Raw genomic sequence first — 144,179 nt, forward strand, 5'->3', positions numbered from 1 at the left:
CACTTTATCTATCGCATCACCAAAGCATCCCTCAGCTCCACAACAACATCACTATGCGCTACCACAGCATCACTGAATGCCACAGCATCACTCGTCGCCACCACAACACTCAGCGCCACCACAGCATCAATCTGTGCAACCATTCAACAACTGGTTCAAATATGTTCTCTTAATGTTTCAAGCTTTATTACAAATGTCACAAAAAGATGTTAATATTTCACTTCTGTTCTTGGATTTTCGTCACAATAAAATACACTGAACATAATCTTCACAAAAGTCATTTACAAAAGTTTAAGCTATTGCCATTCTAAATTACAACAACTTTAATTTAAGTATTAAGTATTAAAAAAAATTAAAAGCCATTGTTATTTGTAATATCAATACATCTAAGTCACGTAAATACAACACATATTGCAGTACAAATGCTATAGGTGTCACATTTGCGAAAGTTAAAACTATTGGCATTGTCATTGACAACGCTATAAATTTAGCTATTTTCAAAACCAACACATTAATAAAAAAATTGTCACTTACAAGTCCAATAGCTCAAACTTTCCTAATGCGAGACCTATTGCATTGCAAATGCTTGTTTACTATGATTACTTGTTTAGCACTCAATGGGAGTTTACTTTTTCTTTAGAGCCCTCGCATATGCTTTACTTACATTTAACCCCCAATTCTCCTCCTATGTCAGTTCAGGTCCTCTCTACCAATGATGACCTTGGTGACGCTCTGAATGTCCTCTATGATGTTCCGCGGTGGCACTACAGGCACTACATGGTAGTCCTGGTGATGCTCTGGATGTCCTATTTCCCCCTTCATCCTTTTGCTCCTCTGCGGCAGTTGTCCTTGGAAATTCCCTTATATGGTCCTAGCCATTATTGTCTTTGCCAATGCCAGAGGTATTCAAAGCCCATCGACATTGGCAAAGCTAAATAGTATCTAAAACATTGCTTCCTATACTTTCAAGATGGCTGCCATGTTGTGTGACGTAATGCATCATCACGTTGTGGCAACAATGTGACAATGCAAAGCATCTACCATCACACTATATGGCGGCCATCTTGAAAGTATAGAAGCAATATTTTCATTGCTTTCTATACCTCTAAACAGGTCTGTGGGGGGCACTGACAAAGCCATCCCTATCGCTTGCTCAACATTACCGAGCAAGACCGTTTGGTTACGGCACTGTTTGTTTTTCATGTTATCGTGCATTTCACTTAAGGAGGTAAAGTGAGAACAGTGATGATAGTATACTTTCCATAAAATATATACATCCACAAAACTGTATGGTAATTGTACGTTGGGGTTCATAGTAATGCGACTGAGGAATAGATTTCTTGAAGGCTAATCTTGGAATGAGCACAGTAATTTCTCACCTAAAATGGAAACAAAATTGAATTTTGACTTGTCATTCTCAAGGGACCAAGCACGATTTGCACTGGATAGTGTACTTTTGTGGGAAGTAACCCTCCATGCTGGGAGAGCAAAAATGTTTCATTATCAGACTTTAAAAAATTGACATTGTTTAAATGTTGAACAATATATTTGTAACTTTTCAATGAATAGGCCACCCATATTGACAATTACAAGTTAGTTAGTGGTTTTTCATTAAGTTGAGATGGATAATTGAATGTGTTAATTTAACATCACTTGGCCATACCGAAATTTATTAACAGGGTGCTAAAGTTATATCTAACTTTTTATCCACTAATGTATACTTTTTTTGTTCAAATTCCAAAACTTTATTTAGAGATTTTTAATTTCACATTTAATTTTGAAAAAAAGATTGTGTGAGTTTTTTGTCCGAATCTAGCCTTTTATTATTCTGAGGTGATTACAATTAATGCCACTGCTTTAAAACTCTTATTATTGAAAGTATCATGAGAAACAATGTGCCTATAGTGTGCGTTATAGAAATAAGGCAATATATGTCCACTTTTCTTACTGTGATTGGGTTTCTTTCCACAGGTTCAATAGTGTAGCTAGCGAATGGTGCTCTCTAAAGCTCACTGGTGGAGTCCTCTGGGACAGTGCTTAATTTGAGCCAGCACTTAATAGTCAACACGCGGGGCGGAGCTTAGACGGGCAGCAAGATGGCCGCTCAATAGAGGGCCTTTGCCAGTGGAATCCAAAATCCTAAACTATCCTGTCCCATCGGCTCGAGCCCTGCCGCATGCGCACAGTCCCGGTGCTCACTAACTGTGTGGTCCAATATCTGGTGCAGAGAGAAATCTCTAAGCGGCGGAGGAGGTGCTGGAGACGCCGGGAGAGCTTCAGTCTAGGTGATCATGCTCCAGGCCGCATGTGTGATGCGGTGTGACCGCACCTGCTCTGTTCCTCAGGGAGGGTTTGTCGCCTGCGAGGAGCCTGGCGCTGCTGGGTGTGTGCGGCCCTGCGATCCTTGCCTGGAGCGCCAGGAGGAGCATTGCTGCCTACGTACGTGTGGACCCTTGAGACTGGTTTGAGACTGGCTGAGGTCCGGGGCTGTGGCACCCTGAGGAGAGGTACGGATCCACACGGCGGACCCGAACAGAACAGAGCGGCGATAGGTGCAGCTTGAGCAAGCTGTAGCATCTGAGGGCCTGGAGCTGCCGATGTGAGGTTTCCCTGCTGGGCTGGAGGGCCATTGCTCACTGTTACAGGCACTAAGCCCTGCAGACTGTGCAACACTATATATCTGTGTGCCTTCCCTGATGTCTGGCCTGGGGGCTGTGGACTTATGATCCCCGGCTTGATGAGAGGTTGCTGTCCGTCCCTCAGATCTCCTCAATAACCCTGGGGGTGGAGCCTGGACCCCTGCACCCTCACCAGCACATAGAGGTTTATTGGCCCGCGCTGGGGCTAGAGACTGTTGGAGCCTTGCCTGCTTGTTGCGGCTGATTGAGTGTACCTAACATGGCCCACTCAACCCTGGCACCCAGTCTGATCTACTGATTTTCAGAAAATCCCTCAAGACATGGTTGTTCACCCAAGCATTTGAATAACTCCAATCTGGTTCGGTAAGTCCTAGAAACAGCTCCATGAAATCAATTGGTGGAGAAGTGTTGGAACCTGGGATGACAGGTCACCTAGGGTAGCCTGGCCTAGGGTGAGACACAAATACTAGAGGCACATGTGCGAAGGTTGCAAACCACCCAGCAGTAAATCCACGCAATAACACACAAAAAGGACACTACACCAAAGTATGGAAAAATACGAACTTGTTTATAAAAATAATATTTGCTTTCTTGACTTTTAAAATCACAGCTCAGTATTGTACATTTTATCCTGTAAATATTCTTAGACTTTCAAAGTTGCTAAACCATCACCGTAAACAGTTTTCCTTTTAGAGTTAACAGCTCAATACAGTTTAGTCATGAGATTATTACAAATCCTTTTGCAGTTGCTAAACTATAATACTGCTCAACATCAATACTACATTACATTTGACTTCAAGGTTTGATGAGACTCAACTTCTGTGAAGTGCTCTATAACTCTCCCTCTAAACCACTCTGACTACCACAATGGGACACAACCACAGAAAGGTTTCAGTTGTACAGGAATGTGCATCAGCAGCCCCTTTTAGATACCTATTCTCCTAGCAGGTACCCTTAGAACAGAATCATTGGCCACTGCCTAATCCCTCAGTATCTACTTCCAAACCTAGACTGGCTCCTCTGAAGAAATGACCTGCGATAAGCAATGAGCCAGTCTGGGTATTCCAGGTAAACAACTGTCAGTGTAGCCCCTGTCAGAGATTCCTCATGGGCACTGTACACTTTAGGTCAGATTCCCAGCTAAAGTGCTGGCTAAGCCTCACTTCCCCTTTTGAATCACCTCCTTACTTGTAGTCAATTAGTTGGTTGGAATCTTGAGTCACCAAAGGCAGGGCAAAGGAGCCGAACGCTGGAAAGGCTCACCAGCCTCCAGGGCCCCTCAGCTTCCCCCTCCTGCTCGAGCCAGCTCCTCTGTGTGGCTTCCGAGCAAGAAAAAGAAGTTTCTGTGATTCCTTCGAGCCGCTGCTGGGCTCCTTAACTCTCCCCTCCCGCTCGCGCCAATTCCTCCGTGAGGCGCTCAAGCGGGGGGAGAGACGATTCAACACTCTTCAGCCGCTGCTGGGCTCTCGGCGCTTCCCCGCCTGGTCCCGCCTCCGCCTTCCTGAAGGGAAGCGGCGCGACCGGGCATGCGCGAGCGAGCAGCGGCTTTGCTTGGAGTCTGCTCGGTTCTGCCTCCTCCGGTCCCGCCCACAGCGCCGGCTGACGCGTTCTTTGTACCGGATCAACGCGGACAGGGGACAGCTCAGGAAGGACGATCCTCTTCACGCAGCGACCGCCGCAGCCGCCGGTCACAGAGCACACAGGCGGGCAGAACAAGCGGCCAGGGCACTATGTAGCACCTCGTGAAATACACGCTACCAGCCCCACTACAGTCACTTGGAGATCGCTTAAGCAAGGGCAGCCCCAGGTAACAGGGAAAAGGGGAAATAAGCTTGAGATTTATGGCGATTGACTTCTCCAGCTCACAGTCCTTATAGCCACTATAAAAGTATCCTGGAGTCACTTCCCTCAAGTTCCTTTACTGGGCAGAGGACTGCGCTCCGCAGCGCTGCAGTCTTCACCTTTTGACACCCCCTGTATGGTTAGACTAGGGGCAAACTAGGCGCCCAGGGTCTCCAGTCATCCAACGCAGCAGGGCCAGGACAAATAACCCAAGGGAGGAAGGGTGGTGAATCAATAGGTCAATCCTCTGACTATCCTACCCCCACCTTAAGCTACAGCCTGTCCCCCAGCTGACTCTCTCTGGTTAGACAAAATGGCTGTCCAGCATTCCGCCTTTTATAGGCTGACCCTCAGGAGTCCAGAAGGGACCAGAAGGTTCTGGAACGCCCTATTCTACTCTATGGGACAGGTTCTGGGTTTGGCAGTTAGGGCAGTTGGTAGCCACCATTTTGTGACTCCAACTATATTCCTGTCAGGAAAGGCCTCTAGGCCTGAGGTGAAAAACTGTGAGGGGGGAAAGAACACCTATCCCCTTGACCAACACCTAGAAAAGGCTAGTGGACACAAAAATTATTAAAGGTATGAGGGGCAAAAAGGGGACAAAATAAATAATAAATTGGAGGGACTACGCAAAAAGCCAGACAGGTCTAACATCCCTCAAGACATGGTTGTTCACCCAAGCATTTGAATAACTCCAATCTGGTTTGGTAAGTCCTAGAAACAGCTCCATGAAATCAATTGGTGGAGAAGTGTGGCTCAATGTGGAGAAGTGTAGCTCAATGGTTAGAGTGGCAGACCCTGATGCAGAAGTCTGGCCCGGGACCAGGGTTCAATTCCCGCCTCTGCGGGTCTCGGGCTCAATTTCCTCTGACCTGAAAATTCTCGCCTCTGACCGACCCACTTAGAGTGCTGGCGCTCTGTCTTGGGGCGCTTCAGCTGGACTTCAGCAATACGGGTAAATATGACACATGACAACCCAAGCTCCTATTTAAAAGTAAAAGGCAGACCAGTGGGCGTCTCAGGATACTAGGGCTGAGCCCACCAGGAGGGTTCCGACCAAGATGATGACCTTAATGCAATATTAATAGACGTGAAATCAAGCCTAAAGACCACTGATGCTAAGCTTGATATCATGGCCAGTCAATTGGATCGAATGAAGGAACATGTTGTTAAACATGACCGCCTGGATCACCTGGAACTGCGTGTCTCTGACAATGACTATGCATGCGCCAAGCCCAGTGAAAATCTACAGAGGATGGATAAAGTCCTGGAGGTTATTAAAGCCAAGAATTAAGACTTGGAGGCGCGCTCGAGGTGCAACAACCTCTGCGACCCTGAGATCCCAGAATCCATGACTGTAGAAAAGATGGAGGACTTAGTCGAAACCATACTACGAGACTTATTTGGGAGGCCCTGTCACCAGTTTTTATTGTGGAGTGCGTGCACTGCTGCCTTGCGCCCAGGCCACCTCCAGGTGCCCCAGCCCACCCAATAATCACAAAGCTCTTAAACTACAAAGATCTAGACACTGTCCTCCGACTGGCCGGTAGTCAATGCTATATCTTCCAGCCGACTTCACTGTTGTAGTGCAGGCGGCAAGAAGGAAATTCTTACCTGCTAAGCGTCTGTAGCAAAAAGTGGAGATCAATATGTTCTTTTATACCCAGCTAAACTGCTTGTCCCATATGAGCGGTGACCTCACCATTTTACCGATGCAAAGGCCGCTCTCAAATTTGCAAAGAGCATCACAGCTGGAAAAGGTTTGCACAGGGCGTCTCCACACTCCCGGGAAGGGGATGACCTCAACGACAAAGACTAATGTCCTTTACAATATGTTCTGCTGTTCCACTGTAAATCTCCTCTCCTCAGAGGGGAAAGTCCTAGTCATCCAGTGAGGGGACTGTATTCTCCTTGCCACACAGACTGTTCTTCTTCTATGCTTTTCCTGGCAGCAGGATTGTTTTGTGCATGGCGGCGGATGGAGCCGCCAGTTCACAACTCGGGTGACTTTCATCAGTTCAGCCACCCAGTTGACTATTGACTGGGGAGTCTACCTGGCTCTACTTCGCCCTCAGGGATGTATACCGCATGTTCTGTTTTTCCTTGGGAATGGGCTCTGGGTGTGCGGTGGGCTCCTAGTTCTCAACCTTTTTCTTGGGTCGGTGTAGGTGGGGGTGGGATCCGACAGTTGTTTTGCAAATTTAGCATGTTGTGTTCATTTTCTGATGGCAGAATTGTACACTGTTTGCATGTACCATTTTCACTCTCTTTACTGTTGGCAAACCGCACCCAAGCCCCCTGTCTCTTCTCTATTTCATTCACTGGCAGAAAATATCCTCTCACTGTGCTACGTGAAACAGCTCCTTTCCATGTCCGCTACGCTCGGCTCACTTGCCCCTTCCCACAAAGTTAATGACAACAACAATTAAATGCCTGACCTGGAACATATGAGGCCTCAACGACAAACGCAAGGCCCAGCTTGTACACAGTTATCTTACCGGACATCACATTGATATGTTTTTTACAAGAACTCCAACTAAGTCGCAACACAGCTTCGCGACTGCGGGCGCAATGGTGCTCAGGAATTCACACATCCCTTTACTCCAACTTTGCCTGGGTGAGCGCTATACTCTTTAAGAATGGCACCCCCTGGCAACTTACTCAGACTAAATGTGACACGGAGGGACAATATGCCTTATCATCTGGCACCTTAAGCTATCACTTAGTCATACTGGCCTACATTTATGGCCCAAACACAGACTTCCCGGAGTTCTTCTTCGAGGTGTGGCAACAGATAGCCAGTCTGGGATCCATCACTGCGATATGGAGAGGGGACTTTAATGTAGCTCTGGACCCCACTATAGACCGTTCTGGCGCTCCCCACTGCCCCCACCCTGGAGCAGCCACACAGCTTCACACTTTGCTTAGCTATGAATGCCTTGTCAATTTTTGGCGCTGCTTGCATGGCAACCTCAGGGAGTGTACATGTATCATATCGACCCATAACACCTGGACGAGAATAGACTATTGGTTAACCAAGACTTCCTCACGTGGACAATCAACTTGACTCAATTCCCCTGCACACTTTCAGATAACAAACCAGTACTTTTAGAATTCTCTGCCTTTGGCCACCTCACAGGCTTTCAGCTGGCGCCTGCCGGCTGGAGCGCTCAATTTTCAGGTTTATTGTACTGAGGTCTGGACCGCCATTGCGGACTACTCTGCTATTAATGAAAGTTCAGTGTCTTCCCCACAGATTTTATGGGAGCTGGTGTTCTAAGGGAGATACTAAAATGTCTCACCCGGATCGAACGTGCGATATCTCTGCTTGAGCGCGACTACTACACTTCAAAAGATCCTGCCTTGCTGGCAGACATTCAAGGGAAAATTATGAGCTTAATGAGGAGGCAGACTGCAAATTGATTTTCTTGTCCAATGAGACAACAGCATGCTGAAATGGCGAGGTTAACTTGCCCGGCCATAATGCTGGCCAATATGCTTAGAAGGCCTAGAGCTTCTGAATATGTGGTGGAACTCCTAGATGACCTCCTGGAGCAACAATCTTCACTGCTGGTCTTCTCAACATGCCGTCCTTCTACTCCCACTTATATCAGTCCACGATATTGCCGGCCAGCTAACAACTTGATGCCTATTTAGACACAGTACAGTTACTATGGCTGGATCACACCCATCAATTATATCTGGATGCACCCTTTACTGAAGGGGAAGTACTGCAGGTTATACAAGCCTCCCTAGCGAAAAGGCAGCTGGCTTAGACGGGTTAACAGCTTTCTTTTACAAGGAATATGCTTCTCTTCTAATGCCCCACCTCCTGGCCATGTTTGAAGCCTCTTTGGAGTCTGGCGAGCTTCCTCCTTTGATTCGCGAGGCAGTTATTGTCACCATACTCAAGCCCGATAAACCAGCAAATCACTGTAACTCTTACAGGCCAATGTCGATGATCAACACTGACGCCGATATCAGTTTAGGTTCATGCCTGTCCACTCTACAGCACATAACAACACATAAGTGTGGCTCAATGATTAGAGCGGCAGACTCTGCTGCAGAGGTCTAGCCCGGGACCAGGGTTCAATTCCCCGCCTCGGCGGGTCTTGGGCTCAAAAATTCCACGGACCTGATAACTCGCGACTCGGTGCCTATTCCAATCATGGAGTCCCACTCTGCAACTCTGGGCAATAGCTTGCTTAATCTCCACAACGGCCCCCACAACGCTAAGGATGCCTGGCCTCCACCTTGGGGGTGCCCAGGAGTGGACGCCTCACAGGGAAAGCCAGGATGGGTTCCACACCGGTATTCGTACAAGCGCCTTGAGAACCTTGCGGGTGAGTAGTGCGCTATACAAGTATAATTGACATTACATTTACATTACCTCTGTACACTCTTTGCTATCTTGCATAGTGTGGATCCTATTCCTAGCCCTGCACCGATGGCCACTCTACTCAACGCTACAAAAGCATTTGACTCACTAGAATGCCCGTTCCTATTCGCATCTTATTAAACTGCTGAACACATCTCCAACGGCTAGGTTGTGTTTAAATGGGATGACTTCAGACCCTTTTCCAAGCTCCCTGGGTACCCGGTAGGGGTGCCCCCATCCCAAATCTTATTAGCAATAGCGATGGAGCCTCTCGTGGCCGTCTGCGGCAGCATCATGTGCATTGGGGGCTCACCTTTATAAATAGACGGGTTAGGATTTCCATGTATGCCGATGACACTGCTCTCTAAGTCCGGGAACCCCAAACTAATTTGCACTCCATTGCTTTTCCCCTCACTGATGCCACACTGGCTACCTCTGAATCTGGCTCAGCCGAAACAAGCCTGAACATCGCAAACTCACAGCCATGCTTTTGCTTCTACCCAAATGTGAAATCGCTAAGCATGGAGGGTGAAAACGTGCACCCAAAGGTGTGTCTTGGTTACAACACGTCACCTACTATCAAGAGCAACTGGCCCATTACTGGGAATAAATGCTGCTGACCTCCCACCCTATAGACATTTGGGAACCATTCTTAACTGATCTACGATCTCAAGCTCCTTCCCCTTCTTAGTCGTTGTGGGATATAAATGTACAGTCCAGGGCATGTTCCCCAACCATTGCTGCCAAATAGAGTATCTAGGCAAAATTGATGTAACTTAATGCTGACAGTCCCTCTTTTCTCTTTGAGTTCATCTGCTGGAGTGGGCCTTCTTATTCAAAAACACTATATCATAATACCACTGCATTGTTTTTCTTTACTGTAAATTTGCTCTTATTCGTAGCTGTGGCTCCTTGAATGATAAGATGTATGGGATGATATGTTTTAATGACTATAGAGAACTCTGCTGTTCTGTTCTTTATATAAAATGCAAATAAAAATAAAAAAATAAAATATAAAATGGTCAACACCGACGCTTGTGACAGTCTGCCACAAGGTGGAGCCGTCTGGCTACTTTAGAGGTGACCACAACAACTGTTGTTTATTATTTCAATATACATTAAAAATGACTATATTTACCTGCCGCCCAAGCCAATCTTATAGCGTCCGAATTGTCACACTTGTAGGAGTTTGATGGTTAGTAGTTGCGTTGTTACTGTTATTGTCAAGAACAAGAGCAACCCTTATGTCCATGTGAACAGGGGTATCAAGTTCAAAGTCAAGACAGACTGCTTTTCATTATTGCGACACAGTAATTGATTCCTTATGTCTTAAAGTGTACTGAATATAAACTGCTGTCTTTTGATATAAAGCAACCAATAAACCATATATGTTCATATTTTCTTTGATTTCAGTTTTGGTTTGTCTTTACACCAGGGGTCCACTCATTCTTCTCTTTTATTGCCTTACAAATTGTTCATCTAAATAATCTCTGTTCAATAAAAACTCGGTTCGGCTGAACCATAGTTGCTCCCAAATACTGGCTGTGCTGTAATCCTCACAATATCTTATTTAAGATTATTGTTGATTGAATCGAATATGCTGTTAAAGATTTATTCTGCACAGAAAGATCTGTGGAACTAAAAAACCTTTCCAAGAATGAGTTTCATGTGAACACTTGTTCCATGGGTTACTGTTATTGGCAGCATGGCAGGGGCAATTTTTTTTTTTTACAAATAAAGCACTGTTGGGGGGAGGGGTTAAATGAAAAGGGGAAGGGACCTTATTAGAACCAGCAGTGGGCAATTCTCCCTTCTAGTATAAAACATAAGGTACCTCCAGATCAACAAGTAACTCCTCATAACAGACAACTGCATTAGTTCATTTCAGGGTGCAACTAATGCAAATATGTGTCTATATGCTTTCTATACTGTAGGGCCCACAGACTAGGAGTAACATATCTGCAATGCAGACAGACTAGTGCAGACAATCTATATTTGAACTGGATAGTTTCACAATTTTTTTAACCCCTCCCATGCTCATGACGAGCACGGCTCAACGCTCGCACGCGGGGCTAATTCCCCTGCTGTGCTGAGCGTTCCAAAGAAACGATTGTGGCCGTGAAGAGCTCAGCTCGTCATGAGCACACGGCCACCGTGGGTCATGACGAGCTGAGCTTGTCACGAGGACCAGGGCCCTGTGTGCCCCCCCCGCACAGCGGGGAAATTACCCCGGCGGCCAAGGGGTTAAGATAGAAGATGCACTTTTTTCTGTCAATTACATTTGTCGATACAGCCACAAGAGTATTCCCATCACAGGTCATAGTGCAAAATGTGAATAGCTTGTGGTTACTGGTACAGAAACAAATCAATACAAACCAAAACTGTCATGTATTCAGCCACGGCCCCTCCTAATGGGCCACGTTAATGGCCCAATGATAAGCCACGTCCCCTCAAATTTTGGTCTCTATAAAGAACGTCAATCAGGCTGAGCAAAGGTCAGCCTGACAGACACTCTTTATTTTCAGATCAGGCAGCCAGGAGATGAAGTGTTAAATGTGCAGGCTCCTGGCTGCCTGAGCTGAACTTTGTCAAACTGAAGTAGTCACAGCTTCTGTGAACGTGACATCTTCAGCCTGGCAAAGCACCTCGAGCCTCTACCCGTTGTGATGAGGGAGGAGTGTGCCTCGGATGTGGGCGCATCAGTTCTAAGCCCTTAAGTGCCCAGGGCTGAGTGTGTGCCGAGTGAGGGACTGTTGTCTGCCCTCACTGGCTGACCAAAGGTCAGCCAAAGAGGGAAGACGGCCTTCCCAACCCTCCTCGGACCTCTGAGGCTTGGGACTGCTGCTGTCCCTCATTGGCTGACATTATGTGCATGAATATTTGGGATTGAGTGCTGTGAGTGGATGTGTGTGTGCATGCATGAATGCTTGAGTGTGGATGTGTGCATGTGTGATACCTCGTCCTCTACCTCATAAAAGTCAACGCCACCACTGACAATTTTACCGAAAGAGATATCACACTGACTTTGTATAGGAGCAGGAATAATGTGAGATGTACATAGCCCATGTACAAATGCCCGCTGTATTAATTTATAGTTGGAAGATTGGGTGGGATAGACCAGAGCTGAAGACCGATATATAAAAAATGGTTTCCTTTTGTCGCGTGGATCGCTTAGAGTTGTGGCACCTGGTGATCTTCAGGAGAGGTGGCACTTTATACTGGCCTCGAATTCCAGTGAAGCCATTGAGCCAGACTCTTTTTGTGAGCGTTCCAGGGTGGTGCTCAAAAGCCATAGGCTCTGAAAGGGCACTCATTAAACACTAAAGTACTTTTTTTATTTGTTACTCCAAGTGGGATGGGCATGCCCAGACGTGGGTCCCGTACTGTCCATGCCACTGGAGTCAAGTTATCCTGGCTGATGGGGGCTGGAAGCCCGAAACAAGTCAAAGGATGCTTGTTTCCAGTCCAGGGAGGACCTGACCTGGCAGTTCGGGCTGGACTGTTCCCATTGGGAGCAGAGTCAAGACTGATTTGTATATGGTTGGGTCCAAACTGGAATGGCATGGTGAGTAAAAAAAACAATGGATTTAGGGCCCAGATCTCTGTATTGGGGTGAATGCATGACATTGTTCTGCATTCTGTTCAAGATTGTTCTTTTTGAATTTGTCACCCGAGTGGGACGGGTATGCCCAGACGTGGGTCCCGTGCTCTTCATGCCATTGGAATCAATCTATCCTGGCTGATGAGGGGTGAAAGCCCAAAACCGGTCCTAGGATGCTTGTTTCCAGTCCAGGGAGGACCTGGCCTGGCAGTTCGGGCTGGACTGTTCCCATTGGGAGCAGGGTCAAGACTGATTTGCATATGGCTGGGTCCAAACTGGAATGGCATGGTGAGTAAAAAAACAATGGATTTAGGGCCCAGATCTCTGTATTGGGGTGAATGCATGACATTGTTCTACATTCTGTCCAAGATTGTTCTTTTTGAATTTGTCACCCGAGTGGGACAGGTATGCCCAGACGTGGGTCCTGTGCTCTTCATGCCATTGGAATCAATCTATCCTGGCTGATGAGGGGTGAAAGCCCAAAACCGGTCCTAGGATGCTTGTTTCCAGTCCAGGGACGACCTGGCCTGACAGTTCAGGCTGGACTGTTCCCATTGGGCGCAGGGTCAAGCCTGACTTGAATATGGCTGGGTCCAAACTGGAATGGCATGTCGAGCAAAAAAACAATGGATTTAGGCCCAGATCTCTGTACTGGGGTGAATATATGACATTGTTCGGCATTCTGTCCATCAATTGTTCTTTTTGCAGAATTAAATACGTTGCAGTGCCAGAATGTTGTCATTGTCTTCCATATACCATGGATAACACATGTGTGAAATACGACCTCTAGCATGCCAAAGTCAGAATATTTAAATGGTTGTCTGCCTCAAGTGAAATTGTTGTCCTCCCGATTAACAAATTTGAGTGTACTAGGCCAGTACCAGCATTTTGCTATGAATGGCTATATGCCAAAAATTACCTCTAGCGCAGAGATCTTCAAACGTTTAAGCTATGAGCCCCAAAAGCTAAATATTTTGAAGTTGACCCCCTCTCCATCCGAAGATTTATGGGAAGCATTGTGGGAGCAGGAGGGTTACGGATAAGTGCAGGGGCAGAGCTTAGAGACCCCACTCATTCTCCACCATGCTTGATCGTCATGCCAATCCTGAAATAGGTTCCAAGTCCTTTTTTTGGGGGAGTTTTATAAAGCGCTGAATTGGACCAAGGGCAACGGAACACATTACATTAGCACCAGTTACGTTATACAAAGGTCATATTCCTTCTTCTTCTGTTTTTTATTTTTAGGTTGCGGGAGATTTTATGATTTGCTCAGAATCACAGAATGTTGAGCAAACATCAAGAGATGAACCAGGTTACAAAAATGTCAGCTCTAGTCATTAGGCCATATCTCTTTCCTTTTAGAAAAAAAAGCTCACCTTTCTGTTGCCTATTGCTATAGTTGGTTGTTAAATCAGTAAGAATGAGGCAAAATCTCTGCCAGTTTTAACAAATGTAAAAATGACAAATAAAGTAATACTATTACAAAATGTGCTACATTAAGCTGCATAATTTGCCTTTTCTTGTTGCATAAATTTGTAAAACCCTGCCACATGATTTGATCCTCCCCTGCTGAATGATTTCAGTGGCCCCGAGTTTAGTTAGCACCTCATGCTACTTTACCCTGTACACTTGGTGAAGTATCAAACAAAGTCTGCTTGGGAGATAGTGTTGGCTTTAACTGATGAGGTCACTTAGACCTCCACCTTGACAAATATATATATTTTTGAGAGGTAACAAAAGGCTGTTAAAAGTTGGGTTCTGGAGTACATCCTTTTAATGAACACTTATAAAAATACCACTAGGTATATTCTGATAACTTATTAGCATATAGAAATTATGATTTACATATGCATAGTGCTTTTTACCACAAGCTAAGTCTTCATAGAACTATAAATACACAATATACGCGCCTCATAGCTTGAAGGCCTCTGCTCTAGTGTGTCAGTGCTAGCATTTGGCACAGGTACCCCATATGCCAAGAATTACCCCCTCAAGTATAACACAGTCAGCATTCTGCCATGGGTGCCCCTTATACCAAGAATAATCTTCAATATACCAGAGCAAGAATTATCCAATGGGTACCCCATGTGCCAAGAATGACCCCCTGAATGGCAATGCCTAAATGTTGGCACAGGTTGTCACATGCTATTATTTAGCTACAATATGGCAGCACCAGTCTTTTGCCCTGGGTCTGTGACAGACTTGCAAGCCGTGGGACTTTTTCTGGAGTCCTGGGCCAGTCAGGGATTACTGGGACCAGACTGTGATATTCAGGGCTGGTTCCCACTGGTGTGTCACAGCTTAATCAAAACACTAAAATCAAATAAATGATCACTTAAAACACCCCATTAGTGCTTGATTCTCAATAGAGAAGTTCATGTAGGATTAGAGCCTCCGAACTCAATAAACAGCCAAAAACAGTTAATATATTTTTGCCAAGGCAATGCTTTAGTTTATCAAAATGAAATTATTTTATTGCACTATTCTAAACACAACTACAAATACTACACATAATACACAAAGGCCGTTTCCTGGTACTATTGTAAAAAGAAACCAGAGGACCAGTTTCTAAAAGCAAAATGCCTTGGTCCATAGACCTGTCAAGAGGAGGGTTATTAATGATGTAATTTGAAAGAACCAATCCTCCCACTTAGTCATACCCTCTTGTTTGGGCATCAAGTATCAGCTGTTCGAGTAAGTCTGCGTAGTCTCTTGGGCAGAGTGTGCCTGCTGTTTCACCGTCAGCAGGGTATGACTGATCTTGGCTGCGTCTAGTGCATGGCTCGCCAAGCGAAGAGGCTCAGACTCCGGCCCAGCAGACAAAGCACTCAAGGAGTACCAGTCCTTCTGGTAAGCAGATGCAGTGCCAGTCTGTTGATTTCACGGTTGCAGGGATCTCACTTGATGCTCATTTGCAAACCCCCTCAAAAAGGTACACACACGTGGTTGCATCTGTGGCCCTCTTCAAGCTCATCTTGACTTTTCCTTAGCATGTGCAGATTCTTGAGAGCCTGACCAAGTTGGGCAGTCTCAGACTGTAATAGCACTTCAGCACTTCTTGGCGCTATTGGTTTCCAATTGAACCCATCTCCAGTTCAGTTCCAGTACATCCTTGATCGCAGGGGGGTCACTTTGACTACTACTAGGAACGTACATCCAGGCCCTAGACCTCCCACTCTTTATTTGGTGCGCGTTGCACCCCAAGGTCACAGCAATGTTGCCGCCTCGCCATAGCGGAGCCCACCGCAGTCCTAGGTTCATCTGCGCAGCATCATCTTCAAGCTAGAGCGCCTCAACTGCTTCTCATGAGCAGTCATTCAGCTCTCTCCATTTACGTTGAATGTAGGTAGCCTCTCCTGGGAGTCTAGTCAGACCTTCCTAAGGTTCTGGTCCTGAACCTAGCCAGTTGAGTTGATAGTCAGTAACCTAACCTTGGAGCTCAGTGGATTCTCCTGGTCACCCCTGGCGTTATGCCTCAGGCTTCTGATAAGAGTATCTTGGCACACAGAATGGAAGTTTCTGTTACATCTTTATATGCATGTTGCCGTAGTTTTGTTCTGTGACTGGCTCTGGACATTTATACATTTTTGGGGTTTCTATGCAGACTGGTGCAGTCACAGGTACTATAACACCCTCCTATAGAAAATAATGGTTTGCAGGAACTTAAAATAATTATAATATTAATTAATATTGTATTAAACTTTTAATAGTAAAATGGCATAATAAATATAAACATTTTCCTTTAGGTGGTGGCATTTTTTAAATAAATCTTTTAAAACATTATTTTAATGTAACCTGATATACTTTAATTAAATTTAAAAAATTAAGCTAATTGTGCTGTAGCATTATTTGAAAAGTATATATATTCTATATTTAAAATGCATATATAGAAATATTATTTTGCCTTTATTTTTTACTTACAATATTTGAAATAACTTACTTTTAAAAGACTTTATTTACCTTTTCAAAATTCCTCTATACTATATCCCCAACTGCAAAGGTCCCGGCTTAATATACAGAATGTCAAATTCAGTTATAAAGTCACTGCACAACCGTAAAATCACAACTTTACATTCGTATATGAGGTTTTTCTCTCTCCACTCCTTATTTCAGGGGCTGGGGACTTGTAAGTCTCCACTTTTAAGTAAATTTACACTTGTAAATGGTGATTTACAAAAAAAGTAGTAAAGTTACTAAAAAATGAAGGCGTAAACTCACATATGTAGATGTACTCAGATGTACATTTACCTTTGTGACGAGGCGCCCAACAGCATGCTGGGGTTAACTCGGGACCAAGTGTTACTTTTTACAAAGCCATGTAGAGGGGTCTTTTTCCAATTCCAACAGAAAAGTAACACAAACACCACCACTCATGCTCACTTAAATTCACTCGCTGCCACACTCAACTATTCTCACTCACTAGCTTTGACTGATTTGCACTAACTTTTACTCTCACTTTCTCTCAGCCTGACTCATTCAAACTGACTCACTCATTCTCACATAGCTTCACTCACTTCCCTATCACTCATTCTTACACTCTCTCATCGTCACATATATTCACTCACTCTTAACTCTCATTCCTGCTCCCATTGTCACTTACTCACTTGTACACACACACACACACAATCTGTGCCACTTATTCTCACTCAATCATTCACACACTCCTGACATTCATTCACACACATGCTCTCACGCTCACTTACATTTACTCACTCACATTAACTCTCTCACATGCATTTATTCTCACCATCACATATACTCAATTCATTTTTCCTCTTACTGTCCAACTCTGACACATTCTTAGACACTGTGGCTCCCCTATTCTCACGGTTTCATTCACTCGCTTGCTACTCTCTCACTCATTGTGTCACTTGCACACAAATATACACACACTTACATGTACACTGACTCTCCCTCACACACATGCGCACTCACTCTTCTTTTCTCTCGGAGGCGTACACAATATTTAAAAGGTTTCTTTCACTCAACTGGCGTCAGCTGCCTGTGCAGGTCTGTTACAGTTCCTCGCTGCTACTACAAAGATCCTCTGACCAGCACACAGTCGCACCTCATGGGCTGAAGCAGAAAACTGAAAGTTGGTCTCAGCACTATGAATACACTATCCGCTGTGCACAAACTTTTCAAGTTCTTGTTTCTTCACCTCACCCTCTACCTTCTCATCAAAAGGCGGAGCCGTGTCAGTGATGACCCTCATCCCATCCCACCCTGTAAGAAGATTAAAGAAAAAGAGGTGACAGCTTGAGTATTAAGACTAAAGTGCCCGGGTCTATCTGTTTGTGTGACAATGCAGCGTGATAAATGGGCGGGCTCTATGGCATGCAGGGCCCTCACGCCAGGGCTAGGTCTTCTCCTGCATCATGCTGCTGCTCAACCATCACGAAGGTCGTCACACTTTTTTTATTATACTGACAGAGAAAAATAGGCTAATATTCACAATTGGTACAATGAAATAGGATCAGAAAACAAGGAGGACAGAGTCCTGTTGCCATTAAGAATGAGCCGCCACTGGGTTATGGAGTAGGTCTACTCTAGTGTGTGGTGATGAGTTTGAGACCCTTATCGACACTGGGTTATGGAGTAGGTCTACTCTAGTGTGTGGCGATGAGTTTGAGACCCTTATCGACATGGGTTATCTTGGGGTCTTCATGAGGACTTGGGCCTTGAGGTGTTGATGGATTATCTGTTAATGGATGTTGTAATGTCGTCTTGTGGGTACTGCAGGGCAAGACAAGTAATGGCAGGCAGTATGTCTGTGTATGGCCTTGATCATGTTGGCATAACCCTTAAAGTATAGGGTTTTATTATTGACTTATTGTTATGGCTTCAATGGGTTGTTATTGATGAAATGAGCTCCCTCTGAAAACTAAGGTTTTTAACACTGGACAAACTCTTGGGAGGTGATACAGAAGTCCCAGGGACAACCACAGCTTCTCACCAGAGGCAGATGTGGTTGCACACAGAACCAAACCGTGAGGAGAATTGAAGACTAAAAGCCATATGTATCAACACATTTTCCCATAGACACAAAATGGGTAAAACCCTTTGATACATCTGGCCCTTAATGCCTAACGAATCCGTCTGATAAAATGGGATATGTTACTAAATCAGCTCTCAGCTCTGGTCCATTCATCCCCTCTTCTAAATATAAACAAAGGGAGCACATGTACATGGGCTGTATGATTTGAAAAGTTCACTTTTTTATGATTTGTTTTCCTATGTCACGATCATGCCTTCATACTCACTGAAGTAAATGCTCCGTGTGCCTAGAGGCAGTTAGGCTGTTACTCACAAATATCTGCATAGGCTAACATTGGCCACAGATTCCAACAGAGGCTGAAACTATAGTGCTTAGAACAAATTATAGGATATAGGGATCAGTTCTCTAAGCAGCTAGAGATTTCTGATTTTCTATGTTGATCTTTATTTCAGGTAAAGCGTTTTGTTTTCGGTTTGTTAAAGCATTCCCATTTTTGTAGAATACAACAATAAGCGGATATCAAGTTATTAAGGGCCACTGTTGTTGTTCACTGTTGTGAATGTCTAACCCTCATCACATTTTTGAAACGGCCTTGGACTTCTGACTCATTACCACTTAGAGTCAAGTTAAAGTACTTGGTCATTTAGTTTGCGGTCTAACAGTTCTGTTGTAGGTATGAAATAAGTGCATTTTGTGCAGCATCCAGTTTCTGAGGCCACAATCGTATATGACTGCATTCTGATGTTGCTTCCCTAAAATGCTGTAGCAGTTGCACAAGCACTATCAAATGTGGGGTCTGAAAAAACCTGGCAAACAATTCTCCATTGAAGATTTTAGGTAGGAAGATCTTCTCCAGATGGAGAAAGGTAAAACCAGAGTGAAGGTGTGGTTCATACAGCAAATAGATATAAAAATAGTAAAAGGACCAAGGGGAGTATTCAATAAATAAAAACTTTATTTAAAACATATTCAGTTTGGAAGGCTGAGGACTGACCTCTCAGAGTAAGCACTGTGACAGGGGTGTCCAGATGGGAGGGTCATGGAACAATACTTTCCAGAACAATACCATTAGTCACTTTACCCTGCAAACAACCGTTCAAGTTGTCTTATTTTTATGCAATGCTTTTTACATAGGCCCTGCTATTTATCTAACTATAGGACTGGGGGGTTTGTTTGCCTTGAACTTTGGCTCAGAAGTGTTCTACCAGTCAATAATTCAGATTCCAGTGTCTGTAAATTACTTTGCATAGGAATGGCCGCTGTCTGGAGTGACAGAATAAGCTTAAAAGGAATTGGGATTGGTTCAAATTAATTACCAGCGGCAGAGAGCATTTTAATCCTCCAATCGGTCAATTTTTGCTTTGTGACTGAACCGAATTGGGATGTGTCACACATGGGTCCCAGTACCATAGGGCTCAAGCTCCACATTCCAGTTGATGACCAACAAGGCTGAAATATGTCTGTGGCTGCGTGTGTTCCCATACAGAGGGGATGAGTTTTAGAAATCTGGGAGGTATTGTTTCTTATCATTCAGGGGGCAGAACTGATTTCCTTATGTACAATCCCAGTTCGTAGTGGCAAAGCGAGAACATTTTTTAATGAAATGTAGCCCAGCCCAGTCTATTTTAAGAATTCCATCCTTTCTTTTGGATTACTTTTCAACCACCATGAAGCAGAAAGTGTTTCGAATAGAACCGAGAGAGGAACAAAGTACTCACTCTATTTTAGATCTAAATGTTTTTAGACTTTAGAAAATGCTTTTTTTGTGTTTTATGTTTCTAAGTCTCTTAATCATTAAAATGTTTGTTCTGGTTGAGTCTCTGCGCAACAAACACTTCACATAACCTTTAAATGAAAATAAAGATAGATAGAAGCAGTTCCCTAGGGAGAAAAAAAAACACACAACCAAACCAGTTACTGTGCTTATGACTTTAATCGTCAGATGAAACAGTTCAGAGTCTTCATTGGTGTCTACAACATTAAAAGGAAACTGAGCAGACTGTGCGTCAGTGCGGCCAAGGGAAGGCAGGATCACCCGTGCCAGATATACTAGTCCAATAATGCAGGTCATAAGGAATGCTTCGGAACAAACTAAAGCTGCAACACCTTTTTGGCCACACATTATATGTGCCTGTGCATATGCAGGCATATGTTCGTAGCTCAGCAGCGTAAGGTGGTCCGTGTGAGACTGCAATCCACTCCTAGTTTCCACAATTTTGGATCTAGAGTTCTGAGACCGCTGAGAAATTCTTCTGCAAAGCCACTGAACGACTGACATCCCTACAAAAAATGTTTTAATTCTTTGAAAGGTGCAATAATTTAGAGGCTTATTCCCAAACCCACCTTTTAAAATAAAAATAAAAAATGATCACACATACACTTGGCAGCCTTTCTGATGCCATTTTTTTTCAAAAGCTATCTGCAGTCCAATGGAGGACCAACTTACCTTAGAAAACACTTACAAAAAAGGCCCAACCATTTTTCATGCTTGCCATGCAAGAAAACCTTCATCTACCCAACCACAGGTCATCCATCGCCCACTCTCCCCTGTGACACCTGAGAGGAGAGCCGCGAAGGGACCAGAGGGCTGGGGATGCTCTAAATCCTTATGTGAGAATTTCCAAAATAGCCTCTTTATGGAAATAAGGAAATGGATTATAATCTCACACAACATGGACCAGGACACATAAGAGCTACGTAATACATCGACAAATTTACGTACATAGAAATACAAAGTATTTTGCTGCGGAAAGCAATACAGCATGCAAATACACCTGGTGTTTAAAATACTATCTTCAGAGGAGCACCACAGTGTACATTCTATAAATCTGGCCTCTTGCGTGGCCACTTAGCAAAGCAGTGATTTGGAAACTACATCAATTGCTTAGAAAATACATCAAAATTTCAGAAAGTGCTTCCAAAAGTCACGGATGCTTCTCCACTTTTACAATTCGTATCGCAAAGCGAAAGAAAAGTGTGAACACCCTTCCAAAGTGTTGTAAAATTTATTATAAGTATTGCAGCTCTTCGAATGAACATATAGTCGCCACGATCGGTTACTTTTGCACAGTAAGCGCTTACAACAGATTTCTCTGTAACTTGGCATCAGAGTACATAGTTATACCAAAATTTGCAAAATATAGATAAGTACTGCATTGAATGTGCTGTAAATAGTATTACATAATCCTCAAACTCGAACAGAACTTGGGATACAAGACTGCTGATCACAAACTCCAAGCCAAAGCGATGCAATCGGAGTGTTCGAGAACATTAAAACTATGAAATGTGGCTATAAGGCAAGCAAATCAGGACTACAAGGTTGTTCCAAGTGACAACTACAGTACAGCAAACTTTGAACCATAGCGCTCGGAAAACATTGTATTTGCGTCATTTTTTTCTACTTTTCTACAGATTTATTTTTTACATAGAAAAAAGGAGTGCCCAGATATACAAGTCATATAGGCAGAAGGGAATAAAAATCCATTTTCTTTTAAATTCTTGCGTCGTGAGTGGCTCCCCACAAACATCAGGATTGATTGGTGTCACTTAGTAAAAATATTGGGCTTTTATTCTTCTTCTTCCGAGATATTTATATCCGTGGCATATAGTGCAATTCAGTAATTTACAGTCATACACGTACAAAAAAAAACATCTCGCCAGAAAGCCATTCGTTCTACTTCCCACAGAAAAAAAAATGCAGGAAACAATGCACTAGATAAGTAAACAGAGCTTCCTCAAGGGGACACAATTTGGCCCGGTCCCATTTCTAGGATTTTTTTTTTAAATATATAAACACACTATCGTATGGATCACGTACACTTGAAGTTTCACTCACCTGGAATACAACAGAGCGACTGGGCTGGGGTTGTGGCGGTAACAGAATGGCCACACTTAGTCACATTTTCCCCATGTTTTCCTTTCTTTGGCCTCTGTGGTGATCATCATTCTTAAAGCCATTGTGAATGAATACACCCTTGATGAGTCCAATGTCATGTTAGGACTTGCCACAGCTACCATCCCCTATTCCAACAGAAATTCCATTGACATATATTTTGGAACTGTGCTACGAAATAAGAAAGACCATACGCTCCCTTAGGAGGAAGAACTGGAGGACAACTTTTAAAAGCCTGTCTTTCAGATGAGCACAAAGAAAGTGAGACAAGAGGATGCAAAGTCATTTACCTACTCAGAACATGATTCAGGGGCAGTATCTTGCCAAAAATACTGCAGTAGCCAGGTATCTATACTTTTTGTTTTGAGCTATAAACTTTGTACATTAGGTTTTGTTGCAGTAAAACAGCCCATGGAACTAAATTTCAATTTTGAGAATTTCAGTGCAGAGTAAAAAATATCTTTCATGCAGCATTGAATGTTCATTTTTCTAGTTGATAAGTAAGCAAAATAGGACATGTTTTTATGTGTTCAAGTGGAGACCCCTAATTATAGGTATTGATTTCAGACCCGGGGAATCTAGAAGTGACTGAATTAGTTGTGCATTATAATAAAGTTGGCATTAGTTCACCAAAGTGATCATAATGTCTGGCAAGGTGCATTAGATAAGAGGCAAGCCTTTGGTCAATGGAGTTTCTGTGATTCCACGCAAAATACTATGTATTCATTGCTGCACTTTTCGGTCATTATATCTTTTATCTCAAGAACACATCTAAATGCAGATCAATTCCGTTTCATGAATGTTGCTCTATGCTTTTTCTTCACACTTTCGTAGAAGGTAGAGAATACTTAAAAAAACACCCCTATCTTTGCACAGATGGCAATGGCTATCAGGAGACACAATAATAGCAAACTGATTTGAAAATCGCATCTATGTCATTGACATTTTTTCCTAAAACGCAAAGGTCTTGAAGGGTGACCGTCATTACATCTCTTGATAGTTAAAATGTAAGTAGCAAAGAAGATCTGAAAGAGGTTGTTTTCAAAAATGGCCTTAAGACTGTACTGGTACATGAAGGGATCAAGAATGGATCTGGCAGACAAGAAGATGTCTCTACAGGTGTAAGTGTCTTTTGCGCATCTCAACGTCACCAAAACTGGGAACTGACCAGAATCGGCACAATCTGTTCCCAAGAATGAAGAGAGCTTTCTAAAAGAAAGTACAAAACATTACATTTTGCAGTCCAGCATCTGTGTTTTTGTGTAGATGGCCTCACCCAAAACTAAGTCTTCTGTGCTCCAACAGAGGAAAGGCAGACCAACAGTAAAATGAGAAAGGCAAGTCCATGACCAGGCAACAACGGTCTGTCAACGTTCTCTGAAGTGACTTCTAAACAATCCTCCATTTTGTTTTCAAAAGGATGAGTTGACATGGAGTTGCAAAACTGCGTATTAGGAAATACAACCTAGTTCACCATCAGAACTGACACCTGAAGCTCTCCTCTTCCCATTTTTTTAAGGAAGAATCAATGATAAATCGGTCTGCTTTTGAGCATTTTAAAAACATATTAGCCATATCAAACTCATGTGCTCCCTGTAGGTCAAAGTAGCTCTCTGAGTTCAGAGTGCAGCTGCGTGCTGGGCATGAGCCACAAAGAATGCTTGCAATGGAGAAAAAGGGGTGTTTTAGGAAGGCCTCCAGAAGGAGTCTAGATCCAATACGCATATTTGTGATTTGGACCAAAAGTTGATGTTCTAATCGAGAACGATGATGGCTTCAAGGTGCAAGACTATTTTTATCTCAGAATCCCTTGGAATCTGCAAAGATTGAAATGCTGCTTTAAGTTTTGAGACTCTCCGTAAAGCTCAAGACTTCAGGAGTCTGGAAGAGCAAGACTTCTAGAGCAACCAAACAAATATATCGTTAAGCAATAGAACGTGGGAAGAAGAGTGACACTATTGCACCAATAATGCAAAACATCTAAATCACTTTAGATTCCAAGTACTCTTTGAAATGTTTTTCTTCAGCGAGTCTTTGATGGCTTCCCCAGAGGGTGAAATGTGCCCACCTGCTGATATCAATAGCAATGTAAGAGGGCAAGTGGCACCCAGCACACAAACTGAGGCAATATCATTAAGGAACCTCCATGGATCAAAATGTTTCTCCCAAAGGGTTTTTTATTTTTTTAATTCAAGAAATTATTAACCGCATCATTGCTATCGTATATTCCCGCTGTGTGCTGCAATTTTCAAAATCCCATTGTTTGTGACAAGGTCAACTCGTCAAACGCACTGCGCAGGTAACACCCATGACGAGTTGACCTTGTCACAAGCATCGAAGGGGTTAAAACTCACGAGGATAAGGGGAAAATGTCCACCAGGGTAAAGTTTAAGAAAAAGACAGGCTGCACATATGGAATTCCTTAAATCAAATGTCTGGTTTGTAGACTTAATCATCTTAGGGCCCAGTATTTTAATAGCAAACAAATCAAATTGCCTCTTATTGCTTACACTCACTGCAATAGGTAGTGTGTCTCCTTTTCCCAAATAATGCATTTAGACAAATGGGTAAAAGACAGACTCTGAAATGTACCATAAGATGACAGTACAGCCGCAAATGGCAAAACTTCAACTAAGCACGGTGAGGGTGCAACTAGGTGACCACAAGAGGATAAGTTCCATAAGAGCATGTGGGCTAGCGACCACTAACTCAAACCAGGTTCCACAGACTATGGCTGCTTCGATATAAAAAAAAAAAAAAGAGTCGCCAAATAAAACTATGTTTCAAGACAACAAATTTTAATTACCACGAGCAGATGGACTGTTTATTTCTCAGGCAAATTAAACATGGTGTGCTGGTGTCCACTAGGCACACTGCAGCGTCACTGCACCCTTGAGGTGTGCCAGTGTCAGGGTTTTGAGCAAGAGGGTGAACATACCCATCGTTTTGCCATTCCGATGGAGAAAACAGGCAGGCAGACTAACTAACGAATTCTAACTTCGGAGATATTTGACAAAATTTCGAGTTTAAAAAAAAGACAGAATACTGCTTTTTTAAAGGATTGCTGCGAGCTAGGGATACTTAGTGCAGAGCCTTGCAAAAATCTGACTGAGAACCACCCCAACAATTAGAAGAAAAATCTTGTCCTAGCGGATAACTATTTAAAAATGTTATCTTTCTGTAGATACACATTCAAAGGTTTCTGCCTCCAAAGAGGAGTCTTTATATACCAATGAGATCTGTTCGAAGGGAATGTTCAGGAGCCAGCACTTTGACACTGTAAAAGCGAACCACATGTCAGCATAGAACGTAATATCTGAAAGCCAGGCTCTGTAAAAATTAACAGAGGATAATGCCAGGCATAAAATATCAAAATTACAATCTAAGCATTGAAACCTCGACCTGCAGTTAAAACTATGACATATAACTCATGGCAAAAGGCGTGGAAACATGAATTGGAGAAAAACCATACTGTGATGCTCGCTTACACAACAAATGAGCAACAACTAATCGTGCACATTCTCTGGTCATGTAGACAGGGTTTGAGGGCCACTTCCAGTGGAGTGTGTGCACTTTCATAAGTACTGCAGAACAGTAACACAAACTCTGGGGTAGTTTTGTGTACTACAGTAACTAAAGGCTGTTACAACATGTATGGCATGTACTAAGGGCAGTTCGGATAATTCAGTATGTAATACAAGGCACTTTCTGGGGATCTTAACAGTGGGACGTCAACCACCATTTTAACACCAGTAAAAAGAGACGATTGGCAGAACACAAATTGGAGCAGCCAAGCCTCAGGGGGTAGAAAGAAGGGGTGCGTAAAACATTACGTTGGCACTCAGAGGAATCAGTACATGAGCTGCGAGGTAATCACTACCAAATGGCCATGCGAGCAGCTTAATTCAACCCAGATGTAGTAAAAGGTTATCCTTATACACATGTGAAAGGGAAAATGACTTTCAACTGCCTCGCTCAAGCGTTAGTGACGGCGCTGAAGTGCCCAGACTGGGACATTTGGTAAAATATGTGATTCACTTCCTCAAAACGCCTAAAGAACATAAGCACGGCGAAAAGATACGGAAGCCGACACTCACGTAGCCATAACACACATATCCGGTTACTTAAATCAAAACATGCGTCAGGCTTCGCCTAGCCATCAAACCTGAAGGTTGTGTACATATCCGACTGAAAACAATGGCGCAGCTGTGGGGAGCCTAGAACGCGCCATTTTCTTTTCAGGGCGCCCGAGGCTCTGGCAGGCTAGAGCCTTCATTCACCCAAAGCACATTTCATCTCGCCCTCCTGGTGGGAAGAGAGTTACACTTTTGTAACTTGTTCACCATTAGTAAAAGTTAATTTGGCTCCAATTAGGGTGCCCAACTGGACTCAAAAAAAGAAAAATAAGCTGGCAGGCCTATCCCTTTATGAAAATGTAGCATAAATGACTTTGCAGCCTAAATCTCGGTAGCCAGATTCCGGCTGTGCTCATCCCTTTATGATGTAGAGTGGCCTTTAAAATAAATAAGCTTTGAGATGTTATTTGATTTTAGCACAGTTCCACGTTTTCTCTAAATAGGGCAGCATATAGATTTCAGTTTTAACTTTCCTTTGGACTCTCATTGTAGAATAATAAACTCAACTTTTTGTTCTCCCTATAAGGAATCCGGTATGTGCATTAATATCTTCAAGGTATACACAGCACCTCACAGAACAGTCAAAGAGCAGGAACGGCAATAAAGGGGAGCACCTTACAAGGCTAGGCACATTTACTTGGCTATGATAGACTGGAGAGGACGTTTTAAAGAAACAGTATCCCTTTAGCAAACTCAATACAACCTAGGGCCAAGATGGCCGACATCTTGGAGGGTGTGGGCCTCGGAGCCCTGAACCTTCTTGCCGCAACTTTTCCCTCTCCCCTTCCAATAAGGGCTACGTTATCTGCTGCCCTTTTAAGGGCGGTCATCATATCACCTACGCCCCCCCCCCCCCAACAATCCTTTCGAAAGAGTTACTGTTTATTTAATAAGGCACTAAGTAGACAAGTCACAGAAAGTAAAGTTTCATGAACAGATAAAAAGTCAATTTCACTTTGTTTGGGTGTTTCTCTTCCTCAGGGAGCTGAAGATAAATCTTTGCCCTCTAATAAAGTCAAGTCTAAATATTCTAAAGCTACTCTCATTGCAAGTAATGCTATTTAGAAGTACCAAGTGGCCCGAAGTGCTGCGTAAAGTGGCCTTGGAATAGCCATTGAAGCAGATGAGTAAAACAGTGAAACTTCAAGTGTGCCTCTCGCCACCTTTTCAATTGTACAAATACCACCTCAGTGGGCCAGGAGGACTTCAAGGTATTCTCATAAGTTTATTTCATTTTTTCAAGTAATAGAAAACTTCTTTAAAAACAATAGTTATTGCCTTTATAACTCATTAATGGCAGCACTATAGGAAAGCCGGTCATGGCAGTAAACTACTTAAGGAAATGCAAGGATGCATAGACCCTGAATCAGCCACTGTGGATTCGGGGACTGTGGGTGTTTACTGACCACCATGATCAAAATCACCCATTCTTATTCTCATTTGGCAGAGCATGAAACCTCTAGTTTGGCAAGTCTATCTATGCGTTCTTCTTTTTGCCAGATAAACAAACCCATCCAGCCACACCAAGTATTTGACGGCTATAGTAACAGCAACACAACGTAGGGGGAAGAAGAGCTGGGCAACTGCCTTTCTCTCACAGACATCCAGGAAGGTAAAACGCTACCAGGCGAGTTGGTGACCCCATGTTAATGTAAACAAGAGTAGGATAGAGCACTCTGGAATCAGACAAACAAGTTTCACTGCATTCTCAGGGTAACAAGAGTGGTTAGGTGTGGGGGAGGGGGGAGTTGAGACTGTGCGAATAACTGTAGCATGGCAGTCTTCGAAGTTATGCAGTTGAAACTTGGACATCTAGCCAGACTACCTCTTGTTAACCACACTGATGAACTCTTAGTAGGTGATATCCGTAAGGCGCCACCTAGTCTTTGAGTAAAAAACACAATTCTCCTCAGGTTCGTTCTTATCTTCTCTTTTTGCGCTGAAACGTGCCATTTGCAATAACAAGCACAGCATACATAGCCACGGTTTTAAAAAAACAAATCTTGACAGCAGAGCATCTCTAGCTCAGGCTGAGTACAGCAATGCAACAGCCTAATATTTGTCATCAGAATCGCTTAAAAGTATTTATTGACTAGAACATAGTCTTCGGACAGGAATCGTGACCGAAGGTGCCAAGGTGTAATGCTACACTATCTGCACACTTATCCTGCTCCACTGAGAGGGCTTCCGTTTGCTTGTCTGTTATAGAAATGCTGTGCTGTTCATCAGATGCTTCATTCACCATGAGGAAGCAGCACACCAAAGATCCCCAAAAATGGTTATCTAAATCTGAATACGGAATGAAGTACCTTTTTTTATAAACCAATGCTACCTAGAGCTAATAACGGTGAATTGCAAGACATCACTCAACCTATTTCTACTGCAGTCAGTGAAAGATTCTGCTCCATTACTTTCTTCATGTCCCAACATGCACGTTGCTATCCTCCTGTGCGTCCCCTCTCCCACTCTCCAAATGTTTTTACCTGGTTTGTTACCACATGCATGTGGCGACCAATCCCATCTCACCTCCCTACAGTCAAGTACCGCAACTGCCATATTGGACATTTTTATCTGAACTCCATTTTTGTATGAGCAATAATCACAAAATACCCAGGAGATATTCCTCAGACATTCTGGAGCGTTATAGAGATTCCCTAAGAAAACAATTTTATTTCAGATTATTTTCAACAGCTCTAAAAAGAACAGGATAGATTCTGAATCTCTGCAGAAAATACATGTATATATCTAAATAGATCTTGAATTGAAATCCTACAGACCAATGTCTGAAACTACCCTCTGGAAGTCCACTTTGTTGGTCGGGGAAAGGAGATAAATCTGTGACGCATTTGAAGGATCTATTAAAAATCAAGTGCTGAGCTCACCACAAATGTGGACGTGGCCCTCTCAGGGTCAGGCACATAGCGCCTGGATGTGACTGAGTTGTCTGCGAAAGACGTAGGCAGTAACCGCAATGCAGACATAGCTGCTGATCACATCAATGAAGGACGACATTACCATTGAAGGATGGTAACAGAATGAATTTGATTTCCTTTTTTGAAAGGTGGTCTGGGGCACCGGGGCTGATGATGTAAAGTATGCCAAAGGTTCTTCGTCTGGCACTCAGGGTCTCAAGATGTCATTTTCCAAGTCATTGTCAATGGGTACAATTGCAAAACTTCAGAAACCCCACATCTTCAAATCACATTATTCGCACAGCTCAAAAGGGAAGATTTAGGAAAGATCATTATCTGGACAGGATTCGCAGAAAACAATTTTCTTCAGTTCATGCTCTAGACCAAGAGGCAAACACACAAACCAGATTCGCTGGGGAACTTTCAAGTTTTGTTAAAAATCACAGTTTTTAAACTTAACCCAAAAACCTACCCCTTTAACCACCCAAAACAGCAGGAAACAACAAAGCTGTCCAATCTGACTGAAGATTTTTTTTTTCCAATCAAAAGATGTTGGAATTTGTTTAATCATAAGAAAAACAATTTGAACAACTATATATATGCATACATTACTGTTTTTCAGGAAACACAAACAATAATTAAAAGCAGACGTGGGATCCTGATTTCAGAAAACTCTTCCTCCAACCCAGTTACGCACGCACAGCAGGAGGAAATACTTTAGAAAACAGGGCATTCGGGCAAAGTTGCTCCAGGTCACAGAGACACCAGAGCCTGTTTTTTCATGCCTTTGACCCAGGCGTTCCAGGAAAACTGCAATTATGGTTCTCTACGGAAAACTGAAGGTGGCAGATACCATAATGCCCTGAGCCGAAAACGAGGAAGACAGGCATGGTTATTGTGGTGTCTTGGTGGCCTGGAGCCAACATGAGTCCATATCCCTTCAGTATATTGCAACTTACTCAACAATAAACCTCCTTCAACAGCACTTCATCAATACCATCATTCCAACACGAGGACTGATTTTTCCTTGTGATCCACACAACTTGTATCCCATGGTACGGGTAAGGCCAAAGAAAGTATACCACAAGCAGTGGTTGATTCGGGTAGCACTTTTGTCACTATCTGCCCCTCTTTAAAAAAAAAATAATAAAACCCAGAAGTTTTTTTGAAATGTTTTGATAATAAAAACGTCCCAAACACGCTGTGGTGTTTTGTATTCAAGGGGAATGTTTAACAATCAAATTCTGTTGAGTTAACCTCATAATGAAACTAAAAAGGGGAATGGGGCTTTGGCAACACTTGGGCACGAACAATTTGCATATAAATATAATCCCATGTCGATGTTTTTTACACGGCTGCTGTGTTACCATTGTGTGCACGCATCCAACATTTCAGCTTGAGTTATCCTCTCCCCCCATTAGAGGTTGTGGCAGACGTGATAGAGGCTTTCAACACAAGCACTGACATAGTAATATTAAAAAATAGTGCAAAATTTCGACATTTATATAAATAACTCTAAACCCCTGCTTTTTTTTTACTTTTTTTTTTGTTTTTTTACAACGTAACACACTTGTTTTTGAGTTGGCACTCAAACGATTTGCCGTTATTTCTTTTCAAGCTCTGGAAACATCAAAACGAAAAACGTTTTATAGGCCTCTTCTAATACAAAAATACCCCAGCCCTCACACTTACAGTTCATCTCTTATTTTATATATATATTTATATTTATATATTGCAGATATTTTAAACAGAAGGTTTTTTGTGCAAATAGTTATTTTCTTTAAAGTTAAGTGAAATATGATCACAAAAAACGAAAAAAGCATTCACACACGGCTCAACTAAAAAAAATAAAAAAAAGGAACAAACAAAGACTACCGTGATATAAGGACTTCAAGACACAGCTCAACATAAAACGTGTTGCAAGCTTATTGGCTTGTGCAGTCAGACCAGACATAACAAGTAAATATTTATACATAGAAAGCACAGAAAGAACGTCTCACTTGACCTTCCCTCCAACTCCCCAATTCTGTTTTTGTAATTTAGAAGTGCAGAGTGTTTAAATTGTTTGAAACTCTAAAATGGATGCCCTTTTTGCTTTTCTTTGTCTTTGTTCCGTGCAATTGTGCTCTCAAGGCCATTGATTTGTGTGTGGAACCTGCCTGCCTCCAAAATGGAGGGCGTTCCATTGTTCTGCTGGTGCTGGTAAAACGTAGATCCAGGATAATGACCTATGACCTCGCTGTAGGTGGGTGGAGGCCCCTCCATCCTCCCATTGCTGCTATAGCAAGTGGCACTGATGCCAGAGTTACTGCTGGGAGGGCAGGGCCCGCCGAACAGAGAGGTATCAATCAAATCACTGTCGTAGATGGTTCTGTTGGGCGGGGCCCGTACAGACTCTCGGTTGAGTTCCATTTGTTGCTCTGGGTCCCGGAGCTGTAAGGTGCAAGGGCCTTGGTATGGCGGAGGCTCTTCGCCATCCGATAGGGAGATGGTAGGTGGAAGATCGATCTCGTGCTGGATGTACGGATAAGTTGGCTGAAATCGACTAAAGCGATCCCTCTGCAAAAAGGATGGGACTGCAAGTCGGTCTGACGGTCGTGGGGTGTAAATGTGCTGCTGGAAACAGAAAAAAAGAGGAAGTTAGATAGACAGTCAAGCCACAATCAAAGCCAACATACCAAAAAACAAATAGGAGTGCAGCAAAAGCATGGCTTGGGAACGTGGATAAGCTACTCCCAATTATGGCAAAACACCTATGCATATTAACAAAGGTACTGGTCCTACATGAGGTGCAACCTTTAAGCCCTAAGATAAAGGTTACCCAGCACACTGACCCAGTGAAGCGCCCTTTCTGCTCTGGAGGGTCAACGTATGGGGCAGAAGGATCAACATACTTCATAGCCATTCTAACTCAAAAACTTGGCAGAGGAGCTAACCCACAATGGTACCAGGTAATGGAAGTTCAACTGTGTTGCAAACCCTACAGCACTTTTATGCACCATAATAACGTACACGGTTGAACAACTCTAACAAAGTCTAGTATAAACAGAACTCCCCCAAGCAGACAACACTACATCAAAAGTACCTTCCTGGGCCGTGATACACTAACAGAGGACACCCTACTTAAGTTGAGCAATGGACAACCGATCGCTTAATGGGGTTAATGTACAGAGTCCTTTGATTTACGCACCCCTATACCCAAGACTCTGCCACGATCTACAAAGATCAAATTAAACCTACTGCCACAATAATCTACACAAACCACTTCTAAACCAAAAATTTACCATTTCCTACTAATCTCTCACAATCCAACACTAGAATGGACTAACGTCTTTCCAGTCTAGCACATACAGGTGCAATACGATACAATGCAGTGGAGAAGGTAACGAGTGCTATACACATGCGGATTACCTAAAATGACAAGAATGATACTGAAGGAGAAACTTGTTAGTTGAGAACCAAGGCACAGCATGCGCTATCAAAGAGTCCACCACATGCCAATATCATATGCGTTCATGGGTAAACCCCTGGGTTGTAATCCTGAAGCAAAATCCTATATGATATAGGCGTATGAATGTGCGGCATTCTGTATTCTTTTGTGCGGTGCTACTGAAAGTCCATCATTTCACAACACTTCATCGTGTAAATCTTCACAAGTCAATTGGCGCAAATTGTACCACGTTTGATTCCTGATATTTACCAATGATTACTGGGTTTATTTTCCAAACCCAGGGCCAGATGTATAAATATTTGGCCGCAAACTCCTACCGGTATTTTCTGTGGCCAGTAAAGTTTTTGTGACAAACTAGCTAAGTTCTTATAGGTTGTTTCTTAAATATCCAAATCGGAGTGGTCGGAATCCAATATACCTCATGAATATTAAGGAGGAAGATCATAGTGCAAATCACTATGTTTGGAGACCATCATAGGATGTCTGTGATCCTATTTCAATAAAGTAACAGTTTTAAATGCAGCCAGTTTTCCTTAAAGGAAACTAGGCTGTGGTTTGAAAAAAGAAAACTTAACCTTTCTTTCCCTTAAATTTGAGAGTTTACAGTGGCCCCGTGGACAACTCTTTACTCCAAAACAAACTTTAACATTTACAAATAGGAAGTATTCCTCAAGGGTCCCCTTCATTTTGCAAATGGGTAATTTTCCCAAACGTATGGGTTTGCAACCTATTCCATTTTTATAGCCACTATACGAGTCTCAAATCGCTGACATATAGAGAGGGGAATTGCTATCTGTAAGCGCTGCCTACAACACGCCCCTTCCCAGGTGAGATTCCTTGTCCACTTCTAAACCCATTATAGGAGTAGAAAAAAAGTTAGACTCCTAAAACGGGTTTGGCACATTGCATAAAGCAGTGTTTTGGTCACAAACTCATGATGGTAGCATTTGAGACCGAAAAAGTGCCTTGTACATCTTGCCCAAAGTTATTATTTTATCTGACATTTCGTAATCAGCAGATTTTCTTTTTCTTCAAAGGTGTGATTAGATTGTGCTAGTGCATGCTGCGATCACTCCAAAACAGGTCATGCCATTGTTTTGTTCTCTTTGAAGATTTCTAGTGTGTTCCACTTTCACTCTCCACCTTTCTCCCTGTCTCTTAGGCCAACACACACTTGCAACAACATCACTCCCCAACACACACTTGCAACATCATCACTCCCCATCTCACACTTTACGGTGTGAGGGGAGTTTGTAGCAAAAACTGTGAAAAAAAATCAGTTTGTTCTACTCTGCTCACTACAATATGCACAAATCTATGCAGTTACGCAAAAGCTTTGCCACTGCATCACCTGGAGCAAAATCTGCTTTCCCCATGCATCAAACAATTTCGAATTGATTTACCCGTATTTTCAGCATCAAGGCCCGGATCACGTCACCCCAAGAGTGCACTAATTCAGTAATTCTGCGAGTTTGTGCGTCTTTTGAAAAGAAAAAGGCGTGGAAACCCAGTGTGGTGGTTGCCAATCCAAGCACCGAATTGCTGAGTTTTACTGATATCACAAACAGGAAGGTCGAATGTGTTGTGCCCGTTTTCAGAAACTATTTGAGAGTAAGCGTGTGATACGGATATCTCAGTGCAAACACTTACGATTTATCATTAAATACAAGATATCATCTACAGAGCATGTAGTACATTTCTGCCCAAAGGCTATCATTTTGAGAGTGAAGTGCAAACCCCCCCAACATAATAAACTCAAGGCACGCCTATGTTTTTGCTATATCTTCCCCTCTATGCTTCCAACATCAGAGCGATTGGGATATTCTAATGGGGACAATGGCAGTGAAGCAATCGCCTATCTATCACCTGTCCACAAAGGCAGAGAAGGAAGGAAGCTACCTAACATCTACCACCAAGGGCAGAGGTCATAGACTCAATGTCTCAATCTAGCACTTTCATCAAACCATACAAGTATTCATGGCAAAGACATCACATACTTCTACAGAAAGAACCTGGCACCAAGCACTCATAATCCAGTCACATCCACCTGTTCAGCTCCAAAACCCTCCGCAATTCACATGTGGGACCAATTCACTACAAGGCTATGTCTGGCATTTCCTCAATGACTCTAAATGTTCAAACTGGGCGAGACCCATCTTTAACATCTGTCAAAGCATGCCCAAAATGTACTGGAAAGGACACAGTGCAACACGGTTCGAATCCATGCGAGCTTAGACAATGGATGGCCCCGTGCAGAAAGGGGACTAGGACAGCGCCCAACAACCACCAAGAGAAATTGAAAGTGGGAGGATGAAAACAAGATCAGAAACAAACCCAAAAACAAATGGGGGTATTGGGGAAATATATTACTGCTATGTAGCAATGCAATCCTGCAGTACTTAACCTAGGGTGTTAAGAAGACAAGCTATTCAACAGTTTGTTGCTAATGGTTAGTGACATTATAAAATTAAAAACCAATCATCGCCATACCACATGTGCGCACAAGCGTGTATTATAGATACATATATAGCATACATGTAGATGAGCAGAGAAAAATAAGCTATTACTATTGTTGAGAAAGGAAGAGCATTCTTCAACAATGGCTAAAAATAGAATATTCTGTTCTGTACTTGTCAATATACATTTCATGGCACTGTATTGTTTCATGATTTTTCATGTGTTCTTTTAGGTATTTTAACAAAACTAGGATGCAAGGGATACATTTGTGAAGTATGGTAGAACCATATTGAAGCAATATTGTGACTATTAGGAGAGAGGTTTCCCTGCATACAGCAATCGTTGCGTGCATTCTGTTGGGCAGTAAAAAGTATTTTTCTTTTGCCAATTTTTGCTGCACTGTGGCACGCACGCACACACACACATTTTCCTACCTCTGTTATTCCATTTCCGGACACTGTGCTTTCTGAAGGCCACAGACTTCCTTCCTGAATAGGAAAAGGTTGAACACTGTAACTACAACTTGTCTATAACTTTGCATGCAAGCTTCAAAAGAACAAAAACACAAGTGATGTGCATAACATGACAATTTCCCAGAATGCATTCGAACTGTAACAGACATTAATGCAGCCCAAGGAACGGGGACAGGCTGGATCCAAACTTCCCCAGGGACACCATTTTCATATCCAACCACCAGTTGCTCTATACGCAATATTACATTGCACCCTTTTCAGGCATCTAAGCAATCTGAATACCTGCTGTAAAGATTTCTGCTGACACTGAAAGCCTTTGGTTTCATTTCTTCCCAAGAGCCACTCAGCCTAGGCATGACCACCACAGCCTAGGCATGACCACCACAGCCTTTCATAATTCCGAGGCCGGTGTAATGAATACAATTAACTTCAACAATACGTACCTCTTTTATCAGCACTAAGAGACAATTCCATTTCTGGTATATAATATATATATATACTCCACACCAGTGTCCACAAGGCTTCTGCATAAAACCCCACTATGTGTCTTTGATGGCAAAAACTTGAAGTGGGCCTGCTGGGTAATGGAAGCTTAATGTGGAATGAATATATATATATATATATATATATATATATATATATATATATATATATATATTCATTCCACATTAAGCTTCCATTACCCAGCAGGCCCACTTCAACTTTTTGCCATCAAAGACACATAGTGGGGTTTTATGCAGAAGCCTTGTGGACACTGGTGTGGAGTCGGGCCCCATAAGAATAAGGAATGACTCTGCTAGCCTTGGTGAAATCTACTAAATTTAATTTAAGTCAGTCCACCTCTACCATACCGGGCCTTTGTCATCAAGGCAGGATCAGTCCAAATTGGCATGGTGGCATAAAACTGCGATCAGAGCTTGACTCGAGGTCTAAGCAGACACAGTGATGTGTTAAGGTTAATAATCTGCCATGGTGCACTTGAAATCCCAAGCAGACCATTTAACCGCATTGCTGCTGCGATGATTTTTGCGCTGTGCGGCATTTTTAAAAATACCGCGTTACATGACGAGCTCAGCTCGTCGTCATCAGCACACGCCACCCGTGGCTGATTACCAGCTGAGCTCGTCATCAGCATCGAAGGGGTTAAAAGAGGAACTGGCTGTCAGAAACACGTTTGTGGGTCATTTCTTGGTCTAAATTTCTAGCTGTAGTGGAATGGCAGCTAATGGCGGAACATGTATGCACTACTCAAGCCTACTCTCATTCCAATTGTGGAATGGAGAGCAAGCGAGATTGCACTTGGGTATTCCTGTAACTGTACCCCTGCGTGTTATCCTTCAGTATCATGTATCGGATGTCAAAGTGGGGACAGCAGAGAGGTGTTGAAGCTTTGCAGGTGGCCACTGTCCCATATCAGCCTACATCCTAGAGAGCACAGGGAAGGTATTAGCACAATATCATCACTCCTGCATCAGACAAATGCGGACCACCAACCCAAACCCATGGCAAAGCATAGGTACGGAACACCATTGCCATAGGTGTGCCCACTGCTCTACTGGCAAGCTAAATCCCACAGCAAAGTGAGGGAGAGAGTAGAGCCATTGGAAGTTATTCTTTGCTTAGAAAATCATAGTCAAATACTAGACCTCAAGATGATCCTTGGCTCTGGAAGTGTCCAGCCTAGGGTCAGCATTGGATCTGAAGATATTCCTTGCCTTTGTCACTGTGCAGCAGAGGCCTTCAAGGACCCAAGATGCTTCTTGCTTCTGTCACTATGCTGATCAGACTGTCACTGGACCAGAAAATGATCCAAGATACCACATGGCCTAGGGCCAGCAATGGACCTCGAGATGCTTCTTGCCAAAGCAAGATGCTTCTTGCCAAAGTTACCATGGGGCCCCGGGCAAAGCCAATACTCTCTGAGCTCAAGTCACTATGTCATGCAAAGCAATAACTAGCCTAGAAGGCACTCCTCTCTGGGGCACGATTCTAGCTGCCCTGGATACTTTCCTACTCTTGTGCTAGGGTTTCCCTCAACTATTCTCCCACTGTAGCACTCCATCTGCATTGCCGGTGTGGCATTGGAGTTATTTATAATGGTGCATTAATGAACATATTAATATGCAGCTCTTTCTGCCCAGGCAGAGAGCCAAGATCTCCGCCGTCTGTTTCCCAAGTTCTTTCTGGGATCCTGTCAGTTGCAATTGAACGCCAACTGCTAAAGCAACCACAAAAGAGCTACGAAGAAGGGACAAACCCAGCTGTCTGGCACGATCTGTGCATCGTCTGCTGGCTGTACAGATTCATGTATTCCCTCCCCCTGCTGCGCTTCAGGTGCCATCCTTCTCTCAGGGTTTTGAAGAGGACGGGTTCCGTGGCACAAGATGAGCTCTTCCCCTCAGACTTAGAGTACAGCAATCACTCTTTTCTATTCCTCGTGACCAGGCTGAGTGCTTGACCTTGGGGGTTAATCAAGAGCAAGCTGAATCTCGATACCTACTGCCTACTAAGTCATTCCACTTTTGGGAACCATAACTCAAGCCTACCACCTCAGAGAAAGAAATATGGGAGCCAACAACTGTGTAGGACGTGGCATCCAACGGTTTTGCTTTGTGTGTTTTTTTTGTTTTTTTAATCAGAGTAAAATCAAGAAATTGGAGATAATAAGATTTGTACCAGTCCCAATGAGGGCACAGAGAGTGGATGTGGAGACTCACATCCTTTGAAGGGGATAACACCATGCAGCAATAAGTTTAAGAATACCCTCCAGGATTCAAATGTGGAAATCAAAATGTCAAATACAGTGCAATCCATTGAAGTCTATGACTTCCTGGATTAGAAGCCTGTTTGTTGTAGACTTGAAAACATCTAATAAAGAGCTAACTTAACCAATGCTTATGGTAAAAGAAACCTCAATGCAATAACAAATATAGCAACTTAAGTTAACTGTGAGAAACAGGCTGGCACACGATGTGTCATACATGGGTCAAACTCATCCTCAGGCATCTCAATAAACTGATGTTAAAGGTCCGACTACCACCATGCATGGTACATAACCGCACTGTTGGCTCTGGTACAGATGCAAAAAGAACAATTGATGGAAAGAATGCAGAACAATGTCATACATTCACCCCAGTACAGAGATCGGAGCCTAAATCCATCGTTTTTTTGCTCACCATACCATTCCAGATTGGACCCAGCCATATGCAAATCAGGTCTTGACCCTGCGCCCAATGGGAACAGTCAAGTCTGAACTGCCAGGCCAGGTCCTACCTGGACTGGAGACAAGCATCCTAGGACCGGTTTCGGGGTTCGGAACAGTGATCTTCAGTTAAAAATGTACCAAGGAAATAATAGTTTCTCAATTTCTTAACCCTTTCGATGCTAATGACGGAACGGTTCCGTCATGAGCATAGGTCGAGCTGTGCTCATGACGGAACCGTTCCGTCATGACCACGCCCGTTTTCATTAGGGCCCAGCACCGGCAGTAAATCTGCACCGCACGGATGTGGTTAAAGACCTGCTTGTTAATTAGCATTTGTGATACAGGTGTTATCCACTGACACGACTGAAGCGCATAGTTCCAGTTACGCAGTTAAGCAACTTTGGTAGTAGAACATAAGGAATTCCCAATACCACAGGGTACAATACTAAGTGTTCTATTATTGCTCTATCACAAACTTTAGCCGGAGAATACCTACTACAATCGTCATTTGTGCACAGATTCCAATATGTTTTTCCTCCATACTGATCAATTCCCCTCTGCCCACCCTGAACACATTTTTCTACGCAAAATTTGAGTACTCAAGACAACTCTGGATCAAAGAATTCCATTCATGTCACTCATACCGAACATGGCTCTCTCAAATCTGGTTGCCATTCCAACATCGGTTGTCCAATATCCTTACAATCCTAGATGAAATATCTCGCATCAGGTCAGGGGGGGGGGGGTGGGATGTGGTCAATGAATAGTCAAGCAGCAGGAAGTACTTACTGAAGACTGGTGCTCTTCTCGCCGTCTTCCTTGACTGTGCCTGTTGATAAAGGATCGTGCGGAGAGCTTGTAGTGGTTCAGCAAACACGTGATCACCACCACCATCACCATCATGACCACCACAATAATGATTATCTGTACAAACTCCAGCTCCGCTGCAAGACAGAAGAATAAAAACATTATTAAGTAATCTAAGAAACATACTGCATTTAAAAACAATGTTTTGCACACAGAGGAACTACTAAGTGCTCAACTAGAGTCAGAAGGATAAACAAAACAATATTTCCTGGAAATACACCAGTATCAAATGTACAAAATCTTTCTGCGCTCCTGTTTAAGAGGGTTGTAGTTGACAGAAGAAAACTGAGGGAGCAACAGGTCAAGCACATCAGTATCGGCCACCTGGTGATCACTCATGGAAGCCTATTTAGATTGGTCTTCGAGGTACCCCAATAAGGTAATTGTGCATGTATTTGTCAACAAGGAATGGGAAAAGATTCCAGAAGGGAGGAAAGGGAGTACACTGACCGAGAACGATCTCCAAGAGGTCAGATATTTCAAAGGACATAAGAGAGCAGATTCCAGTTTAGAGAAAACATGTTGCTCCCACACAACAGCCTCAGAATAAAACAAATGCAAAAAATTGAGGACTTCCAGAATGAAGATTGAGGAAACAGTCAACACTGAAGGCTATAATGTAAAACACCGCCTGATGAGACTGCTTTGAAAAACTATGGAAGCGGTACAGAACATGCTCTTTGACCGATCAGAAAGTGCATGGGTGTCCAACCTGGAGACAAGAGGCCAGATGCATGTAACATTTCCTAACTAATAACTATTTATACAGATTCAATTAACTGTCCGTAAATATACAGCATGTGGCTATCCTGAAACTGTGGCATGCATCAAGCCTTGACCAGATCTTTTTTTTCCACTGATACTAAATTTATGTTAAGTCTGAATAGGAAACAGGATGTGAGCACTTCCATCCATTTATGGAATGATCCCGGGCCAGTACAATTCCTATTCTCTAACGAGAATGCAAATGCGAGCCCCAGCTGATTAGTACAACCATGAAACACACAATCCACCCCCAGGTAGGACACAATCCCTTCTTCTGAGAGAGTGATTGCTCCTCTCCAAACAGTTCTCACCCCCATTCTACCCCTGCAAGCATGATACTATGGTCCCAGAAATCTTCGCCTGTCCAAGTAGAACACATGTTTTTCTCCCAAGTAGTTACAATCCCTCCTTTCCAAGCATGACAGTTTGTTTCCAAATGGGCCAGCAATGCTGCAACCAGAACACGATCACTCCTCAAAAATACAGGCCGATTGCTCTACCCAGGGTAAACAGAACTGTCCTCTATAGTTATAATAAATTAAGTCAGTGCAAGACTAGTTGGGATTTAACGCCCAAATGCTATCGATGTTTAGCTAGCCATGGTGGTCTTATAGGACCATTTGGGCATGTTGACAGGCTATGTAAAAGACAAAAGCACAAGCAACTCCCAGGAAGCGCCTGGTGTACTATAAAGTGCCCCAGAAACAGGGGGTAGACTGCAGGTAGCCTGCTGGAGGGCATGCACCCAGACAGACAAAACAAAAGCAGGCATAAAAACAGGGGTTTAGTATGAAGGTGAGGTTGTCCAGTGTGAGGAAGTCTGCAGCATTTAATTCGCTTGTCACTACAGTGAATTCTGGGAGGGTGACCGCAGCCTTTTCATCCCGAAATTGTCAATAAAAATGCCTGAAGTATCATCTGTTGCCAGTGGTTTGAAACTTTCTTAGGCTAGCACTCTAACAGCCCATCCTCGCACTGCGCAGTTGGGGTTAATTTATCCCTCTGTGGTCTATGATGAATTGGTTGTAATTTAAATTGTTGAATGTACCACTAAGAGTATTCGCTTGGTTCCAGCCCTGATTTCACCACCCTGTGGCCTGAGCAAACCACTTTATCTGTTAACATTGGGACCAGGCTATGAGAGATGAAAAGTCAGCTTTAAAGGCTGTACTTTGTATTCATTTATTTATTTAGCATCTCAACCTGAAATGATGAGCAGAGGTTGGGTGAAAACATGGTATATTGGCCACATTTAGTGCTCTGTAACAAAAATGTTATGTTGGGAAGAGAGTGGAAAATGAGCCAGAACAATAGATATATTACTTGTACGCTGCACTGATGGTGGCTAAGTGTGTTATTTTATATATAAGTGAGTTAAGCTATCTCCGCTGAGATGTCTTCTGTTGTCTGTAAATGGACTACCGTTCCATTTTGTAACAGTAATACCCAGTGGAGGCAGGTTGGGAAAAGTGGCGAGGGCCGAGAAAATAAAAAATCAATTAAACACACCTGACGGTTGCGTCCCAGCTGCAGCCTCTCCGCCGCGCAGGAAACACCCAGGCTCCCTAAACCAGCGACAACGCTGCAATGCAGCGCTGCAATTGGTCTGAGCGCTGTGGTTCAGCGCTCAGACAGGGAGTCTGTGCATGTTCCCCACCATGCTGTGTAATGCAGCCTGGTGGGGCACATGCAAAGTGTGCATGAATGTTTGGCCTGCCCAAGACAACCGGTCAAACATTCATGCTCACTTTGTGTGCTCATCACTCCTCCCCTGGCTCCTGCTCTGGCATGCCACGCACTTAGGAAGGAAAAATAAAATGATAACGCTTCATTATCATCATTTTATTTTTCCTCTGCACTGCTCATAAAGCAAGGCGACACTTCACCTTAGCGAAGGAGCCGCCCCTGGTAATACCACAGAGTATAAAGCGTCATAGGTAGTTGTTGGTAAATTGACCACCATTACATCTGGTAACAGTAGTAACACCTTTCATGTACAGACCGTAGAAGCGGCAAAGTGTCGTATAAAGCGTTATAAAGAATTGTCAAGTAAATGGACTACCATTTACATCTGGTAAACCGTAGTAACACCTTTCTTTCATTTACAGACCCATGGAAGGAGCAGACGTGCAGTATAAAGCGTTATGTAACGAGTTATTATCGTTGTCATTCTCAGAGTGATCAGGGTTGGCTTTGCCGAAGTGAAATAAAAGCTTCGTCATGTTTGGAGATGAGCTTCGCCAGTTAAACAAGGGCCCTTCTGTGTCAAGCCGGTTGTGCGAGCACGGCGTGTTCGCTGGCCACCGATGAAAAGAGGACGGCGATATCCTGCCATTGTGCAAGAGGGACGGGTCCCTGCCTCCTCCTTCCCGTCGCATCCTCGGCCGCCTCTACCCCCCCTCCCTGGACCCTCCCCGCCTCTTCCCCCGGCAGGCAGCCGCAGCCCGCCAGACAGGTGAGCTTCTGCGCCTCTTCCTCCGCAGACAGTTACGCGGCGGTTTTCCTGGCCGCCTGTCAGCGTGAGTGTGCGCGTCTGCGGCTCCGACACGCTGAGCACGTCGACTTCCTCCGGCGCGCGGGCGAGAGCCGGGTACCGCGCGGCGTCACGTGACTCCGGGGTGCGCGCGCTCTCTGAGATGACAATGCTCTCATCGCTTTCGCGCGACGTGCCTGACAGGAGACGAGAAGATGGGGGAAAAAATCTTATTCGTCTAACGTGATGAGTTAGTTGTTGGGCGCGTTGTCGAGGTTTTGTGTGCCAGCGCGAAGTCCGTGATGTACTCACCCATTCCATCTCACAGAGTGATGTGAGGAAACCTTCATGGCAAACGAATGGGAAATAATGCGTTCATAACTACTCCCTCATCACAACAGGAGTGCATTTATTGGAGTTCTGTTACTGCCAGATATTTGAGGCACTTTTATAGTGAACACTGCCACTTTCGCAATTTTTTTGCACCAGGTTTTATACCATAAAACTGATGACACCGGGCTGGATTAGGAGCCTGGAATAGTTGATCAGACCAGCCCCCATGCCTTGCACAGTGAGAGCAGAGAGCGAGCCGGACCAATACAAGGGTTGTTTTTTTGGGAGGGTGGGGGCTCTTTTTCTCCCCTAGGATGCTCATTCTACACACGTTTCATTATGTATTCAAATGTCTTCGTTTTTAAAGCATAGTAGATGATGACTTCATAGTTCACCAGAATATAGCAAACTTTATAGGGGCTCTTCACTTATTCCCTCACTATCACCCTCAAACAGTGCTCTCATCTCTTCATAGCCCCTCTTTCATATGTATTTTATGTTTTAGAGCGCCTCTCATTCCAGTGTAGAATGTCAGAGCATTTTACATCACATACAGAGACAATGACTCATACGTTTGTAAATTACTGTATACAAAATGTTACGTAAGACAAAGGGGACTACAAATGTCATCCATGCTGGTCTGGGGAAGGACAAACTCTGGCTTCAGAATGTAGCACAGTGGTTAGGGTTGACGTTACTAATAGGAATTTATTTCTAACCAGAAAAACCCTTTTTAGCAAAATTAGGATAATGAAAGAATGGGGATTTTTTTGTTTTACTTTATAACCTAGATTGCGATTGTCACTTGTGAACTGTAAGGCGACAAAAGGATCTCTGTAACAAAAGCAGTAACCATTTGAGCTATGCACATAAAATACTGTTTTGTGATCTTCATAGTACACGCTCTTTGCAGCAGGCATGTTAAGCCTCTGCGCTACCTTAGATAACTCAAAACTGCAACTAGACAAAACTCCGATCTCTCTCCAGCAGGTACGTCAATTACCAGAGTTATCTTGGCACTTGTATTGTTGCCTTAAAACTGCAGTGCTTTTAAAACTGCTACATTGTTACAAAATGTGCCCCCTGGTAACAAAAGTAGCCCCACGCCCTTCAAGTTTCCCAGGGAAACGCCGGATGCCCGGTATGGCCAGGCCGGCTAAGAAATGTCACAAATTTCTCAGAATTATACTAGTTGCAAAAAGTTCATGGGCATAGGTACCTAGGGGAAAGTGCAGAAGTATAATATTTCATTGCCACTGTTGCTGTGTTTTATGGTGCGAAATCCATTAATAAAAAGCAGGGACAGTCACCCAGTCTTTGCCTGATGTTAGCGAATGATACTGGTGCAACCATACAGGCTTATATGGAAGCCTATGGTTTCCCATAGTGCTTAGTAGTTTTCTGTCCAGCCGTAAGTGTACCAATGCATTTTTGTCACAGTTGCTCCATTGTACTTGCACTCAAAGCGCACATTAACACCTCATGTCCTCCTTACAATGGCATATCTTGCCCTGAATTCCCCCAAAAATACTGCCATGTACCCAAAGTGAGGTCAACAACTTACTTTTTTCTTTTCTCTTTCCTATAGTTTGAGAGGTTTCCATGTGGAATCATTTCCAACAAGCTGATTAATCAACCAACAAGAATGCAGAGAAAAAGGTTTTTTAGTGGCAAACTAGGCACAGAAATGTTTCAGGACACTTGATAGTGCAGATGTTCCCATCCACATGCAAATCAAGGCTGCAGGAGGAAGGATGCTCGTTTTGAAGCTGGATCTGAAGCAATGTTTCTGCTGACTCTGGTCTTCCGGGATTTTATTTTTACCCTGTCTTTTGATGGAGCGCTTTCTCCTGACAGCTGGCAGTTGTTAAGTGCCAGGGAAAACATATAAAATGAGAGACCAGCAAGTCCTGATGGAACCCCATGCCAGATACCTTTCACAGCGTTTTGCTAAACAGCAGATATTGGACGCACAAAGGAAATAGCAAAACAGTGTTAGTGCTAACGATCTGGAAGCACTTGGCAGACACTGCTTTGCTTCAGTAAGAAGTAAGCAAGGATACAAAGTGGTTAAGTGCTGCTCTATCTCATTATGTGTACGGCGGGCAGACAAACTAAATCGAACAACACGAAGTACCAGTCCACACCGCCCAGTCCGAGTCCAATGGCTTGTATATCTATAGGCAGACAGGCACTATGATATGGACATACACCGATCAAGGGTACGTGAGCAGACACGCATTACACATAAGGACAGACGCTAAGGCAGACAATATGAATTATATATGTGTGCTTTAATATATGGCCGCTCATTGATAGGCTGAGAAGCATCAGTTTATGGACAGCTACAGATACATTCTCACTTCAAGTAGGCCAGCAATTATAGGTATAAACATGGACATGCATTGATGCTCAGATGAATAATTATATTACGGATGAATAATAAGCTAGTGTGAGGCCAGTCATCGGTGAATACGGTGGCAGACATCTCACTGTGGAGAAGTATAGATCAATACTAGGGTTTAGTGCCCATTCAACTCTAGGTAACACATGGACAGCAAGACAATGATGTGAACCGATAAAGATGAATAAAATAGACCACTCACTGATGGCACACACTAATGTGGACAGGTAAAAGCCATGCTATGCTCTTGTGGGCACTCAATTCTAGCTATATACATGGACAGACTGATGTGGGTTGGTGGATATAAATAGTACCCTCTAGATACTACGAACTAACAAGAGCCCAATTTAGATGTATACACATGGACAGAAAGACACCTAAGTGGGTCAAACAAGAGGGACAGAATGCTGCAGGGCAAGCCCTCTCGTTGATGGCAAACACAGTTTTGTGGACAAGTACAGGACGCTAATTATTTTTTATTTTATTTATAAAGCGCTTGAATCACCCCTAAAAAGGGAATTCTGGCTATGAAGGAGCTGCAATAGGCCAGAGAGAGAGAAAGGATTTAGAACAGTGCAGTTTTGAGGAGCCTTCTGAATTGAAGGGGATCAGGGCATTGTCGAAGATGAATGGGGAATTGATTCCTCTTTACACTGGTAAGTTATCTTGCAGGCATTTAGTTCACGGTACACATGGACAGATGGGTGTGTGTGATATAGATGAATAGTAAATCCTCTCTATGAGGATGAGACCTCTCATTCGTGGGCAACTATTGCAGTGTATAGAGCGGTACAAAGCCATGAGTTCATTTACAGGTATACTGATGGACGAACACTATTACCCAGACGGGATTGGAACAATCCTTCAATGTAGACTGAGCCCAGTGCTGGATATATCAGGTCTACACTACTGCGATAAGGGTGCAGATCAAGGCTGAGCTCTAGTGCAATCACAATTCTTGTTATGTGTAGGATAGTTAACAGATACAAATGGCAGATAACAGCGATGCTTTCCAATGATGTGATACAGGGTCTATAGTGTACCAACATGCCCAGAAAGACCCTTTGGTTTACATGGAACTGTATAGTCTATATCCATGGCAGCATGTAGTTCTAGATATGGAGTGGAAGCAGGCGATCAGCGGCAATCCTCCAGAGCGGCAATCCTCCAGCGTGATTCATCATAGGCTGCGGGTTTCGATGCCTCCCGAACACCTCACGATCACATTGGGATATTAAAGCCAATGGGGTGATATAAACAACAACCACAGATTACAATCCGAATCACTCTAAAGAGTCACAGGGACCACAGTCAACAACCCCAAAGCTGATCAGAGATGAGGAATATATTCTGTTTTGTCAACTGATAGCTCAGAAATTGTTCAAATTGAGGCCTTGTTTCATTTGGAGGGCTGATCGAGTCTGGCTTCCTTCTCTGCCTTTGATACAAGTGTTACAATTCTGGTCATTGGTTTTTAACATCTTTTGACACAAATGGCAGAATTCTCATATGAATGGGCAATTAAGTGTCTCACACTAGAAAGGTTAGCCATAATATAGAAATATGATCTGTATAATTTAATGGAGACCAACAATCTCACCCTCCTTGAAATTCATTGAAGATAATTTACCAATGTAAAACATTGCCAGTTAACACCCAAGCAACTTTAACTCTTCCTTACATGGCACACTGTCTCCCCTATCTCTATGAAACTAAGTCAGCAACATGTCCCTGAGAAAGTAGAATGCCTCACAGACTGGATCATGATGCATACATTTTGCACTCTGTTGAGGCAGACTGAACAGTCTGCTCAAGATCACACAAGGTCAGCGTGGAACCAAGCCTTACATCACTAACCTCTCCTCTTTCCAACTTTAGCATTTCGAAGCCATATCTGAAGCACCAAACACAGTGAATAAATGCGATGCTATTAAACATACCATTCACACAACAAAATCAGTAACAAAAGTCAACCATTTCTGTAAATGAAGTAAGATTGCTCAGTCTCGTGGCGATCTAAGGATCTGCTAATGTCACTGAAAGATCACACGTACGGCAGTCACTGTGATCTATAAAGCGCTTAAAATATTCACAGTCCCGCTTAATTTCAAGAGGCCCAGGAAGTAGTTCTCGAATTGCTCAATGCGCATGCCCATCTCGACGAACAGGCCAAGTCCCTTTAAAAGCCACATCACTGCTCCGACGTAAACATGGCAGTGGAGACAGGAGGGCCGGAGAGAGGCGCTCAGCTGCCGCTCGGCCTCATTTAAATATGTGCCTTTCAGTGACTTTGTCACCATTGCTGCCGCATGGCTGGAGCGGCATGGGAGTCTTTTGAGCCCGTTGTTCCCTCCCAGCCGTGAGGGGTTAAAGGTAAGGGGAGCCCCGGCAGAGAGTCAAGCCACTTGTCCTCTCGTTAACCGCTCTCTCCGGGGGGCAGGCGCGCTTGTTTCCTAGACCGCCCCAAAATCTGGCAGGCGGACAGCTGGTCGGGTGGGGGGTGTGGGGACTGGAGGGTGGGGTTCACTCAGGCCGCCAATCCCAGGTCTTGAAGGGGGCACCGCAACAGGCCAGGGCCCCTCCCTTTAATGGTGCTGGGAGATTATGAGGTTACAGAGGCCATAACGGAGCACGACTCTGTCTGGGGGCGGTGGGCCACCACAATGGGATCCGTATGGGAAGAGCCGCCATTTGCATTCTGGTGAAAGAGACGCGCACATAAAGGATTAAACATTCCCTGTGTAGAGCACAGGCAGCAGCAGGTTGGAAAGCTAGCCAGCCCAAATTTCTGATACACCCCTCCGCCCCCACGTACCGTCCCGAGAGGGGGCTACTTGGACATCGCCAGACTGGATTTGAACTTCACAACTTGGTCTTGTCCTTGACATCTGGGAGGTGACGTTTATACACAACAGCAATATTGACACGAGAGGTTCCAGGTGCCAACCAGTGGACATAACTCGGAGGGATTGGTGCCCACTGTAGAGATCGGTTTTCAATTTGTAAGTCCCAGAGGCAGGGTCGACTCGGCCTTTCATCGCTCTAAGGTCCACAGACACAAGCCCCACTGAGCCGAGCCACATTAACACAAGGATTAAAGCACAAAGAAACACTAAAATTTGTGTGTGCGCGCAACAGGGCTACGATTTTTGTATTTACGTGACTGGCTATATGCATCACACACAGCTTTTTTCTATGTCTATGCTTTGTTACTAACTGAAGTGATGCTGGGCGCTAAAACAACCCCAGTTTCTATAATCGGACTAACATGTAATCTTGCTTTCTACTTCAAACGCATTTAAGGGTGGTAGGTCCGTTCTACCCTAGTTTTGAGTCTCTGCAGCTTTCGCTTCGCTCTTCGCAGGCAGCGCTCAACCCGCCGAGATGTCTTTTGTTCACAGGAAAGGAGACGCTTGCCCCACCGGTCCTGACAAGGTTAACAATTATCTGTTTAAATCCCGCTTGGCACAGTCTGTGTAATTTAACTAAGAAAGTACAGTCTGTCCCCGGCTGTCCTGCCTTGCCAGGATGACCCGGACTCCAGCAGCTCCCACTTGGCACCGGTCGAGGAGCCGGCTTCAATAGGCGGCCGGTGCCAGGCCACGCGCAGGCTCACCGCTGCACGCCGGAAGTGACGAAGGCAACATACAGGCTTGCTCGGTATGGTTGCTTTTCAGAATGTCGGAAGTGGAGATAGTGTGTGCCATAAATATCGTGTGCAAAACATCGTTTGCATGAATAGAGTACCACTGCAGTTAAAACAGCAACTCTCCGGTGGATTACAGTAATGATTCAGTGGGTATCAACAATTAGTCAAAAAGTTAAAGAACGCATTTTTATAAGATTTGCTTGAAAGCAGTTTTGAGCCAGGGTAAGGAATATTTTGGTACTTGGAGGGCGAGGGAGGGGCATTTTCAAAATTCCGTAGGCTTTGTTCCAACGTTTGGAAAAGGCCAGGTATCTAAACCCTTGAGCAGCGTGCACACATTTATATCATAAATATGTCTGCATTTCCTTGGGTTTACAAAAAGAAGTACTTTAACCACTCCGAAAAGACATCACTTTCAAGTTGAGAGTTCCACAAAACTCGTAGTTGACCAGTCACAAAGTGTTTTTTTTGTTCCATCTATGATAGGGGTCTTTAAAGGAAGGTTTCCAGTGGGAAACCCCATGGAAATTCCACTGGTTAGGTGAAATTATCAACAGGGACAACCAGTTTCAAAAATCAACATGACTTTTTCTTCCCATCAGTTCAGCAAGATATATATTTCCACCAAGGAGAGGGTTAAGAGGGAGAGTAAGTCTGCTGCCACTGACTTTGATGATCACAGGAGGTTTGTTGAGGTCCAAAGAGTCTGGCACGCTCTACTGTAGTTCAATCCTGGTCTGCCTGTCATCCACAAACCTTGGACTCAAGTCACTGCTGTCAATCAGTTGTGTTAATGGCAGCATAGAGGAATTTAACAGGTTGGACCATGTATGGAAAGTCTCCAGGGATGTCCATTCATATAAAGCACACTTCTGATGTAATGGGGACATTTCAGGATAGAAAAAAGACAGCATAGACATTGTGTGAATGATTAAACCCAGCCATAATTTCTGGCAAAAGAGATGTGCCCCAGAAGGGCATACGCCATGCAAGTGATTCCATTTGAGGGAAGTGTTAAAGTAAGCTGTACAGTGTTTGCCATGAAGGAGACTTGACACAGCGAGAGACTTGCAATCCGTACATGTGTAGTCTCTGGCACAAGCTTTAACTAGAGTCATTTATCACTCCTGTGATGCCCTCTAAAGAGGTGTTGCATTTGCCAACGAACGCTTGCTAATCATTGCTACTTTTCAATTATGAAAAAAATTCTCACTCGATTTGCCGCTGTATCGTTTTCCTTGGCACGTACGATGGATGCTGTAGGCTTCACGAGACCGGCTCAATAGTATTCCAGAGGCAGAAGCAAGGTCAACGGAATTTAATTTCTTATCGTGTGTAATTCTGTATGCAAATCTCGATTGAAGAGGTCCACTGATGTGCTAGGTTAGCGCTACTGGAGGAGACCTTGAGGTCCAATGCATGAACACGAACCAGAGGCTACTGAAGGCAAGGGATTGGGCAGCACAGTCTCAGACTCTTCTCTGGATCACCAATCCCTGAACTCCGATCGTGACCTCAAATATCTCAAGCCTGCTGCGGGGTCAAAGAATGTTATGCGTGAACCTTCTCCATGGTCATCGCTATAGGAAATCTTCAAAGTGAACGCTTTCTGTAGGCCGCAGCCTTGCTCCTCGTCCGCATGCTACATATGAGCTACACAGCCCAATTTCAAGGGCACCAGTCTGCACCTCCCTCCCCTACATATGCACCCACTTTTAGTTTGTGGCATGGCCCGGAGACCATTTCTGCAGAGAGATTCTGAAAGGCATCAGTTTCCCTAACAGAAGCAGATGTGCCATGTGCTAACATGGACAACATGCATATCATTTTCCTACAGTAGGCCGGAGCCATGAATTGAGGTGTCAAGTGGGGCAGTGGCTGAGAGAGGTTAAGAGGAATGGAAGGGGCCCCTATGCAGCACTTCAGCAATAATTATTGGGGACAGTGAGAAGTGGACGGGGTAAAGGGTTGGTCGAAGGTTAAGTAGAAGGGAGTTAGGGGTACAAAGTAAGAGGTGCAAGGAGGTTATGTGGTGTACCCCGTTTTGCACATTTAAAATCAAAGAGTGGATACATGAATAACGGTATGTAATGTTTCAAAATGAACGGATTAAAAAATGTACTTCAGTTTTTCAAGGAGAGGTGCTTCACATTTAGCAGGTCAGACGAATCAGAGTAAAAATTAAAGATGCAAGTGAAACTAAGGACTTTATACTTGTACCTAACACAGTGCACTTAAAAAAAACCTCCTTCTGAATTCTTCTGTTCTAACGTTCTCATTCGAACTTAAAGTATGCGTTTTGAAATTCATTCATTCAGATCTTTTCTTCACACTTAATATAGTACCATATTTGGGATAAAATGTATATATTTCCTCAAATAGCTTAAAAAATATAGTAAAGAAAAATTGGGCCGATTTACTCTAAAGCACTAAAATTAAAACCTAACAAAAATGTATTGAAAACTAAATATGTTTTTTCCCCCTCAACACGGAGAAAAAACTTAATTTTCCATTCTCGGTTCAGATGCGCCATTTCCCATCCAAACTAAAGGCCCATTGTTCATTTGTGCCTTAAGAGGGAGGAATCTTGGATCAATTTGGAACGCTCTGTTTTGAAATATTGCAGATAACATATTGTTGCACTACGCTCCTACGTCTTCCAAGCTCCTAGGGCTAATGTCCAACTGGCCCTGTCTGATCTGCACTTCCTTCCCAGCCGCAAAGTATGTGACGAGAGGGCCTGCGCAAGATGCTCCCCGCCCCCATCCTCACCTCTCTGTGTTGGCAAATTGAGGAGACTAGAACATACTAAGCTTAATGCAGTCTACACCAGTAGCGTAAATACATTTAGGTGTGCACTGTCAGATGCACACATACACAGGTACATACGTTTGCTTTTGTAGTTCCCGAGTGCATGGTTCAACACCCCATTAGGGGTAGCACGCGCTATAAAAATGCAAACCTTTTCCCCTCTTCTATCCCTCCACTATCCTTCTCAATCCAAATAACTGACTAACATATCGACCACTCAAATTACTTTCATACTTCACTATACTAATTCACCACTAATCCTTTATGGGTTCTGGAATAGCGTGTTACTCGCTGAAAAAGTGCTTCGACGCCTCGTCAGGGGTAGTAAGCGCTATAGAAATACAATTACAATACAATATACTATCTGCCTGGCTTCTGGCCCTGCTGAGTGATGCCTGCCCCCTATGGCTGTCCAGTAAGGTGTCAGGAAGGGAACGTGTGCGAAACCGCATCTCGTTAGCCGGGGCGGCCTACACGCGGAGGCAGACATGGCTCATTGGTATTCCAGCCAGGCCGTACCATGCCGGAGACTCTCGGAGAGCATGTCAACCCATTTCCCCGGGCCCCAGGGGGGCGTGGACCGAGCCGCCAGCATCATTTCAATGGGACCCCGGATACTGGAACGCTACCAGAGGAGACAGCCAGCGGAAGTACTTTTTGATCCGGGGTCGATAGACGTCGCCAAAGCTGAGCTCTTCACGCGGTGTCAAAATGCATCTGAAAAGAGAGATTCAGGCTCGCGAGGAGTGAAGTGGCATCTCCAAGTAGGGGGGTTTAGCAAGACAGAAACAATTCCTCTTCTCTTAGATGCTCTATGTAGTACTTAATACTGGTGTTTATCTCTGCTGTAGCACTCAATGAGACTACAGCAACTAGTGTGATCAGAGCATCCCTCAGCCCTTAGCCAAAGTCCAGCTTCAGCCACGCCCCCTCCCCTACCTACAGGGATGATTTAAAAACACAATAACTACCCGCCTTATTGCGATCTTGCTATTTACTCCGGTGCAGATTGTCCATTGGCTGTTTTTTTCCAGGCTCTTTCGGTGAATGTGTACTCGCACATCTTATTTTTATTGATATTTTAAATGATCAGGATTAATGTTGCACTTTCATGGCTTCTTATTGTAAAGATTTTAAATAATCAAACAATAAACATATTTACTTCATACATCTACCTTATAAGGCAAAAAGGCAGAAGTCCCTGCAAAAGCCAGGAAGCAGCAAAAAGGCAATGGTCATCTATAATCAATGGCAAATGTCACAGGGAGAAAGATAACCTTTTAAAACCTACGTGCCCGGTCGTGGTCTCTGATCACTTGCTCAACTATACTTTTGGACTCAGACACGATCCCTAAGTTGCACACAGACATTACACCAACGTTTTGGCTTAGACCCGGGCCACAGCCAGCCTTATTGCGAAGACAGTGGTGGGAACCCTATGATGATGATGACAACAGGTACATCAATATAATGCCACTGGGCTGAACACCTCACCCGATACTGGGTTGGTTTCCTATACTGGTCCACCAAAAGAGGAAAGTACTTCTTTTGCTGCAGAGATCAGGAGGGACTGCTGAGGTTCTAGGTTTTCACCTCCCTACTATAAAAGGTAAGGTAAAAACAGACATATTGACACAGGCCCTACAGCCTTGCCATGTATTTACTGACCTCATTTGGCCTGCACCGAATCACTGAAGCCCTGACTGACAAACTGCTGGGCATGGGGGGTAAACTATGTTCCGGCGTCCCACTCAACAGACAGATCACCTGCCGCAATAGACCTGCTCCAAGAGACCCAGACTTCCTAACACATCAAAGTCTGGTGGTACAGGTGTCCACCAATCGAGTGAATCCTAATGCTTTCCAAACACACCTCCTGACAGGGAGTCAAAACAAGTAGAGCCATTCGGAAAGTGTGTGTTCTCCTCAACCAGTCTCACCTTGAGGTCGGTCACTGCAAGCTGTTTGCTAGGTCGCCACACTGATGCACTATAGGACACTGTGGCTGAGATCTTATGTACAGTCCCAGATGGATTATGGGCTTCCGTAGCCCAAAGCATTCAAGATGGTTGGGGATGCAGCCAAATTTCTCATCCGATTTGACCTGGACACTAGACTGTTTGAGTAAGGCTAGGGGAACCAGTGTGGTGCTTCAAAACCACACCTAGATGAGGTCCACTGGCTTCTAGGGAAACATCTCGATGTCCTTGATGAACATGCCTTTCAAAAGCTCCCACATGTTTGGTGACATGGCAGATTTGGACCTGGAGCATTTTAACGCGGTCCAAGACATGGCACACTCCTTGGGCTTTTCAGTTACCATCAGGCAAACCCCCAGACAATTTTGTCCCTTTCAGGGATATGCCTTGGGCTTGGCATTTCAGCAGCATCAGGGCCCACCATCCATGTAACAGGTCTCCCAGTCCTTTCGAGGTCAGACAGTGGGCCCAATAGGCAACAACCTGGCCACCAGTGACCGTACTCATCCCAATCTTCCACCTCTCAACCTCCAGACCTCTTTAGTGCATACTTTCTAGAGCACAGCAATTCTGTGCTGTCAAGGGGCAGGATCAGCCACTTCCTTGCATCAGACAAATGGGTCCTGTAGATTATCCAATGGGGCTATGCCCAGCTATGGATTTTCCACCCACCACACCTGCGACCTACATTAGACCACTTCTGTGAGGACCGCAAGTTCATTTTTTATGCCAGGAAGTGCAGTTTCCCTTTCGCTAAATAAGTCACTGAGAGCGTGCCAGCTTCAGAGGTAGGAGGAACTGGTTCTAACTCGTTCATTGTGCCGTAGAAGGAAAGAGGCCTCTACCCTATCCTAGATCTGCATCCTCTCAACTCCTTCCTGGGCAAGTACAAATACAAAATGCTTTCCCTGGCCTGGGTTCTTGCTGCCCTCGATCACAGAGACTGGATGGTAGTGTTGGACCAGCAGGATGCTTATTTTCACATCCCACAGGCCACAGACACTACCTGAAGTTCATGGTTGGGCACAAGCATTTTCAATTTTCCAGGCTTCTTTTCAAGCTCAATAGAGCTCCACAAGTGTTCACAAAGCGGATGGTGGTCGTTGCTGCCCATCACTGGAGGGCAGGGATGCCAGTCTTCCCCTACTTGGAGGGCTGGCTGTTAAAGTCAGGTTCACCCCAGATAGTTGCGGACCACTTCCAGACGAGGGTGAGCCTTTTGACATCTTTGTGGTTCTCAATCACCCTGCAAAGTCACACCCGACTCCTTCACAGGACCTGCGTTTCATCGGAACCAACAATGAAATGGTGCACTTTCAAACCTTTCCTCCAGTTGTAGGAGTCCAGGACATTCGGGCTGTGATTGTGATGTTTCAGCCTCTTTCCTGGGTCCCAGTGAGAATGGTTGAGGCTTCTTGGCCTGCTAGCCTCCTGCCTGCTACTATGCCAGACGGCACCTGTGGGCTTTGCAGTGGGACCTGAAATCTCAGTGAGCCCCACACCAATGTAACCTATCGCATACCATCCACATGTCAGAAGAAACAGCAAAGGACCTCCAAATGGAGCAGCAGCAGACTCCCCTTTCCCTGCCCCAGCCAAAGTTGACTTTGGTGACTTATGTGTTAATGTGTGGGGAAGGTCATCTGGGAGAGGTGATGATCAAATGACTCTAGTCACAGGCGGAGACCTAACTCCACATCAATTTGCTGGAGCTTCAGGAGATTTGCTTGGCGCGAATGGCATTCCTGCCCACCATCAAGGAACAGCGGGTGCAGGTTCTCAAATACATAACGCTATGTGATACTGCAACAAGCCGGGAGGGGTTGTGCTTCATGTGCAGGGCCACTGGAATCATACAGGAGGGGAGTGCCAAATTATGCAGCAGGGTTGACTAAATTACACTGCAAGATTAATCATTTTTACACTTTTTCACACTGTTTATAGGTTGCACCTCATTAGTACCGGTTTAAGACTCAAATAAAGTAAAAAGCAACAGAAAGGTCAAACTTTCACATGTTTTGCTGCGTTTTTAGTAACCTTTGAGCTAGAAAAAAAAAATCACTATTGCATAATTTCAGTGTCCCTGGTCATATGCCAAGAGGCTCAACACCTCTAGAGAGAGCTGGTTCATTTGGGGATTTCCCAGGTGGGATCTTTAAATGCTAGGGCAGATGAACTCAGGCAGCAGTGCCCAGAGGATCACAAATGGCACATGGCATCTTCTCACAATGGGAAGAACCTTTGCTTGATCTTTTCGCTAAAGCAGAGAACCTGCAATGTCAGCAGTTTCGCACACTGGAGTTTACAAGAAAGGTTCCTCTCAGAGACGCATTGCATCTAGAGTGGAGCACGGGCCTCCTGTATCCTTTCCCGCTGCTACCTCCTGAAGCAGATCAGGATTGGACAAGAGAGTTTAGCGGGAATGAGCATCTGTCCTGTAGGCTTTGACTTTGGGAGGATCTTCTGTCATAGTAGCAGGGCATGATCCGGCACTGGAGCCTGAATAGCCTGCATCTCCATGCATGAAAACTAAACATCAACCGTTGCTCCCGACTGATTTTCCTCCAAAGGTCATTGATGTAATTTTGGCAGCCAGGTCCTGCAACAAAATATGCAGGTCACTGGGACAAGTTTGTGGTTTAGTGCGGATCCAGCCAGTTGGACCCGTTGTAGGCAAAACTAGCAAATGTACGGTTTGCTATGTTCTTGGCCAGGCAAGGCCTTGCTCTGTGCCCACTTAAATGTTACCTTTCGACCCCTTCGGCCTTTTTTGAGTATAGCAGAAAAGCCGTCCTTATTCAAATTACCGGTTGTGATGAGTTTCCTCATATAGGTTTACAGCACTTGTTTCCACTTGGACTCTTCATGATTCTACAGTGGGACTTCAATCTAGTTCTCACTTTTCTAATGTGTACCCCTTCTGAAGAAATGCGCAGATGTCCATTGTGCATACCCATTCTAAAACGTGTTTATAGTTGCGGTAATATTAGCATTTCATGTTGAACAAGCCATCACATTTCAGACTTTGTTTCCTCCACCTCATCCCTCGATCCCGGATGGCACCCGGTTTTCAAATCGATCTCACCAAATAACATAGGGTGGAAGATCAGTCTTCGTGGGGTTCTCTGGCACGAATGATGGCAAGATCGTGCAGAAACAGACCATCTCTAGATGGGTAGTATTCTGCTTTAAAATCTGGTATGCAATAGTTAGGAGGCAGCCCACATTTTGCATGCTTGGTCTTGCAGGAATTCAGTCTCAGTCTGAACCATTCCAGACTCCCCACCATCGGAGGTACAACTTTGCTATCTATTCACAAGATGAGAAATCTGCAGTTATAAGTATCTATCGGAAAAACAAGTTACTTAGCATTAATAAATCTCTTAGCATTAATAAATCTCTTTTTAATGTATGCTCCATCTAACCGCTGATTCCTCACTGCCCTGCCAGATCCGGGTTCTGTGGTAGGGTCTCTGATCAATGTGCTGATGGGTTCATCATCCAAAACCGTGGAAGATTTCATGAAAGAAAATAACATCCACATGTGCAACTTTGTTTGTCATTTCCGGCGCAAAACTGCGTTGACGCACAGCCACGCAGTGCCACCTACAGGTGCGTAAGAGCACAGTTTTTAAGTTTTCCAGATCCAGTCTTGCACCTTGGTAAATTCATATGGTGAAAAACTCTGCAGTTAAATAGAGTCTTCTCCGAGAACAAGTGTTAAGAAGCCTAAAACTATCAACTTCATATACCTAAAACTGAGAAAAACATACCACAAAAGTTAAAGAGCCCAAAGAGATTAAACTAAAGTACACTCCAACCCCAGACCTGCAAAATAAAAGGGTGCACAGTGTGACACAATATCGGCTCCCTTCACATGGTCACCCGGTGAGGAGCCGATATCACACAGTGGCAGAGGGGAGGTGAAAACCTCTGTAAACACTGGTTTTCAATTTGTTTTCATAGTCTTTGAACTGCTGATGTCCATTAACCCCTTCGGTGCTGATGACGGCCCCCAGCCGTCATGCATTACGGTGCTCGTGTGCTGATGACGGCTGGGGGCCGTCATGAACCCGCCGACTCGCAATTCTGCCGCACAGGCGCAGAATCGCGGCCACACCCAAAGGGTTAAAGGGGTCAAACAGCCCCGGACATCGGCACTGGCCTCAGCAAGGTTTTAATCTTTCTTTAGAGGCGGGGTTTTGGGGCGATGGGGAGGATGGGGCAAAAGTTCCCCTCCAAGGCCCACTTCCTCCTCAGACTGTGAATATTGAGTTTGAGTAGGCAGAGAGCATGTCCATTATTTAAAACACCACTAAGAAATACTCTATTTTTCCTAAGCTGGACATAAACTGGTCCACAACACCTTCCAAGGTCTGATGAACATCTCAATTTGACATAATCATATTCTCAATCTCAGGAGTTGCCTCTTTACTTACTAGAGGCCAAACATATGCCCACTTCTTTTAATACCACAATTTAGTAAGCCCTCAAGAATCCCTGCTATTAAAACACATAGTACAGCACCCCACCCATACGAAGACACGACCCACCAGAGTCACCCCAAATATCATTCCTAAAATACTAGATCAACACACAACCAACAACTCCATCCAAACATATCTAGTTGGTTAACTCAACAGGGTGTAAGCATTAACTAAAAAAGGCATAACCTAATGAGGAGATAGAAACATGGCACGGTTCCGATTGTGACCTAGTAACATTCCGACCTAAAACACCTTTAATTTTCAGTGCCCACAAACTCAATACGGCTGGTCATATCACCACAGAACCAGATCGGGACGTTCTTAAGAAAAATAGGAACGCATCAGGAACACTCATACAATACAGAAACGGGTAAAAAAAAAAAAAAAGACCAGAACCAAACACTTACAGAAACTCTCTCAGGAGCACAAATATATAAACAGGACAAGCACACACCAAAAGACCGGGCAAAGATGACAGTAAACCACGGAATCATTCTGGAAAACAGGCACACATCTGCTGCATGACTAAAGGCTAACAATGTACACAGAAGTTACATAAAAAGTCCATATACACAGAGAAATGCTCACCCTCTCAAACGTCCACACAAACTTCACAAAAGCCCAAAAGGCCAGCGAGTGATTCCAAAAGCACACACAGATATAACAAAACACAAGTACGTTCCTTTAAATGCACAGCACAAGAATGCAACATCTTCGAACAAACACACACTTAGTTTATGTCGGATCTAAGACAAATCAAGATCATGAAGGCGTCTTCAGTAATAAGGAGGCCTAGCAGTGAAATTTTAAGTATTTTGGCAAATGTTCCAAATCTCACGTTATGCACAATTGCTCGAACTCTAACTTTGCATCATTTTAGCCTGCAAGCCACTGTCTTGCCCAGAAAATGGCACACCAAGGCATACTCGTTTTAAAAAGAATAGAAAGCTACATTCAAGCCACATTTTGCTGTTAAAGCAGAATTTCGTGATTTATGTTAATAAAAATACATATTCGCACAAAATACATATTCGCACTCCCGAAGTAAAAATCTAGCTACAGATTGCAAAGGCACACAGGAGCATACTGAACCACACCTACACAAATACGCCTCTGCACAACACACAGGCAGCAGACACCCACAGACACAACCCACAGTAATCCCAGGCAAGAGCATGTAATTCTCCTTTCTTAGCAAACAATGTGATCGGTTTCAGATTTGGCTCTGCAGCCAGACAATGGGCTTGTGTTTCACTTGTTAATCATATTTCACCATCTTCCAGACAGGATTTGTCCAAATGCTCTGATAAAGAAGCCGTTTTTTTTCTCACAGAGAAGCCAGACAGAGGAGCAGACAGTGTACCACCCATGCCCCTCCCTCCCCCCCGTGCACCCTGTGCTGTCTGGAACAAGCTCCAGACAGCAAACACCTCTGGGGGGCTCGGATAAAAGGGGGGGCTCGCGTAAAGGGGGCCAACACGTTATAGTCTGACAGTTACCCCACAAGGCCAAGAGGCCTTACCCTCTGTGAGTCCTGTATTTTTTTATCCACTATATATTTTTTTTATGTTTCTGGCCTGTGAGTTACATGGTCTAGGATGATGACGTCTGCGCCTTGGTCACACCAAGGGGGTGGGAGCTTTCTCGCAGAGGCGGGACTCTTCCTGTAGGGGCAGGTTTCAAGTGCAGGATGTCCAGACGCTCAGGAGCAGGCTGGCCAGGTGATTTCATGTCACTGGCAAAACCATGTTGCAATCCTGGATTTTTTTGTCCCACTAATCCATAGCTATATTCAGTCTGACATTCATTGTTTGCACAGGTGTTCTTCCAAGTAAGGCTTCCTACCTCATGTAGAGCATTGCTACAAGATCTAGTGGGTGGAATGCCTTGTCTTAGACATGGCCGTGAGGGCGTTGGGGCCAGGAATGCTCTTTTCTCATTCAGGTTGGCCATACTCATACTGTTGAGTGTAGATGGGCGCAGCCGGGCCTACGCGGAAATCAAAGAGTTCCCGACAGGCCCGTGCCACTTGAAGTCTCTTGACCAGGACAAATGCTACCCATTGGCCCTCTTGACTGAAGCAGCCTCAACCAACCACCAGTCAGCCACAGGTGCAAGCATGCAAAGCAATCCTGTGGAAGCAGGGCACCAGGTGGGGCTTGTGTGTTCTAATTTAGTGGTTTGAAATAATATTTTTTTTATGTAATATACTTTGACATGGGGAAAGTTGCACTTAAGGTCAGACACACTGTGGACCCAACTGGAACTTGATATTGAAATGAACTGGGCTGAATGATGTCTGAAGGTCAAGGTCACCCAGTTTATCACAAAAAAATGTGAAATTGAGAGTCAGGCCCTCCAAACAAGGGTTACTTGAGCATGGTGCTCAATGCATCCAAAACGTAGACTGCTTTGTTGAAAAAAGGTCTCAAAGTGTGGTCTACGTCTGTCCCTGAAGCACGGACTGCTCATTCAGCATACACCTCGGACCAAACACTGGTTCAGAGTCCCACACTATGAGCGGCCCGGTTCTTGGGCAAACTCATCAACCACAAACGTTTCCGGAGCCTCATTCTTTGCGAATGTATTTTTTAAACTGAACAATTTATCTACCAAAATCCAGAATAATCGAACCAATAGACCCTTGCAGGATGATTCTGGCCGCTACAGCATTCTGTTTTACAGACGTAGAGCATATATTCCACTAAAGTACGAGCAGATAAAAAGACGCATATTTACAGCACCAGGCAGGGACCAATAGGTCTCCGTAAAAGGGCTTTGTTTGTAATTGCCAAAACTGTCCCACTGGAAAGGAATTCTACTCAAACAAAAAAAAATATAACTGTTAAAAGGAAAAGAAATGTGTCACAATATGTACAATAATGCAACTGGAAAAGAAAGTCTAGATTAAAGAAAAGGCCAGAGGCAGAAAATATCGACTTGTTTTTTCCTGAGTAATTGAGTTGCCAATTACCCACTTGATTCCTCGCCCTTGTTGCTACGCGCTCACCCCCGAGGAACCCCTGGACTTCCAGCGCAGATCCGCCACTGAAGCGCGACAAAGCCCCTGGACCCAGGAGGGCCCTCGCGTTTCTCGCGCTTGGCCAAGAAGCCCGCAGTCACCATGCCTGCGGGCACTATATTTGAGGCCTGCACTTCTGGCGGGAAACTTGTATGGGGGCAGCCAATTAGGCACCCTACCTGTCGCTGCGTGATAAACACGGGTCTCTCGTTACACTGCTGCCCACAGGAGTGGTTGCCTCTCTTTACAGTGTCTGCCCTACTGGTGACCACTTTAAAACCGGAGCCAGGTGCGCCCGCAGCACACCTGCACCCATTCTACACTGCTCCCGCTCGTATGGGTGGGAGGGGGAGGGGGGCGGGGGCTGGACGATGCCCCTCTCTTTGAACCAGAGTAAGACACCCAAACCCTCCCTCTGCCCTGCCACACACACCTGGTGATGGGAAATATCAAGTTTCGAGAGGGTTGGGTGTGCGCCATAGACACAAAGGTAGGACAAGAGGATGTAAACAAAGACAGGAGAAACGAGCGCATGCCCCAGCATTCTTCAGGTCTTTCACCTGGACAGGCTGCCAGGCGTGTCCTGAAGGCCCATATCTCCTCTTTAAGCAACACAGCGGTCTCCAGCTCGGTCTTTCATCTTACAATAGTACCTTTCGGTGGCACGTGTCCTGTAGTTCAACTGGGACTTATTTGGGCATAGCTGAGTGAGCCCTTGGGGCAGTAAGGACAGGTTGGGACGAGCTAAGGAAATCGAGCACATGATGGGAGACGGTTTGATAACCTTGAAATGAATAACCAGTGAATTCTAGACCTTTCCAAATAAGTTAAAGTGATCCGCAGCATTATTGGGGATGTGGTGAATGGGCAGTCGATAGACGGACTGACGATCACTTGCGGCCCTCACCCGTGCACTAGTTTAACGTTTCAAAAGTGCTTAAAAGATAAAAGCTACAAAAAGTTAAACCGGTTCAATCAACGCTGCTGAAGTAGAAAATATTGCTTTGACGACAAAAATAGCAGCCCTGGAAATCCCCGTCCTTTCAACGATAAATGCTGGTCTTCAGATTTCTAGACAACCACAGGATGCTCAGAAGCTGCTTTTTGGAAATTAAACACTCATACCCTATGTTATGATTTTATTTATGCAAAACCTAAACACTTTAGGTTTGGAAACATCCAATAACCCAGCCCAGTCAGGAGTAGGACGAGCTAGGCATCTGGAATGATTTACACACTCATGGCCACCCAGGCAGTCCAACACTGGGGCGGGGGGAGGGGGGGCTCTTTCCGAGCCAGGTTAACCACTCATCAGAGAGACCACTGTGGGTTTCAGGCCTAACCCCATCATACGTACACTACAAATGAAATTGGTTCTAAGTTCTGTTGGCTGCAGCTGTAATGGGTTTTGGTGCAGTTGCCAGCTACTGTAATGGGTTCTAAGTGCAGTTGGCTGCTACTGTAATGGGTTCTTGGTGCAGTTGGCTGCTACTGTAACGTTTATTATTTATAAGTTTAGTATAGCGCTAGCTGGACCCGAGGGTATCAAAGCGCTTCACAGCAGGTACAATTATGGACCTTACCGGCGTAGGCAGAATCCACAGCTTACGAGCATTGCATGCAAAATTACTATACAGTTCTTGTGGTAAACGGGAGGGTCGCGGCTGATGGGTTTGAAAAAGAGGAGTTTGTTTGCTGATAGCGAGAGGGGTGTCTATCAAGTAGGGTGAGGTGTGGATGAGGATCCCGGTGATTATAATTCTGAGACAACTGTTCTTTCGACCACAACAAGGTTGTGGTGTGTTGTCGAAATTTATCAGAGTGTCATATCTAAGTGCAGTTGGCTGCGAATGTAATGGGTTCTAAGTGTAGTTGGCTGCTACTGTATTGATTGTTGGTGCAGTTGGCTGCTACTGTAATGGTTGTTGGTGCAGTTGGCTGGCATTTAAATGGTTGTTGGTACAGTTGGCTGCTACTGTAATGGGTTCTAAGTACAGTTGGCTGCTACTCTAATGGTTGTCAGTGCAGTTGACTGCTACTGTAATGGTTCTTGGTGCCGTTGGTTGCTACTGTAAAGGTTCTTGGTGGAGTTGACTGCTACTGTAATGGGTTCTAAGTGCAGTTCACTGCTACTGTAATGGTTCTTGGTGCCGTTGGTTGCTACTTTAAAGGTTCTTGGTGGAGTTGACTGCTACTGTAATGGTTCTTGGTGCAGTTAACTGCTACTGTAATGGGTTCTTGCTGCGGTTGGCTGCTACTGTAATGGTTCTTGGTGCCGTTGGTTGCTACTGTAAAGGTTCTTGGTGGAGTTGACTGCTACTGTAATGGTTCTTGGTGCAGTTAACTGCTACTGTAATGGTTCTTGGTGCAGTTAACTGCTACTGTAATGGGTTCTTGGTGCAGTTGGCTGCTACTGGAATGGTTTTTGGTGCAGTTGGCTGGTATTGGAATGGTTCTTGCTGCAGTTGGCTGCTACTGTAATGGATTATTGCTGCAGTTGACTGCTACTGTAATGGGTTCTTGGTGCAGTTGGCTGCTACTGTGATGGTTCTTTGTGCAGTTGGCTACTAATGTAATGGGGTTTGGTGCAGTTGACTGCTACTATAATGGGTTCTAAATGCAGTTTGCTATTTCTGTAAGGGCTCATGGTGCAGTTGACTGCTACTGTAATGGTTCTTAGTGCAGTTGGCTGCCACTGTAATGGTTCTTGGTGCAGTTGGCTGCTACTGTAATGGTTCCTGGTGCAATTGACTGCTACTGTAATGGTTCTTGGTGCAGTTGGCTGCTACTGTAATGGTTCCTGGTGCAATTGACTGCTACTGTAATGGTTCCTGGTGCAATTGACTGCTACTGTAATGGTTCTTGGTGCAGTTGACTGCTACTGTAATGGTTCCTGGTGCAATTGACTGCTACTGTAATGGGTTTTTGGTGCAATTGGCTGCTACAGTGGGAAATAATAGCGTGTTGGAGTCGTTCTGGCTAGACCATCGTGTTCATTCCTTAAGACAGGAAAGACCTTGGAGAGCCTGGTCAGTATAATAAAGTTGACATTTGCCCATATTCCAGTGCAACAGTGATTCCAATACAGCTCCCGTGCTGACAAATCATAGAACAGATTTATTTGTATGCATGCTCATCAGTAAGGAGGTATTTTTACACAATTAGAAGATAATGGATCCTTATTGGTGTCTAACTAAAAAGTACTACCATGTATTAACCTCCGAAAGATTAAAGGCTGTGTGACCTACACCAGAACCTCTGAGCAGGGGAGGGGGTCACACAGATCTCTGGAGTGGATGTATTAGATTACAGAGCCACCTTAGGTGTGCCAGGTGGGCATTTTCATGTAGACAGGGTGCTTAATGTACAGCGTATGCTTTCAGCAGGAGTGGGGAGCAAACGCCAACATGGACTCCTCGTGTTTTCCCAATCGTAACACGCATCTTTTCTACTGCCAACCTTCGAAGGAGCAGCATAGGGCAAAAAACACAACTTATAATGCCAGTGGCATAAGGGACCCTTCTTTGCAGAAACTATTTATTTATTTAATTTATATAGCGCAAATCAGCTACCCACCAAAGGGTTTCCCGGCCTCATATTGCCCCACACTATTACAGCTGCACTCTTCAGCTTTCATCTAACCCCCTGCAACATCACTGCTGGATCCTTCCACTGTCACTCTCCACGGGCTCCACAATGTCGCATCACTGCACTCGCATATGCACCCTCCAGCACTATCCCAGCAGCCCTCTAACCCGCAACCTCCCCTTCTGATCCCCCAAGCATCACCAGTCACTTTCTTCCTTTCCTATTTTAAGTATGCTTATATAATACATCATGAAATATGAAGTCATCAGAGGAGATCACTGGATTTATGATTAGAGATTTTTGAGCATTACAGGACAGGCGCGCATAGCTGGGCCAGGGTCTACCACAAATCAGGCAGAACCTAACCATGTTTACAAAACTCCTTTTAGTGCCACCCTAAAATGTAAATATTCTCAATTCACCATATCAAGTTCAATACAATGCTGCCATTGACCCCAAAGCGAAGCACACACAGGCTGGCTGCCTGATGTCACGGCCATTGTTTAAAACGCTTTACTCTTACTGGCTGGCGCCAGGCAGTCACGTGGCCAGATTCCTCTGGCTTGCTCCAGCTGCTCTGTAACCTAGGAACGGGCCACAACCATTGGGCACGTCGCCCAAAACACAATTGGAGCATCTGCTGGCACAGGAAGGGTCCTAGGGCAGGGTGTCCCAGTACTGGGCACCACGCAACGAGGCTTCTTCTGGGACAGAACACGCTACCTCCGCTAAACAAACACAGACAAGGCTGATCAATATTCTGGTTTACTCTTCGTGTTTTTTTAAGCTCAGTCATTCGCTCAGACTGTAAACATGTCACCGTTTATTTCATGTTCTTGGTGTCCCCAGACACAGAGATTGTAGATACAACACTATTTGTATTGTGTGCACATCGGAGACCAGACAGCCAGTAAACACAGCCCTGTTTGTATCATGCACGTCAGCAAAGCCGCAGACGAGGGAAGGCGGTGCTACGCCCATGGACTTCCTGTTCTGATAAAGGTTGCCTTTCAGGCCTTCCTGTTATCTAGCAAACTGCCCTTCCTGCGAGAATATATCATATTTAAGGATTCGGTGATCAGGTCTGGTATAGATGATGAAGGGGCAGCCAGATCAGTGGGCAATCAAGAGCCCAGCTCTGGCAGCCCCTAGGAAGGTTACGTGGTGGGAATTTCTCTATTAAGCTTTCTGTACCCCATTAAGGAAGACATAAGTTACCGTACGCAATGAGATGATGGTTATAAACATTGGCTTGTCCAACTTGTGTCTTTGAGTTATGAACAAATAAAGCTCGAGTGTCTTCTTAAACGCAATCACCAGTGCTTAATTTGAGGTGGTGGTTGGTGGGGAAGGTCCGCCAGCACTCATTTTTGGGGATTGGCTCTTATTTTACCGCATCAGACTTTGACCCGGAGCAAGAGGGAGAAAAGAACAAATGGAGGGAAAGAGAATGAAAAGGGAGAAAGAGGGATGAGACCGGGTGGGGAGCGTCTAGTGGTGGATGAAAGAGGCACAAGGTGAATTCAAAACTAAGCAGCCTTGGTATTTGTCACTCTGGATATTCAATACTGCGGACCGAGCTTCTGTGCAAAATTTCAGGCCCCCACAACTTATTTTTGCTGGGTATCCTGTTGGAACTTTGCTCTTGGCCTGGTCCCCTCTTAACACCTCTAGTCTGGTCAGACGTAAATAAATTGTCTTGGGGACTGGACCACCGTTCCAATTTATTTTCCAGTCTGAAAGAGCTGCACCTCACATGTGAGAGCTCAACTATCAAATTTGAGTTACTGAAAGCAAAACGGTGCAAGGCTCTATTCAGTGGATTGGGGCCTGGGTCAGGTGCCTTGTATCATGGACTGTTATCCATAGTCTGGAAGCGGCTGGCCAATGGCGCCTCTTGCACGCACAGTTCGTTTAATGTTTGGATGGGAAACATCGTGACAATTTACCAGTAGGCACGGAATTCATGCCTCTCTATTTATCCTCTGTAGGATGATCTGGGAACTGGCTGGTGGACTTCGCCAGTGATCTTGGGCAGGAAGTTTTAAAAGAGCACAAATTAAGAAAAAAAGATTACCTCATAATACATAAATACATACAGCCCAGAATTTGCTTTTTTTTAATACTATATGTTCTTAAAGGATGTCAACATTTTATTTCAAGACGACCCCTTAATTCGGGAAGGTAATATATATAATTTTTTTTAAGAGGTAGGCTATTTTTGCACGCAGAGGCTTTGTTTACCAAGGCATCTGTCCCGTGCATGCTGTTACTCAGTCTTCACATAAAATCCACACAAGGAGAGGACAGATTTATGGTTGCTCTGCGCTCACGATTTACGGCTTTCCTTTTCAGCAAGGTCAACACCAGGAGACAACCGGTTTCATGAGAAGAAATCCTCTCATTCTCCCACGCCCTTCGTCCCCAAAAGAAAATGGGGAAAGCTGCTGCCAGCTCCTCTCCCCCTCCCCTCTTCGGCCCCCGCCCCCACAATGCAGGGGTTTCCCACAGGCAGAAGTCGGGGTGGCCATGAGTGGACGTGTCGGGGTGCTCAAAAGACCGACCCCTGGTGGTGGCATGTTGAAGGACAGGACGACAGGCGCCTTAAAATCCAATAGTCTGTGCCTGAAGGGAACCAGCCCGAGGAAGGCCGTCCACTTGGGGCCAGAGACGCCAGGTGCCACAGACGGGGACGCCTGAGGCCGAAGTCATTACTAGCAGGTGTCCAGGTGAGAAAGGGGCATTCTGGGCCGGAGACCAGACAAACCCGGAAGTAGTGACAAGGAGACCCAGGGTCACTCGGGGCAGAGACAGCAGGAGCCGATGGTAAGCGAAGCAGCAACTGGGGCCAGAGACGCAGAAATACAAAAAAAGCATGGAGTAAAATAATAATAAGGATCAAATATGCATAAGATTACTTTTATGCATTACTGGAAAAGCCTATCAGCGTGATCATATTTACCATATCCAATTCTGTCCCCTAAAAAGCACAATCATTTTGGAGAACAAGAGTGAACACCTTTTAATAACTGCAGAGTTAGCTAGTGCACTACTATCATCGTAATCACTGTAATAGTGGTAGTGGGTGACTGTGCACCACTATCATGGTAATCACGGTAGCAGTCGGTGACTAGGCACTACTATCATCGTAATCACAGGAGCAGTGGGTGACTGGGCACGACTATCATCGTAATCATTGGAGAAGTGGTAGTGGGTGACTGGGCACTACTATAATCGTAATCACTGGCACAGTGGTAGTGGGTGACTGGGCACGGCTATCATCGTAATCACTGGAGCAGTGGTAGTGGATGACTGGGCACTATCATCGTAATCACTGGTGCAGTGGGTGACTGGCACGACTATCATCGTAATCACTGGAGCAGTGGTAGTAATTGACTGGGAACTACTACTATTATCGTAATCACTGGAGCAGTGGGTGGCTGAGCACTACTATCATCGTAATTACTGGCACAGTGGTAGTGGGTGACTGGGCACGACTATCATCGTAATCACTAGAGCATTGGTAGAGGGTGACTGGGCACTACTAAACTCGTAATCTTTGTAGCAGCGGTAGTGGGTACTCACACGATTTAGAATGGTTGCTTTGCTACATGGGGTGTAGGAATCCACAAAGTAACACCATGTTAGGCGCACAATGGTCCAGCTTCACGCTAAATTAGCCTGAACTTTACCAGGCAGATTGTCTTCCTAGACACCACTAATTCAATAATTTCAGAAAACACCCAGCCTATGGTAGCACAACAAGCACTGGCAAAGCCAGTAGTTCTGGCTTCGGGTGGTAGCCTTTTTGCTTCGTCAATGCTTGTTTTATAAACCTTTATTTGTTGGAGGAGCTGCCAGACCCTCACCAATATATTTTTTAAATGGCTAACATTTTAAAAATATATATGTTTGGTCTACAAACTCTCACATTGCCACACTAGTCCCTAGCACTGAAGGGAACTATTTTAAAGGAGATGATGCTCCTTGTGAAAGAGTCGAATGATGTCACTCCTATTTAAGCCAGCCAATAGGTGAAGTGGGCTGCACCATGCTGCAGAGGGTGGAAGGAAAATGTACATAAGAACAAAAGTTCAACCAAAGAAGAGGTCTGGCTGCAAGGCCCTATTAATATATTATGTTGATTATTTTAGTAAAATCAAAAAGTCTTGGCTAACCCCAAACATTAAAACTCATTCTCCAATTGGTTATCCTGAGCGGTTTATTATTAAAACCATGCATTGGCAGCCTCCTGGCATATCTGCAAACCTGTCCAACTTAAGCTCAGGAAAGTGCATTATTGTATTGTAATTGCATTTATATAGCGCTTAACACCCCTGAAGAGGCAGTGAAGCGCTTCTTCGGCGAGTAGCACGCTTCTCCGGAACCCATTAGGATTAGTGGTGAATTAGTATAGTGAAATATGAAAGTAATTTGAGTGGTGGATAGGTATGGTAGATTTTTACGATAATCAGACTACGTAAACAGGTTCCATTTAAATTCACTACATGTAGATATGTTTTACACAAATACTCTAAAAAATATGGCATCAATCCGGGCCTTCTGGGTGTACTTTATTTGAGTATTAGGGTGAACTGTCACACTCAAGGCACAGAGTTATATTAAACACTGGTACATTTATTTAAGAAAAAGAGTAAACGCAACAAAGACTGGATGCACAGAAGACCCAAAGCAAAATTGGAAAAAACATACTATAGCACAATGTCGACTGCTTTACCAGATTAGGTAGCAACCGCCCAGCCGCCTGCCCACCCACTTCAACTGCCTCCCGCGTGCTTCCCCTTATGACATGCTCTCCACTGGAACCCACTCGCCCCTCCCTTTAAGAGGATCGCCACCAAGAGGAACAAAATACAGATTTGTTTTCATTTCTGTTGCCAAAAGAGCAGGATCTGACTTTTACTGCGCACTTGGCTTCAAGAGGAGCCCAGGCGCTGGGTGTTATACAGACCGCTCTGTTCTCCTTCTACTTTACTCCATTTAACAATCAAGAGGTCGCCATAGCAACAGGGTTAATTAATGCATCTTGTTTGCATAACCAAAACCCTGCACCCTATTTAAATCGGGAGGCCTCCCCCACACCCCGTCATTGGACCAGCCAATGGGGCTCCAGCACTCCATTCTTGTAGGCCTCAAAATGAGAGTACAAAAGGGGCCTTGGAGGTCACTGGCCTAAAGAGCTCATTAATAATCCCAAACATGGCCCTGAGATAGGTTAGCAAAAAGGCAAGCCTACAATGTGGTGCAAGAAGAAGAAAAAAACACACAGAAACAGACTAGGGGGATACATTTCTCTCCCTGCAGTCCTAAATTCAATTTAACACCAACTTCAAAATATAATAATAAAAAAAACGCGAAAAAAGTAAATTGCTTAGTAAAAAAATGCAGTTAAAATAATTACGAGATTATTGGGCGCCCTTCACATTTAAGAGTTTTAGGAATACACCTAGATCTATGTAATACACACATCTAGAAGGAAGCGTTTGCTTTTCGTCGCAAACGCGAGATCTGCATGGTGTCTAGACAGTCATAAAATGGAATCATTAAGGCAGTCCCGGCTGCAGGGGCTTCTCTACTCGGCGGTAAGTGGCGCAGACACGCTGGAGCGATTTCATCTGAGGGGGGAAAAGGAGAGACGTTTATGGAGGATTTGTTTGGAAACGCGACATTAAAAAAAAAATCGGCTTGTAAATTAATTCAACCTTGTCAAATCCTGAGCAAATATTCCGTCTGTGTCCTGTCTAGACAGAGATAACAAAGGGGCGTTTAAGACACCGGGAACTGCGTTGACGCAAAATGGCCGTTTAGGGACGTCTCGAGCACAAATTTGTCAGATGGGCAGAAAAAAAAAGAGATAAGTTATCTCTACCAGTTCCAACAAAACATTTTTAAAAAGTACAGAATAAATACTCATTGAGAGTGGACATTTGCCATTCGTTGAGGAACTAAATCAGAAGGTGCTTGGATGTCTCTGTATGGGTCATTTTCACCAGGTTAGATGTAGCAATTTGAGCTCTTCTATGTGTTTTTACTACTTTATTTGTGTTTTAGCTTTTAGAGAAGAAGTCACTTCATCCTGTTTTCTCAATGGTTCGCTCAAAGAAGTGATTCGTGCAAAATCCATGCTTTGTGCTTTTGATCTTGTAACACAGGCCTTGTGTGTAACTAGTGGCAACTGGAACTCACTAATATCACTAGGCTTCCAACTGTTGTCCACGCTCAGAGTTGCACTCGTTCAACTCTTCTTACCACCAGGTCCTCCCATCTGGAGTAATCCTAAGAGAATGTTTATATAGCATGAAAACAGTGGGGATCAAAACCAGGTGGCACTTAATTCAGTCTAGAAAAGATTGAGGAATGTCTGGTTCCCACCAGACCCTGAACATACAAGTTACTGTCTGTACATGGACATGTTTGGTGGGCGCACTTGCTTGCTGGCTGTCAGCCTGAACCTAAGTCACCTCTGCCCTGCCACTTTCGCATTTGCGACACAAAATCTCTAGTGGACCTCCATTTTACTTTGATTCAGTCTCTGTTTTTTTCAGAGTAAGAATACAACTTGGACTTTAGGCCAGGTTGGGAAAGATCAGTGCACCTACAGCTGTTCCAAGATGAAAACTTCACAAGAATGGTAGCTTGCCATCCCTTCCCCCACCAGTCTTTACCTCGGGATAGCGGTATTAGGCATGGGCATATTAAGGGCTAATTTACTTAAGAAAGGATCCTTCCACCTTACCATGGTGTCCAATACTGTATGAAATGGTGAAGCACAATGACCTACTGGCAACTGCTGGAGAGTGCTCGGTGATGCCCACATGCAACTTATTCCTACTCAATGGCTAGAAATCCTAATATAGCATGGTCAGCAAACGCATCAGGATGTACATGCATTCAGTTAGCACAACATGGAGATGCCTTCCAGACACATCACTCAACTTACGCCTAGGCTGACAACAAAACCACAGAAGACGCAAAGGGAGGAAGGTGATCACGCATGCCTGCTTTCTAGTAATAGTAAACAGGTTGCCTCATCCTTCACACACTGGATACCCTTCCAAACACCAATCTCCTTACTACTGTTCCATATACATTAGCAGGGTACAACAACACAACGAGTGGACAACAACTTGACTGGGCCAATCAGTGTGAAATGAAATGAGATGAACACCCAGTGGCTCATTTGCAGACGCGAAATCCTGCTGTTTCACTGAGATCTTTATTTCAGTCACTCATGATTTAGCATAGTGATAGTCAGTGCTCATACCTTATCTCTGGGTCACTAGCATCGGAATTACAGCGTGTGGTGTTTCACCCCGAGACACTGGCTGCCGAAACACAGGTGAAAAACAAGCCAGGATCCATGGGGAAACAATATTTCCTAGATGTCATTTCCCAAATCAGGACTATTTGTGCCCCTGGATATTGTACATGCCGCAGATATACAAGTAACTTTCGCAAGGGGAAATACAGGGTCAAATTCCACCAATCTGGTAATTTAGACATAGCGCTTACTGGGAGATGCATCTTCGTTCACTTCACTTGAAACAACAAAATTAGAGTAATAGAATAGAAGGTCTAGAAAGATAGCTCCGGACAGGAGGCAGGTCGACTGACAGAATCAACTGATGACCCTCACAATGGCAATGGGGATTTAGAAATATATTTGTGCGTGGCAAATAAGCTCCTCTAACATATCCAGAAGGAGTGTTTGATATGTGTCCTTCCCTCTTGTAATATTGTCCCTCAACGTAATGCACAGATTTTACTCCCACCTCATCCGAGAGCCAATAAGTTGTAGGAAGAACAGAACTCTGGTTGGTCAACAATAAACTAAAGAACTTTCCATCCCTGCCTTGGCTTCTTGATCTTCTCTCCACCTGATTAACTTTAGCCTCAAGATACTTGGTCGCCACCTTTGCTTTCAGGTAACAAGCAAATGTACGTTGGGGGCTTAAGTCTAGATTCACTTAATCAGAACTACGATACTCATTACAAACAGCAGGTTGAAGAGAAATGGCGGGAATGGTAACACAAGTTCACAGTGATATCTGGGAGGGCCAGTTTCCAAGTTGTTGGAAATGTTCATGGAGACAGGGAGTTTTATGATGTCTACAAAAACCAAAATTTATGAGACCGATCAAATCATTTTCCCATCTGGTGCCTCCATTCTTGTACCCACGCGTGGTGCAAAAATGGACATTAATCCATCCCGGTGTAAAAGAAAATGGCATTTAAGATTCTATATTGAACAGCCTTGTACTTATCAACCTGCTCTGCTTTTCAGATGTACATGTGCATTCTATTTCAAATGGAACTTAATGAATATTTTGTTAAAACAAGAATGGCTCCAACTTTGGTATTACTACTTGTGCAAAAGCACACGCCCCAGGGTCTGCAGATGTTACATCCAAGAATTCAACATTAACCACTTGTGGTTTGCAAAAAACCCGAAGGTGGGGGGGAGAGTTCTTGTTCTCTGCCTGTTTTTATAATCTGTAGGAGTCTCCCTACTCCCCTTCCTTCAACCATCAGCTGACACACACATGGACTTGGTTGAGGAAAACAATCCACAGTACAGCTTGCTTCACCAGTTGGTTTAGGGCCTCCAAAAATCAATCGGTCAGAATGCCACTTATTTGGACCAGCAGATACAGAGGAGCGGAAGACAGCTCAAGAAGTTACTGTATGAACATATATAATAGATGAGATCCTAATTAATATCACGCAGAATAAAATCGAATCCCGAGCACTGGAAAGGGTTCCGGGACTCATTAGTAGTTAATAAGCAAGCGGATCTTCAGCAGTGATGAGAGATGATTGCATCCACAGAGTATTCACAACAGACTCGGTGCAAGAGATGAAGATGGCCACAGTACTTGCGTTGGTTTTGGACCAAAAATGTTAAGGTACTTGTCGCCAGCTCAAGACACTGGGCAGAGAACAGCTGTTTACCCAGAAAAATCAGAAAATAACCCTTATCAAAGCACCAGAATCTGTACATCTTACACTGGTCAGAGGAAGTGAAGGCTGCCTCTGAGGGCACTTAAAACTAAAGGCAAAAATAAGGACATGGTTGGAAGCGTTAAACACAAAGGAAATAAGCCATCTATGTATTTACACAATCTACAGATTACATCGCAGATGTCATCAACTCACGGTCCATTAACATTTCCCAAAGAACGAACACTAGTTGATCAAATTTGTTGTATTCCAGAACCACATTTGTTACCAGTGAAATAACTTGCATTGAATGTTAAAAGACAAGAAGTATAGTACTTCTAAGTAAATTTTGAAAACCTTGGCTACGATATGGATTGAATCCCGGGTTCGCCATCAGCACTTTAACAAATGATGGGTGCTGCAAAAAAGGAGAGCAATGCACAGAAAACTGCCTCTTATGCTATGGTTATAAATGAGAAAACGCAGCACTATTGGGCAATTCTTAGGCACATCTAAACATGAATACCCTTTAGAGATGGCTTGGGCAATACATTGGCTGCTGGATTTCTTTGTTCCAAGTTCTACCTTGGCTTTATAATCTCTACAATCCTATACCCTCACGACTGTGTATTACTACTATCGGGGGCACAGCACACTGTAAACAGCTTTGGATGACTCCGTCTTGCTTGCACCCATTACAAGTGCTCAAATCATCTGTCTTGATGCCATAGAGTGGTAGAGACAAGGAGTAGTTTAACAGTAGGAAAAAATTTAATTGCCCTGTAGTGAGAACCATTATTTGGGTTACTCGTGTTCGCTTTGGAAAGGAGTTTTTAATGCAATTTGGACCACGTTTCCTAAGTAGTTCGTATTGGTTCATAAGCAGAAAGCAAAATCCCTAAAACATGCAACAGTTTTCGTGAGTTTGATTTACTCAAATAAAACCTTGAAAAGGTTCATTGACTTAAATAGAAAAGCAAAAGGTCCGCAGGCATGAACCATAGTAAAATTTGTCCCCGTGGATTTGCACATTAAAGCACCATTACCTCATGGACGTGTGGTCGAACAAGGCACACCAACCTTCCCTGCTAACATGCACGGTTGAAAGAGTACTTTTCCACCTATGTGCAGGATACAGTCATGCTTCTCTCTTGACGTGTCTGGTAGAAGGAGTCTTCCCCACCAACCTGGATGATAGCAGGGTGCTTTTTATGTGTCTTGGATGGTAGTAGAGAACAGTGGTCCCACAGAACACAAGACAAACCAACAAAAAACAGAATGGTCAAAGGCAGGGTATAAGATGTGTCTGTTTGTCATCACTATGACAGACTTAAATATCCATTTTCACACCATTGCGAAGTCACAAATTAAATGCCTAGCAGTTTAGTTTTACTCATCTCTATTTTCTGTATTTTTCTCCCCCCTTTCATTCCCTTGTAAATGTTGATACAGTAATGCGATATAGGCAAAATATGTGAATAAGCTTAAGACAACAATGAACTATCCCTTGTCCTGAAGATGATGCTTTATATTGTTGTGAATAGCATTGAAACATCGTCGACACTAAAAGCACCATATGCAATATGATTTTATAATATTGTAATGATCAATGGTGTGAAAATGGATATTTAAGTCTGTCATAGTGATTACAAACAGACACATCTTATACCCTGCCTTTGGCCATTCTGTTTTTCGTTGGTTTGTCTTGTGTTCTGTGGGTCACGGCTGTGCCCACTTGTCATTTAATGTTTTGAATCACAATCAACTGAACTTATATAAAAATAAATTCTTGTCCGGCTGGACGAAAGACATACGATCTATTTTTAGCGTATGATTATTGTGCTTGTCCATTTTTCCTTCCAAAATAGGGACCACTGTTCTCTAAAACATGTTACTGCCCAAGGTCCCTATGCATACCTTATGGGTTTCCCTTGTTTTGTATAATTGGATGGTAGTAGGGCATCAATAGTGTTTTATTCAACAACATTATAGGGTAAGAGTTCAAACCATACTTTTTTCTTGACCACAGAAGAGTATCACTATAAGGGTCGGACGATAGAGAAACAGTCAACAATAGTTGCAGAGATGAATAGCTGTGCTTTTATCATTTTAAACTACTAAGATAGTAAGCACATGCAAGACACCAGATGATGACAGGTTCTTACTCGAGCTGGGATGAGTCAGGCTTCCAATTGTCTGCAGTTCACAGGAGAGGTGCTAGTAAACTGGGCAACATCAACTATTAAAACACCCAGACAATGCAGTCTGTGATGAGCGTAAGAAAAGGAGTTATTCTCAACCAAAAGAACAATTCGCTGAGCTCTTCCCTGGTTTGATTGGGGTGTGTGGAACTGGAGTATGGTGCCAACTCTGTTCCAAGTGTACTTGTAGGGACGTCTGCTTTCACTTTCTGGCAGAGAGCGAACAAAGACAGAGAACCTGCGACAATCACACCATGACTGTAGTGAAGGTTGGTGATCGGTAATGCCTGCTCTGATCTAGCCACTGGTGGTCCAGGTATCTAACTCAGCTGCAGTCCCAGTTCTAACTGGATTCTAACTGAACCTATGAGATGGAATTGTCACTGTTTGTGGGTATACCCCAAAGAGGGGTCAGTAATTCTGATACCACCCCACAAGCAAGGTTTTGCAGTCTCACGAACATCCTTAAACTTAAACTCTCACCTGTTTTCTGAACCCTGTAGGTGTTTCAACACAGATGCACATCATGGCATAGAAGCCGGAACTAGAGTAGCCCCGTTTAGTCATTACAAATCAACGACTACATGTACCAGAATGCAAAGCGAAAATATGGGCTGGACCAGCTACTCACACATGGTTCCTTAGGGAACTTGAGAGCTTTGAGGGTGACCACTTCACCCGGTCACCATGGACAGTTATCATTCATGGGCATAATACGATGTCCTAATGCATTCTGGGTGTTGTAGTATAGGTTTGCTTTAATTGAATTAATTACATTTAAACACCTCATAGCATTAATTTGATATTGAAACCCCAGAACTGTAAACCATGTTTCTGTGTCGCGACGGCCACCCTGCCCCCGGGTTCCAAGTAGTTTGTGGGCGATCATTGCTGAAGCACAATGTGCAAAGTATTTAAATAGCTTATGCACCCTCAAAACAAATTTAGTTTTCAGCATCATAGATGAAGCCTTGGCTACAGTGATGTGTTCAGTTTTGGAAGCCACTGCTCCTTAAAGGTTCAAATAAACTAAAGGCAATTTTGAAATTGGAAAAAAACAAACAATACGGGAAGTGCAAAGGGTAGAGCAGAGATGGGGCGTGGGAAGGAGCGAGGGCTGAAAATATGGATAGTAAGGAAGCCATGAGAGAAACAAGGGTCCAGAGAGGCATAACCAGTATGTGCTGTATGTAGACAAATGAGGAATAGACTGGTGGCTTGCTGTATCAAAATACGCAAGTTTATAGCAGATCTCTCAAGCTTTACAGCTCCAGGACTGCGCAACCATCCATTCCTAGCATTTTCTTGTAATTCTCTGTGACGTAGGAATAGGTTAAACAGGACTACAAATCCCAGCATGCAAAGGAAAGAAAAACGGGAACGTATGAACTATTCAAGGATAGAATTGGGAGAGCGGAGAGCTATGTTACTCCTAAAATCGGACTTGGGGTATGGGGTGCCTGGGTCAGATGACACTATTTTCCCACAAGGTCTCGTAAAACCCAGGATACAAAGCCTCTATCTGGCCGCTCGCACGCCTGTGGGATGGACCCAGCTTCCCAGCTCGTATAAACGCAGAGTAAGTGCTGGGGTTTGCATAAGAAAGGCCAGGGAGCCGCCTAAAAAGAGGCGCCAGCTGCTACCACGGTGCCCCCTCGCCTCCTTCCCTGACCCCCAAATCGTAGGGCTGAGGGAAGCCCCCGCACTGACCTCCCCTCCCATCTGCAAGGGCTCCAGACTGACTGCATTACTGATGCCGGGAGTGCTGTAAATGACTTCTGCGCAGACAAGCGACCCCCACCACATCCTCCACCGACCATAACACAACGGCTGTGGGACCGGCCAGGCTGACCATTTCGTTTTTACAGGTTCCTGGAAAAAAAACACAGCACTCCGTATTTACAAGCTCCTGCGAAAAGCATCATGGGGCAGGTGACGCGCAGGAGTGACAGCGAAGGGTGTTTGAAATAAAACTTCGAATTTAAACAGAAAACCATGCGGATCTCTACCCAAATCGAGAAATCCCTCATAAGCCAGACTGCCCTTAAAGAGAGATTTAATTTTAAGAAAAGCGAGCGGGCAGAGAAACTGACTTCCGGTGTGGCCAATTGGCCTACAGGAAATGTGGCAGATGGAGGTGCCTGTGAAAGGCAAAGGCACTACATATCATGTTTTGGCGCGTATTGTGCCCCAACCCTACTGGCATTTAAAGGGTATAGCCTATCCAAACTCATGCCAGTGTCCTACAAAACCATCCTCTGTACTTGAGGGGTCTGGACCCTGAGCTGTTTGAGAAGCCAGCGTGACACAAGCACACCGCTCAGCAGCCAGGACCAATGATTGTTGATCACATCGGCTCATTCCTGAAACCCTCCAAGGCAGACTCTCCTTAAACATTCTCTCTCTAGTCAGAAACTCCTTCTTTATACCTCATACTGTGTTACATAGTACTCAAATACCATACTCTCCCATCTTTTCACTTGCGCCCCCACACCACCGTCAACTTTCAAATAGTATTCCCCCTATGAAAACATGTTTTCCCAACACACGTAAGAGATATATCGCTGTTGAGAGCTGCCAGGTGACTCCACGCCGCGTTTTCACTCCCCGGCATAAAGCATCCTGGGAGATGTAGTCTCGGACCATTCAGCCCGAGCCTTCCAAGTGGTTTTGCAGGCACCGCCAATCTCTTGCACAATATCTCAATTTCCCACAAGTCCCGGGTATAGTTAGGGGGTGGGGCGATCGTGAAATGAAATTACAGGAGCTGGATTTTGTCTCCAATTATTTGGGTAACGACTAAAGCGATGGGACGTGCCTGGTCAGACAATCCACTCCCAGGCCCTCTCGTCAATCTCCAGCCTCTCTCGTTGTTCCCAAGTCCGCCATTGTCCCAGCCCTCCACTGTCCTGTCGCATACACCCCTCCCCCACCTCCCCGAGGGATTTCAGGTCAGCCAGGGAGCAGACAGAACAGGAGCGAGTTGTGTTGTGAAGCGCAGGGGCAAAAGCGAGGAGGGATGCAGAAGTCAGGGGTCTCGGCAGGGTGGGGCTCCCCCCTCAGCCAGAAGAATAGCAGCAGTGATTGATGTGGGCACCAGCTGGACATTAAACAGGAGGACCCTTTGCATATATGCAAAACACGCACGGTGTCCATGGCCTAAAACCGCGCCCGGCATAGCAAGTTCTAGGCCGTCGAGACACCCCGAAGGCTAAAGCCATAGGAAGCGGAATAATGCTGAAAGGGGAAACAACTGAAAATGTATATATCGGGTTTGACTCTATTTGCACGTTTGTGAGTAGTTCTAATCTGAGTTTGGACGATTTCTCCTGCATGTTTGTGTAGATAGAGTGGTGTGCATGCCTTTATTGCGCATAATTCAGTGGTATAAAAAACATAGTTCACATTGAACCTTGGAATATGAACAATATTTATCAGTTCCCAGTGAAATATGGAAGGACTCATTTAGGTGCAAGGTTATCTAAATTATGCAGCAAAAACAAATTATGTAGAACATTACCTGGTCGTATTATTTTGTTCAATATGTGCTTGATGCACTTTTTTTGCGAAATCTGCAACCATGTTGCAAGTGCAGTAAATCCATTAAAAAAAAGTTCAGAGCAAAATGTCCATTTAAACAAAGAATACGTCTACATGACTAACAGTTCCTGTTGGAGCACCACCCTGGTATTTGCTGATCAGCCAATGAAAAATCATCGCTTGGCTACCATTCAGTAGACAGGTAAACAACAATAGTTACTGATAGCATGACCACATTAAAGATACAATGTGTAGGTGTTTGATGGCACCACTCAACATTTTTATTTTTCTGATGTAAACATAGGGCCATTATGAAAACGTAATCAATGCAAACGAGGGTCGGTTCGGAGCAGGTATAAAAGGAAGCACCTGCTAAACATGAAAGGGAATTTTAAAAATGCTGCCTATCTATAGTAGCAAACTAGTTTGCCTTCATCCCTTGTGTGATGGGACAGATGAAAAGAAAAAAATAGGCGCAATCAAGATAGTCTCTGCTGCAAAAAACAACGGTGTGGGTTTAATTAAAATGTGAAATCGCATCCTGTCCCTTCCGGACCATTTGCAAAACCGACCACACAGCTACTGGGTTCACAACAAAAAAAACAACCAAGCATGCAGCGTTTCCTCCCTGGGAGCCAAGCCTGGAAACTATTGAGAAAAGCTTGTTAAAAACAAGAAAGCACTGGAAGTTGCAGATCCGAAGGCCTAAAAGATATTTCAACATCACTACGGCGTGTGTAGGCTTGTTATATATACTTAGAAGGAAGCAGGGGTGGCTAGACGCATTTTGGCCACTTACCACGCAAGGAGATCATTACTTAACGATCTGTCTCTGAGGGTTACAATCGGACAGGGGGCTTGCTTTCCAGGAAGACTAGACTGCAGACCGGCATGTCGCCGTGAATGACCACAGTGGCTATTCCCGGCAGTCTCAGAGTAGACCAGTGGTTTATTATGTCATCGACGCACAACGCATGAACGTGCGTATAGTGCCTGTAAGAAGCCATGATCGTACAGCCGAAGAAGCCCATTGACTGGGCACTTTTTTAATGTCAACTGCATCGCAAAGCAGTCTTTCTACAACCATGAGACTAGAAAGAGACATTTTATTTTCACAAAAGTGGCGTTAAAACTTTCCCCATTCGTTCGGATCAGGAAAGCTGGACTTTCACCAACTCCTGATGAAGTCTGCCATTTTTTTTTAACGGCACATGCTTTTTTTCAAATTGTGAATCTGATAATAACTACCTTTCAGGACATAGATGGATGGCCCTAGGGTGATGTGTCGTGAGTAATCCTGGGCGTAGTTCGCGTAGTAGCGCTACGCGTAGCTACGTGAAGTGCACTTCACGAGCTACGCGAACTGAGTAGTGCACTGTGCAAAATGCTGTTCGCACTGATTGCACAGTGCCGGAGGCTTGTCCGCACTGTGCAATCCGCATCTTGCACAGTGCAAGTGGTCGTTTTCTGTCGCTCGAGTAGATTTCTACTCAAGCGGCAGCTTTCTCAACGCGGACTAGTAGTTTCTCATCGCGAGCGGTCGTGAGCATACGCGACAACTCGCAATGAGAAACCTGACCTCCCCGCGTTGAGAATCTCGCCGGGAGGTTTATTTTCCACGCTCGCGATCGGCAACTTGATGTTGCTGATCGCGAACGAGGAAAAAGTCTCGCCGGGATGACATTTTGCTCGCTCGCGGTCGACAACTTGACGTTGAGGACCGCGAGCCAGCAAAAAATGACCACTACGCGAGTTTGCACTGTGCTACATGCAATTAACGTAGTGCGAAGTAGCACAAACTTTGCAAACTAGGAGAGCATACCGTAGTACTTCGCCCAGGGTTAGTCCTGAGCGGAAGGAAGATCAGGTTCACGTAGGCACTGACCAGTCCTGAATCACACCAGAGAGGTCAGAAGTCCTATTGGCATGGTGGCACGACGGCTGGTACCATTGCTCAGACTGGCACACTGACACAGTATAACGCCAAACCCCTCTGCTTCATATCAGAATACTGTCACAAGGTTATGGATTAGCCCGTACGTTTAGTAATCCAAAACAACCAAGCCCGGACAGTCGGACATGGGTTAGCTAAAATTTGTAGATTTATTATATAGCACAGCTTATCACACATGAGGGTATACAGCTGTTTTCCATGGGCACGGGGAGATTACGTGATTTGCCCAGAGTCAGAGGATGTTGTGCCGAGACTTGAACCAGGATCCCCAGCTCCTGAGTTTACAGCTCTGGTTGCTGTTCCCCATCCTCTCCCATCCCATGATGGTTGATGATTTGAAACGGAAAACAGGCGTGGTCCAGATGATCTAAAGAAAAGAGGTATAGGTTCAAATAAATGTAAATAAATGCCAGCAGTAAAGCGCACAGCTGCCTCCGGAGAGGTGTCCCGGCGATGGGGGCCTTTGGGAAGATTAAGCAAGCTATTGCCCAGAGTCACATGGTGCTGGGCTGACCTGTCGCCGGAGCGGGGGATCGAACCATGAACCATGTGGTCCAGAGTCAGGCATCCTAACTGCTGCGCAACACCTCTTCCACTAGGTACGGATGAGTGTGGAATCCGAATCAGAGAGGACGGATACAGAAGTAGGGCTGATGTGTACTGCTTGACAGTATACAGGATACAAGCACATAGGTCGGGGCGAGGGTGGGCATGAACTGAAAAAAAAAAATTGAGACCACCAGGATCAATCATGGACCAATGTGAGAGTGAGCTCATTTCAGTTGGTGCACCCAACAGTTACAGAACTGTATATTTTAAAACTGTGTTTACATCCATTTGCCTGAGTTGGCGAGTAATTTAACAATTTTCAGGTGATTCGGTGTGATTACAGTGCACATAGGCAATACATAAACAAATTATATTTGTGTCATGTAATTTCTGCCACAACCATGTCCAATACATTTTTAACCAATCTGTAGACACACTTGGCAAAAAAAAAAAAAAACACATAATGCATCACTTGACTTGACTTCCCACTTCTTTCCTGGACATTCTGGGAGTTGCAGCCTTCATTTGCTTCGATTAAACTAACACACCTCAGAACAACGAATTGTAGGTGACAAGTTCAGGACTGGGGCCTAGTGCCGTTAATGACCTGGAGTTAGGTGGTCACCCTAACACCGAGTGAAAGCACCAAAAGGCTTCAGAATGCCACGCTGGGTTATTTGGCAAAAAAGGAAGAACTCCATTGCTTCCTGCCTCAGATATTAGGATGGAAAACATCCTAATATCTGAGGCAGGAAACAATGGAGTCCCTACATACAACAGAAAATGTAACACAACAAGACAGATGCTGCATACACGACCCAGTAGCTAATGCTTGCACCCCTTAGTGTGCCTCAAGGTACAGATAGCCCAGCAGATTTGCAATAGTTTAATTCTTAGTTCATTTTTTTTAAAGGCAAGAAAAAGGCCACAATGTGTTTGCTCGAGGTGCAGAAGGCCCAGGATGGGCGGGAGAGAAATGGGGTTCTGCCAAACCAGGCCTCCTTTGTGGCTCAGCCCACACTGCACTAAGAACATACAGTGCCATAGTTACAAGTAGCAACGGGGCAGATTTTTGTTGGCTCAAAGGTAGGTTTACATTTTCCACTGACTTGTGATGCGAAAAGTATTTGTGTTGGTAAAAAGAGGAAATCGGGCAAGTTTCAACAAATGTTAGAATAAATGATGCTATGAAGCAATTAAAATAGCCTTTAAATGGTTTTTAATAACATATTTTGGAGTATGTGCTTAGTGCCGTCATATACGTGGACATATACATAACTAAACAATTTGCAAAATGTGCTTGGTGTACGCAAACACATACAAGGTCTTTTGCAACAAAATCCCTTTCTGGACAGGCCTAAATAGGGAGGATTTTGAACAAGGAAAATGATGGAGTCGCTTCATGACTGTGTAGATGTGGAAGGAAATGTTAACATCATGGAATATGGCTATCAGAGGTTTTTGTTAGTTTAGGAAAAGTGAGTAGGGAGCAGTGTCACACCCTTCAACCTGCACACCCAAGTCATATTGGGGCAGCTTCTCTCTTAAGCCTTTTAGTTGGAAGATACAATTTTAAAATCTCTTAGGTCCAAGATAGTTTCCACAATTTCTTTCCAGGTGGAAATTTCAGGTTGAGACAGGGGCGTAATGCTGCCCCCTGCAGTCCCTGTGGGCAGTTAGGGCACCATTCAGAAGAAGCCTATGAAAATCCGTGAGAAATGGGAGTATCATGAGCCCCTCGCCATATTATGCAGGGAAGCCCCATAATTTGGGGCACTGTCACTGGTTTGAGGTATTGGAGCAGACATTGAAGGCAGGGCAATGCTCTGAAAGAGACCCACCATTTTAAGAATGAGAAAAGTGAAGGGGGCAGTAGGCAAAGAAGGGCAGGGACGAAGAGTGAACTAGTAGAAGAAAAGACAAGAGGGACAAAAGACAAAGCAGGGAAAAGATCATAGCAGAGAGAGAGGATAAAAACATAGCTATGCGATAAATCAGGATTCGCTCTCTCACAAGCGGTATCGTCTGCTTTTGTGTGATTTAAGAGTGGGAACATGGATGGGTCTTCGAAGTGAAATTTAAAGCGGGACATATGCCCCTTTTCACAGTGGTTATCAAAACCACCCTTGATGGCGCCATTCTAGTCACACAACAATGACACAATTGATTTTAAAGTGCCTGAGTTGCCAGTGCAACGGACCAGTTCTACAGAGCCAAGACACTGTACAACGCAGCACGCCAGGATCCGCCCCCTCAACCCGCACGGGCAAACTTCCGGCCTGGTCTATGTGCCTCCAAAAAAAGAGCTAAAGAACAATGATGGATTCAACCCAGATCTGTGACTGTGGGCGGGGGCTGTATGAAAAGTTTCAGCGCTCCGTCCATCATCTTCGTGTGTTTGCTCCCAAAAAAAGCAGACACACAATGAGCGAGCTTCATTCTGCCGAAAATGACAACAACCTGTTTTCTTTTTAACTGCTAGCTTCTTATTTTTGGATCGTCGCATTATTAACATACGCCAAGTTTGTCATTGTCACAAACAACGTCCAATGGGCCTCGCCAATGGGGGCGCAATCTTCCACTGCTTTGGTGGGTGACTCAAACCTTTCATGTCTGAAAATAGGCATTTTGTGGCTCAAATCACATTCACACAGCGTAGAGTTTCAGACAGCCAAAAATAGAGCCGAGCCCTTGAAACACGAATTACCAGACGCTTTTCCAGAATCACAGCAAGAGAATAAAAAAATGGGGCACGGATTCCGGTCAATAAGCAGTCAGCATATTTAACAAAAACAAGCATGAATTACTGATTTCAGAGCGTCTCAAGAACCAGGGTGGTTTGGTGCGTTTGCTTTGACAGACTAGGGATCGCTGCAGAACATTAGTGCTATGTGGCGAGAGGATGTGGCTTAACGGCTAGGGCGGTTGACCTCAAATCTGTGGACTAGGGTTCAAGTCTCTGCAACAACGCTCAACATCATGGAATTCTGGGGAAATCACTTAATCTACCCCTAACAAAAATGAATGTGTCCTTATGTTATGCAACTGGTGCTCATGTAAAGCGCTCGGATACCTTCGGGTCAAGTTTGCACAATATAGAACTTTGGGGAAAAAAAAAAAAATATTGAAACTGCCATTCTATGCACAGCCCCATCTCACCACTACATTGCTCCAATCAGCCCCCACTTCGGGTGTTTCTAGCATCAATATAGCGCCCGTGATTAGGAGGAATCTGGATAGCCATAAAGGTTATAGAAGAGTTAGCTGGTCTACACAGTCACTCCATGTGCATATGGTCTCTGCCAGGGAAAATGGGTGCCCTACAGATTCCTCCACTGCCACTACTCCTTACAGCTTTATCAAGCCCATATCTAATCTATGGATTCTTTGCCTGTGCTATAACTAGGGCAGTGAAATTTAAAGCCATCAACACTGAGTGTTGGGAATTAACCCCTTCCAAGCGCCCGTCGGCGAACGGCCGTCGCGAACACTACCTCCGTAGTGCTGCGCACGTACGTTGGCCGACGCGGACCCGCCCACTCAGTAAAACCGCTGCACCGCAATTCCACCGCGGTTAAGAGGAAAAGAGTACATGATCCTGAACCACAATAAGGGGTGAACCTGTAGGATCATTTTGCACAGGGAACCGGCATAGGCCGAAGAGGCCTTCCGCTGCAGCAACTTAACCATGGCCTTTAACTCTGGTCACTGACGGAAAACCCCCAAGTCGGAGAACAAGATTTGTGGCAGATGTCTACCTAAGGGCACAGCGAACGAGCATTTCCAAGATACCAATAACTCAGACTCCTTCCAAACACAGATTTCTCTGCTGCCGAAGATAGAAGACTGATATCAGGCAGCACAAAACCGACAACCTACTTAAGGTTTACTGTGTGTAGACAGCAACACCTCAAAACAGGCAAAGGCTGCTATACAGAACAAAACGCGGCCTACGAAATAAGACATTCAATATCACACAGAAAAAGATAGTCTACAAACCTAGTAATACAAGTTTAAGGGTTACAAAGCTACCATTTGAGCGGATTCCACAATCTTCAATTTAATCGGAAAACACATAGAATAGACCTGTTTTAACCCATCAACCAGCAGGTGGCTTGGCACAATACTTCTACTTTGCCCACTTCGCCATGGTCTTCACCATCGAAGCCTGCATTACACCCCCTCCCCCACCCCTGTCCCCCTCACCCTTGCAGAACCGTGTGGCCCCCTCGGGCCCAGGCGCTTTGACGTCCCTGTCAACAGTATGCAGCCCTGTACAAAAAACCATCAAGACACAAATAATAAACTAGAAAGCGTTCCCATCGGCAGGCGTACTTCACTCGGTTGGCACCAAGGGAATAGAGTAAGAGTTTGGGATGGAGCTAGAAAGGTGCAAAGCTTTGGCCATTCCACTTTTTTTAATAAAACACCTAATACCACACATCTGTGTTTTCAAGAACTGTGAGAAGTGATTATGTTGTGTCTATTTGTGTAGCCGACTGCCAACGTTTCCATGGTAATGGAATACAGATATTACCCATTTATTGATACACAATACACAGCACTACACTGCAGGAACCCAAAAAGTGTGGGGGCGGGTGTGTGGAGGGATTGGCGGTTGAAGGGTAGCAGCACTTATGTGCAGGTGGCATGCTCACAGCAGCACAGCCCAGCAGCAATCCTAATTTCACAATCCCGAACTAAGGCGACGTTCTAAATAATGTGTTTTTCTCAAATCAGCAACTACTTTGAAAAACAAGCAACAGCAAGGGCGGAGGCAGGGCGAAAAGAATTGTCTTCGAATGCTTTTTAACGGCGCGCTTGGCAGACGGGCGCGTTTGGGGCGAGACCAGGCAACACTACGACAGCAGCTATATTTGTCATCTTCCTTTTGTGTTCTTTGGGAGCCAGAGACAGCACATCTTGTCTTTGTTCTTGCAGTGCACAGCTTTTTCAAACACGGTTTTGTGCCAGGGTTAACTCCTTGGAGGTCGGCTTAACTTTTGTCTCGGAGAGCTGCTTCAGATAACGTAAGTTGGAGACCACCCTGGCTCAGTCTCACCTCAAGCTCTGGGCTGTGTTACATCACATGCTTTTTGAAAGGACTATTTACCCCTCCCACCCCAAAGAATGTTCGTGGCAATGAGCTGAAGAGAATGATGCATGTGCTGGGAGACATTAAATGTATGGAGAACAAACATGAAATGCCAGGTTATCATCACCTGGTCCTATGGTCAGAAGTTGACGGGGGCGGGAAAGTATTCCCGGACTCATGAGGTTCCTTTGGGCATGTCAACGTTTTACCTATGAGCCAGCTGCCGAATGCCAAGGTTGACTAACACCAAGGCTGGCTAGTCTTGATTCCACCTCATGGATCTTTCTTCCAACACCCCTCACCTCTCACTCTTGAAGGCTCTTTTCATTTATGCTTTTTCCTTTTGGCCCAGTTTTCCCATCTAGCTCTTCCTCCATCGACTTCGGTTTTCTGCCCATCTCTCTGCTAAAAAATAAGTCCTTAGAAAATAAAATGAAGGTCCCCCACCTGCAACAGCCAGCATAAACTAAGCACTAGTCCTTTCTTCTTTATGTCCTCGCCCAAATCCCAGGATCTTCAGCAGTAAAAGATATTGGGAGCAGGGCTAGTTCCTGAAATACAGTAAAGTTGTTTGTTCAAAAAAATAGGCCTCGCAAATTTAGGAAATTAACGACGGGATGGTTCCTAACAGTTGTACATGGACACTAAAATAGTGTGGGGCTATGGGAAGAGCCGTGGAACCCACCTCACCCCAACTTCCGGAACTCTGAACGAAAAGGTGGAAGGTGGATTGTCCGAGCACAGTCGTGAGGTTATGAAGAGATCCAAACTATACTGACCTGACTGAGGCATTCAAGAAGAATTTTATGTAAGGCCATACGCGAGGTCAAGGAAGACCAAGGCCACGGAGTCTCCGTGGTCTCCTCAGATACAAATATCACAAAAGATACAAATAAAATATTAAATGATGTCTCTGTGCTAGGGTGAAGCCGGACTGAGCAGTCTTTGTCGATACAGAACAAATGACGACAACTAGTCGGATACCACAGGAGGGTTTTGCCAGGTGTGATAAGGGAGGAATAGAGAGAACCTGAGCCCTCCCTGCTGGCATGGGTCTACAGCTCTTCTGGAGTGGCCACCCAGGACAGCTTTGCTGGAGAGGAGTTTAGAAGATGCAGTGGTCAGCAATATAAATTGATGGTAACACGCGTAAAAGCACAAAGACAGATATTGCAAGTATCCACGAACAACAAAAGTTGTATAGTGCAGGTAGAATGATGGACTCCATACCTCAATCATATCAGAATCTTTCCTGAAATGTATCCAAAATTCCATTACGGAACCCTCCTGCCAGGAAGTTAACTTTGAGGAATGCACCGTAATATTTAGATAGACACCAGGATTTGGGGGTTAGAGAGGTGGAGAAATTAATTTCTCCAAGAGGTTACATTCCAGACCACCACTAATCTATAACAAGTTAGGGCAACGGGTAAAGTGGTAGGAGCTGCCGGCATGGAAAATGGTACAACGTGCAGAAGTGGCGAGATGAAGCTGGCATCCCTGTCCATGCCAATCAACAGGCCACAAGCTCCCAGGCAAGTAAAAATGTGTACTGCCTTAAAGTGTAAATCCTGAGCAGGAAGGGAGGTTCAAGAAGTACCGGCGGAAACCATAGAAGGGTTTATTGAAAGGGACGGAGCTGATTGGCTGTCCCCGCAAGTGCTGAAGGAGTATGCCTACTCAGATGGAAGGGATTACCCACACCTGACAAGAACGTAATGTCAGCCTATTGTTCTGTGAAGACAAAGTGCGTGGTACCCGCTGTGTGTATATCATTTGCTAATCTCTTTTTGGCAGCATTAAAGCCGTCACTTAAAATGTCATTTGTGGGAGGCAATTAAACGGTGCGCTCGAATATTAATGAAGTATTGTAACAAGCTTGCCAGGCAAGAACTTGAGTATTTCAAATGAAAGTGGGTGAGGTTTAACAGAGGAAAGTGGAGTTACTGCGCCTCTTCTCCCATATGGAAAATATGCAGAGGACCACCCGCGCCTAGTTCTATCAGTATGTGAGCCCAGACTGCAGCGCCAGTTTCATTTTTGAACTTGTCTCGAATGGACCCTGCACAGGGATCTGCAATGAACATATTCAACAAGTCTTGGGGATGGAATAGACCCACAAATTAACTAAAAGCAGATTGGTTCGCTAAATCTCTGCTGGGAGGTCAGAGAAAGAAAACAAGTATTGGCAAAGCCAACTGGTCTTGCTTTGCCAATGTTGAGCGAGCAGCACAATCAGCTACGCGAGATCCAAACTGGCCATGCTAAAAGTATAGAAAACAAAGAAAAATACTTGTTTACATACATTCAAGCTGGCCACAGCTTTGTGTTGTCATCTGCACTGCATTAACGACAATGCACGGTGAATCACACATTACAGTCGCCATCTTGAAAGTACAGAAAACTATATTCCAATTGTTTGCTATCATTTTAAAATGTCTTGTCACTGCTATTAACTTTGCAAAGGCTGCAGTGTTTGAAATCCTCCAACATTGGCAAAGACAATTGGAGCTACGACCATGGAGAGGAGCAACATTGGAATGTACAACCGACAACATCAAGGGCATCTGTCGCCTGGCAAGTGGCGAAGGAGCATTGGAAGGGGAAGAGACTGGTTAAGTAGAACATCCAGAGTATCACCAAGGCCATCATCCAGCACCTTGCGTGCTTTAGGGCAAGTCCCGGGAGAGGGTAAGAAGTCAAGCTAAAGATCGCATGTTTAAAACCAAGACATGCACTCCAATGGTGTGCAAAGTAATGCATTAAAAGAAAAGAAAAAAAAACAAACAACAAAATTAGTTGCATGGTGTCACTAGCGGAATGCTATACCCTGGCCAGTCAAAAGGCACGGTAAGCAAGTTTTGCTTCAGGGTAGGGACCAAGACGTACTGCAAGGCAGGACCCAATAAAAAAAAATGGGAACTGAGATTGACAAGAGAGCAATCTAATTGTGATTAAAAGCGGATTGTGTAGTAGTGTACACAATGGTGTCTGGGACAGACAGCTGGAGTCCTCAGTAAGTGATCCCGCAGTGGTAAATTAGTGTCTGGTTAACACTGTACCTTCACTTGCATAAAAAGTGTTACAAGAGGGACAGCAAAGGTTGTTGGATGATCCACAGGCACTTGTGTGCTCACCTCAACCCATTTACAGTATCTTCAGCTCCTGTAAGGAGCCTGTTGTGCTGTCTATGAGGCACCATCAGGGAAGTCCAGCAAATTACCACGTAAACCTGCAGTATTTTCAGCTCCTGGAAGCTCCGAGTTTACTAGAAGTCTCAAAGTCATCAAGGCCACAGTGCTCAAGCTAAGTTTAAAAGAACACAGTGAATTCGGAGAGTCTCAGCCCTGGGGAACATTGGGTGCACTAAATAAACAACCAAGTCGAATAATAAGAACTTGAAAATGACACATCCAGGAATGGAGCGTGTGTCCTTGGTGACATGGAGTCACCTGCTAGCCTTAAATCTAACAGCAAGCAGAGAGCAAATGGTTCCAGCACTTCAAACCCCCCCTTCCCACAGACAACACGCCCACCCACCCACCCATGGGTGCTTAGCCAGACAGAAAAGTGGCGAGAAATACTGCTTTGCCCGCGAAGATGGGATTACTGGCAGCCAGAGGAAGGAATTCGCGGTGGTGCAACCTCCTGCAATCAGACTGCTGCGCGCCAGGATGCGTCAAGGCAGAAAACAAGATTTTTCAGTCAGAGCGGCCCTTCTCCCTCCCAAAAACTGCTCCGCAGTGGCTCTGTCTGGCACTGTCCCGATGACGCAGGCTCCAAAGGCTTCGCTGCCGTCTCAGACACGCACAATGTCACATCCTGTTTGCCTCCTGATTACTCGTCTGGCAAACAATCATCATGGGTAAATTGTCATATTTATATAGTGTCTAATGGGACACTGTGCAAGTGTTTCCAATTTCCATCAGAGTCGCTGAAGCGTGGAGAGACAACATTGGAAAATGGCCACTGAGAAGCGGTGCCAAAGCCGGCTCATTCCTTTATCGAGTGCAACAGCACACCTCTCCCATCTGCCCCCATAGGATACATGGTCTGCCCCACCCACCGCCAGGGCACCAGTAGGAAGGGGCAGGGTTTCTGTACAGTGCTCCAAATTGATGTTCTTAGCACTATACATGGCATGAAGAAATTCCTCTGCAGAGGAACACAAGAAGGGACGACGACGACGTGACTGCCTTCAGTGGGAAAAGTTGATTTTACAAGTAGAAAAACTGCTTTTTCAGGGTGAACACCCCGCTCCAGTCTTTGGGGCCAACTAAAAGAATAGGTGCGTCTTGCTGCAAAAAGTTAAATACAAGATTAACATTTCGATGGTTCACAACATAAAACGAACAGCTCTTTTGCTCTTTTTTTTTTACTTCACAGCTTACAGATACTTGGAAACCTGGAACTGATGCCCACATGTGGTACTTAACGGGCTGAGCTACTTTACCAGCTTAATATCAGGGGTGTAGACATCAATGGGGTAGCAGGTGCTGTGGAGCAGGGGCCCAGCCCTCAGGCGCCTACTGAACCCCATTTATTGCATTCCTCTTATGCACACAGCCCCAGATGAGACCAGTCTATGTACGAATGAAGCGCTCAGCAACATCCGATCGGCCCCACTCTAGGCTCCCTTTGTACTTGTACCCTCGTTTCCTTTTTAAAACGCGTCCCTATCTTTCCGGGCACTCAGTCGCCTATGAATCAGACAGCCGGCTGCAGCGTCCACGAGCTACTGGGAGATAAGTAGGCCGCGCAGACACCAATAAATGAATCATGCTTTTCACAAGATCAAAACCTTAGGGCTCTTACAGACTCCAATTACAAAGTAAAATGAAACGAACAAAGGAACACTCGGTATGTTTGCCCCAAGTCATGCAAAGGTTGAATCATCGGTGTACAGAATTACTGAATACCAATTGAGTGTTTCCTCGTGGCATACACTTGCCCAACCAGCAAGGGGAGCGAATGGGCTGCTCGAGACCATTTTTTGGGTCTTTTTTAAATAGCTTTGTGTCTCAAAGGTTGACCTTTCAAAACACTTTTGCAGAAATGAAATTATAACTGTATTCATTCAGTTTCTACATCAAGTGTTCCAGCCTGGACTGGTTGTGAACCAGCAATCCTTATAGGACTGAAAATGCAGAATTTTGCGATTACAGCATAGTCTTGCATCAGGTGTCGTATGCATTACGTAAACCGTAGTCGCTTATTCCACCTATCTCATCCTCTGGCCAAATCAAAAGAGCTATGCTCCATGGCATGAAAAAACACAATGTTGACAAGGGAGCGAAGCGGGGAAATGAGTGTCGGGAAAGTCAACCAAAAGTAAGCAATGGGCAGGTTCCAAGCCCCTATCGGTTCGTGGTAAGCCAACAATATGTCTCGCAACAAGCGGGCCCAGAAACAGAGACATATTCAGGAGTCTGCCATTAAATGTTGGGAATTCACAGAGTGCCACATCAAGGTGAGCAACGTCAATGCTTTCAGCCAATCAGAAGGACTAGATATGCAACAGGGCAATCCATGATCCGGACGTGTACAGATGCGGAAAGCCCATGTAATGCAAGGGAGGCCAGTGCAACCCATTTACAGATACCTTTCAATAACTTCGAAATACGCAGAAAGGCTCCCTACCCTTCCTTAAATTAAGCTACTCAACGTAAAGGTTTAAACATAAAGGAAGCAAAAAGGTTAAAAAACATATCTTAAAATCTCTGTGCTTCAATAATTGTGGGCATGAACCACATACTGACTTTGCTCACACATACTGTATAAGAAAACACATTGCTTAAACGAGAACACAAATACACCCTTAAACAGGCAATTATTGTAACAAAGAGAAGAATAGGTACCCACTGAACTGTTAAACTTTCCTTTACCAAATGCAAGGCCTTTAATTCTGTTTCAAATCAACATTTTTTTGTTTATAGAGTTTTTCCACACTTTAACACTTAGTAAGAAGGCTATCAGACTCCAGACAGAATAGGAGTTAGGAACTTCAGTAAGCAGGGTGGTGTGCAGGGGCATACGCCTCATTGTGCTCAATTGAATCCAGAATTTACACAGGCCTAGTAAAAGGTGCCTAGCAGAGACAGGCGGCGGGCAAGTCCACTGTGACCAATGCATCAACATTTGGAGCACCTGGAGAGCCTGGGTTATGTAGTTTACGCATTTACACTGACACCCACTAAACACTTACCTCACATAAGCACGTTTTGGACTTCTCACATTCGGCTTTCTTGGTCTCAGCTGCTCTTAGAACTCAAAATTACTTCATTAAAACTTTTAGTGTGGACAGGCCATTAGAGAGGCATGGTGTTATTTTCATGAAAAGATATGCAGTGGAGGTTTCACACCATTGCATACATAATAGAGGTTGGTTATGCCCTCTTTACTCCCCATCAAAAGCCAAGCAACTGCGCGTCAGTGATTCAAGAAGCAACTTTGAAAACAAGGGCAACTGCATGTCAAAAAAAGCTAGACCCAACATTAAAGCCATAACAAGCCTAACCCTATCACGAAATATGTCGGAGCTACTGCACCACATGCCTCAGGAAAGGAGAGAGAGTGCTTGTGGCAACAACAGATTCATTTTAAAACAACAAGAAAAGTAAGGAGTGCTAATTCAGCAAAGGACGGGGAAATTGACACAGAAAGATACACTGCTGGCAAGAAATCAAAGTCTCCACCACTACTCTGCTTAGACTTAGCCACAAGGCGGCCACTTTAACATGAATCAAGCATTAGTTTTGCCCACAGCTCTTGTTTGGTTTCACTCCTAGACCAAGAGTCCTAAGAGAAAACACAGATTGCCATCGTTGGGGGATCTTAGCCAGCGCTACATCAAGGCCGCCACAGACAAAGAATTTACAACGCCACCACAAAGACCCATAAGAGGACACAGGATCACAAAAAACGGCCACACAAATACTTCGCTGCTGGGCGCAAATGGAGGGCAGACATTTTGACAGATCATGGCCTCGAACAAAAGGGTTTCATATAGTTACCAAAGGAACACGCTGCGAAAGGTTCAGTGTGATGGCCTGTCACCCAGATACAACGTGTGAAAGCACCAATCAATGGTGGTACTTCGGGGGTGGGGGGCATAGTCTTATCAGATCTAATAGGTTTTCAGTTTCTATGTGTAAATAGCACATCCAGCCCTCCTTCTTCTACTTGTAATACTGAATGTATTATGGTCTGCACAGGGCTAGAAATACAGACTGCAAAAATAACCATAGACATGGATGACGTTCTCTAGTCTGCATTGCGAGGGAGCTCACACGTTTCTGTTGCCCATGTGGGTACTGGATCACAATACTCCTGGTTTTTCACCATTTCAAAACACATTAGATCATCTACTCCGGTTAATTGGGTGCATCAAAACCGGTCTCCTCTAGGTCCAAATATCAGCTCTTGCTTTAGAGCAGAGTTTGGAGTCTGTCCAAGTATGGTCTTATGTTTCCAACTTTCACTTTCCACTCTGTGTGATCTTGTGCAAGCAACAAAATGCACCTGTGTGGTTTCTGTACCAATGGCTGTCTAGTTGCTCTCTCTTCCTACTCCATAGTAGACGTGGTCCCTAACGGTATGATCTTTTTAAAACAAATTCTGGTTGAGTCTAAGCTGCTTCCCCCAGGTTATTTACCAATCTTTCAGCAAAGTCAAATGGCACAGACAAGTCGCTTCTACACAGCAGAAAATGGCTGACTGGGAGATTTTGACATTTGCAGTCACGTAGGAGACTATGAAATGTGTGGAGGGCACTGACTACTGAAAGGCATGCGAGTCTGTCAACATGGGATCCCCTTCAAGCTGTCAAACAACTCTTCTCAAATTGCTAAGGTGATGCCTCACAATGCAAGTAGATACATTGTACCATTTGATCATTTAGAGAGACAAAGAAATGCAGAGCACCTGTCTTAAGAGTGATCAGTGTCTTTACTGTAGCAAGACAATAAAGGGGAACCACCACCCTTGTGGCAAAATTCACGAGGTTGCAAAATGTGGAGGGCAAAGTGGCATTGGGAGTCATAACATCTGACAGCGGTTTCAATCTTGAGGGACTGGCTGGAACCAAAAGGCACTATGTTGGAAGAATAGGATTTCAGAGATCGCTCTTTGAGGGTACAGGATGAAGCAGGCAGGTGGATTATTGGCACTGCCGTGCTCGTTATGAAAGATGGCATTGGAACGCACCAATAGCATACAGCTTTTTAAACAAGTCTTAAAAAGAGCCTTTCGATCATGTGCCAGGAATGCACCCCCACTGGGCGGAAGAAAAACAAGAAATGATTGATGAATATAGTCTGATACCCAAGTTCTTTTAACAATGAACCCTCGTTCTGAGACAGCTGAGCTTCCTGAAGACCCAATCGTGTTCAGTTCTTCCTGTACAAATTTGTGCTTATGTGGCGACTTAACCCCGCTGATGTTCCGTGATAGGATATACAGCTGCTGACCAGGATTGCTGCCATTGCCTTCAAAACACGATGTCCACAAGCTACTCCTCCACCTTATAGATTGTAACATACCATAGCCATAATTGTACTGCCAGACCAAGATATACATGTTTCTTTCACCACAAACACATTTGCTCCAAATCACATTGCCAGAAATACTGTCCCAAATGCACTGTAGGACAGGCCAATAGTCCCAATCCACCATCCCTCTGCAATCCATGTTCCAGCCACTCAAAGTGGGGAAGACCTTGCGGAACAGGTAAGCGGGGGTGGAGGGGGGATCATAACCATCCACCCTTTCCAGGCCTTCAAGGACCCACTGACATTTTTTATGTGATCTGTTCTCCAAATCTTCCACCCTTGACGACAGGGTGAGCTGCAATTCATGCCGAGTAATTCCCGAGGTCTTTGCTTCCACTGTCTTTTAGGGAGCCGACTGGGATGCTTCCACTACTCCCAGTCATGACCGAACAATGTCCATGTTTTTAACTGCTTACAGAGAACCACTTGGGTCTTAAGATGGGTAGCCTTCAGAGTCAATGAGTCGTTACGATAGTCCACTCTGTGTTTCAGAAGAAGATGATAGATATCCCCCAACGTTAGGGGCATCCTGGGCTAAACTAGCTGGTAGAGATCCAGAGAGGGATTGGGGAACCCTTCCCACAGCCTGATCCCAGGGTAAAGATGGTGTAGCTAGGGGTGCCACCCCCAGGGGAGAGCGATTTGTTGGTGTCAACTCAGTCCTACCATAGCTCATCTTCCACCTCTAGTGAGAGGACAGGGTCAATTACATCTTGATCGAACGCCGCTGATTTAAGGCCATCTGCTTGATCAACTGGTGGACCGCAACGCCTGCTCTTTCGTTGAGATGAGATAGTGAAAAGATCAGAGCACCCGGATGCCTTATTTGAAAGATCAGAACGATTGCTGCTGGCGGTAGAGGCCAATACTGATTGAGCATCCAGGACCTCGTTGCAACCACTGTCAGAAAGATCCGAAAAGGAGAAAAACGCCTCTTGGCCACCCTCCTCTGCTGCGGCTGGCTGTGAGCGGCCCAGGCAGAGAAGCTGGGGGACCTGGAGGGATTGTGGCATGGATTGCGGCAGAAAGATCAAGTGAGCCACTGAGGGCCCTACTTCGGAATGAGGAGAGTTGCCAGGAGCCATAAGCTCCTCGGGCAGATCCAGTTGGGGTAACGAAACGGAGATAAAGGCAGTCAGCTCCTTACTGCCAGATGTAACTTCTGTTGGGCCAGAAAGAGGAGATGCAGCTATCGGTGGATTGATCTTCCATATATCATTACCCAGCTCAATAGCCACAGCAGACACAGTCAAAAACAAATCCATTGTACGTTGTGAGCAGGGTAACAAACTGTCCCTGCCAGGTCCAGCTGGACATGTCACAGTGGTATCCCCTAATGCCTCCTCAATCGGGATTAACTCCCATGGTAGTTACAACAGGGAAATCCTCTGCCCTCTACAGGGTGTTTGTGGGAGGGCATGTGTCTACTATTCCCCCCCTTTTATCCCACTACAGATACTCATACTACCATCATCCAACTTGACATGTAACAAATACTTTTTTTTCCACCTTCGGGGAGGTGTCTGCTCCTGATCGACCCACCCCCTCCTTGGTCCAACCTTGGCAGGCATCCTGACCTGTATTCTGATTGCTAGTTGAGAAGCACCCCACAGTGGAACCAGAGACTTCCTCCCATTCAGGGCACACTGAAGCCTAAAGCCTTGCTTTCTAGCCAGCAACAATGCATCCAAAAGTCAAGCCGCCCCACGGGTAAACTGGCAATGTGGTGGCTGAAGAAAGAGCCCTGCCACAATGTAACCCCAGTTACCGGCAGATGCTGTCCTCCCCACTTTAAGTTGAAAATGAGAGTCCCTATGAGGCCGCCCACAGCCAACTTCCCCAAGGGCTGCGAGACCAAGGCTCCACGCTCCCTCGAAAACAAACATGCATCGATGAGCCACCAGCCACAGCTATTTTGGTCGACCGGGATCCAACAGTACTCTACGGTGCTCCGCCAGCTGAGCACCAACTGGAGCCAGTCACTGTGCCCGTTGCTGCCAAACACTATGCTCCAGGCTGGCGGCTGGTCTGCAGATCCAGAAACAGACAATCCTGAAACCACGTTCGCCCTCCAGATGGCAAGGTTTGTAGGCAGAGGGGGTCTAGGGTCACTGACACCTAACTGGGTTAGGCATGCATTCCGAAGTTGGATGCATTCAGGGAAGCCGGAACTCTACACCGACTCAACCGCGAGTTGCCATCTTCATTTTGAGGCACGGTTTGGCAGGTGGGTGTTTGCGACAAAGAACAGATCGGGTGGGGGGTCCCCTGGTTGGTGGCAACTATTCAGGAGGACAGGGACCGCTTTACTATCTGTGCCCTATATGGACCAAAAAACAACAACCCGAAGGGCCTCGATTTTCTTGTATCCGAGCGGCATCTTTGGGTTTCACCAACAACAAAAAAAGAGGGGGATACAGCACCTGGATTATTTATTTTCATTTTTGATTTGTATATAGCCCCACCTGAACTTCAAAGCATTTTCTTCAAAGAAAAAAATATCTCAAGAAAAGTCAGTGAATAAATATAATATTCATGCTAACTGCAGTAAAGTAGGACTCCTTATTGTGCATGAGTTATAAGCTGTAGGATATGTATTTACTGTGCATCGTGGTGTCTCTATTTTGGCTGATGGACACTTCAGAAGTCTTTGAGATTGTATAACCAACAAATGCTCTACAAAAAGGTGCACACCAGAAGTGCATAGTTTGCTAGAGAACTGTATGTCAAGAGTGAACATTGATTTCAAGTCTCTATAGGAACAACTGAACATGGACCTGATGCCTCTGTAGGAACACTTGAACACGGACTTGATGTCTTTACAGGAACATTGAACATGAATATGATGCCTGTTTATTACCATGAACATGTTCTCGAAGTAATTGTGCTAATGTAGGCCAATTCGGTATGGCCAGTAGATGGGGTATTTTGGAAGAATCATATGAACGTTGTAATTGTATTAATATGGCGCTTACTAGCCTAACAAGGCGTTGAAGCGCTTTTCAGCGTGTATCAGGCTATACTGGAACCAAAAAAAAACCTTTTGCTGTTGCAAACACTAAACAAATGCCTCAAAGTAGGGAAATGAAAGGTATGTAGGAAATAAATCTTCTAAGAACCTAGATTTGCTTAGCAGTGCCATGGTCTGTGAGTAATGTTCCCACCCAGGGAGACTACAGATCTGTCTCTTATAGTCACCACTTTTTTATGTTTTTTCCAGCAAGTGGTGTTTTTCCCCTCTTGCAGTTTGTTATGACATTCAGAACTGATGCAAACACAGATGGCATTCGACAGTGGTACACAATTAGGTAATGAGGGCAAGATTGTTTCTTGTGAAAAATACCATTTGAAAGTAATGCATGTTAATCTAAAGCATAGGTTAATTTGCACTGTCATGTATAATTACTACTGAGTTGCTACGGAAACAGTATAAACGAACAGAGGGCAAAGATGCCCAAAGTAGGTCCAGGATACTGGAGCCATGGCAGAAACTAACCACACTCAAAAAGACCTAAACATTATATATATATATATATATATATATATATATATATATAATACATATACATATACACACACACACGTATTGATTGTATGGAAGTGTGCTTCATGTGGATATCCTAAATGGATAGACCAACTTGAAGCCGGTGCTTGATTCAGACAGCTCGAAAGGAGATGGACACAAACTGTCCCAGGAGTACCCCATTTCAGTGTCACGTGACTTCTTCACAGAAAGGTGCACAAGAGGCGATACATGGAAGAAACGCCTGGCTTCCAGTGCTTCTTCCAGTGGGTTATTCTTGCGCAAGTACGGGGTAACTTAAGGTTGGGGACACTTCGATCCCCAAAAAGCAATTGCTGGGGCACCAGTAGTGCTATCAAGGTTCCTCTGTTTTGCAAGAGAGATATAAAGAGGAATGGGTACTTTGACTGTGTGGGGGCAGGGAGACAGTATCGTCTGCCTCCACCGAGCTGTCATGTCTAGCCTGGCATTGTCTTAGTGGCACAATGAGCCATTGGCAGATCGGGCAAACACCAGACTCGCCCCTTGACCTGCCTTGGCCCAGTCTGGCGCGGTTATCATGGCCGCCTGTGAGCTGGCAGGGCAGCAAGTCAGACAGCCCCTAGCAGTCAATGGGCCCGCCAGACCATTCAGCCTGAAACAAATGCCTCACTGTGCGGCTCTCTGTACTCCCCACCGGAGGAGGGGCGCTCAATTCCCCACACACAGGAATATATTATTGAGAATAAACACTCCTCTCCCCCACCCCAGTCACTTGTAAAGTTAATTATCTCAAAACGTATGGCTTTGGCTGGTTCATGGAGGCGCCGCCTCTTCGTGGGGTTAACCGTTCCCTAAATATATCGGGGCTTTCTGCATGGCGGTGGGTGACAGGAGTCTCGAACCCACCCACCTGGAGCTCTTCCGGCACCGCAGCGGTCTACCTCAGGACAGCTAACCAATAGGGAAACTTTCCAACGGTCGACGTCGGCTCTCCGGCTCGCGCCATTAACAAACACACCGAGGGCACCACTGCCGCCGAGCCGCGCCCGCTGTCCTCGCGCGGGAGGCGCGAGACGTCGTAAACGTGCCAGACACACTAGAGAGCATGTCACAGCCTGGCAACAAATAGAGATGTCGGGGTTTTCATGGAACAGGGCAGGCATGTTGATACAGCGGACGTTTTCCACCAGAAGGCCCTCGGTGCAGTTCAAGGATGCGTATTGTGGCTCAAAGATATTCATCTGAACTACTTTAGAAGGATGAAAGGCTGACAGGGCCAGTCAGGATTAGGTGAGGTCGAACGCCCATCTCTGTAGTGGACGTGTAACGATGGGGAAAAAACCAGGGGACAACAAGCCAGTGTCCAAGTGCTGTCAATTATGGCAGCTCTGACACCTCAATTCAAAGGAGGGAGGGGCTAATGTCTACCCAAATTATAACATTTAGTCTAACCGGGAGAATGGTGCGACCTCAAATCTCAGACTGCAGCAGTAAAAAAAAAAAAACGTCCTGGGTAATGTCCACGTTATCGAGTTTTTTAACATGGTCCTGCCAAAATATTGAATCCAGGTTATTAACTGTTAGTGTATCATGCAGAGAATTATAGATAGGAAACTACAGACTTACTATTCTTAACTCCACATCCCTGTACCTTGAAAATATACATATGCATACCTTCAAGGTACATGCATACCTTCAAGGTACATGAACATGGTGTTAAGAAGACTAAATCGATAGTTATAGTTCAGATGCAGTGGTAATTGCTACTCTGAATTGGTGGGACAACATTACGTAGCTCGATATTGTGGTGCACAACACAGGGGATCAGGTCTCCTGCTGCTGAGGTGCGTTTGTGCTATGCGCCACTTTGATGTGCCAAGGAACAAAATACTCGTCTGGGCGAGAAGTAGGGAGGGGTGGGGGGGGGGGGGGGGAAGGGGTGGCTTCGCTGAGGATGATCTCATTTGTCTGGTGTTGAAGTGAAAACTTTTATAAAATGCATTTGTGCACATCGAAACCAAAGATTTTAATTCCATGTGCGACACAAAACGAACGTCCCAAAAGAAAGCCTGGATTAAAGGACCCTGGTCTCTTTTACAGTACTATAAATCGCAGAATGCAGTTCATTTGCACCAAGCTAATAGAACCGCTATACGGACAACTGCAACCTTGAACATGAGCACTTAAGATCAGTATAAAAAAAAAGAGTAAAGCAATGTAATGTGCAAAGCTGAAGTAAAACAATACCTACATAAAGGAACAGTCATACAGTTGCAAACGCTACAAAAATACTTTGCACAGCAAATGAGTGAATGATGGCTGGTGGAAAAATATGTTTAAACAAAATGCTTGGTGCCCTGCAGGTTATATTTTATTGCTACCAACACACATTTCTGAATTTTGCTTTCCATTCGACTCATTTCCTGGCTAATGAAAAGTCAAGAACAGTTGCACATTTGAATATCTAGAAGTAGGGCTGGGAGAGTATGGAAACATTTCACAGAGGATGAAAGACCCCATTCATTCACTTTCCTACAAGCAGGTAAAACGCTGCTCAGCTTTGCCTGGACATGATTGGGGTTAAATGGAGTTTATGTCTGCCTGCAACACACAACCTACAGTTTTTGCATCGGAGTCCATACAATCCCTGCACTGTGCCCAGCAGATGGGATGCCAAAGGGGATTTTTGTTTAATGTGGGAGGGAAGGTGAATTAATTTATTGAGAAGAGGGGGAGCGGAGACCCCAAACCTCTCCTTCATGCTATCCAACTACGGTCGGTTGACGTGGGCAAGTGTTGGGCGAGATCCACTTGCCCAGGGCTAGTAAAAAAATGTTAACTAGGCTGGGGCAACTTTTGGCTCTCTTAAAATTACGGTCAGTGGAATTCAATGGTACAGACGTGGCTGCCAACAGACAGGCAAAAAAAAAAAAAAACATAACCCAGTCTATTGAGCTGGCTAACAGAACTCAGAAGCAAAATGCTAGGAAATAGGGGAAGGGGGGTGAGGGTCATGAAGGACACAAATTCTTTTGCGGGTGGTGTGTGAACATGTTTCAGCCACCTATTCAGATGATCCATGGCAACCTCTGTGTCAGTCAAAGAAAAGGTGGTGTGTTGAAGGAGTAAGATTACCTGTAGTGAGTTTAGATATTTCTGAGGAAAATATTACTTTAGAAAAAGAACCATTTCAAGGGATGCCTTGGTGTGACGCAGGGGCTGAGGGGGAAAGGGATGAAATGGAGGTAAGCAGGTCTACAGTGATCGACAGAGTCTAGGAAATGGCACAAAATCATAAACTAGAGTATGCAAAGATGTGCTGACTGGCAAACTCCACACAGTGCAGAAGAGCACTTGGTCAAAAGGGGGAATTTGCCCCCCAAGAGGCCTTTGAGGAGTCCCAAAGATATAGTGTGCATGTTTGATCCAACTGCCTTGGAGACCTGGACACTGTCAAATATCTGTCCTAAATGATTGCAGGTACTTTTGTATGTCAGTGACAATGTCATTTCAATACAAAGCGGAATAGGTTTGTCAATGCAGCTGCACATCTGCATAAGCTAGGAGTCCCACACCAACATCTGTCAAGCAGGCAGCTGTCTATTGAGACGCACTCTGTGTGGTGTCAAATTTACTCGTGGCTGGGCAGTGCCTGCTAACAGTTGCCATGACTGCTTGTGTCTGAGTTGTGGCAGCAGACAGGGGTAGGCTGGAGATTGCTTGTACTGTCTCCACGCAAAGAATCTAGAGACATGCAGGGACGACTGTTGTGGCACAAAATGCCATAAAGGGGCTTGAGTGTGTCACAGAAGGACCCCCTGCAGATAAATCACGGATGGCAGTGACATAGCGTGTGACAATAAGTTTAAAAAAAGACGAAAGAGACCATATTGAGTTCCACTAAACTGAAAGATTTGGAAAGGCATGCAATCCCCTAGACAGCGTCTACACAAAGCAATTCCGGATGTGGAGAGAGGCGCTGCGCTGCCTTGTGTGCAGGGAGTGGGAGAAAAGAACTTTCTATGCAGAGCAATCAGGGAGGGCATGTGAGCTGTGTAGTTTAGCAGGGATTCAAAAAATATATTGTATTAACTGCTCACTGTGGTCCACGTGTTTCTGGTCTTCCTCTATCAAGCCCCAAGCAGACAAATGTCCCACTGATGTAACGGTGTGAAGGTCGTCTTCTAAGAGAACAGTATATACTGTAATGTAAACTACCCAGGGTCCCCTGTTTTTGGCATAATGTATGCAGCATTCCAGGCTTGCAGGCGTTTGGTTTTGGTGCATATTACAAGATCACTCGTTTAATGTGAGAAGTAAACTACAGAACCTCTGACCGCAATCAATAAGCAACCAGTTCCCTCCACATAATTTGCTTCAGCAAACTGCAGTTTAAAGGCACTCAAAGCAATAGGTGTCACTTTTTTTCCCTTCTGAGTGGTACTCATTGTATCGGCCTTAAGAAGATGAAAAGCTGAGTGCTTGTCATTGGACTGCATGCCTTGTGCTTCGGGCTGCGCAAAGCCTCCAGCAGCAGACGGCCAGTGATCTGAACTATATTGTCAGCTACTTAAAGACACTCAAAAGTAGACAAGTTGAGACAAGCTGGTGACGTTGCAGTCGGCGACCTCTCTTAATGGCCCAGTGGTCGCCTATTACTCTGTACATCCATGCCGAACCACAACCAGGAAAAGGGTGGCACACCTGCCCTTAGGAGACCCTCCCCCTCTTATTAGCCCCTCGCATCCTGCCAGTTTCTTATGGACACTGACAAGCGCTTGTGCACGGGCGGCGCGCCTCCAGCAGTGTGCAGAGGGCAGCGGGTCAGTGACACCGTGTTTCCCAGAGCTGAAGAACGCTCTTATCTCACCACTTCAGTGAGTCACCTCTCGCTGCCCTGAGGCTGGCTGGCTAGACGCCGGCATCCCGGAGGAAGCGGCGACGGCTGCTGCTCGGGACTGTTTAGTCTGCACCTGGAGGGAGGCGAGCACTCGTGTTTCCTTGTAGGAGGAGGCGAGGCGCTACATAGCTTCTTAGCGCTCAAAGCTGCACACATTGAACGCGATGTTAGCGTTTTCTTCCCGTGGGGCACGGGATGTGGCACTATCCCAGTTAGGCTGAGGGTGGCACAGGGGCTGCTGGAGTGGGGAACAGAGCAGCAGCTCCACGCACAATTACCTTTATTTGGACGGACTTATTTCAGAACCTGGCTGGGAGGGGGGGGGGGGCTAACACCGGGTGAAGGAAGAAGGGCGTGCTGATCTGGGACAGGGACTGACTACTGACGAGCACCGGCTAGAGGGACTGCTGAATGGGAGTGAGAAGCGCAGCTCACCCGGGATAGGACCAAGAGTTATTAATAACTCGGGGTAAAGACCAAGAAGGACCCGGGAACCAGGCAGGACTAAAATGGCCAGCTATACCGGCATAGGAATACCAAGGACTGCTAACTTGAGGCCGGTATAAGAGGGCGGGGGTGGGATAGGACTTGCAGAACTACTAACTCGGGATATGAATGAAGGAGACTGGTGACACGTGTTAGGTTTAAGAGGAGAAGGTAACCCGAGAAAAGGAAAATGGGGTCTCTTTACTCGGGATAGATAGAATTTAGATGGGCAGCATGCTAATCCAAGATAAAACCTATGGCGCGGATGTTAACCCGGGATAAAACCACGAGGATATATGTATCACGGAATAGAATGGAGTGTGAAGCCCCCCCATCTATGAACCGGAGCTGCACACTGGACACCGAAGGGACTAAAATACACTATGCTGTGACAGGTTAAGAGAAACGGCTAACCAGAGACAAGACCGGAAAGCTGCTAGCACGGGCTATGTACATAATACCATAGACTTGATCCGTGATAGGACTTTAGAGGGCTGCTAAACCGAGACAGGGCCGGGAAATAAGGAGTACTATAGACTGATCCGTGATAGGGCCCGAATGGACTGCTAACCCAGATGTGAAAGCCCATTACAGCTAGGGGGGTAGTGGCACAGCCAACCCGAGACAGAAGACTGCTGCCATGGGATGCCTGTGCGAGAGAGCCCAGTCCAGGAACGGTGGCTGCATCTAGAGAGACCCCAAGCCTCTGAGGGAAGCAAGGAGCAGGAAGGTAGAACCCCTGCCCGGGCACGAGGCTTGATAGAAACTTGGGTGGCTGCTCCAAAGGGGTTTCGAACGAGGAAGTAGAAACACCCTGCATTTCTCTAAACAGAGATGTGGGTGAGGAGTAACTTAAAACAGAGCCCCAGAAGTAACCAGGACCTTGGCAGCAGTGACCAGCGACTACAACCCCCTCCCCAGGAAGTGGCCAGGGAGCCCCTTCCCTGCTGAAAGTGATTGGAACGCAAGTGACCCATCCGTAGAACGAATCCTACCAGCTAACCCCACGGTGAACCTGACCAATGACCCGGTGTCTGCCCCTCCCCCGCCCCCCATGGCTGTAAAAAGCACAGCTGTTAGCCGAGCCTGGGTCTGCCCAGGGAGGTGGAAGAAACGGCAGCCTCCCCCGCAGAGAGAAGCTCCAGCCAGCAGCATAAACATCCCCCCCCCCCCCCCCCCCCGATGGGAGCTCACAGGGCACTGACCTCGGAAAACACACAAAACGTGTTGAGAACCTGGGATGGAAATATGCTGGCACAAGGAAGGTGTCTTGGTGCGATGCTCAGTTCACATTTAAATGTGGAATGTCACTTAGAAGAGCTCAAACGTACTTTCCTAACAGGAACAAAAATCCAATTACTGAAAACTTCGTGTCAAACAACCAAACACGACGTCCCCTTCAGAGGTTCAGTTCAGGCGCACTTCCCTATATGTTTAAAGTTCCGCTTTCATAAAATTGTTTTCTGGGGCGTTTCTCCTGAAAATAGGTAAAGAACTTTCCTAACAGAACCTCCAAAAGCCATTTACCCACCAAAGGACTCAAACAGAGGCACCAAGAGCGCCACTAATGACTGTAAAGTAATTAGTTTTTCCAACTGTTTCACCAATTGCTGTACATCTGCGAGCAAGATTGTTTCTAAGAATTCAATGACCGTTTCCAACTTTGGGGTTACTAACCGGGGGTAAAACACCAGATTGTGTCCATGAGTCCCATAAGGCGCTTTCCCCACCAGGAGTGGAAGCAATCTGCCCCCCTCCTGCCCCCTTCCTTCCCCCGACAGCCATGTTTGTGCTCCCGAGCTCCGTGTACGCGCAGCGCCCCCATCCCAAGACACGGCTGCCTAAGAAACTGCTCGAGGAACATTTTAATAAGTCGGAAAGTTTTTCCAGGGCCAGAAGCCAAGAAGACCTGGAGCAGTACAGCCTTTCCCGATCTCCCCCATCCCCGGGTCCCAGAGGGAGGGCATCCGGACAGACAGACAGACAGACATTGATCGGTACTCACAGATCTCCATCCTCTGGAACAGCGAGCGCTTGCAGTTGCATGTGCAGGAGACATTGGGCTGAATGGCAGCGGCTGTGCTGTTCAGACCCATCAAGTTATACATTTACAAGGCGGCGAGGCGAGAAGTGGGGGGCTCGAGGCGCGGCGGAGGGGTCTCCGGAGCCCGGCAGCAGCCCATCGAGAGGGCGCCAGCCCCCTACATCACCGTCGGGCCGGGATCCAGCCCAGGAACCCGGCGGTCTCTCGGTCCAGTGTGGTGTAAAGTGCCGGCGCCGCCTCTGACTCGCCGTGTGCCCCTCGGCCGCCCTGGGTTCACTGTGCCCCCAAGTCCAGGGGGGGCAATGCGAAGGCTGCCCTTGACTCACTGCTCCCCCAGTCCTGGGGGGCAATGGCTCGGGCCGCCCTTGACTGCGCCCCGCAGACCGGGGGGACGGACAATAGGTTGGGGGTAGCCCCGGGTACACGCGTACCCCCCTCTGCCTCTGGGACTGAGGGAGCCCCGGCGAAAGCCGCCCCGATCCACCCCTTTGAGCTGGGGCACAGGGGGCAGCCTCTGCCGTCGCTGCTCTGCGTCCCTGTCCCGGCTCAGCCCGTCTTCGGCTCCTGCTTCCCCCTCATTCAAGTCCAAGGAGATTCAGCTTCATAGAAGGGGATGTGGAGGCAGACGGGCAGCCGTGACGTGCGAGACTTCCCGACCCCGCCCCCTCGCAGTCTACTGGTTCTCCAGCCTGTCAATCTCAGAGCCGGGTACCGGCTCTTAAAGGGGCCGCTGCCGCCCTTCAGAGAAGTAAACTTCTGCCTGGTCCGGGGAGGGGGGCGGGGGATCGCTGCAAATCTGGGGGGGGGGGGGGGGGGGGGGGGGGGGGGTCGGGCTGTCTAGTCTCTACCCCTTTGTTAAACTTTCAGGTTTAGGCAAAGAAGCCACTCAGTTCCCACACCCCCTGCTCCCCGGAGGATTTTCATGTAGCAGACACATTCCAATGACCGGGGGTGACTTTTCATGCAGAATGTGTACTTCCTTTTGAGCTGCAACATATAAAATGTCACGATTTTGCCTCTCAGTCTGGCTGCGGGTCTGAAATGTGGTAATATTGAAGAAAAATTGGTGCAACCCGGTCGCCGAGGGCACGTAGTTGTCATTAGTCGATTTACACGTACTCTATGCTTTGGAATCCGCGCAGAACCGGTACAGCAGATATTAATGATTATATCTACAATGACACCGCCAATCAGCACATCACAGGGGTTATACAATACAAAAAGTACAATATCACCCTCCAAATAGGCTACTTTAGAACTAATGACGTGATCCGTTAAGTATTGGCAACATAATGTTTCAAGCCATGGCCGCCCCCACCCCAACCCACCCCAATCTTAGATCAAAGAGACACACAATCCCAGTTTTGGGTTTCCCATTATCCTGCAATGTGTCATAGCGCTTAGAAACGTTTTATGGTCAGAGTACAACGCTTCATTATGTAGCCTCTTAACAATATGCTGGGATGTCAGCACTGTAACCCTGTGCTGGCTTGTCGCAATGCCTTCCCGACTCTGACAAAGCAATGTGTGTCCTGCTAGTTAAAGACAGCAGAGTGGGTTAATGCTCCTGGCACGCAATTCAGCGGGCAACCTGCCAGTTACTGACTGAAAAAACGTACGCTACCCTACTCAATGTACTTATTTTATCGACCACTGAAGGGTAAAAGGCTGAGTAAGTGACGACACGATTGAAGTTGCGCCTAGATTTCCACTGCATGTGCATTAACCCTTCATGTATCGTGAATTCTTAGAGGGTGATTGAGGATTACGTTGAGGGGGTGCATGTCAGTGGAATAGCCTGGTTTGTTCTGAGGTGCAGTCTATAGCGGCATGAAGCCCCGTTGACACCCTGTGAACAGATCCGACAGTTGTCTAACCCAGACTCTCTGGGGTGCATGAGCTGTGCTCGTCTGAATGAGCTATGGTGCAAAATGCAACAAGCTCTCCCTTCTCTTCAAGGACGCTGTCTGGTAGTCACCTGAATGTTCTCCCCACCTGGAGCGTGTTTTGCCCCACAGACTGATATTCACTGTAATAGCAAAGTTTATACTGGCAGATGTGTTCCCACGTACACGCTGGTGGTTGTGCACGACAGGTAGAAACCCCATACCAACTTATGCCCACTTAGGCTCACCTGTACGCCAGGGCTAGACGCTGCGAGCATGGGGTGGAAGTGGGCGACCTTAAAGATGGGGGGGGGGGGGGGGTCACTTTTTACGATTGTGCCAGTGAAAAGTGAAGGGCAGGGGCACATTTATAGATTGGAGTAGACTGATAGAAAGGCAGACAGAGGCACACACGAGCCGGCAGAAGATTATTAGAAACAAGTGCGTAGATAAGTAGACAGAAATGGGGCAGAGAGACACAGTCAGACACAGATGGACAGTCATGTGGAAAGGCAAACTTATAGTTATAAAGCCAGTGACATGACATAATAAAAGCAGAAGGCAAAGAAGAAAGAGAGCCAGTCGGGCAGACAGACATGTACAGCTAGAAAGGTAAATAGGAGGAAAGGACAAACAGGATAAAGGGAATGGATAGAACGGTCGGATGGTAAATATGATAAATAGAGAGATGGCAAGGTACATATAAAATATAGATCCGGGATAGTCAGGTCAGACAGACAGACATATAGACATATAGACATATAGACATATAGATAGATAGATAGATAGATAGATAGATAGATAGATAGATAGATAGATAGATAGATAGATAGATAGATAGGTAGGTAGGTAGGTAGATAGACAGACAGACAGACAGACAGACAGACAGACAGACAGACAGACAGACAGACAGACAGACAGACAGACAGACAGATAGATAGATAGATAGATAGATAGATAGATAGATAGATAGATAGATAGCCCAATCAAAGGCAGAAGGATACATACATACAATAAGTAGAGAAACTGACGGACAGGAGAAAAGATGAAGAAAGAGCTGGGGTAGAAGCAGCTTTAAAGACAGTCACACCAGCAGACGTGGTCTCGGCTGAGGCAGACGGCTGCGCAGACACATAAGTGAACTTGATCTCGGCACGGCGTTGATGTCACTTAGCACCGACGGTGCAGTCTCGAGGCATAAATCAGCGTTTGAAGTACTCGGCGGTGACCCGCAGTGCCCGGTAATGTAACAGACGTCACCGTGAATCACCGGGGGGCAGACAGGTGCAGTCTGCGGGCGCGGGGTGGGGGAGGGTCAGCCTTTAGAGTTCGCGGGGGCTCTCCTTCGGTGACACGAGGAGTGTGCGTGTGGTTTTGGGGTGTGGGGGGGGGGGGCATTGCCTCATTCTCACCAGTGGGGCGAGGAGGGAGTCTAGACAGCACCATGGTGGGGAGGGGGCACTCGCGCAACCTGGAAAGGTGGGCTTCGCCTACAAGCGCCAAGCGAGGGAGGGAATCAGACACTACAGTCCCAGCGGGGGGGTATCTTAACTTGGGGGGGTTGGGGGCACAAGGCAAGTCTGTACATATCATTGGGAGGGCGCATTCGCAGACGGAGGGTCAGGAAGGTATCTTTACACCCCACAGGAGGTGGGGGGAGGGGGCGTATGCTGAACAGCCCACTTGACTCTGGGATACAGGGCACTCAGTCTGCACACTGCATGGGGGCTCTGCAGGGCCGGGGGGGGGGAACAGGGCACTCAGTCTGCACACTGCATGGGGGCTCTGCAGGGCCGGGGGGGGGGGGGATTCATCCTAATTGCCTGCGGGGGCGTGTGTGTGGTGGGTGCACAGACTATTGCGAATGGATGCTCTCAGTTTGTGTGGCCCTGGGAAGACTGGGGTCTGGCTGAATGCAAGCAGTCTGGCTAAGACCCACTGCCCTCGTTTAAACCCCCTGGGGTCTTCGAAGTCCTGCACGAGAAAACATCCTCGGCTTTCCAAAGTCTGCCACCCGCCATATATTCGACTTTTTCTGTATCCCCATGCATCTTTATGCCCCCACACTCTCTGCTCTTCCTTAATTCCCTTTGACTTACTGCGTATTATTTCAAACATCTCTGCTCACCTGCCCTCCACCCCATCTTTCCAGCCCCCTCCCGACCAGGTGCCCCAACCCCAACCCCTTCCCTCCCCCTTCCTCCAGCCTCTGCCCAGACGCCGTCTGCTTGCACTGGTATCAGACGGCCATCGGGGCAATAAGTGCGAATGAACCCACCTGAAACTACAGAACTACATTCCTAAATACCTGCAGCGCCTGGATGTGCTCCTTTCTTAAATCAGCGCTAAGCATAACACTTCACATATACGCGCGTGTGTACATGTGTGTGAGGTGTTGGTATATATATATATTGTGCGTATTTACACCTTCGGGAGTGTGACGTTAATGCAATTGTGTGTGTAGTGGTAACGTGTGTAGTTGATGTGTTGGCAGTAAGTGTGCTTGTGTGTGTAAATGGTTTCACAGGAACGAAACCTCGCTGTTCTAATTTTTTCACAGCTGGCGAAGCGCTTAGAGCAGCACTTGGTGCGGAAAATAATCCCATTTGTGCGGCTGTGAACTGGTCGGTAGACCCCGCTCTGGAGTCTAGGCGCTGTGCTTTATTCCACGAGTGCGGCTAACTTTCTTAATTTCTGTGCCGAGGAAAGACGGAAACGCGCCGGTCAAAACCACAGGTTTATGAGATGAAACAACCGAGAATCTTTCGCAATTTATAACGAAACGCGACGTCCAACATAAACAGTGCGGTGGCTGTCTGACACCCTCTGATTCTCTTACCTTCATCTTTGTGCCAATTTGACGAGTGCACGGGTCGGGAAACTGCAAATAACCCGTGTGCATCATATCAAAAAACGAGAATTTGTAATCATGTGATTGCACACTTGTTGTTATGTCATATCGGCGACGGTGCAAAACCCAAGAATTGTAGGTGTCTATAAATGTTCACCTGCCTTCCTCTATGTCCTTGCATAGGGGCACATATATAAATGCGCTAGTTTGCCTGTGGTAGAGCTCTGTTCTGACTTTGGGGTGTACGCCTACTATTATGGGGCGATGCTTTTTCAGCTCGTCGGGGTCCATAAGGGCGTTCTCGAGAACATACGTGTAAGGACCCTTTCTACTCACAGCTTCCAGGGAACCTCCTGGCAGAAGAATATGTTGAATTCTGCGGGCCAGGAATGCAGACACAACAAAGTGCCTTCACTGCCGGCGTGTTGTGCCAAGCATCTCTGAGAGCTCAGCCGCCCTACCGAGAACTGCCCCTTCGAAGAAGTGCCTCTTGTCAGCTGAACGTGGACGCCCACAGCCACAGATCCTATTTCCCGGACCCGAAAGTTCTGTTTCCTGGGGCCTGAAAGCCCTGGTTCCCGGACCCGAAAGCCCTGTTGTTTTTTTCGGTACAATTATTCTAAGAGCACCCCCTCCCCCAAGGGCCTTGAGACCCTCTGGGTGAGTAGTGCGCTATAAAAATTCCTGAACTTGAACTTGAACTTAAGAGAAGCACGTCATCCCCTGTCCTGGGAGCTATTGCGTCTATAAGGGGAGGGGCAAGAATTAAGGGCACGACGTGGCCCTCTGGCCTTCGGGCTAAGGTGCCAGTTGTCCTTGGGTCATCGCGACCTGCTTGCAGTCCATTAAATAGAAGAAAAAAATACATCGATGCCCCTTTACTCAACCCAACACCACCAACAACATAGATAAGTCCGGCATTTGTGCCAGGGCCAACCACCACACCACTAGCAACAGTGACCTCACCTTTTTATAGTGGACAAATTGGCCGAAGTTCTGCTGTACACTTGTTAACTTACAGATCATAAAAAAAGCACATATACATGCCTAGCCAGCCAACAGTGGGCAACTACAGCCCTCAGTGGCAAGTGCTGGACTAAACAAGACAGCCCCCAAATCACTGAACTGCTGTTCACAGCTGTCCACCAATCATTCGGCTTGGTTTGCTTTCCATCTAGACACTTCCATCAGGACATATGGCAACCTGTTTGTACGTCACATCGCCAGCATCTCTGGGGCGTTAGCAGGGGTGCCATGTTGATCAGGCCTTGGTGCGGCCAAAAAGAACAGAAGATAACACAATACTTGCCCACCTCCTGCGTACCTTATGCCTTCAACTAACACCCCTGAAGCCTATCACCATCTGCTGTGGCGTGGCTGGTGCAATTTCATGGCTCAAACAGTCCTAAAGCATGGCTTATGCCACATACTTACCGCATATATTGAGGGGCTGGATACCATGGCTTGATGGGACTGCGTGCCTCTGCCTTTGAACTGTCCAATCATTGGCTTTCTTCCGCCATGTGCTTCCCCCGGACTTGTCTCCCAACCCACGTATGGATCTTTCTGTAGGGGTAAAGGCAACCTGCCACCTCCCCTGCCCCTTAGCGCTCTGGAAACTCAGTTAGAATAAAATTGCGACCCCAATGGCTCCACAGTGTGGGACGAGTGCTTACACTTCCAGAAGGTGGCCTTGTTTGACGTTCTTTGATTGGATACTGAGACTTATTGTGTGACCTCTTTCGCTGGCCCTTTAAGACACAAAACAAGATGCTTGCTGGGAAGGTTGAGAAAAGCCCTGGAGGATCCTTCGCCAGAAAGGACTTTCCGCCTGACATTTCCTATTCCAGTTGCACCCCATGTTATGGACCCATCCCTAGTCTTCTATGGTTTTGAGGGAGGTTGTCCTTTACTGATAAATGAGCTAATCCGCTGCGCTGGAAAGGGAAAACGATTTTTAGCACTCCAGGCAAAAAGCTATTTTACCACTGCAGCACTCCCCGTTTAGAGAAACATGGCCATTTTCACACTTGTGTTTGTTTTGGCTCTACTACCAGGTAGCCCTATGTCTTATCGTAACCAGTAGGAACAGTGGGCATGCAATGACCCATTCAATCTGCTTATATATCAATAGGGATGTAGATACAGGCCAGATTGCTATTTAGCAGATTGGTATTTATAAATTATACATATTAAGATAACAAACTATATGGAATCCATCCAACTCTCAAGTCATATCTGAAAATCAAGCTTGTCATCCCTGGATTTAAAGGGGACAATTGCATAGCGCCTTTTAGCCGGAACAACCAGGAAACGAGCAAAAACCGCGAGATGAGCTGAAGATGTAACACTGCCGTAGGTTCGTATTACTCCTTACTTAAATCTCCAGCTAGAGGCTATGCCAGCATTTAAGATTCCACCATCAAAAAGCCTTTGCAGGGAATGTCATGATTTCACCCTTCCTTCCTGTCTTTTAATGTTTGTGTGGGGCCATTAACAGAGATGATTTAGTCATTTGGGATAACATTTTCAACTGCGGCGGTGGTTCCAAGTTGCTGCTGAAGCTCACTCCCTTAACCCCCATAAGGCGTGACCATTTTCGACATGCCTGCTGGCCACTGTAGGATGAATAGCACTTTTCTAACTACAAATCCAAAAGACTGTTATTCATGATGGTTGGAGCCACAGCCACTCTTTGGGCAGTTTATCTTTGACTCGCTACCCTTGGGCATTCCATTTTTTTAGGCACCAGGTTTTGGAACTTGGGGGTTATCATGGCTTAAAGTTTCCCATGGAGCCATAGTTCCTAAACTTAGTGAAGAAAGTATTTTTCCACCTTCCATATTCCTCTTCGTGGGGTTCTAGACTTACAACACTGGTTCTTGCTATAGTGGCTGTGCCAAAAGCCACTATAGGTGTGGCAGGGTATACTCAGACATGAGTCCCTTACTCACTGCTCCATCAGGATTCAAGCAAGTCGGGCCGACGACGGCTGAAATGCCAGAAACCGGTCCCCGGAAGCTTGTCTCCTTTCTGGTGAAGAATTGGCTTGGTAGTTTGGTCTGCCCTGTTCCCATGATGCACTGGGCCAGGGACAGACTGATTTGCATATAGCCAGGTTCTGAGCTGGGATGGTGCAGTGAGCTAAATAACGGTGATGGATCAAGCCCTGATCTTTGGACTGGGTAAGAGTGGTCTGCTTAATTCAGACACTCTGTTCATCACCACCCCCTTTTCGGAAAAGTATAAACCTAGGCCTAGCACAGATGCTGCGCACAGAACACAACTGCATCAAAATTCCAGTGCACAGTTGTTGGTAATGGTCAAAAACTGAGACCATGTGTTACCTTCAGTAAGTTCCCTTTGCTCTTTGGCCACAGAGGAGAGAACTACTATTAGACCTCATGCACCTAAGCAGTCCACAAGTATAAACAGCTATGTTTGAAAACTGCTTTTTGCACTGTTTTTAATTAAGGATTACAAGGGATATCCCAATAAAAGTTTTTCTTCCCTGCAAATCCTTTTGTAACTCCCACTTTCACATTATTGCACTGCACTCATCATTCTCACACATTATTTATGGTCACACCTGTATATGGAGAGCTTTGCTTATGTGAAAATATCAAGGACCCCCTGAGAGGATGGATACTACAAGTCTTGGTCAGGGATTAATAGCATGAGAGGTAACAACCAAGGCACTTAAACTGCAGACATTTTATATTCTAATGAAATAAATATATAAGAAAAAATGATATGAGTAGGTCTAAATTTGGTTTTTATTATTGACCAAGTTAAAAGAATTAATCACAAACAAATACATATAATTGAAGTCATGAAATTTAAAAGGAAATGTATATCATTGAATTGTAAATAATAAATCCACAATAAATATACAATACACAATAAAAAACATATATATAATCATTAAAAGGGTGGCATAAACAAATAGTTCTCTACGCGCGTTTCGGCAACCAGCGCCTTCTTCTGGAGTAGCCACGTATCTCCTAAGTATTTTTAAAAAAAGAAAAAAAAGGGGGGGGGGAAAGAGAGAAAAACTAAGCAAAATTCATAATAGCTAAAAATTTACAAGTAAATCCACATAAACTAAAGGAACATTAATATATTCGACCTACAAATTCATATCAACGTCTTTTTTCTAATTTTACATTTCTCAACATTGCCCTAACCAAGGGCTATCATTTCTTTGTGTATTTCAGGTTCCAGGGACTAAAAGGGGAGGCGTGGAAGGATGAAGATTCAGGACATAGAGAAGAGGATTGATGGCATAAGTGACCCTACATATCTCTAAATGATAACAAACTATAGTAATAAGAAAGGTGGTCGTGATATATAATTCGCCTAAAGTACGAGAATACAATATTTCTTTTTCTCATCCATATTGGGTCTCTCAGGTCATAGAAATATGGTGACTTATTTTAAAGGTCAAGTGAAAAGATAACACATACTACTTTCTTCTAATAATGGTTATTTAAACCTACACTTTTTTTCACTAAAGTTATACTTGCACACTATAACAAGGATTGATGACACAACTGACTAAACAAATCTGGAGAGCTTTGCTCCTGCTTGGTTGTTTGTTCCTCCTACATGACCCATATAAGTTCATCCACGGGAAATCCCTCTATGATCAAGAGGTAAAGTGGATGGTAGGAAGGATACCCAGATGATGATTGTATTGTATTGTATTGTATCAGATATTTGTATAGCGCAAAACTATCACCCTACGGGTATCCTGGAGCTTGATCGTCAGATAGTATGACATTTGAACAGACTCACATTGGCAATAAGAGGTCTAAATGTCCCCCCTAAGTTTTCCCAAGCTTTCTGAAACAGGTTAACGAATTGGCCTGTCTGATGGTCTGGGGAAGGTCATACCAGAGTTGTGCAGCGGCCACGCCAAAGGCTCTGCCCCCCCCATCCTAACTCTTTTAAAACCAGTAGTATTTAGCAAGTTTACTTTAGAGGAGCGGAGCTGCCTTTTCGGATTATACCAGGTAAATCTCTCCCGTAGGGGAATAGGGCCCAGGCCATGTGCCGCTTTATACACAATACAAAGAGATTTAAAGCAGATTCTCTCTTTAATGGGCAACCAATGTAGATCTTTCAGGGCTCTGGTCGTAGAGGCCCTGCGTTGCCTATTCAGTGCCAGCTTTGCTGCCATAGACTGGACTCTCTGTAATCTCTGTACGATGTAATGTGGTGCTCCCAAATATAGAGCATTACAGTAGTCCAGTCTGCTAAGAATTACACTCTGTGCCACAAGTGAGCGAGTGTCCTTAGGCAGAAGCAGGAAGATATGTCGTAACATCCGCAACATTCCATTTGGAGACTGCCATCCATTAGTACCCCATGATACTGATCACCTCGGTGAATGACGGGAATCAAATTATTTACACGGGTCTTTCTTCTCTTTAATTGATTGCTGTAGTACTCCTGTTGTTAGAATAATTTTGTCTGCCACTGTTTTATGATTTTCTTATGTAATTGTGTTATAAGTATATGAATATTGTCCTACTGAATTGTTTATGTAATTATTGGTTGATTATGCCTTTTTATCAAATGTTTTTAATGTGAATAAGATTATACATAAATAAATGCAACTTTGTTTTTTAATTATTTGGTTGGGTGCTTTTCATACAATTCCTCCCCTGTCGTATGAATATTTGGTTACTTCTTTTGCATTGCTTATTTCCCTGTATTACGAATTGACTTTCTTAACAGGGGGTCCTTGTTGTTTACATTAGTACTCCTGTTGTTACACATGTTCAGAGGGTCCTCCACAGAAAGGGCCTGGCTTCAAGAGACCACCGGATTATTTTGTTTTGTTGTGAAGGAATGGATTGGGGAATAAATACGAGGTCGGTCTATAAAATATCCCTTGGACCCTCTACCAAACTTTAGTTATTTTTGTTCTAGACTTACCACACAGGTTCTTGCAATAGTGGCTCTGCCAAAAGTATACACCTGGACCTAGCACAGCAGCTGCACACAGAACACAACTGCATTAAAATTTTAGGGCTCAGTTGTTGGTAATGGTCAAAAACTGAGACCATATGTTACCTTCAGCAAGTTCCCTTTGCTCTTTGGCCACAGAGAACTACTATTCGACCTCATGCACCCTTCACTAAGCAGTCCAAAAAAATGTCCTCAATTACTCCAGATGAAGTCTAGCTTCTAACAGATTGTTGTTTCTGAGAATGTAGGCATATGTTACATCACCTAAATAAGAAGGCAAGGAGACTTAGTAATAATTTGGTCTCCACGTGCCAAGCAGCTGGCATATGAGGCTGCAACTTTATTTAAATAGCACGCCCACAACATAACACTGCAGTGGTTCGTCTGATTGAGGGGTGCATGTTTGACACTGCACAACCCTCTCACATTCTTTGGTCAGCCCAAAGTTGTTAAGTTGCAGATCGAAAGGTCTGGGCCTGGCAGCAAAGGCATGGCGCACCTTTCCTGTGCACCTGAGAAACATCAATGACCACTTGACCTTCAGAAAGAGTTCTCCCTTCCCTGGACAATTCCTTTATCACTTCCATTTGAGTATGTCTGATTACATATTATTTCCTCTATCTTTAGCACCACATAGTTGCTTGTTGGGTGATTCGGCCTTCAGAAACACTTGTAACAAAATATTACAGTGCAGACGCTCCCACCGACAACATTTTTTGTTCACATGGCCAGGAAGAGAACTTGCCTCAACCCCCAAAATGACTTCTAGGATTGGAGTTAGAACAGGAGGAGTTACTTCAGTATCCTGGTAGTGGTCCTGCCAGGGTAAAGGCTTTTGTCAGTGTGAAGACCATGTCACTGAAAAGGTTGTGGACGAGGAGAGCATTAGCTGCTCAAATGATGAGTGTATCCAAATTCGCCCTGTGTCTGCTGTTTATGCTAAGAAGCCACATCTTTCATCAGTGCATCTGTAAATTCTCCTACCACATCTCATAAATGGTAAGATGTTTGCTGTTTCCTGATATAATTTCAGCAGCTGACCTTGCACCTTCTTGCTAATTCTCTTTTGGATTTCCTTTAATAAGGGTTTAGCAGTCTGGGGACATTTTGAGCCAATATTCCAGGTTAGGCCGCCCTCAAAAACTGATCTGTGTAATAAGCAACAAAATTTTTGCTGGAGAACTCTGATATAAGTACATTTCCATTGATTGACAGTCAAACATTTTAGAATAATTATTATTTGCTCAATCATGTATGTATGTATGTGTAATCGTATATAGTGCTCGGCTTACCCTAGGGCATCTCGGCGCTTGCCTTGGGAACCCGTCCTGGCTTTTCCCTGTGAGATAACTTGTACTGGGCATCCCCAAGGTGAAAGCCAGGCATCCCGCCACGGGGGGGCCATAGTGGAGATTAAGCAAACTTAATGCCCAGAGTTGCAGAGTGTGAACCCGTGATTAGAGTGGGCACCAAAGCGAGAATTATCGAGTCCGTGGACAATTGGGCTCAGGACCCTGCCACATCGGGAATTGAACCCTGGTCCCGGGTCTGACCTCTGCTTCAGGGTATGCCTCCTCTAACCAGTGAGCCACACTTCTCCACAATATTCGCTCATAATACTTGCTTCTTTTTACACAGTCCTTCATTCGGTGTGTCTGTCATTTCTATGTTTTGTGAATAACAGGTGCTACTGCTAATCAGTTCAGTGTTATTCAATGCTCCTTCCTCAGAATGATGGAAGGCGTAGTTAGGCTTGCTGGCAAGGGCCTATCACATCAGCGAGGTACATACCAATAGCACATGAAAATAAACTGCGGAGATGATAATACACATCCAATACAATATACATAAGATGAACTGCTTTAATTCCTCATAAAATAAAGTGGATATGTATATTAAGATGGCAATAACCTTAATGTGATAAGGACTGACACCAACCATAGAGTGAATCATGTTTGGGTTACTTTTAGAAGCGATGGCTGCTTTAATTGCTGGTTTAATTCATTTGAAATAATCTACATAATTGAGTTCGTGGAGAAAGAGGACTTCTTTATTGCTTTTCAAGCTCCCTACGGTGCTCAGCACACACTCAAGAGCTTATTGAACAATCTACAGAGGAGATGACTTCACAACACTGTAACTAGCCCAGAATAAAAGGTCTAGGCTCTTACTGCCATTAAATCTGGGTGCATTTGCTGAGCTCTACGTGCTGTGTGTTAGGCTACTTCTAGAGGTCTTACATGAAGTTCACTGAGGTGGCTAAGAAGGCGTGATACTGCTTATTCACAGAAAGTATCTCGGAGGAGATATATTTTAAGTGGGTCTGAATCTCTTGTTTTGACGTATGCTCTTGCCTCTCAACTTCAATAAGGTGTACTTTGGGATTTCTGCTAAACCTAGTGTGACAAAGTGCATGCTACTCTTGCTACAATATGTAAGCTAATGGTTTACAGGTGCAGTCTGGCCTGGCCCCAGAAAAACGAATGAATGAAGCAGAGGGTTCTACAGTGGATCAAATACAAAACAGGAGCTGGCGTAGAGGGTACAAAGAGCATGCAAAACATAAATGAAAGCATGCATAATTATCAGTAGTTAACAAAAGTCATACAAGTTAATGAAGTGTGTAAATATGTCAATATATACTATATAGATGTAAACACTCATTTACCAACAAGGCATCATAGCCGGGGCCCTGGAATTATGGGATTCTGAGACTGTGGTGTTTGCCACATAGTCATGGATTAGCCACATTTACCACATAATCCATCATCATCTGCATAGTTGTCAGATTTTAACAAAAATAATTGTTTCTAGCTCTAAACGGATCACAATTTGCTGAAATAAAAAGGCATGTGGCTATGAAAAGGAAAGCCCTTCGCAAGTACTTACTTGCCACTCTTACAAATTGCTGTCTTTGGCTGTAAATTTGGAACTAATGAGTTGAAACGTTTGCACAGACAGTGTTAACGTGTGTAGAGATGACACAGTTATGAATTCTGCCAAAAAATGATACGCATTATGTTGCATAATTTGCGTTTTGTTGCCGCATAATTTACTCAACCCTGTCACATATTTTGGCCCTCACCTGTCGCATAACTCACGTGGCCCTGAATGTAGCCCACCTCCAAGATTTACAGCAGCAGCGTCAGATTCCTAACCGAAAGGCAAGGGGTTGTAATAGGGTGGGTCCACACATAACCACTACTGAGACATTGAACCGAAATTCTTTCATGTTGCCGTAACAATACATCCCATAGGGCAGATGTCACTAAAATGCACAGCCGGGGAATTAACATAAGAGGGATGAGGAAGAATAGGGGGGTAGCCCTATCAAACTAGATTGACTTCAGCAGAGCTACGGACATTTCACATTTTAATTCAATATTTAGTATAACATATTTTCATGGGCACTCTAAAGTGGCATATGGCAATGTTCTTGCTATACAAAAAACACGGATGTACACAATTGGTGCAGTCTATTGCAAGAATTGCCAAATATAATAAGGATAGCAGATTTAAAATATCAGTAGCGTTAAAGGTCCGAAACAAATCATGCACACCTTTGAAATAACAGAAAAAAGATTGAATTTGGAGGCTAGATTTGGTGAGAGACTCACACAAGTTAGAACCGTTACTCGCCGGCAAAGCTATTGATTCCGGTAGAAGCCCAAGGCTTGCGGTAGGTTTACTGGTTGCTTCAGCTTTGGATCGATTTTCTCTTATCGTTACCTAGGTGAACGGTACACATTCAGTCTGTCTCCAAGCCACGACGTGGCCCCTTTAAATCGCAGCACGCCCGGCTGGTTTCCTAGGAGGGCGGTGCCAGACACAACGTCACAAGCGCGTGACGCCCTGTCTGGGACCGCCTTTCTCCTTTAACGTCCTAGATGGAGGCGGGAGCGACAAAGTCCACGACTAATGAAAAGTTGCCATCCACGTTTCGGCGAAGTTCTGATTGGTCTGTGAAAGGGGAACCCACGTGGGGCTGAAGGAGGGGGGAAGAAGGGGAAACGGAGACTTTACCACGTGATCGTCTGCGACGGGCAGCGCACAGAGCACAATTTATTTAGCCGGGCAATTGAGGGCCGCTCCCTGCGGCACCCCGCCTCCAGGGACAGGGTGACCTCGGGCTGACCCGGCGTCGTCACAAAGGAATGGAGGCACGCTGGCCGCCGCGGCCCACGCCACCGACGCAAGGTCTGCCCGCGCCGCCGGGCTGCGCGCGAGCTCTCCGCCGCGTAGGGGGCGGATGTTGGGGTTCCGGTGCACCTGCACCTACTGCACTCCTAATACCCAAATCCCTGACGCCGAGTCCGTGCTTGGGCCTTCAGGTGGGGCGGTCCCGCTTAAATTGGGTTGTTCGTATGTAGTACCGGGCCATGGTTTGGGAGAGGTGGGGACCAGTGGCGTAATGTAGGCAGCGGCAGCCCCCGCGGGGCGGGTGAGGGGGGAGCGCGAGCGAGCTCCAGAGAGCCCTTTCAGCATAGCACCCTGGCCTGAGAGCTCTTGACTGAGTCCGGTTGGGCTCTTCATGTATTTGGGGGATGGGGGAGGCTCAAGTTTCGTAACTCCACAGGGTGGGGAGAAGGCCTCTCGGAGTGCAGCGGGGACGCAGCGGGGTGTCCTGATATTACTCAGTGGCGTAGTCCAAGGGCGAACATCCGGTGCTTGACGCCCGGTTGCCCCAGACGGGGGCACAAAGTCGGCAGTAGGGGGTGACACCCGAGAGGGAGAAGGGGGAGGGGGGGTCGTCAGTGCTACCTTCTGCTCTCCCACCGAGCGCTCTGTGGATGGTAGTAGAACACTTTATGTTGGTGGTTAAAGTGACTGTCAACAAAGCACTTTACGCTATTAATCGTAGTGGCTTTAGGGAAGGATCTGGGGTGTGAAATATTATCGGAAGTAACCGAGTATTTAGCCAGAAAGCTCCATAGTATAGCATACCCTAGAACGCCCTTGAGTACTTTAAATGTATGGGAAAACAAAATGGGTTTCATGAAGTTAAAACCTTCATATCAACCATACACCTGTCTGTGCAGGTCATCGACTACCGCTTGGGAGTAACGTGGAGTTCACTAAATTCAGTATTATTTTTGAAGTTGATATTAAAAATGAATGTCTGGGTCGGCAAAGGGAAGCTGCAATAGTACAGTTTGCAGAGCAATCAAATGTGTGTGGCTGTAGGGTAGATCAACAAAAGAAACTGGAATTTTGTTTGTGGGTTCAGCCCTTTAGAGATAGAACAGGTGATAAGATTTTCCTTCATAATAAACCTTTGATTTCTTTTTCCAGTATAATGGTCACATTGATGTCTTCTGCACCGGTTCGTGCATTACCAAACAAAGTTTTAATACAAGTATACATGACGCACACTTTTACACTATTTTTGTAGTGTGTTTGGCAAAATATTTGCTAACCATAGCACCAACTGACTGATTTCACCTCGGAAGGATACACAGCCAAGTGGACTCGTCGGGGTTCGAGCCTGTGACCTATAGGTTATACGCATGTCCACAGTGGACGTTGTTATAAGAATGACGTTGTATAGGTTTAAAGATGCTCTAGGCTATTTTCGAAGCATCAGTTAAAGTATAAGGGGTCTAGCAGACGAATGTATATTTTCAATAGTGGGATATGCAGTGTTAGTCTACTAATGTGGTAAAACACGACACAGGTAACGTTGTGTGCTAAGTCTGTAAAACAATAGAAAACGTGTCTATTTTAATTGCCGTGGGTGACGCGAAACGTAGACAAATCCGTTAAAGATCGACGCTCGTTTAGATGCGTTATGTACACTATTTGCGAGAGTCGATAATTCTAATTATTGTAATTACGCACGAGGGTTCAGGGAAGCGCTTTGTAGTGCGCCGAGGCGGCAGGTTTAGCCGTTCTTCATGCTATGCGACTTTTTTGCGTAGTTTATAGATACATATACTTAATGGATCAAAATCTCCAAAGCTAGCACTCCGGATAACTTGCCCTCTTTCTCGTCTGCATCACCTTGTACTGTATGGTCTGCCAGTTCAGGTAAGTTTATGGGAGTAAATCAATAATTGCGTAAACGAATTTAACTTCAACCCGCGTACATCGTATGCGAAGTAACCAGCAGAACGAAAACTGTTTCAAAGGCTGTCATTTGATAATGTCCCCGAATATCTTCCTCAGAAACGCCAATATGATGAGGACGTGCTGTCAGTATTGTGTACACTCGGGTGACCTTCAACACTTTACAGGACACGTTCTCTGATGCTGTATTTACGATGACGCATTGTGCCCAGTGCGGCATCAGGGAGTCTGTTTTGTGAGAAGGCGGCTAGTCTGTTTTGTGAGAAGGCAGTGCAAGAGCAGGTGTGTAATTAAGTGCTGGCTTTATTCTCCGCACTGTATGCGTGACAAGTAATTTCAGCATCGTAGTGGGGAAATGACAACGCCGGGACTTACACTCGAAAGTTTTTTTTTTTACCATAACATTTTGTACGTGTAATAGCATGTACGTGGGACATTATGACGAGATCCTCAGGTAGAACCAATCATCAGAGAATGCCGAGAATCGTGTTTTGATTGGCTGAAGGTCCTTATTCTCTCACAGACGCGAGCTGTGCCTAGGGGGCCATTATTGCCAGTTGGTGTTCTCTTTAACTGCAAGCTCATTGTCCATCACAGATTCAGCGTTCAGTTGCTTGATCTAATATATCGGACGTAATTTCTGTAGGCAATGAAGGTGAGAAACTTTCTCACCACCCAAGCTGTGTGCAGAGTTCCACGCCAGGGTCCATATCCATGGTGACAGTCCAGTCTCTCTTAGATAATAACCATTAGGACCATCTTCAATAGCATTAGACCACGCATGCTAGCAGTGGCTTAGAAAACTCAGTGGTTCTCTAGTCTTAAACTGGTTTTGTTACAATTCAGCATAATTAAATTTGTGTTGTTGGTTCTATGGTGGCAGTGTATAATGCATTGTTGTGTGTCCGAGGTATGGCCCTACAATTGCAAAGCGGTTAAGGTTTTGATGGGCATATCCATCTGTGCCATTGTCTCCTATTGGCTAATGCTCACTTCTTGTTTGAGTAAATGGAATTGACAGTGATTGGCAAAGGTGTGGCTGGTTATTGAAATGCAAGTAGTTGCTGGGCATTCTCATCCACCTGCAGGTGGCCTGCTCCTACCAATACCTACTTCCCATCCATTTTCTTCCTCATCCACTTGTACGATTTGAAACAAGCCACAAGGGCAGATGGTCTGTGGTCTGCTTTCTTGCATCCCTTTTTGCTGTCCATGGTAGTCTACGCTTTCTAGCTCCGAGGCTGGACGGATGAATTGTTTGGGTGTCCCATGGATTCTCAAAATTTGCAGGATAGTGGTTGGTTTGCTTATGGTACTGTGAGATCTTTCATGGTTGGAATGATACAGCATCTAGGAAGACTTCACAAAGACTTGCCATCTGTTCTGTGCTGTTCATAAAAGTAGGTGTGCCACGGCTTTAGTGGTGAATCGAATGACCTTCAATTCTTCTTCTCCAGGTAAAGTTTTCGGAGTTCCACCACCTCAGAGAAGGCATCAGTAAGTGGCAGCGTTCTTTCATCCTTAGTTTTTTCCACACAATTGCGTGAAGTATCTACATTGATGCCATGCGGCAGTTGTCCTTTGGTGGCGTTCAGCAGTTTAAAGAACAGTGCCTGCTTCACAGTTAGGACAACTTTAGACCAGCAATTTTTTGCACTAAAGAAGAAAGCCTATTCTCCTTAAGAAGACTGGCACACATCCAGGTTCAATGAACTGAGAATTTATTGAAAAAGTCCATATTTTTATTAATTGCTATTCAGAGCCAGTTGTGTACGTTCCTCAATTAACAACTGCCATAAGTGTCTTATAGAGCACCAGTGGCAGCAGCAGAGCTTTGGTTAGCCATACATTTGAGTTGTTATTGGGTACAAGGATTTAAAGGCATTTCAACTAATCTCTGCTTTTGCACTTCATGAAGAAACCATTGTTTAATACCAGTTGTAGGGCTTGAAAAACAGAAGACAATAGGCACCAACAAACAGAGGGACACAAGAATTTATATTTCCTGAAAAGCCAGAACTTTTTTCTTGTTTGGAGCATTTGATCAGTATTTTTCTTCAAATGATTGTCACTTTTAATTCAACTGTTTCTGATTTGCATGTCTGATCCTCGCTTACTTAAGCTTAGCACGTGTTTTCATTGTTTTATTTTCACTGTAACATGGTGTGTGTGTGGGCTGTATCCAGTGAGTCGCAGTTCTTTCAGAGGGAAACCTTACACTTAGCCATGTGCTGTCATTTAAGTCAACTCAAATAGCGATTTCATTAAGCCTCCTCGGGAAAATTTAAAGTTCACCTTGATTGTTATTACACTGTGTTACGGCTTGCAGAGAAATAGTTCCCAATGCAAACTGTAGGTCAAATAAAGTAGTAAGGGACTTTACATGGTGTAACTATGACACTTTGAAGGGTTTCACATTGTGAACTATGACAAATATTACAAGAAGGGGGTTTACACTGGACTGCTTGCCAAAGCTATACAAAATGGCCTACCATTGTGAAATCCCTAACAAATGCATCAGGAAGGTGTTTTCCATTATGAACGAACTGACAAATGTAATAGAAAGTTTTAATTTTGTCAACTCCGACAAATGCAATAGGAAGGGATTTTGCTCTGTGACCTCCTTGTCAAACACCACAATTCGGTCCTTTACACTACACTCCATGATGAACACCACAGGAAGAATCTTTGTTAACCTATTTGACAAATATGACACAAATGGATTTTACATTGTGATCTCTCTGAAAAAAGGAGTAGCATGCAATTTGACAGTGTAGGTCCTCTATCAAACACAAAAGGAAGAAGTTTAACACGATGAACGTTATGGCAATGGCATTGAACTATGAGGTAAATAAAAAAGGAAGACGTTTTTCATTATGTACTCTCTGCCAAGCACCATAGTAAGGGACTTAACCCAGTGAACCCTCTTAAAGCAACAGCAAGGTGGATTACATCGTGAACCCTCTGAAATACAACAGATAGGTTGTAAACTATGTGACAAACACCATATGAAAAGGGCTTTACATTTTATTTATTTTATTTTACAGATTTGTAGAGTGCATGGCTGCCCGTAGGCGTCCCAGCGCTAGTGACAAGAACCAGAAGCAGTGGGAGCCTTACGGGAACAGCCATGTCTTGAGTGCCCTACGGAATGAGAGAAGGTTAGGCTGGGCTCTGATGTCTGGGGGCAGTGTGTTCCACAATTTGGAAGCATTGTATGCAAACAGTCGGCCACCAGAGCGGGCTTTCTTGATTCTTGGAACAAATGCTAAGTTGAGGCTTGAAGATAGTAGCGTTCTCTTGGTGGTGTAAGGTGTGATAAAGTTTTGAAGGATTGGTGGAGCCTTACCATGCAAGATTTTATGTCGTGCAAAGTGCCTTAAAATGTATTCTCTCCTGAATAGGCAGCCAATGCAAGGCATTCAAGGCTGGTTTGGCTGAGCAGCAACGATGAGTTCCTGTAAGAAGGCGGGCGGCAGCGTTTTGTACTGTCTGAAGTTTAGATAGTACTTTTTAGGGGCCCCCAGATAGAGGGCGTTGCCGTAATCCAGGCGTGACAACACAAGACCTTGGATCAGGAGTTGTTGGGACTGTGGTGGGAGTAGGGGCAGAATTTTCCTAGCAGACCGTAGGAGGCCGTGACCTAAGTTATGATTGAATGTAAAGGGTTTTCCATACTGAACTCAGACACATGAGTAACCAAGGTTTAAGTAAAGAGATCCCTAATGCTTAGTGATCCATTATGTTCATATCCGCGTATACATTGTGTCGGACTAAAACGTTTGATGATTCCGTCTAGATGGAGACCATGTGTTAATTTTTATGTTCCTGATAAAGTCAAGAAGCGAACTTAATTGATTTTAAAGTTGATAAACTCAGCTTCTCATTTTGCATTGTGAAGGACTTGACAAAGCCTGTAGGCCTAATCTTGCTCACAGTTAAAAGCATATATGGTGAAATTGGCACATATAGGGACATAGCTGATTTTCAGGGTTAGTTTGATTTTCAGGGTTAGTTTGTTGCACAAATTGTCGCCTGATCCCAGGCAGATAATAAAGCAGCCAGGATATACAGGTAGAGTTGCCCTTATGATATTTATCTGTACAACTTGATGTGCACCCTGATATTCTCAGTGGTCCCTTTAGGAGTTTCAATTTGCAATTCCACTTGAAATCTTACAAATATTAGTAATTTTGTTTGCAATATTTGGCAATGTGTTCATCACAGTACTATTCCCTTTTAAAGAACATTGGCTGGACATTGCTTACATTTTTTTGTGTGTAGCTGACTTTGTTTTTCTAGTCCACATCAATTTAACATTGTGAACTTACAAGAAGGGCTGTTTAAGTGTGGTATCTTTGACAAAAATCGTACACTTTACACTGAACTCAGACCAGTACAAGAGGAGAGTGTATTAGACTAAACTCTGACAAATTAAACAAAGTGATATTAAAGAACGAACTCTTTGTCAAATACAAAAGAAAGAAGCCTGACATTGTGAATTGCAGGGCATACACCATCGGAAGGGTCTTTACATTTTAATCTATCTGATAAGTACAATAAGGGGTTTAATACGTATGACCCTTTCTTGGTTTTACACCAGAAAATACTTGATATCTCCAGAGGTTAATTTAAGATTCTTGTCAACATACGCTTTCAGTCATTCTAAAACCTGACCTCGAAAGATAATCTGAAAAATGGCAGAATAAGCTGGGGCCTATTGATTGTTCTTTCCTGGAATCATTTGAGTTAGCTTGCACAACGTTAATTCCAGCCAACCTTCAAGCACAACACTACAAGACTATTTATGATCTGTATTGTATGGAAAATTGCTAGATTGGGGAAGGAAAGGAGGTATTACATTACAACGCGGTCAATTTTCTGACGTTGGCCTAATACATATGTTTTGTAGTTGCTCCTGCCTGGAACCACTTGGGGGTACATGGCGAAGTGGTTCCTGGCCCTGCTCAACGATTTACATTTATCGCTGTGGCAGTGGTTGGTTTATGTTTCGCTTCTTCTTGGCTAGATAATATCCCTCTGACCGGTCAACAATGGCTTGCCCGACTGGTACTGATATTTAATTTGGTAATGGCTCTATATGTAAAAACACGTAAAAAAGCCAACATAAAGGAAAAATGGATCTGGGCAACTTTTTTAGACTGCCGTAGTAGGCAATCTTTGGACCCAATCCCCCACTAGAGAGACTATTACTAGGATGGACTGGCTTTAACCTGAGGCATTGGTATTGCTAGACGTTGTTTAATAAAATACTGCTAGACGTCAGTTAATGAAATGGAGCCTGCAAAATCAGCCATAAACTCCCTGCACACTATGCACTTTAAGATTCTGATGTACTAGATGTTATTCCTGAAGGGTTTTTAGACATTGCGGTTATTTATTTTAGCTTCCTGAATTTTAAAATTTTGTTTGTGATGAAGTGACATCTCTTTATATGGTATGATTTTTTTAATCCTTTGTTGCTGGATTCTGTATTTTAGCTTCTCCGAAGTCAATTGTTGATATCTTCCAGTAATACTTCCATCCTGTGTTGCTTTTAATTGTAAACCGCAATAAAAATATTTTAAAAAATCAAACATTTTGTAGGTCTCTCTAGGCTATGACCAAATGTCCATATTTATTTATTTTTATATTAAAGCCAACAGTCTAGTGTTTTTGATTAAAACATGTTTTGACAGTGGCCTTCTTATTTTACATTCTGAATGACTTGGAAAAGATGGTGGGCTAACCTTTCTGAGTGTGAAAAGCCACCCGTTTTCTAATTAGCACAATCAAGAGCAATTCAGGTTTGTAGAATTAAAGCTTTTTAGTGTGCAGAGACATGGAACTTCGCAGATAACCGAAGGTGGCTACATTTACAGGACTAATTGTACATCTTTAGGAGAAGCAAATTGCATTGCATTAAATCTGTGAAGCCTCTAAAGGAGAAGTCCCAATATGTAATTCTACCTGAAACAGTGTAAATATTAAAAAAATAGTTGTGTCAAGTTGTGTGTGCATTAATTTGCTTTAAAATAAAAAAAGGAAAAAGCATTAGGTAGATGTTGATTTATTGTGTGCTGTTTTCATTTGGTCCTCAGTTCGAACAACACCTCCTGGAGTCAGCCTTTGACTGTTCTGCTACGATACCACCAATGTTGGGTTTATTTGATTGCTAATAAATTAAAGGTGTTAGTTCTAGGGGATCATCCTTAATACTTGACCTCGTTTTTATAATCACTGGCTCTTGCCCGAATCCCAGCTCCTGCCACTATGACCAAAAGTGGTGGTGGTATTCAACACCGAACGTACTTTCTTGACACATTTCAACAAGAACACTGGAAAATGTTAATCTCTTTCTGTTTAATGAATGCCTCGGAGTTGAAGGTAGAAAACTGGTGAGCCAGGCAGTTATTTCATCATGTTTGGTCTGTAAGAATTGAATTTTACTTGTCTTACCTAAATATCTTATCTGTCTCCTTCTGATTTTTCAAAATACAGCTTCCACTTCTATTACCTAATTTGGCTTAGAAAGCTTCTTTTAAATCCAAGATAGGCTTCCTTCACTGATTACCACTGGGTAATCTGATCATTTTTAAAACCAGGATCACAACTTGCTGGCACTTGTCGTGAGCATCTCAGCTTTTGCTTTCGACCCAACATGCCCTTTCAGTTGCTTCATCCCTCTTCACATGCACTTTTTGAAGTGATATATTCTATCAAACCAGAGCAAGCACATACTTTTTATTGGTTCTTGCTCCTAATTCCAGAATACCAGGTAAAGGACTCGCTCTATGTGAGTGCAGGGTGTGCATGTGCGACTTCAGGATGCAATACATGAAAAGCAGGCTTATTGGCATTGCCAGTGTTTATTTTATTATACTTGGGTGTTACTTACAAATAAAATATAGCATACAAGATCTTGCATAACACAGACATAACAAAAAAGCACACAAAGATAAACCCTCAAGATTATACCTCCAGTACCTTAAACTATCTAGCACTGTCTATGATTATTTTGAGATTTCTGTAAACTGTATTCAGCAAAGGGAATCGTTTTTATATCCACAAAATTCAAAAGATAATGCATAGTTTTGTTGGCCTCATGAAAAACAGCTAAAGTTGTGAGTAATGAGCCCGTTAGATCCAGACGACGCAGGGATGACATCTGTATATGTACAGTTGTTTCCAGACCAAACCCACAGCCGCTGCAACACCAATGCTCCTTTATTTCCCCACAATATACCCCAACTACCAGAACTTTGCTGATTCCAAACTTCATGAGGGTGCCTCCAAAGCTTCTTAGTTAAATCAAATAGCTGCATTCCAAGTCCTCGGTGATGATTTAGCACAAAGACTTTCCAGCTTCTCAAGCAGGACCCAGGCCTGAACATAACATTGTAGTGTTTTCTTAAAGTATTTGGTCGATCCTCCTGCAAAAGTACTGTTTTAAACCAAGTTTGGAAAACCACTTCCAGCAGATTTTACCACATCCTTTCTTAGCAGAGCAATGCAAATCCTACCAACTCTTCAGACTAGGGCCAGAAAAGAGGAAAAAACATGAAAAGGGGGTGTTCCCTTAAATTACACAGATCAAAGTTCAACTCGCATCAGCAGCTAACCCACACACCACAACGAGAATACATTTATTCAAAAAAGTTTTTAATTTTCATTTTTTATATATATATATATATATAAATATCAACATGATTTTCTTAAATAGATAATTCCATTTGGACAGTAAAAAACATTAAGGAAGAGTTTACATAATCATAAACGTGCAAAAACAGTCTAAAACCTAGGACACGCAATAACAATTCAAACAAGCATTTACAATGCAATAGGTTTCGCAGCATTAAAGTTTGAGTTTTTGGCATTGGGATCTTGTTTGCGCTATATAAAACTTTATAAATAATAAATAAATAAATAAATAAAATGGACAGAAGCAAGGTGAAAGGAAGGATGAAAGCGTGAAAGAATGGATGGATGTGTGAAAGGTTTTAAAGTTTGAAGGGTGAAATGTGGGATGGAAGAGTAAAAGGATTGGCTGGTAAAAGTGAATTGAAGGACAGAAGAATGGACAGATGGGGAAGAGTGGATCTTCAAAAGACAGATGGATACTTGAACATATTGATGGGGGACTAGATGGATGGATGGACGGATGAATGGGGCAATGGTAGGATAGTTAGAAGGGTGAAGAACGGACAGGAGGAGGAGTGGTTGAAAGGGTAAATAGATGGATAAACGGTAGGAGCGTGAGAAGGGTCAAAGGTGCTCGTTTCACACCGTCTTATTACGTGCAATAAAACACGAAGTATGATTACATGTGAACCACGTTGTAAAAAAAAATTAAGACGCTGAATGGGAAAGGAGTGGGGGGGGGGTCAAGGGATTCCTGTGCTGCATTTCTCGGATGCCTTTTTGTTCCAGGACGACTACCGAGGCACGACCATGACGATCCGGACTCTGGATCGTTCGGCCAATCTTTGAAGTGACAATGGTTTCAGCAGCAAGACAGCAGAACGTGCTATGATAATAACGAAAGGTTATTTAGCAGCCGGATGTGACGAGATGTGCTGTTCCAGTGAGACTAGGTGCCCAGTTACAGAACTTGGCTATAACCCTGCCAGGTTAGGCGGCGCAGGGGTGCATCTTGAAAAGTCTGCACACGCAAACTGAGCCCCGCCTAACGTACGCACGCACATCAACTGTTCACAGCAAAGCCAATGTGAAACAGTGACAGTCGAGGACAGACCAAGGACGTCTCTTGTCTGACAGCTGCGAGGGCTCGTGCAGTAAAACGATCGTCCCTAACTTTGAAGTACACATGTATTGACTTAAATATTATACAAGAGTTAGCCGCTTGCTCTGAGCAACACCTCCAGGGTCCTTAACCATCCTTTCTAGAGCCATCACTGAAAATTAGAAACGTCCTATGGCAGGGCCTATTTGTTGCAGGAGTGTGTAGACTAAAGCACTTGGAACTGGCGAGAAGCAGGTGTATTTGGTTGGGATAGAAAAGAAAAAGAATCCTTCCACATCCCTTAAATCATTAGCACTGCTCCCACTCAAGGTACAGCTAAACCGTGCACCCTTATACCCCCTCCCTGCAGCCACTTTAATGCCCTCACCCTGCTGAGGCCTCATACCTCCTTCAGTCACCAAGGACAACTCTCTGGCCTGCTTGCCATTGTAGCTCTAACCCTATCACCTAATTATTCTCCTAGTTGAAGTTCTCTACCCACGCCCACTATCACCAGAACTCACCCACCGGCATAAGCCCAAGGCACCGTTACTGTGCCACTGTCCTCGAGGACTCTAGGACCTCTGGACTCACCTTGCCCGCATGGGGACGCAGAACTGGCTGTGCCCCCAGCCCCCGGCTGCACGCTCGCAGTGCTGCTGCCATGTTGCTGTTGTCGGTGCTAAGCGGAGAGAAGAGAGACACAGGTTCCAAGGAGCTCACAGAGGTTAAGACGGAGCAGCGAGACGTGCAGAACAGCAAGAGCGTCACCTGCGGAGGCGTGGTCGCAAACAGGCCGGGTCAGCGATAGGTATAGAGACTAGACCAGGAACGGGTGGGCTGTTGTATCTACAGCGCCATCTGCAGAGGACGCCTTCAAGACTAATGGCATCGAAGTATCGTGTGCGTTGGGCGCTCTCTGCTGGCTAAAGGAAGTAGACACTGTCCGTGCCCTGGAAAATTTTATATGGAAAAACATATCTGCTGCACGTATCAACTTTACTTTATGTAAATGTGCACGATTCTATAATTGGACAAGTGCCTATGTGTGACGTTTGCATTTCTCACGTGTGATACTTTGAGTGGCACTTTACAGACAGAGAATAATTGCTGCAATATTAAAATCTCTAGTCCTGCAATTTTTTTACAGTTGGGGGCAAAAGTTTTATAAGCATAAGGAAACATCAAAACTACGAGTCACACAGCAATGGAAGTATACATGACTGTGTCAATAATTCACACCAAACATGGGACAACTGGACAAGTCAATTTGTAATCTCTGAAGTTGCCTATGTCTGATATATCATACTTTTTTGTGTTGACACTTTGGTTCCAGTACATTATCTTCTTTGTGACTTAGACGCTATTTCTTTTAAATAGTTAAAATTCTGTGTTTCAAACAAAAGTCGGCCGGAAAACAAGTCAGGTCCCGGGCCGCGCTGTGATTGGCTGACGTCACAGGGGTGTCCCGGGCCGGCAGCCAATCACAGCGCGGCCCGGGACAAAGGGGCGGGGCTTAAAAAAAGCACCAGAAACGCCCCCGAATCGCGTTTTCAAGAGAAAGTGCGATTGACAGCCTCTGTCTCCCAATGGCTAGCCTCCATTTATGGAGCTAACCAATGAGAGGCAGAGGCGGGGCCGACGTCCCTACTGAAAACAAAAGTTTTCAAACTGGGAGGGGCTGTGCCCCTCACCAGGTTCGAAACCTAAAAAGGCACCAAATAGATCCACTCATACATCCAAACATCCCTTTTATACAGTCAAATTCATACACAGGCATTCACATCCATATCACTACACACAAGGACAAGAAAAGCGCCAACGCGCGTTTCGGACAAGTGCCAATAGAGGCTTCCTTCATCAGGGCGCACTTAGGATATAGCACAGGCAGACAAAGTGAATAATGTCTGTGACACGGTCCTGAGAAGCGGTCCTAGTAACAGCAAGGCTGAGGGTGGGTATTCTGTGGGCAAAAAGGACAAATTAGGGACAATTTAGGATAAAATTTCATAAACAAGAACAAGGGCCAGAAAAGAGCCTTCTTGGGCAGTCTCGTCCATTCACAGGAATACGGCCCTTCATTGGAAGAATGTAATCTAAATACAGTTCTTACTTCATTCCCTTGTGAAGTCTTTTGAATTCTGTGTGTGCATCAGACATTTCTTCCCGGGCCATGACAGTCCCAAGAGGCACCGAGATATGTGGCAAGACCTAAAGGAAAGCATAGCCATGCACTATTTTAAGGCCCCCTTGCTTCAGACAAAACCTTGCTCTTTCTTCTGACAATTAATAGTGGTTTCTATTAATAATGCATTTAAAGGGCCACATATATCCACATTTGTTAGAGCGATTACCTAATTGCCATTTTCATCGAATCACAATTAGGGAATTGCTATTACAAATGTATGAAACTCCCAAGCGTTTCATATAACGATTTGTAGGGGGTTGCAGAGCGACATACCTTATTAATAGTAATGAGGTAAGTTGCAATGTACGACCCCTTAGGAATTCCTAAAATGTTGGGGATAGTGCCCTGGTGGGGTCCGAAGACCACCACGTCTGTGATTGCTTCTAAATAAATATTTTTTCACTTATTATATGTAGCCAATTTTCCTTAATGGAAAACAGGTTGCGTTTAGGAAAAAAATGAATAGTTAACTTCATTTTCTAAGACCAGGCAGTGGTCTGTGGGACCACTGCTTGCGCTTAAAATAATGTTTTTGCATACATTCACATAGGGGAAGGGGTCCCTTGGTGACCCCTTCCCTTTTGCAAATGGGTTACTACCAACATGAAGTTGGTAAAATGTGAATGTTTTGCGACTGCATTCACTGTCACAAAACATCCATACATATAGTTATGATTTGGTATTTGGAAGAGACGCCCTAAACACGCTCCTTCCAATTATCGGATCGCAAACCCCTTTTGTGATTCAGTAACAGTTTACCAAATCGCAAAATAGGGTTTTCTACATGTGAAAAGCATTTTTTGTGTTCTCAAATAGGCCGATTCTGAGAATTGGCCCATTTGCGAACGCAAATATGCTTGATACATGTGGGCCAAAGTTTTTTCTTCTACTCCTCTTCTCTAAAAAAATAACTTGCTGCACTGCGACCAGAATCTACCTAAAAAGGCCTAATGGGTTTAACCCCTCCGCTGCCAGCCCCCCACCCATGCCATACCCTTTTTTGGCTTTTTGGGGTAGTTTATGCTCAGGTCCACATAACATTTTGTCCATTTACGATATCCACTTCAAAATGGTGTCCTTTTTTCCCAACATATTGAGGATTCTAAAGGTACCAGGGGTTAGTGGATTCCCTAGAGGGGAATGAGAAATTAGGCATAATATTGCTAAAATTGTTGTTTTGGGGGAAAATGGAATGAAAGAGCTGTAGAAGAAAGCATCTAGTTTCTTTGCAAATGGTATCAACGAAGGGCTTGTGGTGCTAAAATCACCATCTTTACTGCTTTCAGGAACAGGCAAACAGTCAGAAAACTTGATTTCTATACAGCTTTTCATTTTACTGGTACATAGTCTATTTTCCTATTTATTTTTCTGCTTTCAACCTCCTTCCAGTTAGTGGTAGACATTGGTGTAAAACCGATAACGGATCCCAGAAAGCTATACATTTCTGAAGAGTAGACCACATTCTGAATTTAGCAAGGTGCCATTTGTGTAGACCCTTCAAGGTTTTCCTATGGAAAGTAAGAGTTGAAAATAAAAGAAAATTGAAATTTAGTTACAAAAAACAGCCCTTTGTGCCTATATTTTAATCTGTAACTTCTTCTAAGGATGGTGGATTTTAGAACACTATATACCTTTATTTCTACGGGGCACTTTTAGTTGCGGGGATATATGATGCTTGTAGGTTCAATCAAGAACCCGAGGTGCCCAGAGCAAATAACTGAGTTGCACCTTAAAAAGTTTTTTCATTGTATACAGTAATTCATTTGGTAAAATATGAAGAGTGAAAAATCTGTATTAAGGAACCCTATGTATTTCTGAAATTGGAACAAGGTATGGAGTTTAGAAACAGTGGATATTCGTGCATCTCTGATTTTGTGGGTACCCATATTTGCGTGTGAATTAGAGGGTATTCAAAATAACTTAATTTGTACACATTTTTTACATTTGATAGGCAGAAATGCATAGAAAGACAAATAGTAATAACACTTGTTTTACTATTCTGTGTTTCCCTAAGAAAGTATCCCAATAAAATGGCACCTCACTTGTGTGGGTACGCCTAGGGTCTGCGACAGGAAACTGCCCAAAACGCAACGTGGCTACATTACGTTTTTTCCAACGAAAACATACCCTGCCTAACTCTGGATTTTGGGCCTTAACTCAACCGGCACCTGGGAAAACCTAGCAAACCTGTCCATTTTTTAAAAACTAGACACACAGGGGAACCCAGGATGGGGGTGGGGGGATTGCATGGTTCTCACCAGGTTCTGTTACCCATAATCCCTTTAAAACCTCAAACTTAGTACAAAAAAAATCCCTTTTTCTCACATTTCTTTGATGGAAAAGTCTGGAATCTGCATGGAGCCACAAACTTCTACCCACCCAGCACTCCCTCAAGTCTCACAATAGAAATTGTACCTCACTTGTGTGGGTAGGCTTAGTGCCCATGACAGGAAACTGGCCAAAACGCATGGTGGAGACCACATTTTTCCAGTGAAAACTGCCCCTTTTTTTGCAATGTGCCTAGCTGTGGATCTTGGGCCCTTGCTCAGACGGCACCCAGGGAAACCTAGCAAACCTGTACATTATTTAAAACTAAACACCCAGAGGAATCCAGGATAGGGTGACTTGTGTGGCTCTCACCAGGTTCTGTTACCCAGAATCCCTTGCTAACCTCAAACTTTGTTTAAAAAAAACATTTTCCTCACATTTCGGTGATGGAAATTTAAGAAATCTGCGGTGAGCCACAAACTCGCACCCAATCAGTATTCCCCCAAGACTACTCATAACAATGGTACCTCACTTGTTTGGGTAGGCCTAGTGCCTGCAACAGGAAATGGCCCAAAACCTATTATGGAGATATCAGAATTATTTATCACGAAAAAACCTGGTTGTGCAAGGGAGTCATCCACGTAGGCGGCCATCTAGGGAAACCTACCAAACCCAGACAATTCTGAAAACTAGACACCCGGGGGGAGTCCAGGAATGTGTGGCTTGTGTAGCTCCCCCATCGTTTTTCTACCCAGAATCCTCTGCAACCCTCAAATTTAGCTAAAAAAACACTGTGCCGGCACAAATTTCCCACCACCCAGCGTCCCCCCTCAACCTCTCAATAAAATGGTACCTCCCTTGTGTGGGTGCCAAAAGCAGTGTCAGCCCCAAAAAGTATAGTCCCCCCTCAGTTTTTCATTTTTATACGTTTTTAAGTTCTGTGCTTTAGAAACCCACATAAGTAAGGTATCATTTTTTTCAGGAGACAGAGGGAAATGCTGGGTGGTAGGAAATCTGTGCCGGTGCAGAGATCCAACAAGACTGTCTCTTTTGTTTTGGCGGGATTTGGCATGCCCATTGTAGGCAGTCCCCACCCCTCTTATATAAAAAAAATCCTGTGGCTAGTGGGCTTTCTGGCACCCTGGTGGTGCAGATCGGGGCTATTGCCCCTATCTACACCCCAGGGGGCAGAACATTGGGGTGGTTCCATTATAATGGCCATTTAGGGCAGCCCCCAGCCCTACGCTTTCACAAAAAGAATCCCTGATGTATAGTGGGCTTTGGCCACCCTGGGGAGGGGAGCAGATCGAGGGTGAAAACCCTCATCTGTCTCCCGGGGGGCAGAAAGACTGTCCCTTTTGTATTGGGGATATTGGCATGCGCATTGTTGGAAGCCCCCACTCCTCATTTATAAAAAAGAAACAGCCATCGCTGGTGCCTAGTGGGCTTTCTGCCCATCTGGGGTATTAACCCCATCTGCACCCCAGGGGGCAGACGGACTACCTCATTTTGGGACACATTGGACACATTGACAGCACAAGGGATAACACAGTCAGCCCAGGTTCTCACTCGTACGCTTTGTACCACTCACTGTACATAAAACAATGCTGGTCCTGAACTTAGTTCTGTGACAGGTCAGTGCATTGCTCTCTGGATTCCCTGGGTGCTCTGTGGTAGCAGAATACATGGCTCCTACTGTGCGCCGCTTGCATGAATACCAAATGGTCAATCTGGGTATTTACTGTTCTGTCATCCTAACAGAAGGAAGCAAAAGTTGTTCCCACTGTTGCTGCGCCCTAAAGGAATCTCAGGCTGCGCTGACAGGGCTCTCAAAGAGCATGTCTGAGCAACGCTGTCTCTACACACAGCCTCGAGTGTGAGAGGTAAGGAAGAGACTGAGTTGATGCAGACTCTGGCAGGAGGCTAGGTTAACTTTTTTCATCTAGGACCGGTAATGTTATTTATGGCCCCATTTTACTCCTCTTTTCCTAGATACCAGAGATTGATGGTTTGGGGGGAATATATAATATAACATTATAGATGGGTAAAAAGTGAAGAACTGAGATGTTTTTTTCATCTCAGGTTTCTGAGTGACATTATCAAATGGAACATCCCCATCGTTGATTATGTGTGATGTTACTCTGAGCCCCTCTGAGAGAAACATCCCTGTTATTCCCTGTTGCCCATCTATATTTCTGTGTACTGTACATGTCTCTCTTTGAGAGCTATTAGTGTGAACGCAGAATTCTGGATCCAGCTATTTATTGCTATGATGCAATCGAACAAAAAAGTTGTTTTTGTACTACTGTGACATCACCAAGGGAAGTGCTCATTGGGGTTTTGAGGGAGGCAGCATTACATCAAGTATTTGTTTGGAAGACGGGCAGTTAATGTCCAAGGCCATGAAGGTTAGTCGGTAGGACATCAGTTATTTTATTATCTTCCAAGCTTATTCAGAGGTTGGTTGGTCACCAGCTTAGTTTTTTAAACAATTGTGTGGGAGAGGCGATATATGTCATTGAGATGGCTGGGGTGGGTTGCACGACACAGGTACAGGTGTTGTTGCTGAGGGAAATTAGGCCATGCTTCCTCAGGACTTCGCTAACCCTGCACTGCTCGTGTTAGCAGGTGAAGTCACTGTGAGCGGTCATTTGTACCATAAAATAATACAAGAGTACCTGAATAAAGGGAGGTTTTTCACTTTAGGGTCCGGAGTAACATTAAATGGACAGAAGAAGCAAAGTCACTCAGAGCACCTTGCTTAAAAAAAAAAAGTCATATTTTCCCATTGTCTATATTCGCACCTGTCACCCTAATATCACTCAAGGTGGGCAGAAACCCATAGCCCCATACTGCTAGACGCTTGTTTCTCACTTTCACTGAATTTAAAATGCAAGCAAACAGTAGTCACCATCTGCTTTCTGAACATTCTAAATGGATGTCAATCAACTTGACATTCAAGATACCAAGATACCAATGTTTTTTATATTGTTCCATAAAGCACATTTTGCAATTTCACAAATGTAATGGTCACCATGCCTATCTTTTCTTTCTATAGCCCTTCTTAATGTAAAACCCACAACTACTTGGCCATCATGTTTTCCAAAGTTTTATCTCCACTATTTCAGCACATTGTCAAAGACTTTATATTCCGTTTGCACCTACCCAGTAGTGGCAGGTGCAAATCTACAGGAGAATTGTTCAGACAGTAGGGCGGAGGGGGTGGCTAGTTCTTTTGTTAGTTCTTTTGTTCGATGGTATTAAAAATCACATATTTTTGAAGGTCAGTAAAGCTGTACAAAGGTGGAGAGAATAGATGCATAAAACGACTCCAATATTCACACTGCAACAACTGGCTCCCTTCCTGTAGCAGTATTTCCAAGTCTTGGACATCACCTCAGAGGTGCGCATGCAATAGTTAAAGGTAAGCAACAGAATCAAACTTATCGTTTCTAATGATAGAGGCTCAGTAAACTTTTCTAAATGCCTCTTAGTACACCTTGGGTCAAATCCACTAAAGACAGCAGTGTTTAGACTGCCACTGGGGAAACTTCAGTGCTTCTACACTGTAAAACACCACATCCTTTACATTTCACCTACACCCAACCTCACAATTGTACACTTGCATCACTTAAACCCTTTGCGTTCTTATACGTACACACCCACTTAATACCACTATCTATACCAAGTATAGCAAAAGTAATACCATTCAACTCTGTTCACCTTACATCAACTCTTTACACACAGCCTGACAACCACCTACAGACATTACCACAGTCATGCACACTATCCTCCCTGTGCTACCACTCACATGCATGGGACCCATGGTTATGTCCCTTTTGGCAGCAGCAACACTTCTTACTGTCTATCACTTTTTGTTTTAAACGGAAGGTCATTTGAGTCCTTAAACCAAGATCAGGCAGCACTGCATCCTACAGCATTTTCGCTGTGAATTTGTTCTCTCCTCTCCTTTCCTGACAGAGTTCCAAAACCAGTATCAGAGTCTGCACTGTACATCAACTGCTTCACACCACAGTGCAATTTACACCCTACTCAACTTGCAGACATGGAACCAAATATATACATCAATAATATCTACACTCTTTCCACCACCCAAGTGCATGCTGCTTCTTTCTCTCCTTCCCCTAGACCAATTGTGTCACCCACAGGACACAGACTAGGTAGTAGAGGTTCATGGAACCCTAGAACATGCACATGGTACTTACTCACCATCACACATCTAGACCCCAGACTACATCACAACCTACACTTTCCACTAGATATCTCCCACACTACCTTTGGTTTCCTTCAACATCTTCTACTCCCTAATTGATTATCTACATCCCACCCTTTACTACAGTACCAATACCCACACTATCACATGGCATACGCCATCACCAGACATCGTATACAATCTACACCACCTGCAACTAACCCCCATATTTTTCAGGACCTACATCCTACCCATCCCACTACACCACTGTCTTATCCCTCCACAATATCTGTTCTCAGCATCAGCAGCCCAGCGAACGTTGCCACCTTCTTTTCACCAATAGGCTGGCCCTGTCCTCACTATGACCAATAATTAGCAGTAACCACTAGTAATGAATGTCACTTCCCTTCACTCCTGTAGCCCACAATCTACACAACTACCTACACCCACTGCACTTTGTCAAGCCTGCACAAGCATCTCCGTACTTTCAATCCTCAATTTAAGAATTCACAATGGTTTTTAAGAGTACTCTTGGAAACCTTTGTCAGTCACAGATTTTCAGGCAAACTCACTCACACACCCAAAGAATAACCTAATTTTGCTTCTTTGCATCAGTGCATTTTTCTATAACTGAATTCTTTTCCAAAGGATCCAGTGAAAAAAACACACTACCATTATGTCAGAAACTTCTAAGAGATCCACCCTTCTTTCTATGCATCAAAGTACCCAAACATTCCATGTTCCTTTGTATCACCTCCTTGCTCCTGGAGTCAATTAATGTGGAAGCAAAAAGAGGTCCCTATAAAGGATCCAGTTGGCCTGAATTTTCCTGAAATGTTTCTTCAACATCCAAATGCCTCAATCTGTCGACAATCTAAAATTCCATATTGTCTACAACTGGTCCATGGCATCATTGCCCTTGTTTAAAAATAAAATTCATACTTGAACCAAAAATTGCTTGCCCATTCCAAGCATCCAACTTCTTCAACATTCATCTTCCAGTAGCTCCATATTTCCATACCCCAGACTGGCCTACAATGGCTTGCTTTTAATCGCCAAAGAGCCCTTTACTGTAAGTGGCCCAATGGATTTAGATTTTAACATTGTATCCATTTGAAAACCTAAAAATCTGACACAATTTGAAAAGGAGCGTTAATGTTAATTTGCTTTTACACCCAATTTTTAAGGCATTATGAAAGTCCACACAGATATATCCAATAGGTAAAAATCACATATAATTCAATTTTTAGGAGTCTTGTGATTGCGTATCTAAAATCCAACTTTTACTCAATTTATTAAGACACAGCTCTTTTTCTCTTATTCAGCCCAGCCAATGTGTTTTGTCCTCTAGGACTTCCTCAGGGCTGTGAAATGAAAAAATATGCATCTCCATTGTGAACTAAATGTCCATCTTAAACACACATATTCAGTGCTCATTTACAATGGTCACATTTAACTTTTAAACACACCAAGATTCCATACTTATGTTACATGCTTTCTACATACATAGAATGTAGTCCTCGTATATCATCCTTAATACCATATGTACATGATGCTATTGCAGAATAACATTTCCTATATACCACACTTCCTGCCCATACACAACCTTTAAAAACAGTATGGGCAGTGAATCAACATTTCTTGCTCCTGGCCACTTTTCATTCAACTCTTTTTTTATAATAACAAGATATTCCTTTAAAAAATATATTTTTGGTAAAAGACCTATAATATAGAAGACCTATGGGTCCCTCTATCTTGCTATCATTCTGAACTAAACCCGCGTCATATAAAATAATACAGTGTCACATATATTAGTCACTCACTTTTATCTTCCAATACTGTCAAATACCATAATCCAAGCTCCCTTCAAGAAATGGGTTTGTGTGTAAAATACTGCTCCCTGTGGCAGGCACCCCATGGTGCCTGCCACAAAGTGTATTGATTTACAGGGGAGCACCCTAGGTCCCCCTCAACCACCAACCGTAAGCCGCGGAGGCAAGGGGGCCCTGCTAGGGTCCCCCAATGTCGCTTTCTGACAGCCTTTCCGTGTCGGAGAGGCGACACAGCAAGGCTGTGGGAAACCGACTACGTAATCCTGACAGAAATGCCGTCCATAGGGGATTATGGTGAGGTTCCGACTGGCAGAAAGACTCAGAGAGCCAGTTGGAACCGAGTTAGAATGACTGGCCGGTATACATTCTGACCGCCGACCTCGTAATCTGGCAGTCGGACCGAAATCCGACCGTGTTGGTCGAAAAGCCCCCGACCACGGTCTGAAAGCTTCTGACTAGCGGTCGGAGGCTTTCCGACTGACATCGTAATCCACCACTACATGTACAATATAACATTTAAATAATACATTAATAAAATAAAGATGTTATACAAACATTAAAAATTAAACAAAGGTAGCTAACACAAAAGAAACTTTAATGCACAGCAAAATAATTTTAATATACTGCTGACTTTGATTATAAATATGAAATTAGTAAGAAGAATTTCAATTCTTACTCCTAAGCAATAACATTAAAAAATCCATTAAATAAGACCTGTTGAACTATTCAAACAAAAAAAGCAAACATAATTAAAAAATAACCTTACCTCTATAACCTAAAGATTTTAGAACAAATATTAGATTTTGGAGGCATCGGATTCACCATTCCCGTTCTAATCTGCGAAACAGTAGCAAAAGTGTTGGACTTTGCAGCATTAAGATTCACTATTTACAGTCCTAAATAAAAAAATAAAAAACTACTAAATATACATAGAAAATAAACATTAAGGGCCCGATTCACAGAACTAACTTAAGACAAAATCCTAAACTTGCTACCATTTACTCTTTTTG

General features: G+C 44.6%; 1 protein-coding gene across 3 annotated transcripts; it reads right to left on the minus strand.

The window, feature by feature from the left end:
- Positions 1-29,920: 29,920 nt before the first annotated feature.
- PMEPA1 (prostate transmembrane protein, androgen induced 1) lies at positions 29,921-121,495 on the minus strand. Of its 3 annotated transcripts, none has more exons than XM_086932518.1 (4): positions 107,108-107,783; positions 39,774-39,928; positions 35,741-35,794; positions 29,921-32,014 (listed from the first exon to the last, which is right to left on the minus strand). In XM_086932518.1, the coding sequence occupies exons 1-4, from the start codon at positions 107,208-107,210 to the stop codon at positions 31,472-31,474; spliced, it is 855 nt and encodes a 284-aa protein (XP_086788644.1). In that variant the 5' UTR covers positions 107,211-107,783; the 3' UTR covers positions 29,921-31,471. The 3 variants fall into 3 exon arrangements, with proteins under 3 accessions (XP_086788644.1, XP_086788645.1, XP_086788646.1); XM_086932519.1 differs by having other exon boundaries at positions 30,925-32,011; positions 107,108-107,746; XM_086932520.1 differs by lacking the exon at positions 107,108-107,783 and adding an exon at positions 121,477-121,495 and having other exon boundaries at positions 30,926-32,014.
- Between the last annotated feature and the right edge of the window lie 22,684 nt (positions 121,496-144,179).

The sequence above is a fragment of the Lissotriton vulgaris genome, chromosome 7 (assembly GCF_964263255.1).
Source record: "Lissotriton vulgaris chromosome 7, aLisVul1.2, whole genome shotgun sequence".
Classification (NCBI taxonomy): Eukaryota; Metazoa; Chordata; class Amphibia; order Caudata; family Salamandridae; genus Lissotriton; species Lissotriton vulgaris.

What these genes read in the sequence shown, in the direction of transcription:
- PMEPA1 (XM_086932518.1), bottom strand. Translation starts at nt 107,210, where the DNA reads ATGTATAACTTGATGGGTCTGAACAGCACAGCCGCTGCCATTCAGCCC. An exon ending in GTTCCAGAGGATGGAGATCT is followed by an intron (nt 39,929 to 107,107) that starts GTGAGTACCGAT and finishes TCTGTCTTGCAG; the next exon opens with CGGAGCTGGAGTTTGTACAG. An exon ending in CCGGAAATGGAATAACAGAG is followed by an intron (nt 32,015 to 35,740) that starts GTAGGAAAATGT and finishes TTCTGTTTCCAG; the next exon opens with CAGCACATTTACACCCCACG.